Source organism: Budorcas taxicolor, chromosome 20 (assembly GCF_023091745.1).
Source record: "Budorcas taxicolor isolate Tak-1 chromosome 20, Takin1.1, whole genome shotgun sequence".
NCBI lineage: Eukaryota > Metazoa > Chordata > Mammalia > Artiodactyla > Bovidae > Budorcas > Budorcas taxicolor.
Window position 1 is genome coordinate 65779846 of NC_068929.1, and position 143097 is coordinate 65922942.

The 143097-nt window shown below is 43.9% G+C and overlaps 2 protein-coding genes across 3 annotated transcripts; both read right to left on the bottom strand.

The window, feature by feature from the left end:
* Positions 1–9043: 9043 nt before the first annotated feature.
* Positions 9044–27020, bottom strand: ROPN1L (rhophilin associated tail protein 1 like). The gene is made up of 5 exons (XM_052659117.1): positions 26890–27020; positions 20622–20745; positions 19324–19485; positions 11172–11347; positions 9044–9107 (listed from the first exon to the last, which is right to left on the bottom strand). The coding sequence occupies exons 1-5, from the start codon at positions 27018–27020 to the stop codon at positions 9044–9046; spliced, it is 657 nt and encodes a 218-aa protein (XP_052515077.1).
* Positions 27021–32241: 5221 nt separating this feature from the next.
* Positions 32242–107025, bottom strand: MARCHF6 (membrane associated ring-CH-type finger 6). Of its 2 annotated transcripts, XM_052659113.1 has the most exons (26): positions 106808–107025; positions 85261–85357; positions 84396–84469; positions 82490–82633; positions 78135–78207; positions 74075–74243; positions 72378–72567; positions 70868–70929; positions 70202–70234; positions 66126–66177; positions 64340–64398; positions 63017–63097; positions 62499–62567; positions 62340–62414; positions 61260–61394; positions 59339–59458; positions 58278–58378; positions 55640–55777; positions 53916–54120; positions 51975–52044; positions 48705–48886; positions 46836–46970; positions 41598–41687; positions 39623–39755; positions 38548–38683; positions 32242–35897 (listed from the first exon to the last, which is right to left on the bottom strand). In XM_052659113.1, the coding sequence occupies exons 1-26, from the start codon at positions 106824–106826 to the stop codon at positions 35807–35809; spliced, it is 2733 nt and encodes a 910-aa protein (XP_052515073.1). In that variant the 5' UTR covers positions 106827–107025; the 3' UTR covers positions 32242–35806. The 2 variants fall into 2 exon arrangements, with proteins under 2 accessions (XP_052515073.1, XP_052515075.1); XM_052659115.1 differs by lacking the exons at positions 48705–48886; positions 51975–52044.
* Positions 107026–143097: the final 36072 nt, after the last annotated feature.

Consider the following 143097-nt stretch of genomic DNA (forward strand, 5'->3'; position numbering starts at 1 on the left):
TCAGACTCTGTACAACCCCATGGACTGTGACCCGCCAGGCTCCTCTGTCCAAGGGATTCTCCAGGCAAGAATATGGGAGTGGGTTGCCATGCCCTCCTGCAGGGGATCTTCCCGACTCAGGGATCGAATCCCCACCTCTTAGGTCTCCTGCATCGGCAGGCGGGGTCTCTACCACTAGCGCCACCTGGGAAGCCCCTCGTCGGGCTGAGCTCCACAGCTCTTTGCCCGCTGTCAGCTGAAAGTTGCTCTCAACTCCCAGAGAGCACCCTCAGGTCCTCAGCACCTAGGCCTCTCATAATGATGGCTAAGATCTCAAAGCCAGCCAGAGCATCTCTCTAGTCAGCCACCTCTGAGTCTTACATAAGGTAACATAACCAAGGGAGTACCTACCCCACTGTATTCATGGATCTACCCGCACTGAAGGACGTGAGATCACAGAGCGAGTGCACACCAGGGCTGGGATCTTGGAGGCCATCTCAGAATTCTGCCTGCCTCGGAGACTCACAGAAAGTCTGGGACAATTTGAAAATTATCAAGAGCAAGTCTAGCTTCTCCCCATTCTAGAACTCTCTCTGATCTTCTAAATGAGCCAAGATTCCCTCATTACACTTCAACTTCCTCTATCCTCAAACCAACCCCCATTCCCCAAATCTGAAATTTAAAGGGCTTTCTTCTTAGGGATCAATAGAAAAACATATCCAGATCTGGCCATGCCAGAGGTTAGTCTATTTCTTTTTCTGGTTTGTTTTTTAGCAGCTTTTCTTTTTTTGTTGTTTTTTGTTTGCTTCTGTTTTTTAATTTATTTATTTTCTAGATGACCATCAGCAAATGAATGGATAAGGAAGCTGTGGTACATATACACAATGAAATATTGCTCAGCTATAAAAAGGAATACATCTGAGTCCATTCTAATGAGGCGGATGAAGCTAGAGCCTATCTGTAGAGTGAAGTGAGTCAGAAAGAGAAAAACAAACAACGTATATTGACGCATATATCTGGAATCTAGAAAGATGGTACTGATGAGCCTATTTGCAGAGCAAAAATGGAGATGCAGACATAAAGAGCAGAGTTCTATTCTATTTCTGATGCCCCCTCTGGACAGTTGGCAAGCAAAGAGGTCGGCAGGTATACTAGCCTCCCAAGGCTGCTGTATCGAATAACCACAACCTGCAGGGCATAGAACAACAATCTATTCTCTCACAGTTCTGGAGGCTGGAGGTCCAAAATCAAGGTGTGGGCAGGACCGTGCTCCCTCCTGAGGCTTAGGGGAGGGTCCTTCCTCACCTCTCCTGGGCCCTTGGTGGCCTCAGGTGCGCCTGGCTTTTGGCTGCCTCACTCCAGGCCCTGTCTCCATCTTCACTGGCCTTATTCCAGTGTCTCAAGTCTCTCTCTGACTTTCTCTTATAAAAACACCAGTCATTGGAGGCCCACCCTAAACCAGGGATGATCTCACCTCAAGATTCTTCACTACATGTGCAAAGGCCTTTTCCAAACATGGCCACATTCACAGCTTCCAGGGTTAAAACATGGTCTAAGGACTTCCTTGGTGGTCCAGTGGTTAAGAATTCACCTTTCAGTGGAAAGACGCAGGTTCCATCCCTGGTCAGGGAACTAAGATCCCGCATGCCATGGGGCAACTAAGCCCACATCCTCTAGAACCTGTGCTTCGCAACAAGAGAAACTGACATGCTGCAACAAAGAGCCCACATACAACAGTCCAGGCTTTATTTATTTTTTACTTTGCATAGCCAAAATAAAATAAAAATAAGTAAAACTTGGACTATCTTTTCAGAGGGTCATTATTCAACCGATTGCATTGGAAACTATTTATTCAGAAGTCCACTTATATCATTTGCAAAGACCAGTGATCCTCCTCGATCTTGCAGGAGCACGGTGGGGAGGCCTTGGTCGGTAAGTGTAATGAAATTGAGAGCCTGGCCAAGGTGGTGTGCCCCTAGAGAGGCACAGGGCCAGGATCCTAACCCCCAGGACACTGCTGCTCTGCCCTGGAGAGAGACTCCTCTAGACCAGGGCCCCAGGGCCGCCCCACAGATGGGGAGGCAGGGGAGCACAGAGACCTCTGCAACCCTACACATGACACTCACCCTCTCTTCCTCAGTTGTCACACCTATAGTATGAAGTTAGTCACCGTGACACTCTCTTTATGGGGTGTCGTTATGAAGGTTAAATAAGTCCATGTATGTAAAGTAGGTAAAATTCTAATTGGCTCTGAAATTCCCACCATGCTGGTGAACCTGCCCTTCACAGTCCCCTCTCCTTAATGGCCTGGCATGTATTAGATTAAATGAGATGAAACTGACATTTAGGGATGAAAAATGGAGTCGATCTGTAACTTACATGTTTCAGCAGAACACACTCAAAGTCTTAGTCTTGCAGGTATATCCGACTCTTTGCGACCCTATGAGCTCAAGCCCACTGGGCTCTCTTGTCCGTGGGATTCTCCAGGCAAGAATATACTGAAGTGGAATTGCCATTCCCTTCTCCAGGGGATCTGCCAAACCCTAGGGATCGAGCCCACATCTCCCCCGTGGCAGTCAGGTTCTTACCTGTCTGAGCCACCAGGGAAGCCCCCATAAGTATCATATAATTGTTAGCTAAGGTTACTACCTACAGCTCTAGGCCCACCTCCTGATGATGCCTCAACCACAGGAAAGCAAAAGGACTTCTCCCTCCCAGCTCCAGGATGAAAAGCTCAAGGGAGGCTCTGATTGGCTGAGTGTGGGTCACGTGCCAACCTGCTGACAAAGCACTGTGGCCAGGAGGGGAGGGGAGTGTTGTGATTGGTCTAGCATAGATCACAGGCATGCCCCTATTGTCTGCATCCCAAGCCCAAAGAGAACCCAGAACATCAATTCTTGTTAATGATTGGTGGATGGATGAATTGAATCTATAACACACGTACATGATAAAAATCAAACAATAGGTAAAGTTACGCCGTGGCAAGTAGGCCACTGCTTCTCAGAAGTTTCTACCAGTGCCTTTTGAGTGTGTTAACATTCCAGAAATAATTTGTGCATCTGCAAGCATGCACATCAACGCATAGAGATATAGATACAAATTTCCTGCACCTTTTTTCCACACGAATGATTGTATGCTGGATATTTCCCCCTTCTTTGAGTGTTCCTCTCCTCGCTCTGCCCTTTTCCAAAGCCAGATGCACTGATCTCTGTGGCCTAGGACTTCTAGTTGTGATTGACCAACTTAAGGCCCTGGCAGATTAGAAGGCCGGAGGCAAATGGGAGGGGAGTATTTATTCCCCCAGCTGCCGCCTTGTGGGTCCCAGGGCATAGTGTGCATGCGTGCATACTAAGTCACTTCAGTCATGGCCCACTCTTTGTGACCCCATGAACTATAACCTGCCAGGCTCCTCTGTCCATGGGATTCTCCAAGCAAGAATACTGGAGTGGGTTGCCATTTCCTCCTCCAGGGGATCTTCCCAACCCAGGGATCAAACTCGAGTTTCTGACATCTCCTGCATTGATGGAGATGGGTTCTTTACCACCTGGGAAGACCCAAGGCATGGCTACCCCTCTACTAAATCCATAGCTCCTGCCGTCTCTCCAAACCCCAGAAGCAGCTGCCCCTCTACTACATAAAGCCTCCACATTGGCTGGCCCAGGGCCCTGCACCCTCCCCCGTGGGTTCCCCTTAACCCTCCCCACAATTTGATAAAGTCTTCTGTGACACCTTCTCTCCAACAAGGTGAGCTTATCCCTATTAGAGGGCCCACTGTACACACTTTTTCAATAGAAAATCAAGAAATGGATTCTGCCCCGATTACTGTCCCCTCCCCATTTCCCTTCTTTAGAGTCGGGGCTCCCCAGACTCTGAAGTCAGACTGCTAGGGTTTAGTCACAGCCCTGCCACTTTTTACATGAGTCACCTGGGCAAAGATACTGTTCTGACCTGTGAAGGCAGTAGTAGTAACCACCCCCTGCAGTTGGTGTGAAAATTCACTGTGCTCTGAACATGCCTCTTAGTAGAGGGCTCAGCCCTTAGTGGGTGCTGGTTAAATGTTTTCTCATCTAAGCCAGATGTTATCCCAACCCCAGTGTCCCTGAGGCCCCACTGGGTATCCTCTGCCAGGGATCTTCACGTCCTGTTTGGCCATCCTGGTCAAGGCAGATTTGAACACGGGTTGGGTTTGGGGTGGTGACTGATGGAACGTGTGTCCAGAAGGGAGCCAATCTCCATCCCGTGTCAGTGGCTCCATCTCAGCCTCGAAAAGTACCAGACTCCTGCCTCACCTTAGTGGATCACATACCAGCTGTCCACGAGACGTCTGGAAGGATGCAGCCATTCTGGGGAAACCTGCAGGTGAACATGGCAACACCCTTTCAGTTTACTTTACCTTTGGGTCTTCCAACCTCATGGAAAGCCAGCACCAAGGAAATGGAGGGGTGGATATTAGAAACGCTGGTTGAAGGACTTCCCCCATGGTCCAGTGGCTAAGACTCTGCACTCCCAATGCAGGGCGGCCCGGGTTCCATCCCTGGTCAGGGAGCTAGATCCCACATGCTGCAACTAAGACCCGGGGCAGCTAAATATATAAATAAATACTTTAAGAAAGAATAGAAACACTGGTTGATGTGGGAGAAGTCGAGAGGGACAGAAGTTCGAGGTCAGGAGGGTGGGCCTGAGCCCGGGGCAGGAAGACCAGCTGAGATGCCCCTGCCCTCTTAGTTCTAGGGCTCAGGCCCCAGAAAGGGGGTTAATTATATTTTTGCAGCCCACCTCATGGGCTTCCGGAGAGAATCCATGTTAATAACCAAGGAGGATGAACTCCATAGCGGGACATAATGGAGCTGGGGTTTTCCTTAGGGAGCGTCTGCGCCGCTTTCATTCCAGACACTAAGGCACAGAGCCTCGGGCCTAACGAGAGCTTCAAGGATCTTTGAAAATGTTTAAGTCTTGAAAAAAAAAATGATAGGCTGCAGATTATGGAAATAGTAATGGCAAAATCAAATTCTACAAATGATTAATTTATATATTCACTCATGATTAATTGTTAAATCGAGTAGACATCAAAATTTCACTGCATTTGAAAACTGTTTGTAAAGATAGATTTTTCTCATGTCGCAAGAATTCACAAGTATGCCAGTGCCTGCCAGGAATAATGGCTAATCGCAAGTTAAATGAGCGACTTGTAACGAAATCTTTTGTGTGTGTGTGTCGCCACATGGCTTGTAGAATCTCAGTTTTGAGACCAGGGATGGGACTGGACCTGGGCCACAGCAGTGAAACCCCAGAATCCCAACCACTAGGCTACCAGGGAACTCCTGAAACTCAATCATTTTAAGAACAAAATCACTGGTCTTCCCCAGTGAACTTCATCCTGCCAGGGGATGGTCTATTTCCAGAATCATTGCTACTTATGCCTTTTTCTCTTTCTTATACATCATGAATACCAACCAAAAAAAAAAAAAAAAAAAACCCCAACCCTCAGTTTCTTTAAAGTGGAAAAAAACAGAAGCTGACAATAGATTGAAAATCCATTCATCTGCCGGTTGCATTGCAGGGACATGGTGTTTTCGATGAGACAGCCAGTTCCTAATGCCAAAGTCACCTTTGGCTAGTTTGCATTTGTGGCTTTTCCAATCCTGTTTTCCCCCAACCCACCCCTGTGCCATCAAGGGAGAGCAGGTACTTTCCAAACCCACAGTTCACAAATGCCAGGGATTGTTGTTTTTAACGCTGTGCGTGTGTGCTCAGCCGTGTCTGGCTTTCTGTGACCTCATGGACTGTAGTGCGCCAGGCTCCTCTGTCCATGGACTCTCCAGGCAAGAACACTGGAGTGGGTTGCCATGCCCTCCTCCAGGAGATCTTCCCCACCCAGGGACCGAACCTGGGTCTCCTGTGCCTCATGCATTGGCAGGCGGATTCTTTACCTCTTGACCTACCTGGGAAGCCCTTTGAATGCTGAGTCTCTCTGATTGTCAAAAGTCTCTTCTCTAAGTGACTTTACTCAGAAATGTCTCTCTCTCTCTCAAGGTAAACCCAGATGGCATCACCTGTGCCCTCACCCTCAGCCTCTCACAACCAGGCTCTACTGGAACCCACCCCAGGCTCCTGCAGAAAAGAGGAACTGGTCTCTGTCTAGAGCTCCTCTGTTCAAAAATTTCAGTTGCTTGAATGGTTTATTTTATCCAGCATGTTGATTAGTTAATGGTACTTGCAACGAAGCTTGTAGTTATTAATTAAACCATCTGAGTGAGCTCTCCGAAGACCGTGAACAATCTGACTGGAAGCTAAGCTTCCTACACAAGTTTTAAAACAGAAAAGAAAAAAAAAAAAATGCAGGGCATGCAGGAGAACAAGGGTGACTCAGCTGTGTCGTAGGAAGGGCCCATGTCCCCACGAGGACAGTGGTGAGCTAAGGCCGCTGTCTGGAGGCTTGGGAGCTGGCCGCTGAGGAGCGGATGATCCAGGGTTGACACACAGTAGCACGTGCCTGGACTGGCACTGTGTGCCTGGTGGACATACAGCGGCATGACACTGAGGCGCTCCGGCAAAAGTGGGACAGAAAAGCACCCTCCCTTTGTGCGTGCAAAGTCACTCAGTCGTGTCTGACTCTTTCCGACAATACGGACTATAACCCACCAGGCTTTTCTGTCCAAGGGATTCTCCAGGCGATAATACTGGAGCGGGTTGCCGTTTCACTTAGACAAAGGCAAGTTAATGTTTCTGGGTCAAGTTCTTTCTGTTTGAATTTTAGGGCCCTGACAGAGCCCTAATTAAGACCAAAACAATTCTGGGGACTGAACGTGTTTGAGGGAAAGCCGTTTCCAATTCCATGGCAAAGTTATTCTTAAGGAAGAGCTGTTCTTTCAGACCAGGGACAAACCCCAGAGTCTGTTCGCCAGCGGGATGGTCTACAGGAACCCATATTGCCACAGGAATTAACACTTCACTCCATGTCACCCTCCCTGCACACATGTACGGACAGCCTCCCCCACCATCAACATTCCCACCAGAAGGTTCATTTGTTACAGCCCAGCCACCTACACTGACACATCACCGTCACCCAGGGGGCAGAGTGTACCTTAGATCCCCTGGAGGAGGAAATGGCAACCCACTCCAGTACTCAATTCTCACCTGGAAAATTCCACGGGCAGAAGAGCCTGGCGGGCTACAGTCCATGGGGCCACATGTCCCTTCCCACTGCAGTGTGTCCCCTGAACACATCTGATCGCTTCACGTGATTTGCCACTGCACTGACCTGCAACCTCAGGTGTCTTTCTGCTTATCCCCACGCATGGAGGGTTTACAATTAGAAGGGGAAAAAATACTTGAATTCTTTGGAGCAAACTTTAAGAAGATGTAAAGCAGCTCCAAAAATTGTGAAACCTTTTAAAACTCCAACTTTGCTAAGTTTCTTGTAATTTTATGAACAAACTCTCTATATTGTTCACTGGAAGGGTGAGTGGAAGTCTAGGCAAAAGATCATCTCAAATAGAGTAGTTTCGTGTCCAGATGAAAAACATACTTTACCCCTTTGCAAAAAATGACACACTTTTTGAGCTAACAAATGGGTCTCCCTAAAACTGGGTTTTCACGAATCTTTGAACACCGGTAAAACTGACTACTAGCATGGTTAACACATTTTCAGAGAAGCAAGAAGCCAAACCATTCCCCAGTTCTCAGAAGAATAATCTGAGATGTATTCGTTGGCTCTGTCGTTTTGAAGATTTTATATGAAGAAGGCAAAGAGACGCTCTCAGCTGCTCGTCTCTGTGCAGTGGACCAGGCGCTGGTCCAAGCTGATGGCCCCGTTAGCCTCCCATCAGTGGATGCTCTCCCAGCCAGCGAGTCCCCTGGGCCGTCCTGTCACAGAGAAGATCCAGCTTCAGCACAAGACGCTCCTCCCAGGGAGCCTAGGTGTGACGGCCAGCGAGCAGAGGGTCTCTGCCTTCCTGTGCTCAGGAGTTCTGAAAGAAGAGGTACAGCTGATCCTACCCTGCCCCTCCCCCTGCCTACTCTGCCGCCTCCAAACAGATCGCTTTCCCCGGGTCATTTCTCTGCTATGAATGTGTTGCAATTGAGGCTCTTAGGAGAATGCGGAGCACAACAATCACTAAATGTTGTTGTTGTTCAGCCGCTAAGTCACGTCCGACTCTTTGCCACCCCATGGACTGCAGCACTCCAGGCTTCCCTGTCCTTCACTATCTCCTGGAGCTTGCTCATTGAGCAAGCTTGTCCACTGAGTCAGTGATGCCATCTCACCCTCTCGCCCTGTGTCACCCCCCTCTTCCCCTGCCATCAATCTTTCCCAGCATCAGTGAAGTGAAAGTCATTCAGTCCTGTCTGACTCTTTGCGACCTCATGGACTTTACAGTCCATGGAATTCTCCAGGCCAGAATACTGGAGGGGGTAGCCTTTCCCTTCTCCAGAGGATCTTCCAAACCCAGGGATTGAACCAGGTCTCCCACATTGCAGGCGGATTCTTTACCAACTGAGCTATTAGGGAAGCCCTTCTCAGCATCAGGGTCTTCTCCAGTGAGTTGTCTCTTCACATCAGGTGGCCAAAGTATTGGAGCTTCAGCTTCACATCAGTCCTTCCAGTGAATAATCAGAGTCAGTTTCCTTTAGGATTGACCGGTTGGATCTCCTTGCAGTCCAAGGGACTCTCAAGAGTCTTCTCCAACACCACAGTGCAAAAGCATCAATTCTTTGGTCCTCAGTCTTCTTCGTGGTCCGACTCTCACATCTGTACATGACTGCTAGAAAAACCATAGCTTTAACTATACGGACCTTTGTCAGCAAAGTGATGTCTCTACTTTTGAATATGCTGTGTAGTTCAGTCATAGCTTTCATTCTAAGGAGCAAGCATCTTTTAATCACTAAATAGGGCCCCATGATGCATTGGTCATGTTCCATTACAAGAAAAACTCACACTACGTACGTATGTGGTTAATGACATGTTGTATTTGGTGTCAAGGTTTTGAAAGGCACTATTTTGACATTAAAATGTGTTCTTCTCTGTATTAATGGCCTGTCTTCTGAGTTTCCTTTTCAAGGCTTTCTAAATTCTCCTCTTTAGAACGAAGAAATCTGAAAGACCTATCATACCATTCTTTCTAGCAGCTCTAAATGGGAAACAGACAAAGACACCCATTAGTAATCTCTTACTGCACATCATACTGTTTCTATGCAATATAGCATAATTTAGCTTTACCTTAAAAATTGACTGTGGTCTCAAATCAGTAATTATTACCTCTAAAAATAAAGCACTCTATTTTCTTACACTGAAAAATGCATATATATTTCTAGGTGAAAAAAAATTAGTACTAGATTTAAAATTTTTTTTATTGACAACTCAAATTAAGTCACTAGTATAAAGAGGATCTTTCTAGTATTTTAAAAGTTGATTGAGTAGAGCTCAAAGGAGTATCTTAAGTCTATCAAACTTTGGCACTGACAACATCTTTTGACTTTTCTCCTTATCTACAGATAGTTTTATTTCTTAAAAGATGTGAACGTTAGTAAACTTCTACTAGCATCTTAGATGTAAAAATACTGAACTGGAACAACGTTCATTTTCCATGTCAGTGGGAACATAAGAACTGCCTTGAGGGCTCATATTTAAAAGTAATAGGAACACAAGTTAGTGGTTCTGAAACATACTTTACCATAAAAAGGAACCACCTCTTATGGGCCCAGGGGAACGACACCTTAGGAAGAGCCTCCCATTGGAGCCACCTGGCGATAGAGAGTGGACGTCCCTCCTGGGTGCAGGGACCTCCCACCTCAGGAGCCCAACCTCTGCTTAGGCAGAATCCCAGTTACTGTCTTTGTAAACACCGGGTTATAAACTCCCACCTCGCAGCCTGCAGTTAAATGCCCTTTACCTATACTTTCAGGCTGGGCAAACATGCATTTCTGTTGGGATGGTTTTAAGCCTGAGGGGTGCACCAGACATCCCCGAAGGGAGGTCCAGTAGGCACTTGACATCGGAGTTTGGAGCTGGGGGCCAACGCCAGACAGAACCCACGGGCAACTCAGAGAGAGTCGAGTTATCCCGCCACCGGCCTTCTTAAGCATAGGGTGTCAAATGGTTTAAAAACCAGGGCGCGTTCAAAAGGAAGAGTTCGTTTCTCAACAATGAAACACAGAAATGGGTCCCTGCAGGTGGGGGGAGTCCTGACTCCCCGCTTGAGTGAGGAGCGACTCCATTCGCCCCTTCCCGTGGCGGGGGTGGGGGAGGGGATGGGGTGGGGGAGGGGATGGGGTGGGGGAGGGGATGGGGTGGGGGAGGGGATGGGGTGGGGGGGTAGGGAATGCGATTCTGAAGGATGGAGGAGAGGAAGGGGTTTCGAGGGCTCCAGGTGAGGGCTGTGGGGGCGCCAGGCTCCCCTTAGGGGCGGAGGGGAGGGGCCAGCTCCGGAGCACCCCAGATGGGTTTGGGAGGGCAGGGGGGAGGGGACGAAAGCCTGGGAGGTGGGGACGGGCCTGCCGGGTGCGGGCTCCCGGGCCGGGCAGCGGGACTGACACGGTCAGTGCCGCCATCAGCGGCTCCGTCGCCTCGCCGTCTTGGGATCTATCACCATCACAAACACACACGCGTGCGCGCACCACCACTACGTCCCGGCACGGCACGCATGGCGCTCCGCAAACCTGTCCTGTGGCTCCAGGTGGCGGGTGTGGGGGCTCGGGGGACTGTGGGCAGGGGCGCCTGGGGGCCTGGGGAGCGGCCCCGCTGTCCGGAGGCCGGCGAGCATCACCTTTCAGACCCGCAGAGGCGCGGAGCCGACACCTGGGGGGCGGCTCCTCCCTCGTGGGGCACAGCCCCTCCAGGCAGCACCGGGGGCAGGTGGGGGGCGAGGTGCATGGGGTCACGTCCCACTGCTCCTCACTCACGCGGGGAGTCTGGACTCCCTCCACCTGCGGGGACTCATTTTTGGGTTGCATTGTCGAGAAACGAACTCTTCCTTTTGAACGCGCCGTGGTGTTACACCATCGCACATCCCGTGGTTAAGAAGGCCCGGCGGGATGTGAAGTCTGAGCGCTGAGCGGCGCCCCCGCCCGGCCTCCTCACGCCACCGAGCCACACCTGACACCTCGGGGCTGGGGGGCTCGGCGTGTGCTCCTTCCCTCCCGTCAGAGGCCCGATCGATCGTCTGAGAGCCGAGAGCCCCGGCGCGTGCACTTACGCGCTCTCCTTCAGCGAGGAGAGGTAGGCCTCGGTGTCCGACGCAGAGATGTCCGAGTCGAGCTCCGACAGGTAGCGGTATACGTAGGAGAAGGTCCCGAAAGGGATGCGCGCGGGCCCGCCCTCGGGATCCGTGGTCAGGATCTCGCAGAGGTGCTTCATCGCAGTGTTCAGTGACTGGAGACGGCAGAGGGCAGGCGGGGAAACGGTTAACGCTGCGATGTGCTAAGACGGACAGCAAAGACAGCCGCCGACAGACACCTGCGTACAGCCTACAGAAGTTCTCCCCCGAGTATGTTCTCGGCGGTCTAAATTAAGAACTACCGGGAATTTACAATCGCCACAAGGAAGAAAAAGAAAAGGGTCGATCAGGATGTAATTGGCCTGAAAAAAGAGTTTGATTTCCAGATTCTCTCTCATGTTAAACAGGAAATGATTCTTAAAGAGACAAGAGGAAGCCTGGATCTTATTGACCAAGGACAAGGCAACTTGCACACCAAATCCCTCTGGCCCCACAACCTACCTCGGGACAGAGCAAACTGTCCCCAACTGGGCCACCCGTGGTGGGGGGGTGGGGCTGGCAGGGCCCTGAGCAGGCTGGGGGCAGCAGCGAACCTGGGTCAGACACCCCCTCAACCCCATCTTCCGCGGCATCCTTGACTTTCAGTCAGAACTCCTCCCCGCCCCCACGTGGCACAAGCTTCCAGAACATTCCAGAGCACGCTGACGCTCCTCCATCCGACCCCTTCTAGTCACCAGGGTATGAGGTTGAGGGTCAGGGGAGCCCTGGCCCAAGTCAAACACCCCAGGAAAGTCCATCTAGTCAAGGCTATGGTTTTTCCAGTAGTCATGTATGGATGTGAGAGTTGGACTCTAAAGAAAGCTGAGTGCCAAAAAATTGATGCTTTTGAACTGTGGTGCTGGAGAAGACTCCTGAAAGTCCCTTGAACTGCCAGGAGATCCAATCAGTCCATCCTAAAGGAGATCAGTCCTGAATATTCATTGGAAGGACTGATGTTGAAGCTGAAACTCAATACTTTGGCCACCTGATGTTAAGAACTGACTCCTTGGAAAAGACCCTGATGCTGGGAAAGATGGAAGGTGGGAGAAGCAGGGGACAACAGAGTATGAGATGGTTGGACGGCATCACTGATTCAATGGATATTAGTTTGAGTAAGCTCCAGGAGTTGATGATGGACAGGGAGGTGTGCTGCAGTCCATGGCGTCGCACAGTTGGACACAACTGAGCGACTGAACTGGACTTAAATCCCCAGCAGTTTTGCGAGATGGTAGGAAATCAGCCTCGGTGGGGGTGTCTTCGCCGCCATTTGAGGCCCTTGTCCTGCCCTCAGGGAGCTGAAATGGAAGGCTGCCACAGTGACGGTGGGTCCTATAGAGCGCAGATGCGAGCCTCTGGGACAGACCGGAGCCCTCCAGGGCAGCTCCTGAAGGAATGAAACGTGGGCTGTGCTCACGAGGAAGAGAGAGCCAGGAAAACTGGGGGGCGGGGGGGGCACTGGCTGCGGAGGATAGCTCCCCAAGGTCGGGGCGAGGCAGCAGGTGGAGGGGAGGGCACAGATAGACCAAATGGATCAGAGCAGCAGCCGCGTGGAAGCGAGTCCCACGGCTCAGGGACACGCAGAGGGCCGGGGCCAGGCCTTAAACACAGTCATTATCCGGCCGCCACCCAGCCAGCCGGCTCCTCTGAGGCACCAGTCGCGGGTGGCGGCAGAGATCTGGTTCTCACCCAGAGCCTTGACTACTGGGGGACTCACTGCCAGCCTCCCAAGGGGGTGGGCAGAACTCACTTTCTGACGCTGTAAGACCTCGAGGGGGCCCGCCTCTGGCCAGTTGCTAGCCGGAGCCCTGCCCCCACACCCCGGGCTCTGACAGGCTGCTGAAACAGGCCCTAATAGAAGGCCTCCCTGAGGTCCTCTTTCTATACACCAGCTTCGTCAACCGCCAGGGGATGGACCAGGCTCTCACAGTGAACATCAGAGAGAAACCAGCGGTGCTTCCCACAGTGGGAGGAGCAAGGCAGGGGCACCGAAATGAGGTTCCTGCCCAGAAAGTGCTAACGGCCCGGCATCGCCACACAGCAGGAACCCCGAGAGATGGACTGGGCATCTCACTCACTCCTCATGGAGACTGTGCGAGATGGGGGTCAAGGGGGCCGAGAGGCCGGGTCACTCAACCAGGTAAGCCAGCTGGGACAGGAATTCAGCAGTCAGCATCCCAAGCCCAGCCCTGACCAGCACATCCCCCCTCTGGACTGGCTCGGGGAGCAGCTGGCAGAGGGTGACACACACTGGCTAGGGGTGAGCCTGGACCACGGGCGCACACTGCCCCCCACCCCCGCCAGCTGCTGGGACTCAGGGTGTCTGCAAACCACCACCGTCCACACCCACCCCGACCGACGGCCCCTGCTGAGACGGGATGCGGAGGGTGAGCGGACAACCCCACAGTCCTGACGTTAGCCCAGCTCTGGGGACGAGGGGATGCTCTAGTTAGAAAAAATGGTGGCATTCATTTATTCATTTCTGCAGGGACCACCGCACGCACCATCTCCCCGAAAGACCATCCCCAGGGAGGACTGGGTGAACACAGAGTTGTGTATTTTACAGGTTCCCTGCTTGAAATGTCTCAGAGATTAGTTGCTCTGTTAGATCCTGCTGTTTGAGCCCACACACCGGATGACAGTCATCGAGGCGGGACTGGGGGCCTACGGCAGGGCTGAGGGGTGGAGGAAGCTGGCAAGGAGCCAGAGCAGACGCTCTTCTTCATGACTGCTGCTCCAGCGCTTCCGAGGAAGAGATATTTTAGGGGAAAAAATGCATCCAAACATGCTGGCATCACTTCCCCCCGCAAAGATGTGATGACATTACCGGTGCTAACATCTCCGACGCAAAGACTCGCAGCAGTTTTTACGTCCACAAGGACTCATTAGTCAACTTGCTTGGCTTGGGAACTCTGTTCCCTACAACAGCTCTCTCACCCTAAGGGTCGTGGGTCCTAAGGCTACTTGCTCACCAGCTACAAGGACTCATCTTCTGGGCAGTAGCCCCACTAACCCGCTGCTTGTTATTCTCTTGCTGGTGGTTGGTCCAGGAGGCGGCGGCTGCAGTGCACGCCGTTGCAGTGTGCACGCCTGAAAGTGTCAGTTGCTCAGTCGTGTCCGACTCTTCGTGATCCCAGGGACCGTAGCCCTCCAGTCTCCTCTGTCCATGAGATTCTCCAGGCAAGAATATTGGAGTGAGCTGCCAGTTCCCTCCTCCAGAGCATCATCCTGACCCAGGGATCAAACCTGTGTCTCTAACATCTTCTGCGTTGGCAGGTGGAGACTTTACCGTCTGAGCCGCCAGGGAAGCCCAGGCATGCCGAGGCCTCATCTCAGATGCGAGTGGAGACGCAGGAGAGACCTGGCCTCCCGAGCACGTGCAGCGCTGGTCCTGTGGGCCCTTCCAGTCTCCGCACTGCAGCTGCTGTCCTGACGACACCACGAGCCACCTTATCGCCCCCGGTGGGTCCCTTTTAGCTGCAGGGAATGAACAACGTGGACCACGCTCTGCCTGACCCTTTGAACACAGGACACAGTGCGGGGCACTCGCTCCCGCCCTGTGGCCGGAGCTCTGGGGGGGACACCCGACTCGAGGTTGGGCAGTGGCACTGACCCCCAGGTCTCATTTTTAAAGAAGCGCCACCCTCGCCCCGTTTCACTTCCTTTCCTCACAAGCTTCCTCATTTACAAGCGCGTGCCTGGGGCTCGTGGCTAGTGCCACATTCTCGGATGTGAGTGAAGCCAGTGCCTCGGGCTGGAGGGACGGAGGGACCAGCATGCTCAGCATCCGCTGACCCCACTGCCCCCGGCCCCACAAAGCGGACGCACAGCCGGGGTGTGGTGGGCAGGGGCAGCTGTCTTCTAGCTGGGAGGCAGTTAGTACGTGAGCCTGCAGCCTGAGGCTCACAGGTGAGCATCTCCGGACGAGCTCGCTCGCGAGGCCCCACTGGGAACCTGAACCAGGGGAGAGCGCAGCCTGGAGGATGCCACCTCCAGCACCCAGGGCCCCGCGGTGCTCAGAGGCACCAGAGCCCACGGGCGGCCCGCAGCTGGGTGGGATGGGGGTCTGAGGCCTCCAGGGTGAGCGCGGTCGGCAGGCTGGCACACAGTGTTTTAGGGAGCGGATCACCTTAGGACAGGGCTTCCCAGGCGGCTCAGACAGTAAAACATCTGCCTGCAACGCAGGAGACCCAGGTTCAATCCCTGGGTCGGGGAGATCCCCTGGAGAAGGAAATGGCAACGCATTCTAGTACTCTCACCAGGAGAATTCCATGGATGGAGGAGCCTCGTGGGCTACAGTCCATGGGGTCGCAAAGAGTCAGACATGACTGAGCGACTTCACTTTCTTTCTTCTTTTCGCTTTAAGGGTATAAAGTGGTATCGAAGGGAAGGCCAAGGAGTTGGCACTCTCTGGGGCGTGTCCCAGCCTGTGGGCGGCACACTGCCTGGGCTACAGAGTCATCACAGGGATCCCACCCCCCGTGCCCACCAGGAGCGGCGGCTCTGGAGCCCATGGTCTGAGTTCAAATCCCACCCCGCTGCCTCCCCCTGCCCTCCGCTCCACTCAGCCCTCCAGCCCACGGGTTCCGAGATCAGGGCTTTCCTCAGAGGGCTGCTTGGAGGATTAAAGAGAAAACAGACAAGGGCTCCAAACATTCCCACACCTGGTGAGAACACTGGAAATAACGGCCATACGTAAGCAATACGTCCAGATGACACACGTATATTTGCAGCTGTACACATGGAGGGACATTCCCGTGAATGAGGAAGTTCAAAAGCTTTTCAAAGATGAGCCACAGCTGGGGGAGCAGCTTGGCACCGAGGGGTGGGTGGGAAGGTGGACTTGGTCCACAACTGTTTTGCTGCTGTTGTCCAGTTGCTCAGTCGTGTCCGACTCTTTGCAACCTCGTGGACTGCAGCACGCCAGGCCTCCCTGTCCATCACCTCCCAGAGCCTACTCAAACTCATGCCCATCAAATCGGTGATGCCATCCAACCATCTCATTCTCTGTCATCCCCTTCTCCTCCTGCCTTCAATCTTTCCCAGGGTCTTTTCCAGTGAGTCAGTTCTTCACATCAGATGGCCAAGTATTGGAGTTTCAGCTTCAGCATCAGTCCTTGCAACGAATATTCAGGACTGATTTCCTTTAGGGTGGACTGCTCTGATCTCCTTGCTGTCCAAGGGACTCTTAAGAGTCTTCTCCAGCACCACAAGTTTGAAAGCATCGATTCTTCAGTGCTCAGTCTTCCTTATGGTCCACTTTCAACTTTTTCATGTTATAAAAAAGATCTCCATACTTAAAAAAAAAAACAGATGAAAAATGTTGATCTGCTTCTTAGGACATTGATGGGGCAGCAGAAACGTTAGGTGAAGATCACAACGCAGACTTGTGGTCATCTCACCCAGCGATCATGCACCTTGGGAGACAGGCCTTCTGCCCACGGCCAAGGTTCCTGAGGCAGAGGCCCCTGATGCTCTTGCTCCCGTGCCCTGCCCCCAGTCGCATCTGAAGCTTCCACTCAAGAACCAGAGCAGCACTTGGGGCTCAGAGGATATACCAGATGTCGCCCATGGGGTGTCGAGATCCCCCGGCACTCAGAGCAAAGCCCACACCGAGCTGCAATCGACAGACATCCATGGAAGGAATGAGACATATGGCTCGGAAATCTCAGAGAAGGTTCCAGTCTTTGCAGAGGACTCAACCCATCCAACTAGAGAGACTCCAAAGAGATCCTGAAAAGCCACAAGCCACGAGACACCGCGGGTGGGGCAGCTGGAGTCGCTGCATCTCAGCGAGGCACAGTGACCAGATTCCAGCTTCACGGCAGTCCAGTGTGTGGAGAAGTGGACCGCAGTCATCCATGAGAAATTCCTCCTTCTCATCCCGCTTCAGTTCTTCACTGGCTCCTTTCTGAACGTTTCCTTCTTCTAAGCATAAAGACAAGTGCTAAGGTGCCAATCTGCCTGAAGAGCCGTCTCCTGGAAGTCATATCGCCGGGCTTTTGGGACGTCTCCAAGCTGTCCTGCCAACATGGGCACCGGTGGGTCAACAGAGCACATGTCCCCTTGGGCCTGGCCTATCACGGCCCCAGTGGACCCACAGCTAGCCCTGCCCTGGGTTTTTTTTCGGGGCGGTAGGCCAGGACGGAGTGGGCACCCCAGGCTCTGAACTCTGCCTGGCAGAGGAGCAGGGGACTTTCACACCTGAACCCCCTCCCCAGGGTTGGCTCCCCACAGAGAAATAGGAGAGAGTCAACGGCCCAGTCCGGGCCCAGGCGGCTTAGTCAGGGGCCAGTGCTGGACCCCCACGGGCTGATGGGCTGAGCGACACGTTCCGGGAAGAAAAGAGAAGTGAGTGTGCTCTTTCCCTGTCACTTGCCCAGGCTTCAGTCTGGAAGGGAAGCCCCATCCTTAACAAATGTCTCCATCTAGCGTCACGCCCTACACACGGCTATGAGGCCTCCTCTTGCGGAACACAAGCTGGTCTGGTTTGAAATCTGGCGCCCGATTCTCCTGATTTGGGAGGGAGCACTTACAAAGATGGATCCCCCAAAGAGGAAATATTCTGATTTCCCATCTTTATAAAAATCTAAGCCTCATAAACCAAGTTTAGAGGAATAAACCATCAAATCAAATATTAGGTATTCATTTTGTGTTATTAAAATCTCCCTTTCCTGGAGCTCCGGATGAACAAAGCCACATAAAATTTCCTCCAGTAACTAAATGCATCTTTGTCCTTCTCAGTGACACCCCGCTGCGATTCTCCTCAGTGGCCTCAGAGCCCAGAGACAGGTGGCAACAGGGTCTGGGTTGTCCAGCCCAGGGCTGGAGGGAAACGCCACCTGTGGGCAGGGACACCACGAAAGGGAGCAGCCAGCCTGACTCCCGGCTTTTTTGGGGTTTCCGAGTTTCTCACTGGGGCCATGAACAGAGGTGGTAAAGTGTGCGATACTCGCAGAGAGGGCACTGCACAGCAGAGGGAGGTGAATGAACCATAGCATCTGTAGCCAGGCAGATGAACAAAGAGAAATCTAATTTGGAATCAAAGAAAAGTTCCAGAAGATTAGTGACAACATAAAGCTGAAACCAGCTAAAATTATATCAAGTATTTCTTGAGGGTCCACAGGCGCTCAACGGGAAGCAGGAGCTCAGGGCAGCCGATGCTTGACGTGGAGGGCAGTGCGGGGATAGGATGGAAGGTTAGCTGCAGGCAGTTAGCTGTCAGTGGCCCTGTGAGGTAGTGTCAGACAAAGTACTGCTAGAGAGTTAAAACGGAATCATGGAGGCTTGTGCAGGGACCCAAAATGAGGGTGCCCCATGAAGCAAGGACTAAGGATTGGTGCCCGATTCTCCTGATTTGGGAGGGAGCACAAAGATGTTCTCTGGGGTCCAAAGACTGAAGGGACGGGGTTGCACACCTGGTCTCGGCAGTAAAAGGAGCTGGCTCTTTTCTCAGTCCTTTTCTTCACACACTGAAAGTGGACTTGAGGCCTGGGTCTCACGCGGCGACTCAAATTCTAGAGCTGAAGATAGGCTCTTGACTTCCAGCCCCTCCCCACCACACCCACCGCCGTTCTCAGTTCACAGACTGGAGGGATGTCTGTGTCTTCAGTCCTAAACCTGTATGGGTTATACTTCTTAACATCAGCAAGGTATCTGCTTTAAATTACTAATAATCGATTTTAACTGCTGTAGGTGACTAATAATTGATTTTAACTAAAATAGAAGATAATTTATTTCTTTTTGCACAAGAGGGAAACCTGTCAATTTGTCAAATGATATATAGTTTAATAAAAGTCATTGATGCATTCTCTTCTAAACTCTGAACACATTTTTACGGTATCTACATGTTTTATCTACTGTTAACATCTTTTACACTGAGGTACTCATAAGTATTTAACTTCTGTAAGTTAAATAACTACAAGCCTAAAATATAGTAAGCATCTGAAAAAAACTGCCTAAGACAAAATGACTAAAATCATGAGCGTTACTAAAGTGATGAGAGTGTTCTTACAGTTACTGAAACAGCTAAATTATTTGGACAGCAGGCCTATGATCACTCAGAATTATTTACAGGCTATTTGTAAGTACGTACCCCACCAAGCATGCTGCATCCAAGTGCTAAAAATTTTATCCACTCGATTTTGTCTTCGCAAGGATCCAGCTGCAGGAGAGCTTTGAATTTTTCTATAGGCAGGCACAAATTTTTCCATTTCTGCTCAAGATCTGCTAAGTCCACATACTCCTTGTGGCTACACTATTTGGAAAGCACAGCATGACATAATCGATGTTAAGATGAGGACCTAAGAAATCACATAATGCTTGCAAAGGCTTAAATAGAGTACCCATCCCCATTCAAAGATGAACTTCACCATTAGCCCACCACTAGGGGAGGTGGGGGGGCGGTGTATGTGTGTGTGTCGTGGGAGCTGGGCTACATGAGCAGGGAAGCGGGGGGCGGGTGGTACTGGGAACTAGACTGGCAACAAGTTACTTCTTGAGAGAAAAAATGACTGTGAAGCGAACATGGCATAATGTTATGACTTAATGAAATGAGCACACAGACATGAGGAGCAACACTTCACAACACAAATAAACTTCCACAGACCAAACGAAATCCAACTCCACATCATGCTGACAGTTAAATGGGAGAAATTTTAACCCAGAAAATACATGTATTCCTTCTACTATTTTAAGACAACTTGATGAAAATGGGTGACTTCTGTGATCTGCTGGCAGTATTCTGTGTGGAAGAGCTTTGAGCAATTTTCGCGTGTCTTTCCCCAGACTACCTCTCTCTTTCAGTGGTTATTCATTTTCCCTTAAGCGAGAAAGCCATGGGAGAATTCCGTGTATAGAAGTCAGCACCCTGGTCAGGAACACATAATGGGGACAAGCCACTTTAAAACTCAGGGCTCTACCACTGATCTGTTTTGGCAATACAGCCCAATCATTCCGATAAAACACACTTTCTATGAACTCTCTAAGTGAGCTAGTGGGTCTCAAGGGCTTTCAGGAGGGCTGGAAACCAGATACCCCTTCAGATGAAGAAGGTGGCAGCTTATCATGTTTAGCATAGTTTTTATAAACTCATATTTCAAAAAGGATCTTGCAACCCCCAAGTCTGAAATTCCATATTTTCAAACCTTTCATTACAGTCCAATAGCCTCTTGCATCTTAATGCAAGTACTTAAAAATAGAAAGTGTATGTCTATATAATTGTGAACAGTGATCTTGGGTTCTTTAAACCAGAGGAAGGTCACTGCATTCAAGATTCCCTCCTTGATTAAATCTCAAAGGTTCCCTGAAGGGGGCACAGGGCTGTGGATGGATGACCGTGGAGGTCCTGCAGCTTTATCTCAAGCTCAGCTGACCGATCACAGACTCTGATACCTGCTTGTGCAAAACTTTAAGGAGTCCTTGAGTCAGGCCTGTGTCTGTTTTCTGAGTGGCCATGGGCATTTCAATTCTGTCCTTCACGGGCAGTGGATCTCCTCTTGACAAAGCCGAAAAATACCTGAAACAACAATAGACATCTCTGAAGCTTCATCGACACATGCTGTTGTTGTTCAATCGTTCAGTCGTGTCCGACTCTTTGCAACCCCACGAACTGTAGCCCTCCAGGCTCCTCTGTCTGTGGGATTCTCCAGGCAAGAATACTGGGGTGGATTGCCACTTCCTTCTCCAGTGGATCTTCCCAACCCAGGGATTGAACCCACGTCTCCTGCGTTGGCAGGCGGATTCATTGACACACAAGCAGCCCTCAAATTCAGGCACTTTCATCACCGACCCCAGAGGGAGGCCGTGACGAGGGAGGACCGGGCTGGGGCCCCCGGCCCAGGCTCCCCTCCTGGCTCCTCCACTCAGCTCTTGGACTTCACCTTCTCCTGTGCCTCAGTTTCCCTGTCTACACAATGGGGACAATGGCAGCTCCAGACTCAGGGACCCCTCGTCTGGCACGCCTGGGGGTCTCCACTAACACGTGCTACTTTTATCAAGCAAACATCCATCCAGGTCCAGAGACGCTGCCAGAGGAGGTGGAGGTCAGGGCCCCACATGAACCCGAGTGCAAGGTCGCGTGCAAGGTCATGCCACTTGGAGAGTTGCAGACTTGGCCCTGCCACATTTTGAGAGGCAGGATTTCAAGCATCTCTGCCTATGCAGGTCTGGGAAACCCCCTGGAGCAGCGAAGTCACCTGACTGGCTGAGTCAGGTGCCGACATTCCCTACCCTTCACTTTTCCTGCTTGGTACTTTTTTTCCCCTTAATTGTTCCTTTCTAGGACATGGACATGGCTGCTAATTCTGGGAACAAGCAGGCATGGAGACAGTTTGGGGCAACAACTCAGGAGGGGGTGTACATCGGGTTTCTTGCGGGAGGGAGAAGGGTGCCACGTGGGGTCTCTGCAAAACGCATGTCAGTGGAGACCGGTTCCTGAAATAATGACATTTGCTGCCCACATCACTCTCCCACCATCAAAGAAATGACATATCCAGGAAAACAAAACACGAAACCATCCAGGGTCACAGGAAATAATATAAAAGATATGAAAAACTCTGGTTACCCAAGGGGAGATGTGGAGAGAAGGGATAAACTGGGAGACTGACATACACCCACTACTATATAAAAATATATGTAACAAGGACCTACTGTATAGCGCAGGGAACTCTACTCAGTATTCTCTAATAACCTATAGGGGTAAAGGGTGCTTCCCAGGTAGCTCAGACGATAAAGAATCTGCCTGCAATGCAGAAGACCTGGATTCGATCCCTGGGTTGGGAAGATCCTGTGGAGAAGGGAATGGCTACCTACAACAGCATTCTTGCCTGGAAAATTCCATGGACAGAGAAAGCTGGCAGGCTATATACAGTCCATGGGTCGCAAAGAATTGGACACAACTGAGCGACTAATCAGAGAAGGCAAGGGCACCCCACTCCAGTACTCTTGCCTGGAAAATCCCATGGACGGAGGAGCCTGGTGGGCTGCAGTCCAAGGGGTAGCAACCGAATGACTTCACTTTCACTTTTCACTTTCATGCATTGGAGAAGGCAATGGCAACCCACTCCAGCGTTCTTGCCTGGAGAATCCCAGGGACGGGGGAGCCTGGTGGGCTGCCGTCTCTGGGGTCACACGGAGTCGGACATGACTGCAGCAACTTAGCAGCAGCAGAGCAACTAATACATACACGTACATACATATGGGTGAAGGACCTTTAAAAAAATGGATATATATGTAACTGAGTCACTTTTCTATACACTCGAAACTAGAAAAGCACTGTAAATAAACTCTACTCCAATAAAAAATTTTTAGATAGATGAATACTTAGAAACATCTCAGAACATGTAACAAAGTGTAGGTAAAAAGACATTCAACAGACTAAAAGGAATTTTATATCTCACACCCTTTTTCTCTCTCCACCCCTCAAATTCAATTTTGTTTTCATGCTTTTAGGACAAATACAGTCACATTTCGTTAACTTGATGGTTTGAGAGAAAGTTAAAAAGGCAGGTAGCCTGAGTTAGACAAATGTAGATCGGAAGCCCTAAAGGGCCAGGCTGGGGGAAGGGGGCTTCATGTGACCATGTTAATCCTAACTGGGGTTTTCATCTATTGTCACCCTGCTTATTTAACTTATATGCAGAGCACATCATGAAAAATGCTGGGCTGGATGAAGCACAAGCTGGAATCAAGACTGTAGGGAGAAATATCAGTAGCCTCAGATATGCAGATGACACCACCCTTATGGCAGAAAGTGAAGAAGAACTAAAGAGCCTTCTGATGAAAGCGAAAATAGAGAGTGAAAAAGTTGCCTTAAAACTCAACATTCAAAAAACTAAGATCATGGCATCTGGTCCCGTCACTTCATGGCAAATAGATGGGGGAACAATGGAAACAATGACAGACTTCATTTTGAGGGGCTCCAAAATCACTGTGGATAGTGACTACAACCAAGAAATTAAAAGACGCTTGCTCCTTGGAAGAAAAGCTATGACCAACCTAGACAGCATATTAAAAATCATCAGTTTGCTGACTAAGGTCTGTATAGTCAAAACTATGGGTTTTCCAATGGTCATGTACGGATGAGAGAGTTGGACCATAAAGAAGGCTGAGCACCAAAGAACTGATGCTTTTGAATTGTGGTTCTGGAGAAGACTCCTGAGAGTCCCTTGGACTGCAAGGAGATCCAACCAGGCCATCCTAAAGGGGATCAATCCTGAATATTCATTGGAAGGACTGATGCTTAAGCTGAAATGCCAATACTTTGGCCACCTGATGCAAAGAGCTGACTCATTGGAAAATACCCTGATGCTGGGAAAGATTGAGGGCAGGAGAAGGGGACGACAGAGGATGAGATGGTTGGATGGCATCACTGACTTGATGGACATGAGTTTGAGCAAGCTCTGGGAGTTGGTGATGGATAGGGAGGCCTAGCGTGCTATAGACCATGGGGTTGCAGAGTCGGACACGACTGAGCGACTGAACAACAACAACCCAGACTATTCCTCATCAGCATCAGAGCAGGCCCCAGGCTCAGGGCAGCCTCTAGAGCAGTGCCCCCTCCCCAAGAAGGCACAGGCAGTGCCTGGAGGCACCGTTGGTTTTCACAACCAGGGCTGACTGGTATTACTGGCACCTGGTGGGTGCAGGTCAACAGGCTGCTAAGGACCCTACAATGCACAGGACAGCCTCACACGCCCCCAAAGAGCTTTCGGTGACTGCAGCCAAGAAATTAAAAGATGCTTGCTCCTTGGAAGAAAAGCTATGACCAACCTAGACAGTGTATTAAAAAGCATCATTTTGCTGACAAAGGTCTGTATAGTCAAAGCATCATCAGAGCCAGGGTGGAGGAGGCCTGCTTGAGTGGCCAGGCCAATTTATGTCACATGCACAGAAGGTGCACGTGAGCAAAAGCTTTTAGGGCTCAATGACATAATAAGGTCCAGCCAGGCTGGACCACCCTTGCCTCCTGACAACCTCGTCTGACAAGAACCCTCCCGTGAGTGCCTGCTAGCTAGCTAGCGCATCCTGGCTCCCTGCTTGGTTTCTCGTTGCGTTTCCTTCCTATCGTGGTCCTTGTGTCACAGGCTATTTCCCCTCCTGCCTTGTCTTAACCCCAATCGCTACAAAATCTTTCAAAGACCACTTTACGTTCTCCTGAACAACATCTCTGCCTAACAGATTCTTATCTGAGTGAGCGGAGACACGTGAACAATGCCTGCTTTTTCTCCTCAACTCCAAAATTGTTCTTAAAAACGAAATTAGCAGCATGGAACATTCAGAAGGTTCTTGATTAAGCCTTTTCAATTAAAGTGAAGCTTAAAAGAGCTGCCTCTACAGTGTTACCAAATATAACGTTCCAAGAAGAAGAAAAAAAGATTAAATCTTGGAAGGTTTGGTTAAGTATGAATAAACTCTTTTGAAAGAGCTGTGATCTTTTATTTAGGCTTGAGTAATGGTTAAAACCAGAGGCCACCACTTCCCTGTTGGCCCAACGGATGGGAATCTGCCTGCTGATGCAGGAGACATGGGTTCAGTCCCGGGTCCCAGAGGATCCCACATGCCACAGAGCAACTAAGCCCGTGCACCACACCACTGAGCCCAGACTCTACAGCCCAGGAGCCGCAACTACTGAGCCCAATGCTGCGGCTGCTGAAGCCTGTGCGCCCTGGAGGCTGTGCTCTGCAACGAGAGAAGCCACCCCGTGAGAAGCCCGAGCACGGCAGCGAGAGAGTAACCTCCGCTCTCCTCAACCAGGGAAAGCCAGTGCACAGCAGCAAAGACTCAGCATAACTAGAAAGGAAAAAAAAAGATAAATAAAATGAATTAAAAAAAAAAAACAAACTCAGAGACCACAATTTTGGGCAAGAACCTTGAGAGAATCCTTCAGAAGCATTTGTCAGAGGTAAAGTGCTCGTTAACCAGCAGCCTCGTCTGGTAGGTGCAGTGAGGGCCCCAAAGATACCCTGGCCCTGATCCCGGAAGCTGTGGATCTTATTTTGCATGGCAACAGGGAGTTTGCATGTATTTTGAGCAAATACATGCTCAAATTTTCTCACGTGTTTGAGAGAGGATTTTGAACTGGGAACACCATCCAGGACTATCTGGATGGTTCCTAAATGCAATCACAAGTGTTCCTAGAGGAGGGAGGCAGAGGTACATGTGAGAATGCCACAGCACTGGCAATGGAGGAAGGGCCCAGGAGCCCAACAACACAAGGAATGCAGGTCCAGAAGCTGGAAAAGGCAAGGGGAGGGGTCGGATTCTCCCTGGAGTCTCGAGAGAGCAAGTAAAAGTGAAAGTCGCTCAGTCGTATCCGACTCTTTGCGACCCCATGGAATTCTCCAGGCCAGAATACTGGAGTAGGTAACCTTTCCCTTCTCCAGGAGATCTTTCCAACAACCCAGGGATCGAACCCAGGTCTCCCACAGTGCAGGCAGATTCTTTACCAGCTGAGAGCAAAGCCCTGGCAATATCTTGAGTGTAGCCTGGTGAAACTGATTTTGGACTTTAGGCTTCCAGAACTGTGAGAACAGAGATGTTTGTTGTTTTAAGCCATCACATTTGGTGGTTATCTGTTACAGCCGTCCTAGTAATAATTCACTTTGGTCATACAATTTATAGAGAAGTTCAGCAAAATTTGACACTCATTACTAAAAAACAACAACAACAACAAAAAAAACCGAAAAAACCCTAAGTTAAATTTCTACTGATTCTGTGACCACAGATTTGAGTTTCTGAGTCTGCTTACTACAAAAGGACAAAGAGCTTTCCTGTAAAAGCATCAGGATTTATTTTAATGATCCTAAAGTCTGCTGGGGCAAAGAATCCGCCTACCAATGCAGGGGACGCAAGAGACTTGGGTTAGATCTCTGGGTAGAGATCTCTGCCTGGAGAAGAAACGGCAACCCACCCCAGTATTCTTCCTGGAAAATTCCGCGGACAGAGGAAACTGGCGGGCTACAGTCCACACAGTCGCAAAGAGTCGGACACAACTGAGCAGGGCTGAGTGCACGCGCACGCGCGTACACACACACACACACACACACACACAAGGTCTGTTGACTTGTGACTTTAAAAGTATTGATAATCTGTTCTTGGAAATGGTTAGAATGTTTGCTGCAAGACACTGTCAAGTCTCTTGTGCTGTGAACTACGATGGACAGAGTTTAACCTTATTGCATTCTTGGGATGTTTACTCTAACTGAAGCCAGTCCCTCTGGTTCCAAAAAACTCAACAAGTACCTAATCCTGGAGGATTCTCTGATGACAAGGAACATAAGCCTAAGATTTCTCTTTGTAAAATCATTTCACAAGTAAGATAAAGGGACTGTGATAGTTTGACTTTTATAACACAATGCAAAAACTTTTTATCCCATGTTACTGCTTTATAAATTTCAGTCTACCTGCATAAATACCATTCTCCAAGAATGGTGTCACTACTCCGTAGATAAATGGGCATTGTGCAGTAATTTCTGGTCTCATAGTCAATAATGCATGATGTTTCCTAGACAGATACTTAGGCGTAGATGCTACCAATGCTAAGTTCCGTCGGTCTGTGTCCTGAGGGTTGGACCACTGGTCCAGGTAGGAGGGTTCACTAGGCACGACTGGACATGCCGACGGGCCGGCTCTTGCAGGTGCTGGCCCAAGAGGGGCTTACCCCGCGGACCACTGGAGAACGTCGGCAGGCTGGGTGCGGATCGCAGCCTTGGTGAACTGCTTCAGGATGTCCGGCAGTTCGGGGGGGATGTGGATCTGCTGCGCGCAGAACATGGTGTCGGGAAGCGGCATCGCTCTCCGCAGACCAGAACCAAGCTGGAAGGGGGCAGGGGGGGAGAGAAAGGACGAATCGGTCAGCCTGGGGCGCGCGGGAGACGCGCCTGCCAAGGGGTTCCGGGGCCGGGGTCCCAGGTCCCGAGTTTAGAGCCTGGCCGGGGCCGGCGGTCTGTGGGACGCGAGGGGCTGGGGGCGGGGTCCCGGATCCGGAACCAGATCGGGGTCCCAGGGTTAAATTGGGCCAGGCCAGGCAGTCCGTGTCTCCCTGGGTTTGGAGTGGGGCGCGGACAGGGGCGGGGGGTCTCGGGTTTGGAGGCGGGCCAAGGGGCCGGCTTCCCAAGGCGCGGGCGGCGGAGACAGGCTCTTACCGCTCCTCCGCAGGCTCCTCTGAAAATGAGAGCCAACCGCCCTTCCTAGCAACAGACCAGAAGCTGCATCCCGGCGTTATTGTCGCGCAGCAGTAACCAGGCAACCGAGACGCGCGCGCGGTCTCCGCCCCTCTGGCGTCGCGCAGGCGCACACGCCTAGAGCCGGGATTGGCAGCGTGTGCTGGTCGGGGCTTGGAGGGGGGCGGGGGAGCGATGCGCTTGCGCAGTCTAGCTTCGGCGTCCGCTTTGCATAAACGGGTAGTTTACGGATGCACGAGCCGAACATTTCAGTTAAAAAAAGAGGACGTTTGGATCGATTTCCCACTACCAACTGTGAGAAGCGAATTCGCAAAAGGCCCTCTCTTCTTTTGCGCTGGTTCGGTGAAGCTTTGGAACGAGATGCCTCGTGGCCTCTGTGGAAGGAAGACTTTGAGGTCCTGGGAGCTGACATGTGCCCGCGGCCCGAGCCTCTCTGCGGAAGCCTGGCCCCTGCCACTTTATAGAGTGGCAGTTTCCAGCCGAAAGATTTTAACTTGTTTTCCTAAATAAGATGGTGGGGTTGAGCCGATCTGATTGGGTCTGGGAGTAAATAAGTTACTTTTTTCCCCGATACGATAGCTTTGGGGTCCGAGGGTAGGAGAGACTGTTCCATTCTGGTGGATGCTGACTAGAGTAGCGTGCAAGGTGTGAAGCCTAGTTTCCGGCGCTCCTGGCTGGCTGCGGCAAGGTGCCCTTAACACCCACACTGGAAGAAACAGGCCTGAGACCGACCTCTCCTTTCCCGCCTCCAGGCACGAAGATGAAGACCTGCTAAATCGATAGACAGAGCTATCTCCAGAAGGGGCCACCGACAAGCCCTCCTTCCTTCCCTAGAGGCATCAGGCCCCAAACACAACTCCTCAACTGGGCAACTTAGCAAATGAAGCCTACCTACTAAGTGAAGACACACGATTCCAAATTCAGAGCACTTGCTAAACTGAAAATAGGTACTGTTTAACGTTATGGGAAAACAAGGAATTTCATACACCGAGAGAGAGAAGTGTTAATGGGGCAAAGTGATTTAGCAGTCTTCCAGAAATTTATCCTACAGAAATACTAATAAAGTAATATGGGCAAAAATGTTTACTGTAGCATGTAATGAATTAACTGTCAGAAAACTTAAATCATAATCTTATTCACACAATGGAATACAATACAGCTATAAATTTTTCAATGGGACAGCTACTTATATACTGAGATAAAAAGATATTCAGAAGTATGAAGTGAAAGAAGCACCCCACAGAGCTGCCCAGGGCTCATGCCACCTGACATAGGTGTTGATAAGAGTACCTGTGGACACATGCTTACACAGAGTCTGGAAGCAAACACCAAACTACTGACAAGTGCTTGCCTCTGGAGGATGGTTTTCAGGTTTTAACCATATATACATTATTTTCATTCTGATTCATCACTTACTCAACAATATTTACTCAATATGTCCCAGTCCTGAAATACAGTAAAAAAGAAAGTAAAATGAAAGTCGCTCAGTCGTGTCCCCATGGACTGTACCCCACCAGGCTCCTCTGTTCACGGGATTCTTCAGGCAAGAATACTGGAGTGGGTAGCCATTCCTTTCTCCAGGGGATCTTCCGGACCCAGGGAATCTTCCGGACCCAGGGATGGAACCTGAGTCTCCTGCATTATAGGCAGATTCTCTACCATCTGAGCCACCAGGGAAGCCATGTAGTAATCCCCAAATAGATTTTTGTTTTGTTTTTTTTAATCTTTGGAGCTTATATTCAAGTGAGGAAAAACATGCAAATACAAATGAGATAAGTAAACTGTACAATATTACTAAATATGAGAGAGAAAAAAACAGGAGACAGGAGTGCTCCGGTAGCTACAATTTTGGTTGAGACTCCCTAAAACAGACATTTTAGTATAGAAATGAGGTTGGGGAAAGCTTGGATATTAACGTATGGCAAACAGCAAGTGCAAAGGTCCTGAGGTCTGACCTGTTCTGGAAAAGGGGAGGGTGCCTGGGGTATGGTAAACCCAATGGGTGGGGAGGATGGTGTGAACTGCCAAGGGTGTGAACCTGTGAAAAGTTCTCTTCTGATTGTGTCTATCTTCTAGCAGAAATAAGAATAAACATCAGCCAAAAGCCTGGAAGGAGGAGGAGGAAGTGCTTTAAAGAGAATGAATGAAATGGTCCATTGGAGAGAATGTATGAACATACTACTTTTTAAAGTAGAACTGTAACTAACATGCAGCAAACTGCACAATTCGGTAAATTCTGACATGTCAAACCAGAACTCCATCAATAGGGCAAACACATCCATCACACACACGCAGCCTCCCCGCCCCATTTCTTCATGCACCTTTGAAGCCCCTCAAATCCCTCCTCGCCAAACCCCACTCCCACTGATCTGCTACTTCCAGATTTCTGTACATTTTCTAGAATTCTATATAAAGGAAAGCATACATTTTTTGTCTTTCACTCAACATAAGCATTTTGAGGTGTATCAGTGTTGTATACATGGATAGTGAATTGCTTTTTGTTGCTGAGCACTATTTCATTATATGAATAATCATTTATCCACTCACCTACTGATGGGCATGTGGGTTGTTGCCAGCTTTGGGTTATTACAAATAAAGCTACTATGAACATTCATGTACAACTCTTCATATGGACTTTGTATTTTGGCAAATAAATAGGAGTGTTAAGTACATGTTTTAACCTTTTAAGAACTGTGCAGCTCTTTTCCAACGTGGTTGTACCATTTTACACTCCCTCCAGCAGAGTATGAGTTCCAGTTCCGCCACAACCTCATCAGGATGTGGGATGGTGTTTTTAATTTTAGTAATAGGCTAGGTATGGAGCGGTGTCTCACTGTGGCTTTAACTTGCATTTTGTTGCCGTTCAATTGCTCAGTTGCATCTTGACTCTTTGCAGACCCCATGGACTGCAGCATGCCAGGCTTCCCTGTCCTCCACTCTCTCCCAGAGTTTGCTCATGTCCACTGAGTCCATGATACTATCTAACCATGCATTTTACTTATGGCTAATTCTATTGAACATCTTCTCATGTGCTGACTTGTCACCTATATAGCCTCTCTAGTTAAGTATTAGTTTTGCCCATTTTTAAAATAGGCAAATCAATTTTACTGCTGGGTTGAGACTTCTTTACGCCAAATGCACTTCATCAGAAATGTTTGCAAATATCTTCTGCCACTCCATGACTTGTCTTCTTGTCCTCTAAACAGTGTATTTCAAAGAGCAGACGTCTTCAACTTTGATAAAGGCCAATTCATCAAACTTTTCTTCCAGGGATTGTGCTTTTGAGGTTGTAACCCAAGGACGAAGTTTCCCCTTTGTCTTCTAGAAGTTACACAGTTTAGGGTTTTACATTTAGGACTGTAATCACTCTGTTACTTTTTGCAAATGTTAGGACATGGATCAATTTTTAATCTTGCATCTGGATGTCCAATTACTCTAGCACCATCTGCTCACTTTTGCACCTTTGTCAAAAACCAGCAGACCATGTGTGTAGGTCTATTTCTGGACTCTATTATGTTCCATCACACATTGGATTTGTGCAGCTAGCAGAAGGGACTGATCAATTTAAGCAAAGAACCAATGAGTGAATGAATGGGGCTCCCAGGTATGAAGTATCTTGTCCTAAAGTTACAGAACAAACATGGAGGAGCAGAAAGGCTGGGGCACTGTTACATATATATGTAAAGGAAGAAATTTCAAAAAGATGATGCTTAATGTACAGTGGGTTACTAGGTGTTGACATACGGACAGTTGTGGTGTCACATGGGTCTGAGTGGAAGTCGACTGCACGAGGGTGTAGAGGAGCTGTGGGGGTGTGGGAGCAGGGGTGCTATGTACACGCGACAGTAATGAAGGATGCAATCAACTCGTCACAGACTTCCCCAGGTGCATCCTTGCTGTGTTCCTCCCGGCGTTTTACTCATACCTGTAACAGAAACTTTTGCTCATTTTTTCCTGTTCTTTTCCATTCTAACTGGGCTCCATGAAGGTAGATCCCATACTTCATTCTGCTATGGTACTAAGTACAGTGCTGGAAACAAAACATACACCACAGTAAAGGAAGGTCGGAAAAATAAATAAATAAATAAATGAGGGTCGGGTTGGGTGAGGGTTACCTCCTCAGACCCTTATGCCACTTGTGATGTGGGTTCCGTTTCAACAAGAGTGGCTGAAAGTCGCACCGTCGGGGGAGGGCACTGATGACCACTTACTGAGATTCAGCGCACAATATCCTCTGCTGTGAAATTTCAACTTCACAGCATATACATACCCTGTGGGTCAAATAGCATTTCACCTACCACTACTGCATATAAAATACAGACACACTTGATTTTTTTAAAAAAATCATAGAAAAAAAAACAAAACTGAACCTAGGAAAAAAGGAATCTTGTCACAAAGGGCACTTTAGTAACCCTCACTGCAGTCCTTTTTCTCCGATACACATGATCAGTATGTGAGGTAGACTTGACTGGCTTCATTCCATCCAGATCTCCACTAAGAGCCCACCTGGGGAAGCTTCATGCTGGGACCCTGCAATGAAGGCGCGCAGCTGGGCTTCACTATTCCTGGTGAGGATGGTCTGTAATCACAGTGGAGGGAGAGGCAAGGAGGGAGGGAGGATGTACCTTCTGCAACTACACTTTTAAATTCACCCTTAAAACAGAATGGAGGGGCTCTAATCATGTGTAATTTGAGTTCTGTCTTCCATAATTATTATATTTTCAACGGTCTGGATTATCTGCCTCTGCCAACTAATAGTGCACATTTCTGTAATTCTGAAGCAACCATGCCACAAAGCAAAAATAAACGAACCAAAAAGCTAGGCTACAACTAACAGTTTTATTCAATTTTGTTCTCTCAACTCAGAAGGCAACAAAGGACCACATAAAAAAGGGAGCACTTTATGTACACATAAAGTTGGTCTGTGTATCTGTGTTTAGTAGAAAACTGACATCCCAACTACGTAAATGTTCTATTTATTGAGCTTCTACAACAGTCATTTCTAGGCCCTATGGTCATTACATTTTCATTTAAGGTACTAATTTCATGACTACAAAATGAGGCACTCATACAAAACAGATGGGAATGAAAACAGATGTATCCTATCTTCATGTTGCATTAAATGCCCAAGATCTTGTTGGGGATCATCTGAAAGAAGCCCTTATTTACTCATGACGGCTGTTTTTTAAAAATGACAGAGGGCGGTAACGGACTGAAAGGAAAAACACCTGACTGCAGGGCACGTTAATGAAGAAGACACAAGGAAGTTAGAGAATCTTCACAGGTCAGACTTCTCCTAGTACCTCTGTGCTAAGACATTTGTTTTCTTCTTGAAGGCGACTGAACAGGTAACATTCTTAAGGAGTATTTTAAACATAATCATTTAATTTTACAATATAAAAAATTTATCACAGTAAGAGAGCTTAAAATGTTCAGTCCTGAAAATGAGAATAAGTAGCTTACATGAACATTTTAAAAATGCCAATGTTCTTACGCTGGTGCAACATTCTTCAGAGTAAGTAAATGAGTGAGTAAGGGTGTGTGTGTTTTAAAAAGTCATTAATTCAACCTAAATTCAAGAATTACACTTTAATAGTAGCATTTTGCCAATACAGAAAGGACATACCATCTAGGATCAAATCATCTGAGAAAAAGTTATTCTCTATTACTTGAATAAAGGAAAGAAAAAACACAAGACAAGAATCCACAGTAATAACAGTTATATTAAATGTTGAAATAAAAATTACTTTTCATTTACATCTGGAATTGAGATGTCCAATCTCCATTGTTTTTCCAGAGAACTAACAGGAAAAAAAAAATCACCTAAAAACATGGAGCTTTTTTAAGGCTAGGTATACACAAACTTCACATTGGCATTTTTTTCTTCAGCTTTCATCTCAACTATTAGTACTTAATAGTAGTTTAAAAATCAAACATAATTTGCTAATAATGAACAACTGCACACTTCATACTGTGACCATTTGATAACTGGTCATGTAAAACTAACCCCAAAATGTTGATTTGTCTTCAATTTATAAACAGGGAAAGTAAAGCAAAAAGATCTTTCCTAATGAACTTCCTTGAAGACAGTTTTAGCCCAATGTAAAATGATGCAGAACTAGACTAGTTTTTTAAAATTCTACATGAAGAAGGGTAGCAATACTAGCACTTTCTGAACTAGAAGTTTAAACATTTATAATACTATTAGTTAATAATAAAATCTTGATGCTACCCAAGTAAATAGTATGCCAGCAAATGCTTTCCTCATGAAAGTATTCACCTCACTGAAAACAACAGGACAAAGCACAGATGAAACCCAGGGGAGACCCTTAAGTAAGAGAAGACAAAGGGATCTGCCAGTGAGATGGAGGGCAACTTTTTGGCCATTCTTTTTTTCTTTTTTTTTTTTTTAACAAAATATCTGATAAGATTCATTTAAAATTTTGTAGAGTAACAATTTTTATCTATTGTGGTATCTGTCTAGATTTCTTTCTGGCAAGACAGATAAACATGTTCCAATAACTTTGTATCAAGATCTACAAATTCTCTGAAAAATTTAAAAAGAAACAAAATTAACATAATTAAAGTTATATGCCCAATTTGATCATATTTTTCCCCCAAAGAGAACAATTTATATAGACATACACCATAACAAGTAGCATTATGTTTTTAAAATGCTAATTTTTACAGTAGGACTAGATTTCTAAGTGAAGGTAGGGCTAGCAAAGACCTTATTTCAAACATGAGAAAGGGCCACCACCAAGTGTGGAAACTGTAACACTGAGTCCTATGTCAAGCTTTTTCTTTTTTTGATACTGATGTTTTAAAGTTCTCACTTACCACTTCAGGAAAAATTGCTGAAATATGAAACAATCAGAACCTGGTGCTTTTGATTTTGGTAGCTTATGTTTGGCTGACTCTCATACTTTAAAAATCCTTGGATTTAAGCCTGTGGGTTTTAATACTATATGGAAACTCTTTTATGGTTTTTTAAGACCTTTGCTGACCATTTTCTCTGAGAACTTCTAAGTTATCATTCATAAAACAAACACTCCCCTTACAATATACCATCACCGTCAAACACTGGGATCACAGGCCCGACCATTCTCTCTCTCCATCTCTCACTTGAAGCTTTGGTTATACAGGAAAACCAAGTCTCTAAGTGCTCTGCCTTCTGAGATTTTACAGCATGCTTCCAATGAAATACACTCTGCACTCCTATGTTAAAAGGCCAGCGTGGCCAGCTTCCTCCTGGTCAAATAAAACCAAGCTGATTTCACTGAGAAGTTTTATTCTGTAAACAAAAAGCTTCAGAAACTTTGGAGAAAAGCACTGGCCCTAATCCTCACCCAGGGACGTGCTCGCCAGTGGGACCTGGGGCTCCAGCCAGTCTCCTCTAATCTAAGCCCACAATCTAATGCTGTCAACCTAAGACCACAAACCCTGGCTACACTGGACAGACATTCAGTATGTCCTTATTCCAGGAAGATGTAGGGTCACTGGTGATGTAATTTTCTTAAGATTTATGATCTTGAGTGACTCCTGGCCACTGCTGCCAAAAGGACAGCTGTGTGTGGGAAAGGGGAATTGGGGGACCCAAGGAAAAAACTTTTGGACTTTTGTTTTTCCTCTGAAGTATAGACATGCCCCTAACAAGCACAAAACCCCTACTCCCGATGCTGATCACTAGGAATATTAAATTATCAAAATTAAAAATAATTTCCTCACCTAGCACAAGATACTATACAATATTACAAACACAGACATATGAAAAAAAATCAGGCAGTAGAAAATGTACAACAGCTTTGGTGTTACACAAAGTAACTTCCAAAAACGATCGACAGGGAAGCACAAGTTCATGTTTTCTTAGCACAGACACTCCACTGTTGATTTCTACTTGTTTCCTTTTACGTTCTTGGTAAGGTCTGAACAGCCAAGACACACAGAACGCACAGTTCACTTAAAAAGAACTGCTAGGAACACCAGGACATCGTGCTCCAAAAGACGTCATTAAAAAGGCTGCCTCTGCACTACAGCTCTGTGGCACATTTCCTGTCAAGATCACAGCAGGTCCAAAATAAAGTGACAACTAGATTTAATAAATTAATATACATTTTGCTTAAAGATGTACAATGCACATTCTGTTTAATCCAGGGCTCTAGGGTATCCAGGAACTTCTATTTACACATGTACAGACCTCGGACAGCAGTGATGTCAGAAGATGCAAGGGCGGCAGGGTCTCGCTGCTGCTCGCTGAGTGCTGAGCACACAAGTCAAAGACACCTAACTTAAAAACAATGCTGAGAGATCACTGGGGAAATCTCCAGAGAGAGAAGTCCACAAAAAAGGACACGTGAAGGCAAGGGGAAGGCCAAGGTAGTGGAGACAACCACTTTATTCCTGGGACGACTGTGGAGGTGGTGGTGACGTGCCTTGTTTGCCGGATTTCCGTTCATAGTTCACGAGGCGCTGGCCCACAAGGTACCTGGGGGTAAAAACAGGGTGGTTACTCTCTTCTGTCATCTTCCTTACTAAACATCCTTCCTCGGGGTAGCCAGTGATACATTTTTAAAAATGTAAATCAGATCACTTCACTCCCTCTTAGAACCCTTCAATACTTAGGGAGGTAGAACGGGGGGTCTAGAATGACCACAAGCACAAAAGCAGGCATTTCATAGCAAGCCACGGGGCTTACAGGAGACAGAGACGCACAGGTCAGTGGCCTCAGATGCTGTGCGAAGGAGAATACACTCTGGTCCACAGACCAGGGGCCCTCAGAAACTGAGCCCTGGAGGCCAGAGGTAGGTAAGCTCAAGTAAACTTTCTCAGGGGATTTATGTCTTACAGATCATATTTTACAAAACAGGTAAGTGGATAGATCTGAAGAAATGGACTGCAAATATCACCAGGAAGCTGGGTAGGGAGGAGAGTCAAACTCTGAAAAGCTCCAGCTCTAAAGAAAAGGAGAAATCAAAAGGCAAAGTTTTCAAGGAGGTCCAACGGAGAAGTGTGTGTGCAGGGGACTGACAGAAGGTAGGAGCTTATGGTTCAAGAAAGAAGACTAACTGTCCATAACCTGTGCGATGTGGCTGCAGGGAGGTGACGACAGATGGAGCAGGGCTGCAGAGACGGAGATGGAAGTTCCTGCGGCTGGAGTGATGAGGCTGGAGTCCCCATCAGGATGGCGTCCCCGTAACAATCGCAGGGGCTGGGGAGGAGGGGCAGGAACATGCCTCTCCTGGAGGCTGACCCCAGGAGACGAGTGGGTGCAAAGCTGATGGCAACAAGCTGGGCCAGGGGTCGAGAACAAGTGCACCCGCTTGGAGTCAGCAACAGAGATCCAGAAGTGCCCAGCAGGACTTGACACAACGGTGTGTGAAAATGGGAGTGGGAAGCCAGCCCATGACAGGGCGCTGGGCACTGCTGCAGCCAACAGCAAGCATGCAAAAGCCCAGGGAACGGAGGCCTGGCACGTGCTGAGGACTCAGGACTCAGCAGCTTTTCTTTTTCACCATGATCTTCTCTACCCTGACTTCCATCTATCACTCTTCTGCCAACACATATGCTGCACAAGGTACTCTGGCAGTTTATGCCAAGGAGCTTATTAAAAACATTCCACTAATCCTACAGCTTCTTTGTCACGAGCTCACTGTTTAATCCCTTTTCTTTTTGTCCTCCTGATATTCTTTCTGAAGGTAACCATTCCTTATCCCACTGTTCCCCAACCAAACAGTGTTTTTTCAAACTGTGAGGATTTTGTAAATGTTTTAGACAATGCCAACCTAGTAATATCTGACATAATCCACAGGGCACTACCAGACACACACCTGAAGTTCAAACCATATCAAGATATCAAGCACAGAGAGAAAAGCAAAATAAACTTGCCCAGGACCCAAAAAGTAGGGGCAGAAAAAGAAGACTCTGAGCCCACAGGCAGTCTTGGTACCCACCCCCCCACCCCCGGCAGGCACACTCAGCACCTCCCAGGGACCAAGCCCTGAGACATGCACTGTGAATGTACACTGCGAACAGAACGTGGCCTCCGTGGAGCCTGCAGTTCAATGGTTTCCTGCACGGAGAGACAAAGGGGAAAGACAACAGAGGGCGCTGGGCTGCGGGCAGCTCCTGAGAGTGTGTCTCCGGTGTGTTACTGCAGTATTACTGCACTGCCAAGACAGGGGAGGTGAGAAAAACTTTCAGCACTGAAATCGCCCTCCCCATTCTTTCATGGTTGACAGAACTTAGACTCTGACTCCCTAAGAGGTCTAGTGTTTATCATCATCAGTAAATAATTTGGAGAAGCCCTGAACACTCTAGATTTCACTCTTTAAAAAGTTACTCTTAAGTAAGAGTCCTCAGAGTAACAAGGTGACCAAATAATCTGTTGTCCAAAGCTGGCTCTCACGACTAAACAGGGGCCGGTTGGGGCGGGGGGGGGGGGGGGGGGGGGGGGTGGCGGCTGCTAACAAAGACTTGAAGGCGCACGTGCAAACTGGGAGGACGGAGAATGACAGACGCACTTCCTGCAGAAGAGGATTCCGCCCTCCAGCAGGACACGGAGGGTCAAAGGGCTGTTACCCCAGAAGGGGTTTTCATCGACTGTCCTCAGTTTTGCGGAGGGCAGGTGGCAGCGTCTCCTCAAAACAGAGTGCGGCACACTTTAAAGCAACCCTGACCTCTTCTCTCAGCCACAGGCAGAGAAACCCACCGGCCTGTGGCTACAGGAGGGGCTTGGGCACAACTGCGAGCTCCTAGAGTAGGTTTCTTTTTTTCTCTCTTTAGGTTTCTTATTTTTTATCTGAAACTACTTAATATACTGCCAGACCAAGACATCAGAAAACAGACTGAAAAGTCTTTCAAATGGACATTAAAAAAATCTACCCCCCAAAACGAGTTTCAGTCTTTTTCATCTCTGGCAATAATTCCGTATTTTTAGTCACTTGATCCAAGCCAAATACTTAATAAATCTCTTTTTTCCTTTCTACACCCAACCTGTTAGCAAATCCTGTTCATTCTACCTCAAAATACATCCAGAATCTGAGCACTTTTCCCTCCTGTGATTTATCACATCAGACACAGTAGTTAAGATACGTGACATTTTAACAAGGGCAGATAAACCAATAGTCTGGACTTACTTGTCATTTTTAATATGTTCATAAAGGCGCTTAAACTGGCGGACCTGGAAGGACAAAATTCCCATCAACACCACAACCATCAGCAAAAATGGATAAATCCGCCGATGGACCAAATTTTGCATTTCCGCAGTAACACCTGTAAAACCAAACAAAGGAGAACTCTTAAGTATATATACAGTGTACACAGAAAGACAGTGAAATGAAAATACATCCCTTCCCTAAGAAGAGGCAAGGGGAGCTTAACTGAAACTCATCCTGTACGACCCAGAGTGAGGCCCGGAGTGCCTGGGGCCAGTCCTAGCCAGAGGAGGAGCCCTGTGAACTACCCCCGGAGCTAGACTGTGCTCTGAATGCCACAGAGCAACCAAAGAAAGCATGTTCACCAGAAAGTCTTGAACAGTAAGACTTGGTCTTCTGAAAAGTCATTGTGGCTGCAGTGTGGAGAATGAGTTAATGGTAGGGGGTTCTGAGCAGGGAAACCCAAAAAGGAGACGGCTGAGGCTGCAGTGAGCCGATCTCTGTCTCAACAGCAGGCAGGCAAGGGCACAGATGAGAGAAGGGGTTCCCGGGGTCAGATCAGCAGCACGCAGAAGCCAGCTGAGTCAGAAGGGCAGAGAGCCCCAGGTGACATGTAAGACCTTCAAGGTCTCTGACTCACGCTACTTGCTGGAATGATAATGGGGGTGACTGAGAGAGGGGACTCAGGAGAAGAAACATACCTGGAGGGGAGAACTGTCTGCATTATTGAACACGTGCTTTAAGATCGTGTGAGGCTTGTTCAGCATGTAACTCCTAAGGTGCTATCTACATGTTAAAGTATCACAAATGAGCATCTCCTCTTTGGTTTTTCTTTTATGCTAAAGATTTTTTTACGTTTCAATACTTTCTTACCTGCCTAGAGAAAAAAACTGTGACAGAGTTTTATTATCCATATCTTGCCCTGACTAGTGAAATCTAAAAAAAATAGTCTTTGAGAATCATTGTTTTAGCTGGATTTATATTTACAATAAAGCGTTTGGAGCCAGGTAACCTCATATTGGAAGGGACAAGAAGGTACTGATGTGGATAAACCCACCGAGTAAAGGAACGATGCCGGACGCGATGACGTAAGGTACACACAGGGAAAGCAAGAGCACAGAGATCACTGGCGCTGCCAGTTTCCGAACGATGTACTGAAGGTCAATGTTCCGGATGCCATTTGCGTAAACCTGAAACACAGGGGATGGGTGAGAGCCACTATAGGAGACAAAATTCCTCCAGGCTAAAGGGCGATCTCTACTGCAGCCAAGCCACGGGGCAGGACCTACCAGCCCAAACGGATTCAAGGTGGCTGTTTTTTTTCAGAAGTCAAGGCAAATTCTGGAATACAACATAGGTGTGGTATCCACAAATTTTTAAAAGACATGCATTTACTTCCTAACACTTTGCAGTTAACTCTGCTAAGAGATGCAGTAGTTAAGATCTAATCGAGAATAACAGCTATACTAGCTCTGTGCTATACAACACCAGGTGGCATCCGTAACATTAGCTGAAGACCACATAACTTGAAGTAACTTTATATATAAATTGTGTGAGAGTAAGCTGTGTTATTACTCAAGATTACATTCATGTTATCTGAATACAAGAAAACATTACAAATAGGAAGCATGTTTCTAAAGATCTAGTTATAAATCAAATTTGAACAAATCAAAAGCTATTTTATGTAACAATTCAGTATGAAAGAATGCTACAGTGAAATTTTTTTTAATTCAAGAATTTCTAAACTATTTCCATCATTTTATCTAGAAAGTTCTACTGAATAGTATTGCAGAGGAAAGAATGGATGGCAGTGGGGAGATCCTGGGAATAATGGAACATAAACATGGTGTGCAGAAGGGATCAAAACTGAAGAGCACTGTTTCCCCAACGCTCCAGCCTCTCCTGGCCCTCGACCACACAGTGTGGTGCGGCTCACTCCGGGCCCTGGGTCCCTCAGACACGGGCCAGAGCATCAGAATGTGAATGACACACAGGCTCCTCTGACCCCTTCAAAGTCCTTTTAACCCAAATGCATTTAAATTAATGCAGCAAAGCAGCTCATTGTCTCTCAACCATTAGACACACATGTATGAGAAAGAATGCATCAGAGAGAAAATGTCATAAAGATCAACAATGTTTATTCTCCAAGAGGGTCAGGGCCTCACCTAGAACCTCTGAAAGTGAACTGGTCTGTACCCCTACAGTGAATGGATATGCTGCCATGTACCCCACAATCCATCTCACTTCAGAATCAGCCCTCTCTTGAGAGACATATGCAAACACATACAATGGCTCTTCCCGGTCCCACAAATCTCCAGGTACAGGGATTTTTGGACTACTTTTTTGTGCATACTGGACTGAGAACTATTTCCTATACATCAAAAGGAGGTGTACCTTTAGGGCTATGAAACTGTAACACCTTCTTAATTTGGTGCTGCCCTAAGGACAAGTAGGTTGTTTCTAAGTCCATCCTCTAGGAAACCAAACTTAAAATAAATAAGTACCAAAATTTACTACATTGGTTATTTTGGAAGAAATCTTCCTAAAATGAATTATCCTACCTCCCAGCCTTATTATCAAAGTACAGAAGCACAACCTATCTCTTTCAAGGTTATCACCACAATGACCAAATTATCTGACAGTTCCATAATACAAAACTATCATAGGTGCTACATAGCTAGAATAGCTGTATTTTTAAAATCTATTCTTTTCCTGCCTTTTTCTTTATTGCCTTACACAATGACCTCTTTTCTCTACTGCAGGTTTACAAACCTGAATCCCTGCTCTAAAAAACAAAGAAAAGCACACGTGCTAAATTCTGCCTTTACTTTTGCTCAGGCATCTAGGTACTTTAAGCTACCAGTTAACTTCAGGTAAGGGAAGTTTTAAGAGTAGTTGATGATAAGAGTAAAAACTGCCTTTCTCCTAAAAAAAAAAAAAAAAATTATATATTCTCATTAAGGGAAACGTAGAAAACCTGAAGAGAAGTGGGAACATGGAAAATAAAGGGCCCATGAGTCAAACTTGCTTACCTGCTCAATTACAGTTTTCAGCCACCACTGAGGACCCATCAGTGTTATAGCTGCAATGATTTTGGCATGCAGGACTCCAAGTGCCCAGTCCTAGGGAATAAAAATCAATTAACAGGTTTTGTTTTTAGCAATAAACCCAACACAGAGGCTATACAATTTTCTTACATTATTTACTTCAAAACACAAGTTCTGTTGGATCAGTAACAATTTTATATAAGAGTAATAAGTACACTGGAAGAAAATTCAGGAAAGTTCAGTGCTTCTACCAAAACTCATTATCTCCCCCAGCCAACAAAAAAAAAATCTGCATTATTTTCCCAAGAGAACTAAGAAAAGTCTTTACTTTAGTGGAGATCTCAATAAGCAAATAAATAAACCAGTGCCCTGCTTTTATTTCATCACACCATTCTTAGGCTATTCTATTGGTTTGGACAGGGAAGCCCTGTCTGACCTAAAGAAGCCATCCCGAGGGCTCAGAGCATTTTGAGCTGGTGCACTGGCACTTCTGCTGAACTGTTACTAGGACCCTCACTGCCACACGGAGCTCCTCACGGGGAGCCTCCTGCCCACCCCCACTCTCCACCAGGCAGCCAAAGCGACTGCCACTCCCACCACCCAAGGAATCTCTTAAAAGTGCAAATCAGATCATCTAAAGAGCCTTCCCTGCTTACAACCCTAAACATAGCACACACAGTCCCTTCATAATCTGTTCTCTGTTTATCTTAAAACATCTATGTAAGTATCACATAACATTTAAATGTATTCTTACATAAAACTGAAACCTTTCCAGGGATGGCTGGAGTCCTCTGTGACCACCCGGCGGCAGCAGTAACCACAGCTAACATCTGCTAAGTATCTTCTACATTGGTTTCCCTAGGCACCAACCAATTTCTATACATGTTATGTCCCACAGGAAATACGCAGTACCTGTTTTACATGGATTTTGCTCATACTGTTCTGTTCCGATTTTCCAGTTTGGTTGGCTGGTTTTCCAAAACATCTTCAAAACGGGGTGGGAGGCTGAGGCATGCACTGAACACCACTCTATCCTGACAGATGAATGACTGAATGACATTTTGTCTGGGTACAGGAAGTATGGTTTTTGTCCCTTTGATCTTAGTGGTCTCAAAACACCTTTCTACCTTCTACGGTTTCAGTGCTACAAAGCGCATTGCCAGTACGGTTCTTTTGGAGCTTGTGATTTAATTCAGAAATTTTACCAAGATGTACCCAAATATGTGTTTTCCTCATCAATTTCCATTTCACCAAACCTGATAAGCTCCTTCAACCTACAGAGCAGTTCTTTTCTTCAATTCATTTAAGAATGTCTATTTCTGTGTCAACGTGGCCTCGTATTTTCGCACTGTAGAACCTATTTTCTGAGTGTTATTAAGTCTCCTGGCTGTATCCTCCACCTCTTCTCCCCTCAATCGCCTGCTCTTCAGTTGTGCACTAGGCATTGGTCTTCCAGATCTCCAGCCTGAGCCTTAATGGTGACTGGTCACATTTTTAATTCATTTACTGAATTTGTTTGAAATCCACGCTATAAAACACCACGACAATTACTCTGTGTTTTATGGGTGCTGCTGTGTGTGCATTCACACATATCCTAATAGCATGTTTTTATCTTCTATTTGGATGCTCACAGCTCTGCAAGCAGTTCCCCGACACTGGGCTTTTCTTTCTGTGGCTGCTGGGCCCCTCCTTACATACAACAGTTGTTACTTTTCTCTGCAGGCTCAATGTGGCTCAGAGGCTCAGACTGAGAATAGTCTACAGGGCTGCAAAAGGATCTTTTAGCTCATTAGAGCTCTAGGGTAGCAAGCCAACAGCCTGCCAATGAGAACATGGAGAAAGCCTCTCTGCTTTTTCTCTATCCTTCCAGGCTCCAGGCAGAGAAGCTTCAACCCACCAGCTCAGCTCTCTCGTGGCCTTTGGGAGTCTAGAAGGCACCCAAGTGAAGTTAATGTTCACCTGGGCAGGAACACAGAACACTGAGGTTCCAGCTCTTTCAAATCCTCTGCTTTGCAGTTCTTTCCCACAAAACAAAACACACCACACTAGCTCCTCTGCTAGAATTCCAGAAGAGCCCACCCTCCCACAGAACAGCTTAGAGTCAAAGGTGAACAAAACGCAAGCTGTTCCTTCAAACTTTGGATTTTATCCAGCATATTAAGGATATCATGCTGTTGGCAACTTTCATCTATCCTAGACTCAAAAATGTATCTGAGAGCAAGCTGTATTAAAACATACAGCAAAACAAAAGCAAAAAATGAAACACACAGCTTGACTTCTTTTTAACTGCTGCACTGAATTCAAAAGGAAATATGTATCAGATTCTATTTAGTCATTTTCTACTGATGGACATCCGGCTTGCTTCTAAGTTTTCTGACATCATAAAAACCACAGGATAGAAGAACAACCTTGTTCATGTCTCCTGCACACGTGTAAATATTTCTTTGCAGGGTTTCTGAAAAGTGAAACTGATGGGTCACAACATATAAGCATTCTTGAAACAGTAATTTCAACTACTCCGCCAAAGTCAGGATGTCAGGCACTGTCAAGACCACCAAGAACACATATACAGGTGAACAGGCTGCATCACTACTCAACGCGGTGAGGCAGAACAGACAGTGGGGAGGACTCAGAGCCCTGAGTACGAGTGTTAGCAAAGGCTTAATTCTAGTTCTCTGGCCTGTGTGAAGTGCTCTGAGGAAAATTTAAGGGAGCAGGGCTTTGCTCTATTCCAGATGCTATTTAGAAAAGTAGCCCGCCAGGCTCCTCTGTCCATGGGGTTCTACAAGCGAGAATACTGGAGTGGGTTGCTGTGCCCTCCTCCAGGGGATCTTCCCAACCCAGGGATCAACCCCAGATCTCCTGCATTGCAGACAGATGATTTACTGTCTGAGCCGCCAGGGAAGCCCATTAGAAAAGTCCTGGTAATCTATAATTTGATATTTTAATCAATCTTATCCAGAAGACAGGACAGACTGAGGCTAATAAAACTGCAGCTGGAAACGAAGGAGCAGCCAGGCATGGGCACGTTTAGTCATTTGTGTGGTCTGGACAACGCTCATGCTTTGCCTGCATTCAGACATGATTATGGGGGGCCTTAATTTTGCTGTGATCCCTCACGGTCAGAGTGGCAATATAATGCTGATGTTCCGCCAAATGTTCATATCCAACAGGAGGCACAGCTCCTGGACTCGGGCTGTTCTGATGTTCTTAGTGCAGCGTGCCACACGACCTCAGGAGGCACAGAGCATCTGCTGGCCACATCTGCAATGATCACGCGGGTCAAGGCAGTGTCTGCTGACCCCTCCTCTATGAAGCTGTTTCCCTTTCGGGTATCAAGTAATCTGAAAGGTGACACTTTGTCACCATGCAAACAACCACTTCTGCACTGTAGTGGCCTTAAAACATGACCACAAATTCTTCTCCCATGGAGTGGTAGGGGGCTATGGCCACTTCCCATAGATCTGAGTCAACTTGCGACTTGCTTGTACCCAGTAAGAGGCAGTGAAAAGCAATGTGCAGGACTTGTGAGAGGAGGCCATGAAAGCTGATGTAACCTCTGCCTTGTTGGTTGGGACACTCATTTCCCTAAAGTGCACTGGAAGAAGCCCAAGTATCTTGAGCCTCCAAGCTATAAAAAAGCTCAAATAGGTCCAGGGGCTTTAGCCAAGAGCCCAAACGAGGGGCAATGACCAGTGCCAGCCCTCACATGAGTGATGACATCTCCAAATGATGTCAGCTAAAGCTGTCAAATCACACTCAGCCACTGAGTCTCCTACATGAGACCCCAGAGAAGTGAATCAGATATGAACAGATTACGCCCTGGCTTAACTTCTGACCCACAGACTCTATGGACAGAATAAATGATTGTTTTAAGCCAGTAAGCCAGGGCTGTCAGGTAACTTGTTACTGCAGCACAGTAACCAAAGATCAACCCATCAACTTTCACCTGATGGGTTCAGTATTCACTGACAATCCCAGGAATCAATTATTTTAATTATTGCAAAATAACGATTTTCCTAATTAATTCCCTTAATTCCTCTATTTTTCATAGATGCTATTATTCTGTGAAAAACAGCTTTCCTTCAGTCCCTGATGCTATTACACTACACTGCAATTCAGCTCCTACAGGAAGGCATCACATACACCTAACAATTTCCCTTTTTTGCTCACTTTCACTCAGGTTCTGACCTACGAGCAGTGTCCCCTGTGCGTGCTGTCTCCCTTCAGGGCCTGCCCACTCGTTCCTTCCTGGAATACACTTCTTTTCTCACCTACTCCTCTGCACTCTACTATGTTGTCCTGGACATCGTCTCTACAGAAAACCGTACGTGAACCCCCCCAGCTGGGTGAGTACCTCGCCCCCTAATGCTGTGCTCCTCACGCATGCCCCACCACAGCACTGTCTACCGGTCTTTCCCACCAGCCTACAAGGTCCCTGCAAGTCCTCGCGTTAGCCTCGCTCCCATCTGAGTTACACCGCACAGGGCCTGGGCACACATTAAAGCACTCGAATCTATCTGCTGCTAAATGAAGTTTACAGAAGTTCTTCATCAGGAAAGTAGACAAAATTTTCATCTCTGAAAAGTTTATTTTTAAAACAAAGCTGAAAAGGCTTTGAATGACTGAAGTCAATAGCTACTCTTTCCCTAATCTCTCAAAAATTTGAGCTCTGTGATGTTAACTTCAGGCTCTAAGTATGACAGAAAAGTTAAATCTCTTTTTCCACGTGTATTTTAAGGCCTTTGCTATGACCTGCAGTTAACCTCAGAATGTTGTTTTTAATAAGCCTGTGACTCTTGTGGAGGGAAATGTGTAATTATTCAAAAATGCAGGTTATCGCTTCAAGGCTCAAAACTAAATGGAGCAAGGCATCAACCTAACTAAAAGTGAAAAGACCAACACATTAGCTGGCATTTTTAAATATTAGTGAAGCCTATTTTAACTGATTTTAACTATTTAACTATTTTAACTGATTTAACTATTTTAACATTTTAACTGATAAAGTAAGGTATTACTTACTTTACTTTACTTACTTACTTTATACATGACCTGCATATTTCAAAAGCTAAAATGCTTTATCTGATCAATTTTACAAGAGCTCCTACAATAGAAAAAATTAAGGAGTCTTTCTAAACAAGCTGCTTAAAATCACTTTAAACACCTGAGAATTTTTCTGATTCCAAACACAACAGGAAATATGAGCAAAAGACATGCACTTACCTGCCACGGGTAAAAAAGAGGAGTCTGATCCAAAGGAACCCTCAGGGGAGCAACAATAACCAGCTCAAACAGAAGCCCCAGAAGAAGTGGGACCACCCCAGCCAGCAGCACTGCCACAATCACAGTCTTCATTATCTAGTGGGAGATGAAAGGCCACTGAGTTAGACAGTCTCCCTGACCTCTAGCCAAACACTTTATCTCATGTGAAGTTTATTCTTCTTTGACCTGACACCTAACAGAACAAATACATACCTTAAACAACTCACTTTTTATGTTACATGTTTAAATGAAATCTGAATGTATAACTACAAAAACTCAAGCTACTTAACAAAAGCATGAAATTACTACTAAACATATTACTATGTTGCTACAAAATTATCTTATTACATATATTAACCAAGTGGTTGTGCTACTTTTCTCAATCTAAGTCTCAGGAATAGGCTTCTGTTTGTCCAAGAAGCTGACCAAGTCTCCACCCTCCGTCTTGGAGAGTTACTGCCAGTGTTTATCATCTCCCTGGTTGTTCCACGCCCCTGAGCCAATGGTGGACCACTCACAGGCTGACCTGTGACCTCTGAGATGGACTGATATAGTTGACGCATTCTGCATAACCCTTGTTAAGGTAATTAACCAAGCTGATCAAATTAGCTGATCAAATTAGAGCAGTACGTTCTCAGGGAACTGAGGACTGTGGGAAGTCCTTACTTCTGTGGGAAGTTCAGTTCCCACAGAACTTACTGAGATGACAGAAACGACCTGTATCTGTGTTGTGCAAGATGGTAGCCATTAGTCACATGGTTATTCTATTAGCACAGCTATAGAATTTGGACAAAGTGGCAAAATAGAAATTGGCACAAAAAGAAGGAAGAGGTAACATGTAAGAGACCCTATGAAATCCTGACAAAGAAATCAGTTTTAAAGTGGCCTTGATGTCGCTTTTTCTTAAGGGAGTCTCAGTAAGGACAGTTGTTTCAACATCAAGAGACTAAAACGGTGTGCATTAAGACACAGTAATTATCTCTTTACATAGCAATATGATGTGGAAGAATATCAAATGAAAACTGGTACTGGCTAGTTTCTCTATTTAAATATAGTTAAGTATCTCATTATCTACAGATGACACAGCAATCAAATCCCTCTATTCTTAATATACAATGAATCTCTTGTGGTTTTCTTTAAACATGAATATTAAATAGCTATTAAACTCTTAGTAAAATCAAAATAAAAATTCAGATACAAAACTAGAGTTGATTATACAAATGAAAAAGCATAAAGCGGTGACCTAAACATATTTATCAGTCATAATCAACATTATGATCAATCAATAAGTTGCCACCTCTTAGACAATCATCTTACAATGACATTTTCCCCCACTCCTGTGACAACTAAGTTCTTTACTGAGAGTAATAATTCCCATTACCTACTATACTTTCACATTAGCCAGGACATTTTTGAATAATAACAGACTATAATTAAAAGAATCTCATTTATATAGATAACACTGACTGAAACCTGAAGTCAAGTTTTTATATATTAAAAGAATCAAATTTTAGAAAAAATGACTTTCAAGGAAATTTCTACTTAAACAAACTGATTTTAAATTCTACAGACTATCTTATGTCTCAAGGGCATTACTGGATCATTTAATAGCATGACTTTCTTTTAACCCTGAGATATATCTGGACTGTATTTTTCAAAGTAAAACCAGAAAACTACTGCCTTAAAGCAATACTCCTTTCAATTCAAAAAATCAACTTTCTTGACACAATCAACACAGTGAAGAAACAAAGTGAAAAGATTTAAAGAAACCACTGGAAAAACATTCACCACTGCTGTCAGACAGGACCAGTCTTGACTAGAAAGGCCTACCATGAGGGACCACTCCTTGACCTTCTGGAAGATCACTCTGCGTCCCTGTGGCATCCACGCCACGAGTACCGTCACTGCCCGGATAGTGAGCCAGCAAACATAGAGACCACAGGCAGCTGTGTAGAGCTCATGGATTTTGGCAGTCCCGGTCCAAAATGACATTAACCAACGGCCAGCAAATACTGAAAATACAAAGGCTGATCAATGAGACATGCGATCGTGCAAAAACAACTCGAATCTTGATGTCAATGTTGTACTACCAGTATTTTCAATTCTTTCAATCATTGTAAGTGATTATTAAAAAGACAGCACGTTTTGATGTATCAGTGTCTTAAGAGGAAACAAAATAAAAACAAAACCCCCCAAACTCTAAAGATAAAGTCATAACTTAAGATACAACCAAACCACAGCAAGTCACTGGGTACAAGCTCCCCTGTGACCTGGATGGCCACCTGCGAGGCCAACTGCTTATTCTCTGGGGACCGAAATGACTTGAGGAGCGGGGTGTTCTTGCTGTCTGGATCATCAAATGAAATGATTGTGCACGTAACAGGACACAAATGGAGAATATACTTTCTATTATTTGTGTTGTCAATATTTTTAATATTTAGCAACATTACAAGGAATTTAGAGTAACTTTCTTTCATTTAGCTCATTCATTAAGATAGAAAACTAAGCTTATTTTAATAAGAAGTGGGCACAACAAAAAGAATCTCACACTAATTTTCTCAGGAAAAAAATAAAATGAAACTTAGGAAATATGTGAAAGTTGTCTAAGGGATGGCCTCAAAGAGTTATTACAAATAAATTCCACAATGTACCCACAAAAATCTATCAGGCAAGATCATTTATATAATTTCTTCACATGGTTACTCCCTAATAAAGCTGGAAAGAAGACTAAGACCCCCTTTCCAGTGTCTCTTTCTCCTTGACACAGTAGTTATCTGTTTTGTTTTGTTTTAAACTTATCTGTTATTTTTGAATATCTAAAAGGAACAAGTGGCTGGGTTAAACATTTTCCGTACATTTTCTCATTAATCTTGCCAACAACCCTGCAAGCAGTAACGACCCTCCATTCTGAAGACTGAGAAACCAAGGCCCCTACCAAGGGCACACGAGGGTGGCGGCTGAAGGGGAACTCACGTTTACATGACCAAGATCATGCTCTGGATCACTGACCCACACTGTCTCCAATCCCAATCAAACCAGCTCAACAGTCAAGTTTATAGGCCATAATGCTAATAATATTACAGACTTTTTTGCAGTATCACAAAACAGCTTGGGTATAAAGATAAGTAATTTTTAAAGACAAACACATGCAAATGTCACATGAAATAAACACATATGCTTGTTAAAGATTTAAAAGTATCACTTATAATTCTGTAAAAATGTCAAGCATTCTATATGTATATGTATTTCTACTCCAGCAAGGAGATTAAACCAGCCAATCCTAGAGGAAATCAGTCCTGAATATTCACTGGAAGGACTGATGCTGAAGCGCCAATACTTTGACTACCCGGGGCTTCCCTGGTGGTACAGAGGTTAAAGCGTCTGCCTGCAATGTGAGAGACCTGGGTTCGATCCCTGGGTCGGGAAGATCCCCTGGAGAAGGAAATGGCAACCCACTCCAGTATTCTCGCCTGGAGAATCCCATGGATGGAGGAGGAGCTTGGTGGGCTACAGTCCACGGGTGGCAAAGAGTCGGACACGACTGAGCGACTTCACTTTCATTTTCACTTGTGAAAAACTGACTCACTGGAAAAGACACTGATGCTGGGAAAGACTGAAGGCAGGAGCAGGGGAAGACAGAGGATAAGATGGTTGGATGGCATCACCGACTCAGTGGACATGAGTTTGAGCAAGTTCTGGGAGTTGGTGATGGACGAGAAGCCTGGTGTGCTGCAGCTGATGGGGTTGCAAAGAGTTGGACATGACTGACTGACTGACTGAACTGAACTGATTTTTATTCCAAAGTTTTTGTTCTGTTTTGGTTGGCTCGTTTTAAAAAATTTAAAGCTTTCTTTTAATTCTGTACTTCACATACTTCTAAAGTGTTTTTGAGAGGTTAGATTCGTTTCTAGTTTGTAGTAACTTAACGTTAGTTAAAATGTAGCTATAGGAAAGTAACCTGTGGGAAAACAGCATCCTCACCACCTTAAATGTGTACTATGACAAGTATTTCTGTAATTAAACACAGCTGCATTCCTTCCCCCAGATGCTGGGACTGGATTAACAGGGAAGTATTTACTTAACAATCTTTAATGAGATTAAAGTACTTGTATTGCCAAATTCAAGTAATAAAACTGGATTTCTTTCCTTTGTTAACTTTTTAATATTTCTGATAAAAATGAAAACGGAACTTAAAAACCACAAAGCTGTCCAAAGTTCAAAAACTTAAGTTTTCTCAAAAATATGTTTATTTCACTGCACCTTCCCAGGTGGCACTAGTGGTGAAGAACCCACCTGCAAACCTAGAAGACATAACAGACGTGGGTTTGATCCCTGGGTCAGGAAGATCCCCTGGAGGAGGGCATGGCAACCCACTCCAGTATTCTTGCCTGGAAAAATCCCATGGACAGAGGAGCCTGGCAGGCTACAGTTCATAGGGTTGCAAAGAATCAGACACAACTCAAGTGACTTAGCAATGGTTAACCAGGCTTTGTCATTTTAACAGTGGAGATCTGAGTAGTGAACTCAGGAGCAAAGTTTTAACAGTCAAAAATCAGTGAAGAAACAGTTAAAACAAAACTTAAAAAAAAACTTTATTTTTACCAGTTTAAGGTAAATCACAACTCTTACACAAATCAAAAAATTAGTTTTTTAAGAAACCTCACTTGAAATTAACTAGTTGCTCCTCCTCAGCCTTAGCCCACATAGGAAAAAATTCAAGTATTTAAGGTAAATCTGATTTATAAAGTTATATTGAGTGCTATAATCAAGACACTAGCTCACTATACATTTGCATGCTTGATAAAACCTGAAAAGTATCTTCCACTTGGTTATGATTTAAGTGGCTAACACATCAATATGATTCGGTTTTCTGGCTACTATGAAGCACTAACAAGGAGGCTGGGGGGCAGTGAGCTGCTTCTGATACTTTGTGACTGACTTTGAACTCTGTTCCCATGTACCCTACATTCAATAAAAATGAAGGGAAAACTGCTTCAAGTTTATATTTGATGAAAAGATCACATCTCAGCAAAATATACCCTGTTAAAATGTAGCATCTTTTCATGATGTCATTAGCAGAGAGCTAGGACAAGCTCATACCTGGTAGAGTAAGGCAGATGAGGCTGGCAATCAGTAAGGTTATACACATGAAGACAATCAACAAAAATATCTGCAAGGCAAAACACAGCAGTGCATAAACAGTAGTCACATGTGCTCAATGTATTTTAGGACACCACTCAAAGAATCAACACAATTCTCTCAGTAAAAACAAACTGTCTATACTGGCATTTCCAAGACTCGTTCCATTTTACATAAAAAGGAAATTTTCATTTTAGATAATGTTAGCTATAACTCTGGCTAAAAGGAAACTGCTTCCACTTTCATATAATCAGATACATCAGCAAATAACAAGCAAATATATTTTAAATCAGAGAGCACAAAGATAAAACACGATCAACTTACATTTTCCCTCACTCACTGTTCATTAAAACTAAAAATAGCCACTTATTTTTATCAAATTCTCAAAAACAACTTTTCATGAAAAGAAAGCTTACTCTATAACAGTGCCATCCAATCAGAACACTCTGATGATGGACATGTCTACACCTGCACTGCTGAACACGGGAGCTATGGGTACATGAGGCCACCAAACACTTCACAGGGGGTCAGTGTGAATGAAAGCTGGAATTTAAAATTCTAGGTACTTAAAGTATGTCTACAAGAATTGTATTTTTATTTTTTCAGCTTAATTGATATAAATGACAAATTAAACTATATTAATAATAAAGTGTTCAGTGTGGTCCGATATACATATATGCTGCAAAGGAATATCCACCATTCAAGATAATTTACCACATGTCTACAAGTGGTATTTATTTTTAATTAAGTTTAAAAGTAAACAATCATCATAGCTATAGCTGATGGCTCCTATATGGAAAAGTGTAGATAGAAAGGAAACACCCTGAGACAAGAAGGAAGTGGCCATCCTGGACAGAGAGATAAAAAGAGTGCTGCCTACCTGGACCCAACCAGGCCCCGAGGGCAGGGCTCCGGCAGGGAGACGGCAAGCACCAGCGGTAACACCGCACGACCGGGCGTGGAGACTCGGTCAGCTTCCACTGCCTGCCTGATGGACCCTGTGGTGGTCCTCTCTCTAATCTGGACCACACAGTACCTTCTGGTTAGGAAAGGATCTTTTGTCAACTGAAGAGCCTCGTCTCTCACAGCTCCTCCATCTCTGGCAGTTCGCCTACACCTCCTGCCTCAACTCCATCTGCTTCCCTGCAGGTCCATACATCTCAATGTGCCTCTTGTCCTGACAACAGGCCTGGAATGCCTTTTCCCACCTGCTTTTTTTAATCTGCTTGATCTAATTTTAAAGATTTAAAAGTATCAACTCCTCCATGAAGCTTCTTGAACAACTTCCAAAAAAGTGTTTTGTGGAACAAGAAGTGGGCAATCATGTAACGTGCTACTAATACAGCAAGTGAGGTGAGGACCAAGACCTGACCATGGAATCTAACACCCTGAAGGTCCCTGGAGACCCCTGAAGGATCAGTTTCGGTAGCATCTGGAGGAAGGTCTTGGTGACCTTGGCAGGCACTTCCTTAACCAATCTGGTCTTCAGTTTTATCAGATATAAACAAAAGATTACTACTCATTCCTTGGAGCACTGGGATTAATACTTCACGGATTAAAGAGAGAAAAACTCTAAAATGCGGATTCCAGTTCCTGACATAGGAAATGAATCAAGAATGTTGATTTCTTATTTGATCTAGGGTCTTCTTGTTCCTTACAAATGGCAGGGGCCAATGGCACATGGAAGCCCAACTCCATGGCTCATGTCTAAAATTTGATAAACTTACCTGACATTTACATACATAACGTATTGTAGAATGAGAGGAGTGAAAGGTAGGTTCTCCTCAGATGACTGTAAGATGTGTTTATACCAAGGACTCTATACTAACAGTACCAATAACAGCAGCAAAAGTTCTCAACAGAAACCTGAAAAATCTTCTGTTAAGTCTGTACAGTACCTACCCTGAGTGGAAAATTTAAAGGCCGGCGGTACGGCTGAAAGCCGACAGGCCCGCCCTGCTGGAGTATGGCTTGGTGGGCTGCGTGCAGGCCTTCCCCCACCACGGGAATAGCGTTGTTATTTCGGGCATGCTGGTTATTGTTAACCTGTTGGTTTGCACTGTTCTCATTTTCTTCCTGGTCTCCCAACAAGTAGGAATGAAGATCCCTGTGTAAAAATTGCATCAGTAAAAATTCTCACTCAGAATAAAACAGCAGACATGACACTGTCTGTAATAACAACTATGATTATAATTACTGGTGGTCCTTAATAATTATTACTTAGGGAAGAAAAGGTATAAGTAGAACCTATGCAGAGCACTACCATTACCTTAATCTGCTCTAAATGTTGCTGCCTGCTTTAAATGAAATCCTTCCAAATGTAAAGTTAATTAACATACAGGATACCCCATAAATTTGATCTATTTTATGTTTTCTTCAGCCAACATCTGAGAAAAATCAGTAACTGGGGGGAAAAAAAAAGTGTACAACATACAAGATACTCTATGTGAAGAATTTTAGGGAAAAAAGTATCAATTTCTCCTTTCACTACAGATGACTACCGTGTCTGCTATGACATGCAGCTCAACTAAAACCTCCAAGCCACAAATGAGTTACAGCACAAATGAGACGGGGAGGGAGGAGGCATGGCAGGGCACTGAGCCGTTAGAGGAGGATACATGTTCAAGCAGAACCCAACGCACACGGGCATCCCCTGGAGGCACTGTGGGTCTAGCCCGGACACCACAAGAAAGCCAACATTGCACTAAAGGGGTCAAGACTTGTGGTTTCTGAGTGTATATAAAACCTATGCTTACAATTGACTATAATCCAGTAAGGGTGCAGCAGCACTGTCTTTAAAAAACAAGGTACCTGCCTTAATTTAAAAATACTTTACTGCTAAAGAATGTTAACCATCATCTGACAAACCTTCAATTTATAAAAAAAAAATACTGTAAGTGTGAAGCACAAAAAAACAAATTATGCCCATATTTCACATTAAAGTATCTCAGTTCATATACTGTTGAAGCCTTGCTTAGAGAATTTTTAACATTACTTTGCTAGCGTGTGAGATGAGTGCAATTGTGCAGTAGTTTGAACATTCTTTCACACTGCCTTTCTTTGGGATTGGAATAAAAACTGACCCTTTCCAATCTTAATTTATCAGGTTAGGACTTCTAAAAAAATGGTAACTTGGTTTGTTTTTAATGCACTAAAAAGCATTTTACTTTTACCCAGTTTAATGAAAGAACTTGGGCCGCAACCCCTCTATAAGAGAGTAAAAACATGCATGTATGCGTGCTAAGTCATGTCAGATTCTTTGCGACCCCATGGACTGTAGCCCGCCAGGCTCCTCTGTCCCTGGGATTCTCCAGGCAGGAATATAGCAGTAGGTTGCCATCTCCTTCTCCAAAGGATCTTCCTGATCCAGGGATCGAACCCGTGTCTCTGGCACTGGCATGTGATTTTTAACACTGACCCACCTGGGAAGCCTCCCAAAACATGTATACATTCTCCATAAAAGGATAGCAATAATTAGAAAAGCTTTAATAAGTATTATATACACTTGCAGATATCATCAAAATGTCTCTTATTAAAACTAACTCTTCCTGAGTGGGGCATGCTTTTTCAGAAAGGTTACTAAACGATCACAAATGACATGCCTATGAGGCACCTGCCGTACTTACAGCAAGTATCCAGCAGTGACAGTCCAGGCTCGCACCAGTCCCTTCAGCCACTGCCGCGTGTGTCCCTGTTCGAGTAACGCTGGTAAGACAACCTGAAGCAGAAGCAGCTCAAGGGACAGTTCACTCACTGGAGCATCACTAAGATAATTACAAAAAGCCATAACTCACAATGCGGATTCAATTTCCATTGTCACCCCCACCCTGTACCATATTAAACATTTAATGGAATGATGGTAAAACTTGAAGAGTCACATGAACTTACTGCCTTTATCACCTCACATCCACTCTCAGTTGAAGACAACAAGGCATCTCCCTCAAACATCACCAAAACCGTTCCTGATGACTGTCAGGGTTAGGGTTAGGGTTAGGGTTAGTCATCTAACATGACTGTCGTGTTGTTAGTGTGACGGGCGGGTCCTGGTCCGCAACTCACTGGCTATATTAGTAGTGTAGTACACCACCAGCCACTCTGCGCTCCTCAGAACGTTTTCTCCACGGACACCTCGCCCAAGGCGTTTTGGTTCCTCCTCACCTCCCTGACTTGGACACAATGAAACGCCCCTGCTCTCTCTATTCTCATCTGCATGTGCTCTCTGGATGCAAGCAACCTCCTGTGGCTTAAGACAGCAACCTTCTGTAAACTTCTATGTACTATCAGACATCTGCCCTAATCCTTAACTTACATACCCAAAGAGCCAACCCAACGTTTCACAGAACACCCAAGACATCTTAAATTGATCGTGCTCAGTATCAAATTCCCACTGCTCCTTAAACCCTGCTCTTCCACAATCTCCCTCTTCTTAGTAAATGCCAACTCCATCCTTCAGGTGCTCAGGACAGAAACTTAGATCCTTCGCTGCCTTTCTTCACCCTTCATTCAAACATACAGAGAATCCTATGGACTGTAACCTAATTGCACCCTAAATCAAACCACCTCTCCTGACGCCACGGCCACTTCCCCCATCTCAGCTACCCTCGCCTCTCACCAGGATGTGGCACTACCCTCCTGGCTGGCTTCCTGCTTCTGCCCTGGCCATCCCAACCCCGGCTCGTCTAGTCACAGTACCCAGACTGAACCCTGGGAAACCTACGTCAGATCACTGCTCTCTCTGCTCAACCTCCTCAAAACCCCCACCCCTCAAACCACTCAAAGCCAAAGTGCTTACCATGGCTTACAAGGCTTTGGAGGACCCAGCTTCCCACGACCTCTCCGACTCCCAGCCAACTACTTTTCTCCTTCTTTCAGTGCAGCCAAACTGGCCTCCAGCTGCTCCTCAACCCAAACTCAGTGCCACTGCACATGCCTGCCCAGCTGCAAAGGGCCCTTCGCCTTCAGAGATTCACGCAGCTCACTCCCTCATCACCTCCTCAGGGCCTCCTCAACTGTCACTTCAGGGCCTCACTAGTCACTTCTTTGTTCATTTTTTCCCACAGCACTTATGACTCTCTGGCATATTACATATTTTACCTATTTTATTGGCTATCTCCCCCACTGAGAGACAAGTCCAGAAGGACACAAATTGTTCTTGATTCTGATTTGTTCACTGTTACATCCCTTGCACACAGAGAAGCACCTAGTATATGATGGGCCCTCAATCTTGCTGAATGGAAGAATGCACTACACACTGCTACAACAGCTCCACTGAACTTCTAGGTGTAACCGACTGCCAAGATGGGACTATTCCAACAATGCATAGGACCAACTGTGCTTCCTGGTCCTCGCTACAACTGAACACACAAGGACGGGGAGGTGACTTACTCTAGATAGCAAAAAACTCAAGAGAATAAAACCTCAGTTTGGATTCTGAGGAGAGACAGCAAAAGCTTGCAGAAGGTCACTACAAACAGAGAGGGAAAGACCAGGAACAGCTAGGCCTTTATGGGGAGACTCAATGGAGGCTGCGTGGGGCTGTGGAGTAGAATTCCAGTCAGACGATGCTGGACAAGATGCTCAAAAGGCAGTGTGAAATTATGCCAAGCCTTGTATGTCATTCTACACTACCCAGATATTACTATGCATATTATAGAGGAAGAGGGAGATTTGTTACAGATGGATTATAAATGGAGAAAAAGAAAAAGGCCTAAAATATTAAGTGGTATATCATTGATTTTTATAAGAGATCATAAAGAATTAGAACTGACAAGATTTAGAGACAATTACAAGTAAATCTGAGGAAGAAACTCAATTTGCCTGGCATATTTAGATGACTGAAGAGAAGATACAAATCACTGAAGAAGGGAATGTAGGAGACTAGGTTTCCAGGTTACTTTAGTCTTTAAATCTAAACAATATTTTTCCATTTATAAGCCCTAGATCCTATCTTCATCTGTAATTACATGTTTAACTATGGCTACCTTACCTACGATGTAATGCTTTTCATATAAAGATGACACTACTAGGTACCTCTCATTAGGAATGCTAACATTTCAATGCTAAACAAAGGCACACTGCATATGCAGAAAAACGAAACTCTTTCTTTGGAAAATATAACTGCTAATGTTCATATGGAAAATTTTAGTTATCAGATGACTGCTAATATCTGTGAGAAATGAAATGTTTTATTAAATGTATGTACTCTGAGTATCAAATCTCTAACAGACTTTTAATTAGTAAAGCTTCCAAATATCAAAAACTTACCTATAGAGCATGACATTGTATGGGAGAAAATGAGGCAGCAGACTCTTGATTATGCGTATAGGCAGCCACAGCATCAGGAGGACGATGGAGCCGAAGACAATCTGCAGCAAGAGAAAGGGCAGGCCGGGCACCACTGTCACCATCCGTGAGAGATGGCAGACTCCAGTTCAGGTCGACGTATGCCCAGGGCACTGAGTGTTCCCACTCAACACACTACACATGGGTCACTCTGTGTGAAGACGCGTTCCTAGGACAGCTGCTCCTCTCTCTCTAGGACACAAGGGCTCAGACAGGAGCCACAAAGGATAACCACGGCACGGTATACGAAGAGAGCTAGAAGCTCACAATGAAGGATCAGAACTGTCTGCCGCATAATAAACCACCAGTGACAGTAGGAGAGAACCCATACTAATGGCACAAAAGTTTCCAAAGGGCTCACAATATTGCTTTTAGAATTTTATCTTGGAAAAACTTAAGATTTAACTGGGCAATTTCTTTTTCCACCCAGGGAAGAAACTTTGAGATGGTTCTATTAAGAGTTTAATGTGCTGTGCTCAGTCACTTACCTGTGTCTGACTCCCTGCAACCCCATGGACTACACAGCCAGCCAGGCTCCTCTGCCTATGGAATTTTCCAGTCAAGAATACTGGAATGAATTGTCATGCCCTCCTCCAGGGGATCTTCCTGACCCAGGGATTGAACCCACATTTCTTGCATCTCCTGCATCAGCAGGTGGATACTCTGCCACAGCCCCACTTGGGAAGTCCCAAGAGTTTAATTTAGAAGCTATTAACAAGTCTCTATTGCTTAAATGCAAATAAACATAATTCTGAAACTCATAATTTGGCAATTAATTATACTTCTAAAAAACCAAAAGGCATTTTTGTTTATTAACATTTTATCAAAGAAACCAACAAAATAACTATTTGATAACCAACTTCCACAGGCATAGATAAACCTAAATTACTCAATCCACTCTACCAGTCCTTCTGACCAAAAAAACAAAAAAACTCAAGGGTAACCCATTTTACTTCAAAATCATTAAAAAAAATTACACTTACCACTGACAAAATAAATCTTCGAAGATGCCTATAAATAGGCAAATGAATCATTTCTTGTACTGGATTAAAATCTGGATCATTCAAATTCCTTAGAAACCATAAAACACCAGGTCGAAGTACCTGAAAATTTATTTCAAATGCTATAAATATCCATCAGTGTCTTCTGCCTCTGTATATGAGCTAAAACATTAACAGAGAAGCTTTTAAAATTATTTTGGCATCTTAAGAAATTGGCCCTAGAAAATTCATGTAACTCTACTTGGAAAAGAAGTTCCTATATCAGAATTAAAACTATCCTGTGCCTGATGTTCTCTGATGCTTTTAATCATTCAATGGAAAAATTTTACTAAGTACATCTGTCAAGAAATCTAGACTTCCAAGATGAACAGTAAGTATTTTTATAAAAATTATAACTATATTGTATAATCTGGGAAGAATTGGGTTATAATTTATAATTATCCTTAACAAAAGATGTGATTTCAGTCTTACACTTTTCAAGAAGACTTAATTAAGAAACCCCTCAGCTTCTCAGTATCTTCAAGTGACTACCTATTACATCTTTTTCCCTGGCTCAGGAGAAAGCATCAACTCTAGAAGTTGTGGGTGATGGGACAATGGATGAGCCTGAGGGTTAGTTTTGGGTGGCCCAAACTCACTGAGCTACCCTGTGTAAAGTCTCTCATCTGCCCAAATTCTGTTTTTCCATTTTTCAAACAAAGCAATTATTACAGTTAGATGGAAACCTTTAAGTTTCCATCTAACTCCAAAATACCAGGATTCTGTATCAACAAAAAACTACCACATTGATAAAATGAAAAAATTCAGTATAAAATATTTTATCAATGAAGAATGTAATTTAGACGTCACATAAAATTACAATTTGAAAAATATACTTAGTTTTAATCACTAGTTTCAAAACAAGAATAAAGGCTTTATTTGCAAACAGAATTTACTGAACTTATACTCTTATGTTTCAGGAGAATATTTTGGACCCCACCTCATCCCTAGCTCCTCAAATCTCTCAAAAGAGCGGAGTAACCATGAATAGCTTTAAGCCTTTGTGCGTTAGTGTTCCATTCACACTGGACTAGTCGCCAGCCTGCTCCTTCAGCCCTGCTTCTCCAGCACTGCTCTCGTGGAGTAAGCGGACTTGCTCCCTGGCTGTATTCCTTCCCAGAATGTAACACTGAGTAGGCACTCTGGCCTTGTTTCTTCCGATTACCCCAGCATACAGCACAGAGGCTGGCAGAGAATCAGCGTACAGTACTGTTTGGGGAAAGAATTCAGAGCAGAAAGTACATTTATTACAATTACTCAAGTCTCACACTTCCTTTTGCACCAGGTGACTAAGCATGAGATGCATCCTGGTCAAACACTCACACTGTTTTGCTGTCTTCATATCAGTAAGGACTGTATTCTGAAAACAGGATTGGTAAAAGTTCCCACCTGGCAACTGAACCAGAATCATAAAGAAGCCCCACTATCATACTATACTTAAGGAGTATAAACGGATTCAAGACCATTTTACACATCTGATCCTATGAAACCATACCCTTTGGGAATTTCTAGCATGTCCTTGAATGAAGTCCAAAATAGGCTCACATCACATAAAGAAGTCCAAGAACACGTATTTGAGGATGGTTAAAATACATACCAAGGAAAACAAGTGCTTTTATTTAAATTTTCCCCTCACTCTACTCATATTTCAAACTGATAGAAATAATAAAACCTGCCAGTTTTTGAGACCAATAACTTAAAAATGGTTTAAAGCAATTGAGCCAAACTAGTCTACAGCTATTCCCTCTTACAATAAAGAGAAAAAGACTGAGCTAGGAAATCATAGCCTTTAAGGCATGCCACGTGGTTAAAGCAGAAGTCCTTTCCATGAAGGTGCAATGTTGGCACTTCCCGTGGAGCTTACCTCTCTCAGTAACAGAATGAAAGAGGCAAAGTAGAACACATACACCATTCCCACCAGCCAGTGCAGAAACATGGTAGTGCCTGGGGCCGACTGAAAGCTCAGCTCCCGATCTTTCAGAGTAGCATCAAACATTTCCTAAATCAAGACAGAATAGGTGAGAGAGATCTGTACCACTCACCTCTGCTGAATTAACATCTTCACATTCTAGGAAGGGAATCAATCACCATACATGAAAGTTTTGATGTTTCTAGGATTACAGTTCCCTTAAAGGCATTTCATAGTAGAAATAAGGTTGAATGCTATTTCACATACATACACGACATTTTGAAAAATTTAAAAGAGGCAATATTGATGGATCAATTTGTGAATAAGAACTTTACCAATGTTGCTACTGTGAAAGAAACATTTATGTTACCATAATACCTTCTTCTCTTGGTTACAGATCTAAATTAATGGTGGGTTTTAATACTATGAGAGAAAATGTTACCTCAGAAAAGGCCGCTTTTCTATATTTAATTATTTTTTGAGAAGAAACTGATTATCACTGACAGCCATTAAAGATTTTAATGAAGACTGAGCATCTTAGTTAAAACAAATGGTTAGGGTTGAATTTATTACTATAAAGGTAGTCTTCTTATAAGATTTCTTTCTTTCTTTTTTTTTTTCCCTTTTTTCTTTCTTTGAGGAGTTTCCCAACCAGGGACTGAACCTGGGCCACAGCAGTAAAAGTGCTGAGTCCTAACCAGCAGACCACCAGGGAACTCCTTTGATTTACTCTTTTTACGTTTATAACATCTTGGCATCTTTATGAAAGTGAGAAGAGTTAAGTAAGAAAGTTCTTCACTAATTATTAGAAAGGTTCCAGTCAAAACAGTCTAACATCAAATATGTGTACAAACCTCACAAAAATCAGGTACTCAGGAAAAATTAACAACACTGAGAATCTACGATGATACGTTCTCAAAAAAAAAATAAATTATCATCAAATATTGGCTTTCCAGTAAAAGGAACCCATTCTAAAGACTTTTTAAAAAGCTTTTAAATTATTAGATTGTATTAGATAATGAAAAATAAACTCACCAAGGAACAGATATCCAGCCACCAGCCACAAATGAGAGGGAAAACTCCAATTTCTACCACCACTAACAAAGAGACCTTAAGTAAAAATAAAGGTCATCAATATCACCTAAATGGGGAGAAAGCATTTCCAGTCTTAATTTATTAAAAGGAATTAATTACCTTAACAACAATATAGCAGACTCCTAGCAAGCGACGAGACCTATGAAATTTAACAAGAGTTGCCAACCCCTACAGTGTGTCGTCAAGGAAAAACTGAACATTTAAGAAAAGATACAGATAAATAGCAAGGTCCTACTGTATAGCACAGAGAAACATTTAATATCCTATGACAAACCATACTGGAAAAGAATTATTTTTAAAAATAATGCATATATATGCATAACTGAATCACTTTGCTGTATAACACATGTAAATCAACTATACTCCAACAACAACAAAAAACTTGTTTATTTCAAAATAGTAAAGATACAATGAAACAGGTAACTAGGCAACACTCAGTACTATCTGACAGACAGAATTAATTTATCTCAATTTTTTCTGCTCTCATCCTCACTACAAATACCCACAACTTCAACTAAGAAGCACTAGTGGAGAAAAATAGTTTTCATCAATAAGAATAACTCTTGGGTTAATAATAATAACATTACTGAACACCAACCTGGTTCATTAAAGGATACATGACAAATTATCAATGTTATTGCTAAAAGTATATACCCAACTATGGTTGTGATTAGGCCTTCAAAATGAGATGCTTGGACCTAGACAAAAGAAAATAAATTAAATATTAATTTTACTACATGGCCTATACCCGTTAAACAATGTTTATTAAACAATCCAAGTTGACTATATAACTCTCTATAACTGTCCATAAAATCCCCTCTGGATGACAATTCTGCAAACCGGATTTTCCCACTGACTGAAATTTACTACAAAAAGATGAGGAAAAATTAAAGAGTAACACTTTGCTCAAGCAGACAAAATCAGAGTACAGTGAATTAAATTTTACAAAAATAAGAAAGAAGCTGTAACAGTCTGCACTCTAGTCCACGCTGAAGTGGACCCGCTAAAGGCTGAGTGCTAAAGGAGCAGCACACGGCCTGGGCTATTCACCGGCCACGTGCAACCAAGCCACTTTCTCTCCTACTGCCACGGTTCCAGTTTTCTTTGCTCTGTAAATCTGTTTCATTCTCAACTTACAAAGAATAAGAGCTTGGATCGTGACAAACACTGCTCACCTTTTGGTTCCTGAATTTCACACAGCAAGTGCTATTAAAATGTATCAAAGCATTTATCTGACTTTTCAAGTTCTCACATTCATCTAGTGAGAATCTGGAGAGGTGCATTAAATACCAGAACATGTCTCTTTGCCATTTCGGAAACTTCAGAATGTTGATTTCTCAGGATTCACACACACAAATGGACCAGAATGTTCCAACTATGCTAGCTGTCCTTAAAGGACTAACTCTTTCTGGGGACCACCCCCGCCCCTGCCAAAAATAGTAGTTGTCCATCCCAATATTTATCTACCTCTGGAAAATAACCATAAATGTCAAAATAAGAGCAAACTATTTAGAAGATACCACAGCTCATCATTCTGACACAGATCAACATTAAAAAAAACTGATTAACATCTCGTTACCTTTCTAAATTCACTATGGGGCAACTAGGGAAAAGGGAGAGAACGGAGCTCGCAAGCCAGTGGTCAGGTGAAAAGGTCAATCTGTAAGAAAGCTTCCCCAGAGCGTGTCTCCCGCCTGCCCCATAGGGAGGAAGACTGTGCCTCACGAGGTTCAGAGAACACCTTCCACACCTCCCAACATTTCTATGTCTTGAGCCGCTTTTCGCTTAAGACGTGAACAAGGTGGTGCTGGATCAACTACTCCTTCACGTAAGGAAGACAGAGGAATGAAGTAACTCTTTACAATATTATTACTTACTCAACATACGTCAAATTTAGGGTTTAATTACTGAAATTAAGTGTGTGAAAGTATCATACTCACGTGTTCTTCAAATCCCAAACCAACAAGAGAAAAGTGACCGATGTGGTAAGGGCAAAATGCTAAAAGGGGGGAAAAACTCAATGAAAACTTCAAAATCAAAACAATGAACACTCCTAGTACCAACCCCACTAAAAGGAACAAAGGCTTCTTAGAGAAATGAAAGACCCCAGAACCAAAAATGTATTGCCTGTGGTATTCTCTAGAACCAGAAAACAAAAAAGTTATCAAGCTCTAATAAGCTCACAGTGAAAGGACACAAGAACCACTGTGAAAAGGGTCTCACAGGCCAAAGAGAAGAAGCTATGAGTGTCAAAAAGAACCCCAAAACTAAAGAAAACACTGAATATATACAAACCCATGAGTTCATAATCTTCAAAAAAGGGAATGCCAAAAACCACAAGAGGAAAAAAAGCAACATAACACAAAACACTTTTATCAACAAGGAAAGCAGTCTGTGCTAATAATTAAAGGAAAAGAACTGCACATCTGACCTGCTGCTTCAGATTAACTAAACGGTTCCAACTGATAAGAACAAGCTTTTCTTTATAGAAAAACCAGCCAATGAATGTTTTAAAATGACGGAATTTGAAAATTACCATTTTGCAATGCCTAATAAACATAAATTAATCCAGGCAGATATCAATGGCTAATAAAATTATTAGGTAAAAAGTTGATGGAACACTAGATATTTGCATGACAATAAAATAACACCTCCCACAGATTACTTTCTGGTGGTTAAAGGGAAACATGAAACCTAACGATAATGGCTTCAAGATACCATGACCTGAACCAAAGACAGGTGGAGAACCGGACATCAGGTACCTCCTGATATGTCGTATTATCAGGCAATGCATGACCAGTGAAGGTTTTGTCCTGCAAGTATTGACCCTGAATCAAATCAGGTCTTAGATCTAACTTTCAGTTTAGAGGAAATACAGAGTCAAAGGAGCAAGGTAGCAGATGGCATCAAGAAGTAATTAGAAAGGGGCAGACAGTGAGGCACTAAGAGGACTCTAAGGTCAGTCTGCAGCCTGCAGTCTCTCTGGGACACCCGAAACACGGTCTAACCAATGACCCAAGTCTATCAGACTCCACCTTGAAGAACTGCTGGAGGAACCTTAGTTACTTGACTCAGTTTCCCTATCTTCCCCCAAAGCAGAAAAACTTGTGAGCTGCATCTCAATTCTGCCTTCCTTTCTCTCATGACTCCCAACTGGAGGACCTCTCAGTGCTGTCACAGAACCCTCACAGGTACAGCTGTGAAGTGTTTGGAAGTCACGGCATTACTGGAATCTGGTTCTGAGGGGAGTGACACTCGGGCTAAGTTCACTGTCTTTCCTCAAACCCGTATCTCTCTCTGCGACAGCTCCCAAGCCAAGGTCTCTGGAAAGGTCTTGGTCAGGACTTTAACAGATTAAAAACAAGACCTTCTGCCACAGGAAAGAACACAGAGATAATCAGCACAAAATTAATTTCAAAAGTGGGACACTGTATATTCTCAAGTCAGTCTAAAACCAGCTGCTACAAAAAGAGACAGAAATGCCCAACAGTAGAGCTGGCAGTAACAGCAGTCAGCGCTGCTTAGGAAAGAAAATATCTGTATACCTAGGGCCTTCCTATGCCAGATGACTGTCTAAAACTCCTTTCATATATTCCATATAAGTTCCATTCATATATTCCATTCTTATATTTCATATCAGGTTAAAACCAAACAAAACCTGCAGCAATGTCCGAAAAAACTAAACTCCTATCATAATACCATACATAAAAGCAAAACACCACTTACCAAAAACAAGAATGAACAGTGTGTTTAAAGACACCACCCAAAAGACATGTTCCTAAAGAAAAAAAGGATTAATAAAACATATTAATCTCCTATTGGATTTACATTTAATTCACTTAGGAAGATTGATATTTTTACTACAATCTTGAGATTTCATTCAGAAATTATATGTAACTTTTCACTTTTCATTAGATAGCTCATGTGTGTGTGCTAAGTTGCTCAGTTCTGTCCAACTCTTTGCGACCCTATGGACTGTAGCCTACCAGGCTCCTCTGTCCATGGATTTTCCAGGCAAGAAAACTGGAGTGGCTGGCCATGCCCTCCTCCAGGGGATCTTCCCGACCTGGGGTTCGAACATGCAACTCTTACGTATCATGCATTATCAGGTGGGTTCTTTACCCCTAGCACCACCTGGAAATCCCCAGATAGCTCCTAAAACGAAACCTAAAGAACTCGAAGTTCTTAATGTCACATATTAAAAAAATCAAATTAATCCAAAATCAGTTCCTCTTCAGAAATTAATAATATACCATGAACTGTATAGATTCTCATCAACACCAGATTTCACTTGTATCACACTAAGATATCCAAATGAAGAAAAATTTGAAAACCACATTATTTCTGAATAACATATTAATGAAACTGCACAGCACTTCTTTCAGTGTCCAGTGTCTCTCTTTAAGGTCTCTCATCTGTGAGAAACAGGAAGTGATAAAAGGACAAAAGGTGGCTCAATGAAAAAGAATCCACCTGCCAATGCAGGAGACATGGGTTCGATTTCTGGGTCTGGAAGATTCCCTGGAAAAGGAAATGGCAACCCACTCTAGTATTCTTGCCTGGAAAATCGCATGGACAGAGGAGCCTGGCGGGCTACAGCACGTGGGGTCACAAAAGAGTCAAACACGACTGAGCGACTAAACAACAGCAACCTTCTATACTGACTGTATAGAATCATAATCCCTTATGATTATACTGTGGAAGTGAAAAATAGATTTAAGGGACTAGATCTGATAGACAGAGTGCCTGGTGAACTATGGACAGATGTTCATGACATTGTACAAGAGACAGGGATCAAGACCATCCCCATGGAAAAAAAATGCAAAAAAGCAAAATGGCTGTGAAAAGAAGAGAAGTGAAAAGCAAAGGAGAAAAGCAAAGATATACCCATCTGAATGCAGAGTTCCAAAGAATAGCAAGGAGAGATAAGAAAGCCTTCCTCAGTGATCAATGCAAAGAAACAGAGGAAAACAACAGAATAGGAAAGACTAGAGATCTCTTCAAGAAAATCAGAGATACCAAGGGAACATTTCATGCAAAGATGGGCTCAATAAAGGACACAAGCGGTACAGATCTGACAGAAGCAGAAGATATTAAGAAGAGGTGGCAAGAATACACAGAAGAACTATACAAAAAAGATCTTCACAACCAAGATAATCACGATGGTGTGATCACTCACCTAGAGCCAGATATCCTGGAATGTGAAGTCAAGTGGGCTTTAGGAAGCATCACTACGAACAAAGCTAGTGGAGGTGATGGAATCCTAGTTGAGCTATTTCAAATCCTAAAAGACGATGCTGTGGAAGTGTTGCACTCAATATGCCAGCAAATTTGGGAAACTCAGCAGTGGCCACAGGACTGGAAAAGGTCAGTTTTCATTCCAATCCCAAAGAAAGGCAATGCCAAAGAATGCTCAAACTACTGCACAATTGCACTCATCTCACACACTAATAAAATGCTCAAAATTCTCCAAGCCAGGCTTCAGCAATACATGAACCGTGAACTTCCAGATGTTCAAGCTGGTTTTAGAAAAGGCAGAGGAACCAGAGATCAAATTGCCAATATCCGCTGGATCATCGAAAAAGCAAGAGAGTTCCAGAAAAAACATCTATTTCTGCTTTATTGACTATGCCAAAGCCTTTGATTGTGTGGATCACAATAAACTGTGGAAAATTCTGAAAGAGATGGGAATACCAGACAACCTGACCTGCCTCTTGAGAAACCTGTATACAGGTCAGGAAGCCACAGTTAGAACTGGACATGGAACAACAGACTGGTTCCAAAAAGGAAAAGGAGTATGTCAAGGCTGTGTATTGTCACCCTACTTATTTAACTTATATGCAGAGTATGTCATGAGAAACGCTGGGCTGGATAAAGCGTAAGCTGGAATGAAGATTGCTGCGAGAAATATCAATAACCTCATATATGCAGATGACACCAACCTTATGGAAGAAAGTGAAGAACTAAAAGAGCCTCTTGATGAAAGTAAAGGAGAGTGGAAAAGTTGGTTTAAAACTCAACATTCAGAAAACTAAGATCATAGCATCCAGTCCCATCACTTCATGGCAAATAGATGGGGAAACAGTGAAAAGTGGCTGACTTTATTTTGGGGGGGCTCCAAAATCACTACAGATGGTGATTGCAGCCATGAAACTAAAGGACGCTTACTCCTTGGAAGGAAAGTTATGATCAACCTAGACAGCATACTCAAAAGCAGAGACATTACTTTGCCAACAAAGGCCTGTCTAGTCAAGGCTATGGTTTTCCCAGTAGTCACGTATGGACGTGAGAGTTGGACTATAAAGAAAGCTGAACGGCGAAGAATTGATGCTTTTGAATTGTGGTGTTGGAGAAGACTCTTGAGAGTCCCTTGGACTGCAAGGAGATCCAACCAGTCCATCCTAAAGGAGATCAGTCCTGGGTGTTCACTGGAAGGACTGATGTTGAAGCTGAAACTCCAATACTTTGGCCACCTGATGCAAAGAGCTGACTCATTTGAAAAGACTCTGATGCTGGGAAAGATTGAGGGTAGGAGGAAAAGGGGATGACAGAGGATGAGATGGTTGGATGGCATCACCGACTCAATGGACATTAGTTTGGGTAGGCTCCGGGAGTCGGTGATGGACAGGGAGTCCTGGTGTGCTGCAGTTCATGGGGTCACAAAGAGTCTGACACGACTGAGCAACTGAACTGAACTGAACCTGACTGTGATCTAACCTTGAATCTAAGCTGCTAAGTCACTTCAGTCGTGTCCTACTCTGTGCAACCCCGCAGACAGCAGCCCACCAGGCTCCGCCGTCCCTGGGATTCTCCAGGCAAGAACACTGGAGTGGGTTGCCATTTCCTTCTCCAATGCATGAAAGTGAAAAGTGAGAGTGAATTCGCTCAGTCATTTCGAGACCCCATGGACTGCAGCCTACCAGGCTCCTCCATCCATGGGATTTTCCAGGCGAGAGTACTGGAGTGGGGTGCCACTGCCTTCTCCAGATCTAACCCTGAATAGGAGCTCACTAATATCACTTTTTACTAATCTGAGAATTATCATCAGATATATTCCTCAAATCCTCAAGCTGTGAGCCTCAATTCCTATTCTAGCTCCATCCAGAGGCAGTTTTAGGCAGGCCTCTGTGAACAGCAGAGGGAAATTATGTGGGTCCGTGACATCGCTGGGCCCCTGGGTCAAGCACACCTGAAGCCCATCCTTCCTCTGGACTTCCTCTTATGTTAGCAGTTTTAGTCAGTTGGAGTTTGGCTACCTGCAGCCAAAATCATCTTGATGACCAAAGCTATTTAAAAATCCCAAAGGGCAAGTTCTGTGACTTTATATCACAGAACCTGGAAAAAGCATCATTTCACCTTAAAGAACAAGTTCTTCGAAGAACTGCTCTTTACATTAGAGTGGTACTCTTTATTGTTAAGGTAAACATAGGTGAGGCTCAGCAAACAGGGCTCTCTCTGTGAACATCTCAAAGCCGCTGTTTTCACCAGTTCAGGCATTAAAACACAGCAAGCTGGGACTTTAAAAGAACACCAAGTTTTCTGAATTACCATCAACTTCGTATTTCATTTTCTTTTCTAAAATTCAAATATTTTTAATAATTTCATTTTTAGATAGCTTATGTTTATGCTTTGCCAATATTTTCAATACACAAAAAAGACTTTCTTCAATACACCAAGTAATCAAAAATCAAAGGGCATTTTGACCTTAGCATAAAAAGCAACCATATATTGTAAATTTGAGATCACTGAATCACTAAGACAAAGTTACAATTCTATTATTAAAAAAGATTAGCTTTACTTACTAGAAAAACTAGTGATCCATCAAGTCCTAGCATCTAAAATAAATAATAAGCATTAAATCAAGATTCAACAGGATTTTAATCTATTTATGAAAATAAATTTTATTAAAAATAAATTTTATTTATGAAAAAAGCTTATTTTCCTTTCAATATCTTTAAACATAATATTTACCCACTACTTTCCAAAACAGCCTATCATTCTCAGACACTGAAAAACTTATCGTAGGAGTTTTATATTTTGGATATCCTTTTAATCCAAATTATATAAAGTTAAAAAAATTCCGTCTTGGATTTTTATTCTTACATTAGATATGGAGCCAGTCAAGATTTCATGATACACTGTACTGTTTTGTTAACTGAAATATCAGAGTTAATACTTACATTTAAATTGTTACTTCAGTTTCAAAAGTGCACAATTTCAAGTTACAAATTTCATAAGTGAAACAAGGTTTGTACCAAAAGACAGAAAAGGAATTAATGGATCTTTATCATAGTATTTGTAATATTTTCATCACAAACAATGTATCACTTAATTTCCTCTAGAAACTGAAGTTCTGGTAATTATTTTCATCAAATAACTGCAAAATCAGTGACCCATCTAAATACGGCCAACTTTAAGACATACATTAAAATTAAAACACCAGGACACTTAATAGATAGAAGTCTTACTCGTTCCCACGTAAGCTCTTCTGCAGCTCGGTCCCATTCTAAAGCATTCCAGTTCATGTCATCTGGAAATATAATTTAAACATTACTTCTGGAATGTGAGTTTAATAAATAATAAGACATGTTAAGTTGTGTTTAACAGTGTTTTATAACTGTTGTTAAACACAACAGTTAAAATACGCTAAACTAAAATTAAAATTTTTCCACACTGAATATTTGCTAGTTAGGCAATTTTTAAAAAACAAACAAACACAACATACAAAATAAATTAGATGATTCCAAACTGTGACATAAGTGCTAGAAAGGACATAAATAAGATTATGTGAAACAGACGAACTCAACAGCTCTGAATCAAGAATGAACCTGGTGGATTTGAGAAAAGTGAAGAACCCAGGCGACTAGAACTCTCTGGGTGAGGAAGAGGGTGGTAGAGGATGTTTACAAAAGACAGACGGGGATCGGATCATATTGATACAAAAGGAAAGTGAAGCCTGGATTTTATTTTGTTCTTTAGTGTAATGGGGAAATCACTGACAGATTTTAAGGGCAAGAGATCAGTATAAACACTGTGTGGCACAGCAAGGGAGGAGGGTCCAGGCAGGACCCACTGCATGAGACAACAGACGGAAACCAGGTGTCACTGGGGCACTGCGGCTGCACTCTCAGAGCCTCGGAACACACACCCCCCTCTCCGTTCAAAGGCCCCTGCTCCCTCTATACAACTGGCTTCCTCTCATCCTTCAAGCCACAGCTCAGGGATCACTTACTCTTAGTTACCCAGTGAATTATTTCAAACAGGTCTCTTCTCAGGAGGACCCTCAGAGCAAGCTGCACTCTTATCACACTGTGTAATAACAGACTCGCTCACTTGGATATTTCTACTTCATCACTAGACCAGAAATTCCAGGAAGGCAAGGACCTGGTGTCTGCGTGCCTGGGGCAGAGGGAACACTCAGCAATGATAAGTGGACCCAGAGACAGTGCAGCACTTGACAGGAAACCTCTGGGGCCGGAGAGAGAAAAGAACATGGTGAACTGCTGACAGCTGACTGGTGGGCTGGTCTCAGACATTCTTTTACATTCTAGAGTTTTTACATACTGCCAGAAAATGAGAAATGAGTTTCTCTGGGTGATGTCTGGTCTGCAGAAAACACTTCAGAATTCTTCTTTAATAAGAGAAGTTGCACTGACTCAGTAAAGATGGCAAAGCCATCAGATAAAATGGTAGTAAATTCCTTTTTAAAAAAATACAGTATCTACTCCAACTTACAAATAACTTCTTCCTATCCATCCTTTAAAAAGTTCTGTGTGAAGAATTTTAAAACACAAAACATGCCCTGCTTCATAGCTAAAAAGAATGTCATGCTTATGAATGCCCATAAATGCAAGTCTGCCAAAATAAAGTAAAATCAGGTTACAAACAGAACTTCAAACCCATGAAGTTTTGAAGACTGCGGCCCTCCCCCGGGGAGCTGGGAACGGAAAAAGGGTGGGGACAGGCCGCAGCCATTACCCTGCGCCCCGTTGTTGGCGTCGGCTGCATCCTCCCCTCCTGCGTCATCTTCCTCCTCATTCTCCTCCTCCTCCTCCTCCGCCTGCTCATCCTGGGCATCAGGGTTTTCCCCTACCACCGCATTCTCCGCTGGGGGGTTAGCAGGCTGCTCCGGGGCAACATTTTCAGCACCATTTCCTCCAGCTGGAGCCTAAAATGACAGAACAGACCAGAAATTTGGCTAACTTGTTTCCGTTTTGCAGTATTTCCAAATTGTACCTTCCTTTCTAAAAAAACAAAACTAGCAAACAGACAAACACTCTACTAAAATCCCAAAAAATCAGCTCTCAAGGGCATCTCTTCTAAATGTATCTGAATTTGGACCAACTTGGTAATATAAGAACACAAACTCACTTAACAGTATACACGTTCATTCAGTATAATTTAGAGATTAACATTTCACGAAGCATTACAGAAAATACATGAACAAATCTGGCTATTTTGAATACATCATTTCAGAATCCTTCTTTATAAGGCAATCTCTTGTTTTTACAGATCACTTCAGGGATGAAAATGCATTTATGCTCTCTACTTGCTTGTTTACACACATACTGATATATAACTTTATTCTCAGCCATCAGTTTAACACTTGAGGAAAGATTTCTCAGAACTTCAAGATTTCTCAGAAGTCTGCACTGCAGGTTAAGCCTGTCCACAGGAACGTCATCAGTTCCCACACACTCATTTCTCTGCCTCTTCCTGAATTCTGCAACCCACCAAATGCAAAGACCCAGTTGCAGTTAATTAAAACACTGAACTCCTATAAAGGTAACAAAGACTCTTAAGAGAACTGTGGTCATGCTTCAAATATGAGATACAATGATGAAGTATTAACACTAGGTTAAGAAAAGCATGCTTGCTTTATAGTCCCATTTTCTCATATGTGTAATTTTCAAAGAAACTGTACCCTTAAATTTGTAGAGAAAAGGGTATGGTGGAATTTGATGAAATCAATCCTAACACTAGAAAAAGCGAAGGTACTTAAATGAAAAACTGTTGTTAACTATTTATAGAGTTAATTTTATAGTCAATTTTTTCATAATAAAAATTTTACAAGGTGCCAACTGTTTTTGTGTCAGTTTTTTTTCTTTGACATCTTTATTAGCCCTGTAGTTTCTCAGTAAACAAGATACTAAAAATCATTTATCATACCGTCCTCTTCTTAATGCCTCAAGCAAACGCTCTTCATCTTGCATGCCATCTCTCATTAAGAAAAAGTAAAACTGTACAAGACTGTTATCAACAATATTCCTTTTTTTCTACTTTTGGTAATGTTTAAGACAAAGGTGAGTTGTTCTACACATAAAGGAACTAATGAACAAAGAGGGCAAGGGGCCTCCTTAATGTTAAGGAACACATCAAAAGGACATGAAGGAGATTTGGATATTAAGTTCCAGGCAGCTGTTAGCCCAGGCGAAGGGAATGAAGGCGCACTCAGTACACAACCTAATACTGCCCCCAGTCTCACTAGGAAACTAACAGGCAAAGTCACAGCCACGTGGTTCTGATTTTTCACCTCTCCCTTAAACTTCTCCCAAACCTTGCATTGTCCTGCTTCGCAATGAGGGACACAGGAGTCAAGGGTTTGGATCCTGGAGGGGGACAATAATTCTCATGTCCCACCCAGATCAAATGAATTTGGGGACAGAGGGGTTTACCTCATTTTGGTGATGCCCAGCAGCATTGAAGGGCGGAGCGGCGTGCTCCAGCCATATCGGGGCTCCCCCGTGGACAATCTGCTCTCGTAGCCACACCAGGCTGATAAACGCGCACAGTGTGCACGTCACCACAAAACAACCCTGCAAACAATCCGCCAACAAGTTGTCCCTGTTTAAAAAAAAGAAAGAGGTATACAGAACTACTCCAAAGAACACTTCAAGTTAAGCAACCAAAGGTAACATTCACTTTATACAAAAATCTAGAAAGAACAGCCAGAAAAGTGGTAACTTCTTGGTAAAAGTCAGTCTCTCAAAAAGTTATTTCTGAGGATGGTGGCACTTTACCTGTAAGAGGGTCAAATATATGTATTTATGTATTTGTATTGTATGTGTTTATATTATAGAAAGTAAGGAATAACATCAGAACTACATAAACCAGCTATCCAGCCTCTCTTTGAGGATGACTGAGAAAAAGGAAGGCAGCAAGCAAAAAATAAGAGTAGCCAAATACTTGACAAAGGTCAGGTATTAAATGCATGAATTTACTAAAGATAAATAACTCTGCCCAACAGTTACTAAGAATTTCCTTATCCTTATTTTACACACAAGTTTAACCAACTTGGTTGGCTCATACTTAAACCTATGAAAATGAACAGAATCAGCAAATCAAAAAGAGCTCTAGTAAGGTCCAAAGACACTACAGGAAGGTTGACAGACACACAGCTCACAACGCGCAAAGCAAGAAGCCTGTGGGAAGCACTACCAAGGTCTCATTCAGAAGGCAGACTGAATTTCAATGCTAACAGCAAATACACTGAAAGTATATTAGCTCCTCAACAAATTCTAACAGATCATGTACAATCCACATGTCAATACACAGAGTATTACTCTACTGAACACTTCTTTGTTCTTTTCCTCTCTGAAGGAGCATATCATCCCTGGTCTATGTCTGATTTTAAAATAATTCAAAGCTAACTCAAGAATTTGGGGAGCCTTTGGAAAATTCACTATCATAATAAAATGACATTTTTCCCTTCATGGAGACTTAAGGAAGGGTCAATTTGGGAGACCTCAGCCTTTAAGCTCCAAACTGAAATAATGTGGTCCTCAGATACTATCTGGAATATATCTTAGTAGAAAGAGGAATGATAATCAACCCCCTGCTAAGGAACCCTCCAGAACATTAAAATTTTGATAGGTGGGAACCCCTCTTGCCTCCTGCCTTGCCACCAGTAGTAAGAACAGCAACCAGTCACTGCAGACTTTAAACAGTGACAGACTCCTGGTAGAATCCTCTGCTTTCCCCTCAAACTTTAACTCTGGGCTGGTTTGGGAACCATCTGCACCATAAGTGAGAATTCCTGAGTTCCAAAGCCTAGAAGAGAGCTTTCAAGCTTCCATCCTCACCCTTTTAGAAGGCTGCCCTGAGACCACCATGTAAAGAAGCCCCACTAGCCTTCTGGAAGAGAGGTCATATGGAAGAACCAAAGTACCTCATCTTAGACCATCCCACCCCAATGACACGCAGGCATAACTGAGGCAAGTCCAACAGGTAAACCTATCCGCTGAGCCCAATCCAAACTGTTAACCCCTGGAATTACGAGTGAATTAAAATGCTCGTTGTTTTAAGTCACTAAGTTTTGGAGACAGCATGTTTTGTAGTAATAGTTAACTGACAGACTGTGCCTTGAGATGTTGAAGACCTGGGCTATGGAATACATAGCACCTGCTAAGGTACTAAGAAATGTTAAGTAAACTTTCAAAAAATATATTCTATAGAGACAATGAAACATTACTCAGAAAAAATAAGTCATTTAACTATAAGTGCTTTCAGAAAAACTGGTTCAATTCTTCACATTCTAAAAGGCAGCATGAGATTATAAAATCTACCCACGCTTACAATTTCTTTCGACGATCCCCACCGAGCCTCCAGCATTCTTCCAGTATCAGTTGAGGAAGCTCATGAAGGCAATTCAGGCGTGGCCCTAACTCATCAGGCTGGCGTGAAAGGGGGAGCCTGCCAACATAAGGCAAGCAGCAGCTCTGTGTTTTGGTGGTAACTGTGCTACTGAGTAACACAGTGCTCAAAATTCACACATGGTTTTCACATATATTTGTGAATTTAATCTCTGAATGTGCCTCAGGGAGGGGGTTCAGCCCACTTTGAAGAGTGGGCTGTTCAAAGGTTAAATTCACCAATACACGTAAAAACTGAATGTGAATTTTGTCTGATGAGAAGACAAGGGTTTCGAACTGTCCAATGATTTGCGTCACCAAAAAGTTGCAACTTTATTCCAGTGCCAGGGTTCCTTCTGTTACCACCTCAATGCACTACCTAAATGATCACACCAGCCAAACAATCAGATGTTTAGCGGTCCCACCAACAAGCAGTAAAGGCAGTAGGCAAGTAGAACACTGCCCTGAGACCAAAACACGGAAACTTCTCTGGCACGGTGGTTTCCATAAGCACCTGGCTTTCACAAAGTCAAAGCCTCCCAATTTAAGCTTTGGCAAATACTAACGTATTTTGCCACTCAAAACAGAAACCATAAAAGAAGGAATACACCCCACTTTACTGAACAGCACACATGGGACCTCAAGTCATCTTTTCTAAACAACTGGGATACTGACTGGCTGCTACACTGTTCTCTCAAAAGTTACAATGATAAATACAACTCAGCCTCAAACTAAACGGAACAAGACCACCCTGTTTGAAACAGTTATTTTATTACTTCATAGATGTTAAAATGCAACTTCCATCACTTTTAACTTGTTTCTGACCTCCCTTGATACTTCTAACATGAGCTTTTCTCTAGTATACAATTTCTAAAGGAAAGCCAGAGGTGAGTTATGTCATAAACACAGAGACATAATGAATGACACTTCAGCCATTTAAGACTGATTTTCCTTGCCTCCATACTAAAACTGTGTTCTGGATGGCTGAGATAAAAATCTGATGTCCAGATATAGGAACGCTGTCGTATTTATTTCCAGTGGATCACTTCACAGGTTAGCATTTTCATACAAAGGGTAATATTATTACACTATTTCTAAATTGTCAAGTGTGTCAAATCACTGCTTCTCCTTATCATGGCCACAGCCATTAGTGCCCTATTTCCAAGATTCCTATCTACTTATGAACATTACTTCAGAAGCTGTTCTAATGTGAATGAAATTCAAAACCTTTTTTCTGCTTCCTATACTGCCGAAGACACAGAAATAAATAGCTTGCCTGTTTTATCCAAAAGGGTAAAACCAGCAGGTAAAACCACCAGTAGGAAAACCAAGTTGCTTACACATCTCATGTTTCCACGTGTTTTCAACCATAATTCAAAATAACGATGCAGAGACTTGATTTCTTGTTTATCAGAAATGAAACATGCTCTCCTGCACTCTTCTATTGTCATTTGGCTTGTTTTCATAATATAATCTGAATGCCTCTATTCTAAAAAACAGTCCTATATTATCCTTTGCCTTTACTGAATAGGGATCAGAAACCTAAGGTCAGTTGGGTACAAAAGAAGATTTAGCAAACAGAGGTCCAATCTTTTGCAAGCTTAATATTCTAATGATCTTGATACAGTTAATCATTTACAGTATTTCTAACATCAATAATAAAAATATAAGTCACGTCTTTCCCAAGAAACTGCAATTATAATGCTTCATGTCAAATTAAAATACAATAAAGCTACAGTCAACAAGTTTTTAGAGTCCATAACCTAACAATCAAAAAAAAAATGTTAAAAGGTATCTGGCTTCAAACATCTGTGTTGTTAAAAACATGTTTAAAGGAACTCTCAGCATCTACGTGGAACAACACATTTTCTCGCACTATGTGACAGCTTATTTAACTAGCTTTCTGACCATTACCAAATACTCCTTTAAGATGGTATCTTTTAAAACATCATTTACATATATCAGTTGCTTCCCCTGTAGCTGTTAGAATAGGTAAGAGGAATAGAAGGACTTTTCCAATCACAACAAATCCAAGCATGTGGAAGAAAAGATGAGCACCGTTCCCACTGCACGGCCTTCCACAGCTATGAGGTTCAATACTCACGTGGACAGCATGTCCAGCGGCAGCGTCAGGAGGGAGCTCACAGAGCCAGTAAACAAGCACTTGTAGATGCGGCCTGCCAAGGAAGGGCACAACAGCACAGTCACAGCTCTCATCATAACTCACACAGTCATTCAGTTAAACAGAGGTAAAGTGTGAATGCCACTGAAATAAACACTTGGTCTTTGCAAGTTTGAATCACAAAATACTAAACTAAAAAAAAAAGATCAAAAAAAAAAAAAAGATCAAGCATTAAAGATAGTGATAGTAAAGAGTAAGTGTTACACAATAATGTTTAAAGTTTAGATTCTCTCTAGATTTACTTACTTGTGTTTACTGAATGAGCTTAGATGTTTGAAAAAAAGGGGGGGAGGAATCCAGAAAAGATCTCCAAAATTATAATACAGAGAATTTTTTTTTAACCTAGAATTTCAAAATTCACTGAATCTGTTCATGAAAATGAAGTTTTGGGGGTACATGCTTTTTGAAATTAAAAGGACTTTTCAGTGGAGTACATGCTTCAATGCTATGAACAGCAAACTGACAACCAATTTTTTAAAAACACAAATTCAAGAGTCTTCAAAAGAACAAAATCTTCAATCTGGCCATGAAGGGAAAATATGAAGTAAGGGTCAATATACAGCCATTCCCTATCCTCTTATCAGAACAGGCAGGAATAGATTTGGAAATGGGGCCCAGAAGTTGAGGTTTTCTTTCAAACCAGTACTTGTGTGTTAGTTTAAGTATCCTCTATAGCCTTGTACCAAAAATTTACAGTAACTTCAATGGCTGTTTTCAAATGTCAAGTCAAAATAGAAAGATAGGAACAGATTTTCTGTAATACAAATTGCTCATATCTGTGTATAAAATATTCAAAGCAAGTATGTTTATAGCAAAGTAAAACTGACAGAAGGCCAATTGTCTGTAGATAAGAAAATAGATTCATAAATTAAAGGCCTCCTTACTAGTGTGCTTAAAAACAGGGTAGTTCAACACCTTCCTACATGAAGACAGTCACAGGCACACTGCTAACTTAAAGAAAGAAGTATGATAGATTTTAATTGTGTATGAGTGTATGTGCAAACAAGTCAGAACAGAAATCAAGCTTGTTACCTCTTACTTAAATCCTCAAAGTCCTTACTTAATTTTTTATTATTTGATCTACTGATTTCAGAGAAGTGTGTTAGTTTTCCACTATGGCTGTGAATGTTTTACGTTCTAAGTCCAGTTTGCTGATGCATAAAAATTCTTACGTTTTCTTTTATTAATATAAAATAAAATGCTTTTCCTCATTTAAAGTGTTTCATCTTGAAGAATACCTGGCTGGTGAATACTGTTCCTGTGTTTTGTTAGCTAACAAATCTCTCTAACATCAGCCCCGGCTGTTTTGTACTTCTTTCTCATAGTGGAACACTTTCACATGTACACAGTGATCAGAGCTACTGTGATCACTTTTACTCCCCTTTCTCTGTCCTCTCTTCTTGTCTTTCCTGTCCTTTGGTGGATTTCAAATTTTATTCACTGTCTCCTATTCCTACTCCCTAGGATAAAAACTCACCATCTTACTTCTACTCTCCAAGTAGTTACCTCTAAGTTTTGTTACTTTATAAAGGTAAAATTCACATAAATCTTAAGTGTATCTGCGTGAATTTCTACATCACTATATATCCAAGTAACTGCCACGCAGATAAGATTCTCCACATTTCTAGCTCTCCAGAAGGCTCCTTCAAGCCACTTCCCAGTCAGTATCTCCAGCACAAGGTAACCACTATTCTGATCTCTATCACTGCAGATCAGTTTGGCCTATTTTAAAAAGTCACATAAATGCAATCATACAATTCATACTCTTTGTGCCTGGCTTCTTTTTCTCAAAGAAGTGAAGTTCATCCATGTTATCCTATGTCACGACAGCCAGCTCTTTTGTCATCACTATGTAGAATTCCATTATAGGGATAAGTGCACAGTATCCATTCTACTGTTACTCGTGTGGTTCCAGTTTTAAACTACTATCTACAGAGCTGCAGTGATCACATTATTATATACAAGTCTTTCAGTGGACACAAGGCTGTGTCCTGTGAATATTTCTGCAATCAATATTCCCAGAAATAGAACTGCTGGGTCATAATGTATTTAAAATATTAACCACTGACAGATAATGCCAAACAGCTTTCCAAGGTGGTTATACCATATTTATATTCATTACTACTGATGAATACATGTTTCAGATGATCCACATCCTAATAAAAAGCATTTGGCACTGTTTTTTTTCCTTAACTTCAGCCATTCTGCTGATTCTGTAGAGTACCTTTCTTGTACCTTCTCCTGATGACTAATGATACTAAGCATCTTGTCCTGTGCTTACTGGCTATTTAATCTTCTTTCCAGAAACACCTGTTCACATCTGCTGTCCACGTTTTAATTGGCTCGTCTGCCTTTCTCTCAGACTTAATAGTTCTTTTATTATATACTCCTTGTGTATATCCTGAATACAAGTCCTTTGTTAGATATGTGAACTGCAGATACCTTCTCTCACTCTGTAGCTTGCCTTTCTCTCTTAAGGTTGTCTAAGCATGAACTAAAATCCTTAACTTTAATTAAGTCAAATTTCTCAATGTTTTCTTCTATGGTTATTCTAGTATATTATCTTTTAGAAATTTTTAAAAATTTAATGTTTACAATCAGACTTATGATCTATCTAAAATTAACCTGGGTCAGGTGGGAGATGATGGTATGGTTCATTTTTCTCCATATGCCCAACTAGTTGATGCTATACCATTTATTGAAATGACCATCTTTCCTCCCCTGAACAGTGGTGGCACCTCTGCTCTTAATCACTTTTGCTAGTTCAGGACTCTTACTTGGCTAGGCCTATATTTTCTTGTTTTGTCTAAAGCATCTATAATTTCCCCGCAAGTAAGACAAACAATCTAAAAGGCTCTCGTTTCTATCCTCCCCTCACAAGATTCTTTCATGTGAAGATCGCCTAGAATTTTAGTTTCAGACTGACACCTAAAAAACTGTAGCGCATGCATGCTCAGTCGTCTCCAACTCTTGGCAACCCCGTGGACTGTAGCCACCAGGCTCCTCTGTCCATGGAATTTTCTAGGCAGGAATACTGGAATGGGCAGCCATTTCCTACTCCAATTATTATAGATTAATAACAATTATAATTTAGCTATAAGAAGTACTTGTTTTTCTTTGTAAATCATACCTTTCTCTTTGATTCCTTGCTCTCCTTAGTAAAATATGTCTTCAAACACTATTTCATAAATAATTTGAAGTAGTAAACTTTCCAACTCCTTGCCTCTATTGAAATGTCTGTATTTGTCCTTCTATCTGAGAATAATTTTAGAAGATTTTAGGTTCAAAAATTTTGTCAAATTTTGAAGCTTCAGCTGTCTTCTAACATTCAGCCAGCCTGACTGTCATTACTTTGTAGGATAATCTGAAAGCATAATATCTATACACTACCCTATTCAGCACTAGAAAACTTTAGAATGGGCCTAGCTTTGTCTTTTCCTTTATCAGAGTCAGCTCTCTCTCTTTCACCTTCTGGAACTAGTTGCTAGTCAGATACTGAAACAACAGGATGTGGCCTCTATCTCTCAATTTTTTCCCTCATACTTACAACTTCTTGTCTCTGAGGCATATCCTAGAGAACTCTTTGCTCAATCTTCTAGCTCACTAATTCATTCTTCAAGTGAATAGTACCTATTCTGCTATTCTCATAAGATTTTCATAATTCATCAAGCTTATTTATTTTAAGAAGACATGAGGATATTAATCACACTTATGTAAAAATCTTGTTTGCATTTAACTCTAAAGAATGCTATCTACATACTCTGGCACATATACTACTGACTCCTCTCCATGTCTTTAAGAACACAAAGAACCTAGAGAGAATCAACTAAGAGTTAGTATACCAATTTCCCAGAAGTACTCCTATATTCGAAAAATACACTTCCCAACTCTTCAGGACCATTGAGGATGTGTTTTTTAAAAGGAATTACAAAAAAAATTTCAAAAAAATACATCTTTTGCCATTTTTGAAAGCTCTGATAAACTTCAAAGGGTAAAAGTCAATTTCCTTTCAATTATGCTTTGATTTTCGTTTTTCAATTCTCTCATGAACTTTCATTATTAGCCTCTGTATGCTGTGTTTCTTTCCCACATTCATTTAAGAAGCTCACCTGTTAAAAAATGGTTTTTCATTCAGGTAAATAACATGTTCTAAATGAGGCTTTCCTAATATACAACATTATAATATCTAATAAACATCACTGAACAAAAATACTTTATAATATTAAACAGTTGTGTAATACTTAAACAACTCCAGCAACAGGGAAATGAATACTCACATGCTGTAAGAGGAACAACTCCCAACCATGCAAAGGCCACAAGTGTATAATGAAACCAATATCGTATTGCAGTGCCAATACTTGTAACCAGTCCAGCAAATATGTCCTGGATTGGAAGCCGTGAAGGCATATCTGGGGAATAAACTGTAAGGGGGGGGGAAAGGAGAAAGTTCACACAACTTCATGAAGATTTAAAAATAGGTTACTTGTAGGTATACAGAACTACCTAACTTTTGACCTTTGCATTGCACTTTAGTATTTTGTCCCATATGAAAAATAATTCAAATAGTTACAACATAATACTACATTTACCCAGAAGTCATTTATGAGAGCAGATTACATAAATCAAAAGCCAATAAAACAGGCCTCTGAGCAGGAAAAAAGATTCAAGAGATGTACACACCCCCTCACTCAAGAGCCAGGAACTTTATGTAAGGCTAACTCATACACATTTCAGCATTTAAACAATATAACCAACTAGTTTCCAGAGTTATCATAGATCACATAAACTGTACAGGTGCAAACGATGGAGGTGACAGAGGTCCTCGAGAAAGAACCCTCCCCCAGTACTAGCCTCAGCAGCAGCACTCACAGTGCGCAGAATCTGCAGCAGAGCCACTTCCTACAGGAGCAGCAGCCCACTGGGGTCCTTAGCCACTTCCCGCTCCCATTCTAGCACAGCCAACATTCAAATAGTAAACTGTTATGATTTTAACCATATATACTCATTGCATAAAAACAAAGTAAAATTAACATTAGTTCACAGAATTTATACTCAGCACTTCAAGATGCTTAAAACAAACAAACACCAAAGCAGAAAAAGCTTTGGGGGACGGGGCAGAAGAGGAAGAAGAGCAATGTACTAGGATCCCAGAATGAAAATATGCTTCAAATTCTTGATACCTTGCCAGTATGAACATCTACTTATATTTATAAGGTGCATAATATTAATATAAATCAATAGGCAAAAGACTTATAAAATATAATTGGAATTCTAAAGATCTGCAAAATATTTACCATAGGTTTACAAAATACTGAGCTTAAAAAGTCTTGTTTTTAAAAAGTGAATTAAATATTTGTCATTGTTAGTGTTATTATTACCACCAACACAATTTTAACTCTAGCGATGAGATATTTCACAAATCTAAGGCATCATTAATTACTCACTTTTCTGGGTAAATAATGGTATTAGAGCTTTTTTTTTTTTTTTAAGAACCCTTGTCTTGGAGGTACATGCTAAAATATGTACAGATGAAATCATAAATGGGATTTTCTGTAATAAGGATGGAGATGTGGGAACAAGAGCACAGAGAACCCCCAGAGAAGCCCACATGCAGTTGAGAGAGGCCCCCAGTCAACGGCCTGCGGGGGCCTGAACCCTCACACACACCTGAGCGAGCTCAGAGAAAGACCTCACCCCACAGCTTCCCAGCCAAGCCTTCGAATGACACTGGGGCTCTAGCTGACAACACTGACTACAAGCGTATGAGAGATGCTGAGCCAGAGACATCCAACAAAGGTCGGTCCAGATTCTGGACCCACAGAATCTATGAGATGATAAATGCTTGCTGTTAAAGAGCACAGGGGACTACATGTAAAGGCTATGGGTTGAAAATGGATGCAACTGAGTGATGGATACACAGAGGTTCATTATACCTTTGTATATGTTTGAACTCATCTAAAATATAAAAAAGAAAGAAAAAAATATCCTGCAAATTAAATCACACATGCATGTGTTAAAAGCTAAAATGTAGTTTTAAAAAATGCTTTCCAAAATGCTATAGCAATACCTTCTATTACTATCAAAAACTAATTAAATCAAAAATAGTTGCTTTAAAACTGTTTAAACACCTTTAGGTAGCCAGTTATAATCTAGAAATGCAGTGTAAACTTCTGAAGAACTTACTTGGTGTGAAAGCGAATCTGTGCTTGCATAATTCACAGTATTCTTTTCGACTGTGTTTCAGCCACTGAACTAAGCTGAAATTACAAACATATTCATAAGTATAGTATTTATGACAAGGAAATTTTGAGGTTTCACTGAAAACTAATATTGCTGTACTAAAGTTTTACATATCACAGAACTTTTACAATTTTGAATTCAGAGTATCTTTAACTTTTTTTTTTAATCACTGATGCCCTAGAAGAGTACAGAATTATAACAAATAAAGATAAAAAACACGTTTCTACTACTAAAAAGCAACTGAGATTAAACTGAACTATTAATTACTGTAAACTGTAATCTCCTCAAAGATAACTGAATATAAAAAGAATCTCCAAGCATCAGCATCAGTTCTAACACTGGTTTAATCACACTGCTGCCTGGTGGCCAGGTCTATCACTAATTGGCTAGCTGTGCCACCGAGAAGTTAACCTTTCTATGCTTCAGTTTCCTCATGTGAATGACAGTAATACGCCACCTCACAGTTCTGCTGTAAGGATTAAATGAGCTAAAATGTACAGAAGTACTGATTATTCCCTGACACAAAGCATTTCCTCAATGTAAGCTATAACCATCCTAAGCAAAACCAGAAAACCGTAATACTCCCCATGAACATATAAGCTCCCCACAGTAGAAACAAACAAATGGGCAAAAGACAATATACCAAAATGACATGGCTTGGTAATAAGGAATAGGGATAATCTCCAAACACAGTAAAAAAATTTTTTTTAAATATCTAGTTATAGAAAAAGTCATTGAAACAATTCCCTTTATTATACAGATGACAAAAGTGAAGCTCAGGCAAAAATTTTCCGAAAGGATGACTCACCATTCTTGATGGATAAACTTAATACTGCCAGTACACACACAAGGATGATAAAGAGGTTTCTCAGGTGTTCCTTCTGACCGACACACTCTACATATGTCTATTAATGAAAAAAGAAAAATTGAATTATTTTGGTTGTAACTTTTAAAAAATTAATAGACCACCAAAAACTAAAATATTGAAAAAGTTTTTATTTGTCAAAGTAAGACTCTGTCACTACATAAAACATCATCAACATTATGGAGAACTGAAAAGGGTGATCAAGATGATAATCAAATATACCTGAAACTTAAAATCCCTATTATATAAAAAGGTCAATTGTTCTTTGCATTAGAGTTCTGTAAATAAATAAAAATTGAAAATGACAGAAACAGTGGTTTTCTTTAAAACTGCATGGTGCTTAGTCATTCAGTCGTGACACCTCTTTGCGACCCAACAGACTATAACTATCCAGGCTCCTCTGTCCAAGGAATTCTCCAAGCAAGAATACTGAGTGTGTTGCCATGCCCATCTCCAGGGGATCTTACTGACTCCAGGATCTAACCCAGGTCTCCTGCATTGCAGGCGAATACTTTACTGTCTGAGCCACCAGGGAAACTGCAAAAATCAATCACCATTCTTCTAACATTTTAAAGTCCTAAGTCCAGTCCTAACTTTAAACTTCACAAAAACGTTATCTCAGGACTTATAGAAACAGCAGTGAGCGGCTCTGGGGACAACCTTCCACTAGAGGGAGACACTGTAACAGACACACACACAATCTGGGTGTGGAGGGGGCATCCCAAGACCACGAAGGCCAGAGAGAACAGCCAGAGGCCGCCTTAAGCACAAACTACGGGAGCGCAGGGATACGGGTCTGCCGCCAGAGGGCAGCAGCTCCTCCTCATGCTCCTGCCCCAAGTGGTTCTAATTGCACTGCCATCAGTCGGCCTGGAGTGGTGGGTGACATGCAGAGGACGGAAAGCGTGCCATCAAGCTCTCGTTCATCAATGTGGTCCTTCCGCAGGGCCACCTACCAAAACCTGGTAGTGACTTTCATTTAGAACGGCTTCTCAGCTAACCACCAAGGCCAAATACCAACCCCAAGGAGGGAATGTTGAGGGGCAATGGGCAGTGTGAACCAGGGGCAGGGACTTGATGCAAACTTCTGATCTACTCTCTTACAGGGAATTCCTCATTAATGAGTAACAACTGCAACCCAGAGCCTATCTCTAACGGATTTAATAATGAAATCTCCAGCACCCGTCTGACCGGAAGCACACATGCTGAGCAGTGTGGTGCGGTTCTGGCCACTTGAGAGCATCACAGACTTGTGACTGCTCAATCTTGGGTGGCTAAACAATATTTGTCGAAGTTAAGGCTATCAAGCCCTCAGGGTAACCTATGGTTAGCACACTAGTCTCCCTGTTATCTATAAACCAGACAAATCGCTCCAGCAAGACAGAAAAGCAACTCACCACCACCCAGGAAAAAGCTATCAAAAGTGTCAATCCTGGTTCCCATGGAGTCATCTGAATTGTATCAAATAAAACACAGATTGCACCACTGTGCCTTTAAATTTCAGTTCTAGAACCAGACACTGCCGCTACCATCATCCGAAGGACTTTGCTTTCCAGTAAGCTACCCGCACATTACCGGAAATAACGCTGGCAGTCGGCATCGTTTATGGAGAGACAATATGGGATCAGAATCTCTTTGAACCTCCCTTTTACACCTTCATCCTTAATTAATAAAAAACATCCATGGCAACAGCTTTCACTCTGGTCCGTTTTGCATCAACCTAAGACTTTGAGCTCTAGCGGTGCAGTAGGAACTTCCCAGCCACCGCATCTAATCCGCCTCCGCAAAGTTTCAACACGAAACAGAATCACGGTCCCATGCCATGATTTCCAGCGGCAGTGTGCAGGCAGCTCCCGCACTTCAGCCCAGGGAAACCAGGCTAGGAGCCAGGAGGGCGAGGAGAAGCAGGGTGTGGGGATAGGGGCGGAGGATCCCCATCCATAAACCTGCGCAGCAGATCACGTGGTATTTTAACTGCACCGAACTCAACACCCTGCCATTGAAGCCGGAGACTACCTCCGCTGCTTCCCTCATAGCTCAGTCAGTAAACAATCTGCCTGCAATGGAAAAGACCCAGGGTCAATCCCTGGGTCAGGAAGATGCCCTAGAGAAGGAAACGGCAATCCACTCCAGTATTCTTGCCTGGAGAATTCCAGAGACAGAGGAGGCTGGTACAGTCCATGGGGTCACAAGAGTTGGACACAACTTAGCAACTAAACCACCACCACCTCGGCTGCAGGTACTAGATATGCCATATAGTGGATCCACCTTAAAGAATTTTAAGCGGACTCATTCCAATCACCAGACCTCCAGAGACCAGTTCTGTTTTTCATCACTGCCTCCCCACCCTTGGGTTGAGAGTAACAAGTCCGCTACCCCTTGGTTGGGGTAGTCCATTACCAGGCTTCCTCTACGGAACCAAATCTGGGTTCCCCATCACCCAATTCCCAGTTGCCCTGGTCGGCACAACAACTTAACGGGGCCTCAGGACATGCACTCCTGGTGACCTAGAATCATCAGAGCTGAGCTGCAGATGCCCAGGGGCATGGATGAGTTCTAGAATGACCATGGTTCTGCAGGTAGCACCCAAACCTGCACTCAAAGTCATTCGCTATGTTGGGGTACCAGCGGAAATGCCTAGACCTCTGTGGATTAACTTTAGAGACAGGCATATGCAAGATGCCCCACTTACGGGGCGTTTGAGTCTAAGTGTGGGTGGGCAGGTGCAGTCACAGTGCAAGTGGTTCCACCTCTTCCTGTCTCCTCCACCAGCTCTCATGCAGCCGCGGGGGCTGAAGTAGGGGGCAGCAGAGACAGCGTGGCAGGCAGGACACAGGACAGAGGGAAGCGGTGGCAACACCGCTGGCCTCCCATCACCCTGCAGAAACATGGTGACTGGCAGCCAGCAGTTATGCGGCGAGGGACCGGGGTTGGGCCAGGGAGAGCCTTTGTTGGCACGCTCGGCCAGCGGAACACAGGGAGGTAATGCACGGACCACCACCAAGGAGCGGGCAAATGGCTGACGGTCAGCCTGACTCCTCCTAGATACCCATGCCGCCGAGGCCCCTAGGGCTCGCAGGCGCTGCGGGCGGGAATACCACGGTGACTGCGGGGTGCGCCCATCCACCCGGGCACCACAGTTCCCCACACTCCACAGGACAGCCGCAAGGGGCAGGCTGGGCTGGAGTTGAGCGCGACTGCGAAGACCAGATCTCCATTAGATCCAGGCAGATTTTCAGAAGATTCCATCCTTCTAAAGGACAAACTAAGGAACACAAAACTAAGCAAACACAACAAATCTAAATCAAGCCCCAGAGCTCTGCTCAACAGAGTCTACAGTACAGAACTGGGACTCACCGGGGCCCTGCAAGGTCAAAACTCTCTCCGCTCTAACACTAGGAGTCTCCTCTCACTGTCTTGCCAGTGTACAGCGGCGGTTTCCAGAGGCTACAGAAAACAACTGTTTGAATGTAGCTGCTTCCCACTAAACCAAACATTTAAAAGACATGCAAATATAAAACAAATCTACTCTTCTCACCAATGTTCTGGCTTTAGAATATATGGTTATTTTCATGAAGAAAAATGTATATTAACACATAATAAGTGTGTTAAGTGAATAAAAATTTCTAAATGTTTTTATTCTCTTATACGGCAAATAAAAAGTTCTTCTGAGTCTTTCAGAAGAGTTTACAGGGATCCTGAGACCAAAAAAGTTTGAGAACCACTGCCCTATATAATTTTTTTCCCCACAGTAAAATTGACAGTAACTATGACTCTCTCAAAATACACACATATACAATATTATTATTTTATCAGGGACTTCACAAGCTCCACTGATTATATAAAAGGAAAGAGAAGGGAACATTTAGGCTTCTAAATCATCTTTAGAATCATGGAACTCTTTTACATAATAAAAGTGGGAACCAAACAGTCAAAGTAGAAAATAAGCCAAAAACAAATGAACCTGTGTATACCAAGCTTAATCACAGAAAATAATTATCTTAGAGACTTCATAACATGATCATACATCCCTAGTAGGCTATATCCAAAGACAAAAGGGACTATAGAGATAACCTAAAGAGAATTCAGTAATCATCATGTTAATAGCAATAATACTGACAGGCATTTTTATTTTTTTAATTATTTATTTTTTTGGCTGCACCAAACAGCATATGGGGTCTTATTCCCCCAACCAGGCATAGAACCTGTGTCCCCTGCAGAGGAAGTGTGGAGTCTTAACCACTGGGCTGCCAGGGAAGCCCCTTGACAGGCCTTTTAAAACTTGGGAGGATAAAGACAGTAAGCAGTATGATAGTGGTATTATGGTTAGTTTTTTTAATAAGTTATTATCTCTTAGAATACATAAGCATTAAAAAAAAAAGAATACATAAGCATTTACTGATGAAAAGATACCATATTTGGGATTTCCTTTAAAACAATCCAGTAGAAGTGTGGGGAAGCAAGAGGGAAAGAGTTGAGATAAAAGAACTGTCAGCCCTGCTTGTATCTGTTGAATCTAGATGCTGGCAATATGATGGCTTACTACAATGATTACTTGTGACAGTTTGAAATTTATATAATTAAACTTTTAAATTATATAAATCAAAGATTAAACATGCAATTTGGAAATATCATAGCTGAACTTTTATTTTACTAAACACTACCAAATCCAATTTTATCACGAAGTTCTTCAGTAGGGGGACTTAGCATGTGGTTTATTTAATACACACACACAAACGTGAAAACTTTTGTTAGCAATTTTCCTATTTTAGTGATCATGTTTTAAAAAATGTGCTAAGGGATTTCCCTGGTAGTCCAGTGGTTATGATTTGGAGTTCCTAATACATGAGACATGGATTCAATCCCTGGTCAGGAAACTAGAACTTCACATGCCACACATCAAGGCCAAAAAAAAAATGTGTTCAAACTTCACTGTCTATATCCTCATCAGGGAAAGAAAGCAGAGTAAGATCTAAGTAATCTGTCTCAACATTTCTAAAGGTCTATTTCTATGAAACCAACAATCCAATTCTAATTTAAAACCATTTAATCTAAATGACTCTAAAAAGAATTTGATCCGAGAAACAACATTACACATCTCTTCGGTAGTACTCACTCTTTGTCTTTTCCCACGTGATAAAGTTGTGACTACATGAGTTTTGTTCAAGTGTACTTTCTGTATGAATATTTCCCTAAATGGAAAGGCAAAGATTGTTTCTCTAAATTAACCAGAATGGTGATAAGCCTCAGCTACACAACACTTTAAGGCAAACACTGACCGTTTAGTAGGCCCCGAGCCACACACCTGATTAGGTGTGGCTCATCACCTTTATCAAGGAACTGGAGGCCAAGAAAAGCTGCCTAAGAGCTAGGCTGCGCCTGGTCTATATCCTCAACTAAGTTTCCTTCGCTAGTCTGTGCGCATGGAGTAGAAGGCATGGAAACTTCTTCCCTGCCAATCCACATTTCAGCAGAAAAACCTGAAACAAAACATAGGTCATGGCTGAACATTTATTCTGGAAGAATAAGCTAAGCTAAGTCACTTCAGTCACGTCCAACTCTGTGCGACCCCACAGACGGCAGCCCACCAGGCTCCCTCGTCCCTGGGATTCTCCAGGCAAAAACACTAGAGTGGGTTGCCATTGCCCTCCCCAATGCATGGAAGTGAAAAGTGAAAGTGAATTCGCTCAGTTGTGTCCGACCCTCATCGACCCATGGACTGCAGCCCACCAGGCTCCTCCGTCCATGGGATTTTCCAGGCAAGAGTAGGGTAAGAGCTATTAACAGTTGCTACTTTGCAGGGATCACAGCTGGGGAAAATTCTTTCCTTAATTTACATGGGTATGCTGCCTATAGTACAGCTGTACCTCAGTATCCCTGGACAGATTGCTTCCAGGAGGCCCCAAGTACAACAAAACTCCAGGGCACTCAAGTCCCAAAGTCAGCCCTCGACATCTGCAGGTTCTGTCTGCATCCACGGATTGAAGCAAAGGCACGTGAAAATTTTGATCTGCAGTTGGTTGAGCTTACAGACATGAAACCCATGAATGGGGATGACGGGCAACACCATATAATTACTGGAAGAAATCTGCATAAAAGTGGACCCAAGTAGTTCAAACCAGTGTTGTTCCACGATCAACTGCATATATTTGTGTATGTGTCCATATATAATGGACATGAATTCGGGCAAACTCCAGAAGACACAGAAAGACAGGGAAGCCTGGCGTGCTGGAGTCCATAGGGTCGCAAAGAGTTGGACATAACTTAGCAAATGAACAGCAACAACACAAAATGATGTTGAGTGATAAAGAACCCCAGACACAAAAAGTTACTTACTCTTTGTAATTCCAAATGTAAAAAAATACAAAAATGTGAAAAACACGTATCACTAGAAAATCAGGATAAAGTTTCCTCCTGGAGAAAGATAGCAGTAAAGACTAGAAAAGAATGAAAAGTTCTGGATCAAGATATAATATTCTCTCTACTCCTCCTGCCAAGGACAGCTAAAAACACAGGATATTATACACGAAACACACATAAGAAGACTAAAGAGTGAAGGAAAGGCAGACCAGCAAAAGGAGCTGGGGCCACAAAGAACTATACACACAGCAGTGAGTAGTGAGTTCTCTGCATTTTGCCTTAAGTAGCCTGGACGAGTCAGTTTTCACATCAGGTGGCCAAAGTATTGGAGTTTCAGCTTCAGCATCAGTCCTTCCAATGAATATTCAGGACTGATTTCCTTTAGGATGGACTGGTTGGATCTCATTAGAAAAGACCCTGATGCTGAGAAAGATTGAGGGCGGGAAGAGAAGGGGACCACAGAGGATGAGATGGGTGAATGGCATCACCGACTTGATGGACATGAGCTTGAATAAGTTCTGGGAGTTGGTGATGGACAGGGAGGCCTGGCGTCCTGCAGTCCATGGGGTCGCAAAGAGTCAGACACGACTGATTGACTGAACTGAACTGAACTGAGCCTGAACTAGAGACTAATGGGGAGAAGCTGGCAACCTAGAAACAATAATGAGAGCAAACCAAAAAAAGTCCCCACGAAAACCTGCTCCCTCTAGCCAAAGGACCAGAAAAGGGGCAACTCAGTAAGCCAGTAAACTTTATAGAAAATAACTGCTGCTGTAATCCAGCCAAACAGTACAAGAAAAACTTCAACCCTACCACTACCTCTGACACCAAGGACAAGTGGGGAGCAGACGGAGATCAGCTAACTCCAGTTCTAAACTAACCCAACGATGTTATCAACCAAGTTTATGAAGAAATGAGGATTAAAACAGAGCCCCAAATTCCAAAAAAGAACTTTTCAACTTTATCATGCACACCTCGGTTATATGATCAAGTTTTCTAGAATGTTTTATTTTTTCATAATTTAATGTCAATATCCTATATATCTCTATCTACCCCTCCAACATTATTTTCTTGCATTTGAATGGTAGATTGCTCCGTCTAATAAAAACACACTGCACTACTGAATAGAAGGACAAAAATAACTTGTATAATAGCTAATTAAGTACTTTTATTACTAGTGAAGCTAGATTATTTCCACATTCTGCCATGTTCTTTTTCTCTGTGAACTATTCAAGTCCTTCATCCAGTTTACTAACTGCTGTCTTAACAATAGAAAATAATCCAAAAAGTTTCAGCAAAAGATTTGAACAGATACTTCACCAAAGAAGCTTCCTGATGCTAACCTAGAGAAGTTAGCATCAAGAAAGCAATGCAAACATCATTAAGGAAATGCAAATTAAAATCCCAGTAAGTTGCTGGTAACTGCACAACAATGTGCCTGTATTTAATGCCACTGAATTACACACTTAAAAATGGTTAGGATGGTAACTCTTGTTATGTATGTTTTTCCACAGTTAAAAAATGTTTAAACCACAGTAAAGTACCACCAGACTTCCCTGGTGGTTCAGCAGTAAACAACCTGTCTGCCAATGCAGGAGACACAGGTTTGATCCCTGTCTGGAAGATCCCCTGGAGAAAGAAATGGCAACCGACTCCAGTATTCTTGCTTAGGAAATCCCATGGACAGAGGAGCCTGGCAGGGGCTATAGTCCATAGGACTACAAAAGAGTCAGACATGACTAAGTGACTAAACAACAAGATACCACTACATACCTGTTAAATGACAAAAACAAAAACATATATACTCTTATCATACACTCAGGAATCCTACTCCTAGGTATTTGACCTAGTAAAGTGAGAACTTACTTTCACACAGAAATCTATGTAAATTTCATGTGTAATTCTGCCAAACTTGAAACAAGCAACCCCAAAATTCCACAACTGGGGAATGGATAAACTGTGGCACATTCCTACAATAGAGTAACACTCAGCAATTAAAAAAAAAAGATAAGACTACTGATATATGCAACAATGTGAATAAATCTCAAATGCATTATGTTAAGTTGAAAGAAATCAGACTCAAACAGCTACACACCGTTTAATTCCATTTATAACATTCTGGAAAAGGCAAAACTATTGGGGTGGTGCACAAGTAATTGCGGTTTTTGCACTGTTGAAATTTGCTGTTTGATGCTGGAATACATTCTTAAATGTGGTTACATTATACATCATTTTAATGCACATTTCTTGGTTTTGGGGTTTTTTCTGCTAATAACATTACTTGCTGTTTATTTTATATTTAGACTACGGAGATGATATTAAACAAAAAGCAAATTCGGGCTATCTTCTTATTTGAGTACAAAATGGGTTATAAGGCAGACAAGAGAACTCACAACATCAACAACGCGTTTGGCTCAGGAACTGCTAACGAATGTGAAGTGCAGTGGTGGTTCAAGAAGTTTTGCAAAAGAGATGAGAGCCTTAAAGATGAGTGCAGCGGCCAGCCATCGGAGGGTGACAACAACCAAGAGTCATCATTGACAACGATCCTCTTACAACTACACAAGTTGCCCAAGAACTCAACGTCAACATTCTACATTCATTTGGCATTTGAAGCAAACTAGAAAGGTGAAAAACGTGGCTGCCCTCATGAGCTGACCGAAAATCAAAAAATAATTATCATTTTGAAGAGGCATTTTCTCTTATCCTACACAACAACAAGGAATCATTCCTTGATCAGATTGTGATGTGTGACGAAAGCTGGATTTTATATGACAACTGTCGAACAGCTCAGCAGCTGGTCCAAGAAGCTCCAAAGCACTTCCCAAAGCCAAACTTGCACCAAAAAAGAGTCATAGTCACTGTTTGGTGGTCTGCTGCCCATATGATACCCTACAGCTTTCTGAATCTCAGCATAACCCTTACATCTGAGACATATGCTCAGCCAAGCAATGAGAAGCACCAAAAACTGCAAGGCCTGAAACCAGTATTAGTCAACAGAAAAGGCCCAATTATTTTCCACGACAACGCCCATCCGCATGTTGCACAACCAACGCTTCAAAAGTTGAAGGAATTGAGCTATAAAAATTGGCCTCATCCACCATGTTTACCTGACTTCTGGCCAACCGACTACCACTTCTTCTAGCACCTCAACAACTTTTCGTAGGAAAAATGCTTCCACAACCAGCAGGAGAAAGACAATACTTTCCAAGAGTTTGCTGAATCACGAAGCATGGACTTTTATGCTACAGGAATAAACAAGCACCTCCCACTGGCAAAAACATGTTGGTTATAATGGTTCCTATTTTGATTAATAAAGATATATTTGAGCCTAATTATAATGATTTGAAATTCAAGGTCTGAAACCACAATTACGTTTGTACCAACGTAATATATAGGCAAGGAGAGCCAACCAGTCCATTCTAAAGATCAGCCCTGGGTGTTCTTTGGAAGGAATGATGCTAAAGCTGGAAACTCCAGTACTCTGGCCACCTCATGTGAAGAGTTGACTCACTGGAAATGACTGACGCGGGGAGGGATTGGGTGCTGGAAGAGAAGGGGATGACAGAGGATGAGATGGCTGGATGGCATCACTGACTCGATGGACGTGAGTTTGAGTGAACTCCGGGAGATGGTGATGGACAGGGAGGCCTGGTATGCTGCGATTCATGAGGTCGCAGAGAGTCGGACACCACTGAGCGACTGAACTGAACTGAACTGAACTGAATATATAGACAGAAACAGATGAGTGGTTCCAGGGTCTGGAGGGAGAGTTGACCATAAAAAGGCATGGAGATATTTTGAGTAGTGAAAGAAGTATTCTATATCTTCTTGACTGTGGTGACTACATGACTGCATGCATTTGTGAAAAACTCAGACATTAAATAAGGTAAATTTTACTTTAATTATACTTGGAGGGGAAAAAAGATCAAAAGATTTTCTATAGTAGTGACTAAACAGATGAAGGAGACAAAACAGGTAATGAGAAACGAGAAACAGGAAATGAGAAAAGGTAATGACATGGAAAAAAATTGGTTCTCTCTCTAAAATGTGGTCTAATGAAGTTGTAGACTGAAACATATGGCAGTGAGCACATTTATTCCATCCAACCACGTTGCAAGGGACTGTGGGAATCATCAGTGCTGGTCATCAAATGTGACTGCACTTCCCTGTCACCTCTGAAATCCTACGTGGACATGTAACCTGCTATGGGCAATGCAATATGAGGTCTAGCGATGGGCATCACTTCTGGACAGAAGGCTTTGGGCACCGATGAACACACTCCATCACACTGCATGCTCCTGCCTCAAGGGCTGTGGGATCAAAAACACGGTCTCCCATCTAGATCTCCAAGTGATCCAACTTAGGACTGTTTCCAGATATGATGTCAGTGAGAAACGTCAACCTTTTGTTGGTGTAAGCTGCTAAGGTTTGGGGGTAGTTTGTGACTAAGACACAAATTAACCTTTCCTATTTTATAAAAGATCTTAGCAGATTCACAAAACTAAAACAAGCATAACTACCACCAACAGAGAAATTCAAAGAAAACTCTTTCCACCATCTTTCCATGCTCTCAAGAGTATTAACAATGCTGAAAAGAAAGACCAATACTAGGTCCTTATCAGGCTATGCTCCCAAGTCGTCATCTGGTTTCTGACTGTGATGATGAAGCATGCTTACACTGGTGAATTTCCAATCACTGATGATCTGGGAAAACTAGAGTGAATCTCACAGGCAAGGTAACAAGCGTGGAGTGACCAGCCCTAGATTTGGAAGTGCAACTTGAAAACCTAGAAAAATGGCAAAATAACCTACTTCCATTCTGTTAGCTTGGTTTCACTGTCCTGACCACCTCAGGTGGCATGAGGACCATGAAGAAACAAGACAAAAACACACAGGAGAGAAATCCTGGAATTTCTTTCCTAAAGGAGTTTAACACATGCAAATAAAACGCCTCAAAGGGGAAGGAGGGGGGGCGGGGAGGGAGTAAAAGAATAATCTATTTTGTTTAGTAGTATCAATCCCACCACCTGAAACTTCAACAGAATAACAAGGCCAAGGGTACAAAAGGAGAGCAAAGTGTACAAAAGAGGCAGCCTGAGGCCCTTCCCTAAGAATGAAATGTGGTGGAGTAAGGCTCCACCAAATTTACACGCAGTCAAATTACACATCTTGTTCTGGCCAAAGTAAAATCAATGCATTTTGCTGGTTATGAACACATACCTACCTAGAAATCAAAGCTCTGCAAACCTACCTAGGGGAAAAAAAAAAGCTCTTAGTGGTTTTCAAGGGCAAACTTCTGTTAAATCCTGTAGCAACTTTTGTTGCTTAGTTGGTTTGCTTATTTGAATACTTAGTATCTTCACAAAAGGAAATCAACCCTGAATACTCATTGGGAGGACTGATGCTGAAGCTGAAGCTCCAGTACTTTGCCTACCTGAGGCAAAGAGTAAACTCATTAAGACCCTGATGCTGGGAAAGATTTACAGCAGGAGGAGAAGGGAACAACAGAGGACAAGATGGTTGAATGGCATCATCAACTCAATGGACATGAGTCTGAGCAAACTCTGGGAGACGGTGAAGGACAGGGAAGACTGGTGTGCTACAGTCCATGAGGTCGCAAAGGGTCAGACACAACTGAGCGACTGAACAACAAGTATCTTCACAAAGCATACCTTTTGAAAGTTTCTAGCCCAGTACCTAGCTCAATTAAGGTACTTTGAATGAAACCTTCAAATCCTGGGTGACTGAGCAAGGAGACAGCCCAGGAGAGGAAAGAGAGAGGGAAAGCCCAATAGTGTGAGAGGTTACCAAGTCAGTACCCATTTAGGGCTAGCCCATCCCTTTAGTTTTTTTAGCCAACAATCCAGTTCACCACATACATTCTAAGCATCTACTCTAAGGAAAAATACAGACCAACTCATAGCTTTGGGTACATCCTAACTCTTAAACCACTGTCTACCCGGAAAGCTCTTTAAGACTTCAAAAAGTTTCCACTTTCCTTCTGGTGATAAACGAGTGATGATTTTAATAAACAATGGTTTAATATACTTTATTTTTTAGAACAGATTACATTTACAGAAAATGTGGGAAGACACTACAGTGTTTCCACATACCCAGTACCCCTATTACTAACATCCTACATTAGGATGTCACACTTCTATTACATTAGGGTGTTCCTTTTATGACACTTAATGAACCCATACTGACACACTCTAATCAACTAAAGTCAACAGGCTATTCGGATTTCCTTGATCTTTACCTAAAGGGATTTTTCTGTTCCAGAATCCACATTACATTTAGTTGTCAGGTCTTCTTAGGCTCCTCTTTGCTCTGGCAGTTTCTCAGACTTTGCCTGTCTTTGACAACTTTTATCATTTCAAGGAGTATTGCAAGATGCCCTTCTATCAGAATTTGTTTATGGTTTTTGCTCATGATTAGAGTGGAGCTATGTATTTTGGGAAGGAAAATCTCACAGGCAGAGTGCCATTTCATCACATAATATAGAGGGTACATATTATCAACATGATTTGTATGACTGCTAAAGTTGACGCTGATTTACTTGGTTGCAGTAACAGGGATTTTCAATATCTGATTATCGACAAAAATCTTAAAATTAGCAGCTATGATTACAGTAAACAATTATTGAAAAGTGTTACTCAAGACTTCCCTGCAAGTCAAGTGATTAAGATTCCGTGCTTCCAAGGCAGGGGGTGTGGGTTCGATCCTCGGTTGGGGAAATCCCACGTCTCTTGGCAGGGCCACAATACTCAAAATATTACAGCCAAGATCAGGAGTGTGGCTACATAAACTGTGGTACATTCAGTACTTGGAATGTCTATTTGTTGCTGTTCAGTCACTCAGTCATGTCCGACTTGGAATGTCTATAGTCCCTTAAAAACAGCAAATTTAACAACTATATAACAATATAGAAAAAATGTATAATGTTAAATAAGCAAAGCACAAACTTAAAAAATGAATATACACTGTTCTTCCCACTAGGTAAGAAACCTAAAACAGCGTAAAAGAAAAAACACACACAAAAAAAATGAGAGCCACTATAATTGGTTAGATGAGAATATGGGTGATTTTCTTCTCTTTCCCCAGTTTCTACTGATTCATTGCTACTTTTACAACTATAAGAAAAAAAATTGAACTAAAATTTTGTGGAAAACACTTCCTTTTTGACTGTGGAAGTGTATATGTATATATACACACACACATACTTTTTAAATGTGGATTTGGTAATTAGGCCTTGAAAATTTTAAATTCCAATTTAAATTGGATTTAAAATTCCAATCCATATATCCCAAAGCTTAGTCATTTCTTATCCCTTCAGATTACAGTTCATTACAAAACTAACATTCACCTGCACTACTGCTCCTGGAAGCCCAAAACTAGTTTCCAGCCTGAAAACTACTACTAGGCTTGAGTTACGTCTGTCAGTGATATGCTCTTCTGTGGGATCAGAAGATGGAGGGAAGGGGCACCGTCGTTTTCTACTTCTGGCTTTGCCCAGCAGTGGGCAAATTCAAGTTCAGCAGCACAGGCAGTAACTCCCAAGTGTCAGTAGGAGTGTGCGGAGTATCAATCTGATTCTTCTCAGCTCCAAACTTACCCTTCAGTACTACCTGTTCAGTAATGAGAGACTGACTTTCTTAAACAGTTCTCAGAAAAGGATTTGTCAGTAGAGGGTGCTGGAGGGACAACACAAGAGGCCTGGAGCAAGCTGTTCCTGCTGCACTCTCAGTGGGTTTGCCAGCTTCTCACAGCCCCACTGATAAGACCTCAACACACTCCAAGCCCTGCACTCACAGCGGTACCCTAACTCTCCATGCATGTCTACCCCACCCACCAACCTTGGGTTTCCTGCATGCGCCTTGGGGCAGGGGGAGGGAGAGGGGGTGTTTCCTGCTCACCCAGAACCTGTGGGCTGGCTTTGGCCTGGACTCCATCCTTCTCTTCTCCAATGCAATCTGAACCACAGCTGTGAGGAAGGGTTCCACCCCTCCCAAGTCTTCCTACCTGCACTTTCCCTCAGGCCCAGCGTACCCTTTACAGCAGTCCTGGCATCTTTATAATTATTCTCTTACCACAGCTTAATAATTCTTTCAACTTCCTCTAATTAAGTTACTTGTTTTCAGTCTCCTCACTGGATCCAAAGTACAAAGAAAAAAGAGGATTTAAAGAACCAAGTGAAAATTTTAAGAACTGAAAAATACAGGGAGTCTAGGCTCATTCTTGGGCTCAGGCTCAACAGCAATGATTGTCTCAAGAAAAAGCACTTGGATTATTCTTTAGTGTGACAAGTTGGAACTGCGTTTACCCCACTGAAACACCATTTTTACTATGGAAGAAAAAAAAAGCCTGACAGACAACAGTTACTCAAGCAGGTATGTGGCAGGCACTGTCACAAAAGAATGAAGTGAGTCTAAGAACCAGAGAAACCAACTAACAATATTTGTTGCCAATGACACAACTTTCAAGCAAAAATTAGGATTTTAGCAAACCTGTTTCCACCACAATAAGCATACAGTTTCCCAAATATCTAAAGCCCTTCTGAGATAGGTGGTGTCCTTAAATCAATATGACTTTTATATTATACAGGAAAACATGTCAACATTTGGAAGATTTGCATAACTTGATCCAATAGCTACCAAATGATCACTACATGATGATACAAAGCCATGTGTAAGTAAAAGACAATGGATTTTTTAAGACAGCTTTACTGAGGGATAACTGACATACAATCAGATGCACTTAAGAGGATACCACTTGACATGCTTGACACTGGTAAAGCTGTCACCACATTTGAGATAATGACAGATCCATCACTACCAGAATTAACTCAGGCCCCTTTGTAATCCTCCTTCATCTCTTATCCTTCTCTCACCCATCTCATTCCCTCTGAACTGACTGTTCTCCACAGCACATATAACTGTCTTGTCTTGCCATATAATTTATTACATGTTTATTTTCTGTTCTCCCTTCCTCCTTTACGAAGCCAAAGACAAGATTGCAGGCTCTATGAAAAAAGGGATTTTGTCTATTTTGCTACCCGCCTACCCCAGGTGCATAAAATAGTGCCTGGCTCACAACAGCTGATCAGTAAGCACTCGTCAAATAACTGCATGTATGCCTGGCCATAGGCATGCCAAAGCAGTGACAGCTGATTTGTGGCAAAAACCATGCAGACATTACTGGAAGCAGATAAAAGACCATGTGGTTCTAGAAAGACAATAACTAGCTGTCTGCTTCTGACAACTTCCTATCCTTTGAACTAACTGCTTCCAAATCTAAGTCATCTCAAGGTTTTGCCATACTACATAACATGATCAATATGATACACTTGAGCTTCATCCCTTCCCAATGAATGCAATTCACAAAGCATTAAGAAGAATTGCTTTGGCAGTCCATAAAAAACTGCTAAGATTTTATATTATGTTTTGCTAGTTTGAGCAGTAATTTAGAAAAATGAAAAAGAAAAACGTCACCTCTATGTATCACTGGGCTGAAATAAGAGCACTCTTCTATAGCAAAATGTTTAATATCTTAATGAGAGTTTCATACATCAATACTTGCTTGCAACATCAATTCCAATATTGCAGTCCTTTTACTTTTTAAAAGTGCATACCCTTTGGCAAAGGACAGCATTTTTTTCTTTGAAACTGAAAAACCTCAGTGCGTTGCAGAATCAGACTCCTGACTGACAAAATGAGAAAGATACAAGGTCTTCTCAAGCTCTGACATTTAAAGATTTAATGAGAGAGCAATTTACCTAACAGAACGTCTTTCAAAAGTGGAATCAATTCGCTTAAACCCTGCCCCTGCTTTACCAACTAGGTTTACATAATATTCTAAATGTATGTTGTCATTTCAACAACTTTCATAACATCTTCACTACGAGTATATTTTGTCTCAAGAAACTACTTTCTTTGCTCACCCCTTTGCAACTCATTTGTTAATATTTTACCATGAAATTACAAAATTCAGTCTCATCTTCAGGCTCCACTTCTAAATCTAGGTTTTTTGCTATTTACACCACATCTGCAATTACTTCCTCCACTGAAGTCTTGAACCCCTCAAAATCAACATGGGTTGGAACCAAACTCTTCTAAATTTCTGTTGACGTTGATGTTTTTACCTCTTCCTGTGAATCATAAATGTTCTCTTTTAAAATTTTTATGTATTCTTTTAATTGAATGATGGTTGATTTACAACGTTGTTCTAGTATCACAAAGGTTCTTAATGGCATCTACAATGGTGAACCCTTTCCATAATGTCTTCCATTTACTTTGTCCAGATCCATCAAAGGAATCATCATCTCCACGTCAGCTTGCTGAATCGACAGAGGATGAGATGACTCGATAACATCACCAACTCAATGGACATGAATGAGGGCAAACTCCAGGAGACAGTGAAAGCCATGGGAGTCTGGCACGCTGCAGTCCATGGAGTTGCAAAGAGTAAGACACGCCTTTACGACTGAACAACAACAACAAATGGCAGCTATAGGCTTAAGAAATTTCTTCTTAAATAATAAGACTTTGACTTTCCAAGTCAAAATTATTAGTACTTTTTGATCCACTGGCTACAGAATGGATTTTGTTTGTCAGCAGGTATGAAAACAACATTCATCTCACTGCACATCTCCATCAGAACTCTTCGGTGATCAGGTACATTGTCAATGAGCAGTAATATTTTGAAAGGAATCTTTTTTTTTTTTCTGAGCAGTAGGTCTCAGCAGTGGGTTTAAAATATTCAGTAAGCCATTTGTGCTGTCATCTAGGCCTTGTTGTTCCATTTACAGAGCACAGGCAGAGTAGAATTAGCATAATTCTTAAGAGCCCTAGGATTTTCAGAATGGTAAAGGAGCAACAGTTTCAACTTAAAATGACCAGCTACATTAGCCCCTAACACAAGTCAGCCTGTCCTTTGAAGGTTTGAAGTCAAGCACTGACTTCCCTTCTCCAGCTATTAAAATCCTAGTTGGCATTTTCTGCCAATATAAGGCTGTTTCCTGGATATTGAAAATCTGCTTTTCAGTGTGACCCACCTTTAAGAATTATCTCAGCTAGATCTTCTAGATATCTGGCTATTTCACTTTGCACTTCGCCGTTAAAGAGAGAACTGCTGTCCTTAAAACTCATGAACCAAGCTCTGCTAGCTTTAAACATTTCCTCTGCAGCTTCCTCCATTCCCTCAGCCTTCAGAGAACTGAAGAGAGCCTTGCTCTGGGTAGGCTTTGGCTTCAGGGAGTGTGGGCCTGGTCTGATCTCTCCAGACCACTAAGACTCTATCAGCAATACAGCTGCTTCTCTTTCTTATCATCTGTATGTTCACTGCAGCAGCACTCTTTTCTTCAACAACTTTATCTTTGCCTTCACACCTTGGCTAGCTGGAGCAAGAGGCCTAGTTTTCGGCCTATCCTGGATTTCAACATACTCTCCTCACTGAGCTTAATCATTTCTAACTTGTGATTTAAAGTGAGAGACAGGCAACTATTCTTTCACTTGAACACTTAAAAGAGATCATTACAGGGTTATTAAACGGCCTAATTTCAAGTGTCTTAGGGAATAGCGAGGCCCTGAGGAGAAAAAAAAGAAATGGCAACAGCAGTTGAGTGGGGCAGTCAGAAAACACACATTGATCAGTTAAGTTTGCTCTCTTTGTGGGCACAGTTCATGGTGTCCCAAAACAACTGTAATAGCAGTAAATCACAGATCACTATAATAAATACAGTAATAATGAGAAAGTTTGAAATACGGAAAAAAAAAAAAAAGAAATACGGAAAGAATTACTAAGATGTGACACAGAGACATGCATGTGAGCAAATGTTTTTAGAAAAACAGCACCTACAGACTTGGTGCAGGGTTGCCACAAACCCTCAATTAAAAAAAAAAAATCATTATCTACAGAGCTCAATAAAGTGAACCACAATAGAATCAAGGCATGCCTGTATTATGAGAATGATGATAAACCTGTTGGTTTTGCAAAAATAAGATTTAATATACTGAACACTTTAATACAGAACAAACAAAAATATGAAGCGTCAAAATCTGGCAAATAATCAATTTTGTAATGATTCAAGGTTTTTACTACAAATATGAAACATTCTGAGAATATACCATCATATATGGTACCATTAGGGGAAAGCAACAAGCATTTTTAAAAGAGATGGAAGAGTTAACACTATTTGCTGGTTGGTATTTCAGTAACAATCTATTCACATTAACATAATAAAAATAACAGGTGAGTAAACAATGTCTTCGGTGTTATTAACAATGAGTGATAAAATTTAAAGATTTTAAAAAATTTTTATGTTCTTTATGATTAGCCATATTTTCCAAGTCTCCTACAAAAAGAAAGTTTCTTTTATAATCAGATAAAAATCCAACTGCATTTTTTTAACTTAAGAAATAACCTGTAGTAACTCATTTAGCAAACAGAAGTTGCTTCCAAGCTTTTTGGTATCATCACTATATCGTTTTTTCATGAAATCTGTAATCCTCCCACTCTTTCCAGCCTTTTTTCAAGTTAAGTTTACATTAATTTGAAAATTTCAGAAGACTTCTAATTTGGCATTTTGCAAAATTAGGCATGAGAAGTATTAAAAGTCACTTTCATAACTAACAGTGTCATAAAACAAATGCAAAGTGACACTTTGCCCATCATGTAAATAATTCATCTTATAAACGGAGTGACAAAAATTCAGTTTTCTCAACACTGGATACAAGGTGAAGTGAAAGTTGCTCAGTTGTGTCCAACTCTTTGTGACTCCATGGACTACAGTCCGCCAGGCTCCTCTGTCCATGGAATTCTCCAGGCAAGAATACTGGAGTGGTTAGCAATTTCCTTCTCCAGGGGATCTTGCCCACTCAGGGATCACACCCAGGTCTCCTGCACTGCAGGCAGATTTTTTACCACCGGAGCCACCAAGAAGACACAGCGTAGCCACTTATAAATATCTAATTTAAACATGAAGTCTGAAATATCTAACGTAATCACGAAGTCCAACAGGACTGAGTTTGAATCTTGCCTCTGACATCGGTCACCTGTTATGACGCTGGCGAAGTTACTTAATCATACTAACCCTCAGTCTCCTCATCTGTGAAAAGAGAGTGCTACCTACCGGTAAGTGTTTGTGTGTAAAATGTGAGTTGTGTGTAAAATGTTTAGTGAAGGACATGCCATACATCAACCCTTCAGTAAATGTTAGTTATTTCAATAGAGAATAGTGTTCAAGTTAGTACATAAACATCATTTATACCTCATCCTGATTATAATTTTACACAGAAAAGAAAAAAACAAACAAACAGTGCACTAAGAAGCACACTGAAAATATGTCTTCCACGATTCCACACAGACTGAGATTCTGCAATTCCTGAATCACCACTATCATATGTAAGTATATGCAGGTACTAAGTGCATAAGCCCAAAGAATAAGAACTTAATAAAACATGCCGGTATATATCAAGTGATAAATCAATAAACACATGTATTACTAGGTTCAGTCATTAAAATTTGAACCCAAAAGGATGTATGGATGTAGACCGAAATTTACACACTAGGACCACCTGTCCAAAAAAAGTCATTCTTAATCTCAGCAGTTTCACTTGACTGTTTCCAAAGGAGTCTCCTGTGGCAATGACCTTTCACTCACAGTACATAATAGAAACAGCCGAAACACAATGAAAGGAAAATTATTTGTAATTAGAATACCAAATTTTTCTTATTCGGGTGTGAAACCTGGACAAACTTTAACTAAAATAACTACCAATAACTTCCACATCTATAAAAGATAATAATACCTACCTACTCCACAGGGCTCTTAGTAAGATCAAATGTGAAGGCATGTAACTATGCTTTGTAAACTGTCAAGTATAACATGCAAATAGCATTATGGCTGAGGTTCTTTTATTATCCAAGGAAAGACTTCTTCAAAAAAATGATACACTGATCCCCTCCGCTCATTAAATATATGGACAATATCATATTTTCTACCACTAATTATTGCATACCACAACAGTCCTCAACGATCTTCATCTAAAATCACCAAGCGTCACAATCTGAAAGGCTGAAAGACGCTTATCACATCCCCACAGAAGACCTCAAGCATAAACGCATCTCCACTGATAATCGAAACAAGAAACAAATTAGTAAATTCATCTATACACTTACTCAATATTCGATAGACTCTAGGAAGATAAAATTGCTTAGAAACAACCTACCTCCACTGAATAAAGCAAACGCATGTCAATAGCCACAGATGTTCAGTTGTGTCTTCACTTCTGTATTCTGCTTACGAGTCAGCTGGTGTCAAAGCACATGCACCCACCAGGCACGCACACGCACACACACGCACACACACACAAACTCTGCTTATCGGTGTCAGGGGCTGAGCACAAAATAAACTGCACCCAAACAAAAGGAGTCTCTTCAGAGCCTTCCTGCTTCGAATAACCTCGCTGGGCCTGCTCCTTCCTCGTCTGTAAACAAATTACCGGTGGGGGGCACGCAAGCAAGAGGGCGAGGGCTTCAAATAGGGGTCATTCGGCCGTCACCTGGCGAGGTGTTTTTCGCGAAGTTTCAGAGTCAACAAAGAAGTTTCGTCGCGAAGGGGTCGGGCCGCTGGAACGGGCGGGCGAAGCAACGTTAAAAGACGGACAAAACCGAGTGTGGCAGGGTCGGGGGGAGAAGGACGTAGAAAACGCCCCCTCAGACTTCCAGCCGCGACGACGGCGCCGTCGCCCCCCGGGGCTGGCGGGACGGAGTGGGGGGGTCGGGGAGCCACGCCGGCCACCGCAGCCCGACGCCCCCGGCCCACGACCGGCGCGGGCGCGCGGGGAACGGCTGGAGGCGCCGGCGGGTCCCCCGCAGGCTCCCCGCCGCCCCTCGCGCCCCGCTGCTCCGCGGGGCAAACGGCCCGGGTGCCGGCCCCGCCACGGTCCCGCCCGCTCGCGACGCTGTCACCGCGAGCCCCTGGCCCGAGCGGAGGCGCCCCCGCCCACCCCGCCACCTCACGCGCCGCCCAGGCCCCGCCGCCCTCCTCGAGCGCCGCACGGAACCGGCACGGGCCCGACCCGAACGCGGGCGCCGCAAGCACAGGGCGCGGGCGCCGCCGACTTACCTTCCTCCGCGGTGTCCATCTTGTCTGGGGGGGCGGCGGTGACGCAGCCGCTAGGCTCCAGCGGCCGCGACCGGAGGCTTCCGGCCGGGGCGGGGAAGGGGGAGGGAAGGGGAGGAAGGAGGAGGGAGCGGAGCCGGGCCCGGGCAGGTGCGAGTGCTCAGGTGCGAGAGAGGAAGAGAGAGAGGGGGGAGAGGGAGAGGGAGAGAGGCTGACAGAAAGCGGGCGAGAGAGGGGAGGGGGAGGGGCGGGGAGAGCGGAGGGGCGAGGCCTGGGCGGGGCGTGCGGGCGGAAGGGGCGGGGCGCCTCCGCGACGTGTGTTGTCACTTCCGGCAGCGCCGCTGTGCGCATGCTCAGTGGGCGGCGGCCGCGGGGGCGTTGCGGGACATTCTTTTCCCAGCCCGCCACTCCCTCCACAGGCCGCCGGGTGGCCACTGTCGTGGGCCGCGGGCCACCTGGGCTTTGTCCAGAGGGCTGCGCGGCCGGAGAGGCTGAAACCTTAGAAGGAGCTGAACTCTAATGACACCGAGGTGGGGACGGGGGGGCGGCGACAGAGAAACCACGGAGCCAAGGGAAGAGGGCAGCGGGAGCGAGCCCTGCACCCGCCGCCGCACCGCGGTGCACCACACAGGCGGGCCCCGGGGCTGAAGAACTACCTGGGCGCCTGTGAAAAGACTAGTCCTGCGCCCGGCTCCACTCCCCTCTTCCTGCCCGAGCCTCCGGTGTCGCGTGTCTGGAGTCGGTCCAGGAATAGGCACTTTTGTTCCGCACCTGTGGGCAGTTCTGATGCACGTTTTGAAGAAGTGCTAAAATCATTAGTATGAGAAAGGCAAGTCCTAACTTTAGCGAGATCCCTCCCCAGGAGACTTCTTTATTTGACTGGAAGGACCGCTTCAATAAACTACTTAGGCTGGAGGCTGTAACATCCGCCTCTAAGGGAAATTGGTTCAAACTGTGAAGTGAGAATTTGTTATTAAGGGGGCTTCCATGGTGGGTCAGATGGTAAAGCGTCTGCCTGCAATTCGGGAGACATGGGTTTGATCCCTGAGTCGGGAATATCCCCAGCAGAAGGAAATGGCAACCCACTCCAATACTCTTGCCTGGAAAATTACATGGACAGAGGAGTCTGGTGGGCTACAGTCTATGGGGTCTCAAAGAGTCGGACACGACTGAGCGACTTCACTCACTTTGTTATTAAGTGTCACAGCCATCAGCGATTTATGGCCTCTAAATATGAATCCCAAACTGCAATCCACTGGATGTTGCTACCCCAACCCCGCCCTTGATTGCTCAGGAGCTGGAGAAAATGCAAGGTGAACAAGGAAACGGAGTTGACACCCCGCCCCCCATAGCTGAGGTGCATGTGAAAGGAATGAATTCAGTGAGCCCAAAGGGTTGCATCTTCCCATACCTGGAATGCTAAATTCCTTAACCTGATAACCTAATCTTTGATCAGACAGCGTGTTCCCTTGGTTGCAAACTTGTATATAGCCTGACTTTCCCACCTGCCTCCTTGGAGCAGTTTTCTCAGAGCTACTGAGATGCCTTCTCCCTGGCTCCAAGTCCTAAGTATTCCCACCAAGTAACTATTTTCAGGTTGTGATTACATCGTTTTAGTCGACAAGTTGTGCACAGGGCTTGATACATAGAGCTGTGGATGTTTACCTGGCCAGAGGTGAATTGCTTCTGCCTGATGAAAGACAGCCCTGCCTGGATCAGCACACAGCTTTCCTCACTGTAATTCCTGCTTTTTACTCTAAAGGAAGAACTGTCACACAACATTGTAAATAAACCATACTCCAATTTAAAAGAAAAAAAAACCTATTTAGAAAATACAAGTTATGTCACCATCTTTGAATTGCCTGAGTAGAACTAGAGATATTGGTAATCCCAAGAAAATATATTTTAAAGACTATGTAAATGAATTGCAAAGATAAATTAAGAATGCTAGCAAGACTTTTTCTGTCTGTGAGAGAGAAGGAATTGGGAAGATCCCCGCTTCCTGCAAGCCTCATCAATCGGGAGACTTAGATTAAAGATAATGGAGGCCTTCCAGAAAAACAGAAGCCTTTGAAGACCAATGCCATTGATTTTTCCAGTCACTCCTGTTGCCCAAGGTGGGAAAGAATTCAAATTCTTGATCCAATAATGGAGGCCCACTAATTTCAAGGGCTGACCTTGCGAGTTGAACGTATTTAAACTTTTCCTTACATTTATTTGGACTGTATTGTCTCCCAAGAAATTGTATCTGAAGGAGGCCCATACCTCAGTCCCCACTCCTCCCACCCAACATGTGGAGCAGACACATCCCCTCCATGGCCTGTGGCAGGGCACATCTCACTCAGCTCAGACCAGGGCCGCAGCTCACCGCCACTAGTTCAGACCCAGTCTCAGGGGCCATAAAGCAAAAGAGGGGAGGATTCTGAGAGGTAGACTTAAAGATTTACTGAGGGACGTGCTAGCGGTCTGTCAGAGCAGGTATGTGAACCTCCAGGCAGTAGAACAGGGTTAGAATTGGAATGTATGTGGTGTGGGTGGAGGGCTCCTCGCCTTTGTTCTTCTTTCTGTGGTGCTCTAAGGAAAGTTACTTCAAGAATCAAGCAGTGCCCCAGTGTTTTTTCATTCAGTCTTTGGAGTTTAAAGATAAGAGTAATCAACCAACATCTGCTGAGTCCTTACTATGTGTCAGGCAGTGGTCCTTACAACAGGGCCTTGGAAATAAAGTCATTCAGACATCAGATGCAGTTAACCGTTGACAGGAACCCAACTAAGCCTGTAGACAAAAGGGAGGAGTGTACTGTTGACATGAACAAACTGTGACAAGTGAAGTGGTCCAGTGGGCCTCCGGAACTGCTGGAACTAGAGTCCTCTCTCTGCCCGCACCCCTCAGCTCTGCTTCGTTCTGTACATCAGCTTCTTGCTGTCAGACCAGCTTCCTCCACATGGCTGGGGACTGATAGCTCTCAAGGTCATATCTTCAGCTTCTCCATCAGACCGGCTGAGGGTGACGCTCTCTAGCCCCAAGCCAGTAATGCTCAGGGAAGGACAGTTAATTGGTCCAGCGAGGTGCATATCCCTGAACCCAATGTTAAGGGTCTGTAGGAATATGTACGCTGCCATTGAACTCCGTTACTGAAGTGCAGAAAAAGCATTTCCCAGGAGAAAAGGGAGCCCAAAACTATAGATAGGCATTATCGTTAGAATTCTCATTGTTTTCAAACAAGTACACCAAGATTGTAAAGAAATATTTTCATTTGCCACACTTTTATCCAAGGAAACGAATTAGAATTCATACAGAATTTCACCCTGAGAAGAGTTATTTTAGTCAAAAGAGACACTTAAAGGTATAGCATATATGTGGTTCTAGCCTGAATGTGTGTGTGTGTGTGTGTGTGTGTGTGTTACTCTGCCATGAGAAAACTGTAGTAATTCTGGGTTTCCATATAGCGATAAAATGAGCAACAGAGCTTGTATGGGAAGACAACTAAAAATTTTTGAGCACTAACTCTAACACTAACAATAACAATTAACCCTAACCCCTGTTATGAATGAACATTAGTAGCAATTTGTGAAGAAAATATTATACCCATTTTATAGATGAGTAAACTGAGACTCACAGTTGGTAAGTAACTTGCTTTTGGCCATATGTAGAAGAGGAACCAGGAGAAGGTAATGGCAGCCCACTCCAGTACTCTTGCCTGGCAAATCCCATGGACGGAGGAACCTTGTAGGCTGCAGTCCATGGGGTCGCTAGGAGTCAGACACAACTGAGCGACTCACTTTCACTTTTCACTTTCATGCATTGGAGAAGGAAATGGCAACCCACTCCAGTGTTCTTGCCTGGAGAATCCCAGGGACAGAGGAGCCTGGTGGGCTGCCATCTATGGGGTGACACAGAGTTGGACACGACTGAAGTGACTTAGCAGCAGCAGCAGAAGAGGAACCAAAGTTAAAGCACAGGTCTCTCTGACTCCAAACCTCTGATTTTTAAACCTCACTTGTTTCCCATTAACAGCCATACTCTTAACACTACCATTACACCTTCAACTTTTTACTGTGAGCCTGTGTTTATAGAGAACCCAAGACTTTGCAACAGTTGCACAGAATTGCTGCTGATACAGTAATTAAGCAAAATGCCTTGCTATAAGCTTAACATTATTAACATCTACAAATTATTGAAGGCATTATCTTAACATTAAACTTTCCTTCCTTCCTGTTCTCTTTTTCCTCTTATTTCATCTTCCCTTCCATTTTTCTATTCATTTCTCTTCCTTTCCTGTGATGAGACGCAACAGTAATGTGGGCAAGATCATGGGTGCTGAAGGGAGAGGCATGCAGCTGGCAGAGGGGAAGACTGGTGGGGTTGGAAACTTATTACATTGAATAATGATGATGATCAGATTTTCCATTGTTGGAGAAAATACTAATGTGGAAAAGGGGAAGGCTAGGAAGAACCCTGAGTCTTGGATTGGAACTATAGATATCATTGAAAGTGAAAGTGAAAGTGAAGTCGCTCAGTCATGTCCGACTCTTTGGGACCCCATGGACTGTAGCCTATCAGGCTTCTCTGTCCATGGGATTTTCCAGGCAGGAGTGCTGGAGTGGATTGCCATTTCCTTAGGAACTCATTTTTAAACATATAAACAGATATGAAAATATATACAGTTGACCTCTGAACAATGTATGGGGTTAGAGGCACTGACACACCCCCTCCACTCAGTCCAAAAGCTAACTATAACTTTATAGTCAGCCCGCTTATCTGTGGTCCCACGTCCTTGGAGTCAACCAACCTCAGATCGTATAATACTATAGTACATATTTATTGAAAAAGTCTAAGTAAACCCATGCAGTTCAAAGCCATGTTGTTCAAAGCTCAAATGCATATGTATGTCTACAAACATCACATGTAATACATATCAGATATTAAGTACATATACTGGTAAATATATATTATGTAATGTTATATATATGTTATATATATTTCTTAGTTCTGTCCCCTGAGAGGATTTCCATGCAGTGATGTCCCAGTAGCTATGAGCACACTGAAAATACAGACTTTGGTCTCTAATACCATGCTCCACTAAAAGGAACCAAGACTGTAGAATACCATAATGATAGACGTATGTCATTATACATTTGCTCAAACCCATAGAGTGAAGTGTAACGCAAGTCATGGACTTGAGGTGATTATGATGTGTCAGTTCTAGCAAATGTAGCAAATATACCATGGGAGAATGTTGATGGCGGGGAGCACTATACAGGGAAGCGTGGTGTGCTAAAGTTCATGGGGTCACAAAGAGTCAAACATAACTTAGTGACAGAATGACAACAACAAGCATGGTACGTGGAAATCTTTGTACCTTCCTCTCACTTTGTCTGTGAACCTTGCTGCTGCTTCAGTCGTGTCCAACTCTGTGTGAGCCCATGGACAGCAGCCCACCAGGCTCCTCCATCCACAGGATTCCTCTAGGCAAGAGTACTGGAGTGGGTTGCCATTTCCTTCTCCAGTGGAAATGCTTTACTCAGAGAATAAATTGCTGCAGACAAAGTCAGCCACACAACAAGTCACTCTTAGATGCTTGCGCACTTTCCTGAAAGAGACAAAGAGGCAGGTTTCAGGCGTCGGTACCATCGTGAGCATCCTGGGTCCTTAAACTGCTCTAAAAAAAATAAAGTTCAAAATTTTCCCAAAAAAGATTTATATGGGGAAAAAAGAGGAACCAAGACGCTGAAGAAATGTCAAATTTTAGGGCTAGAGCAGGAAAACTAAAGATAAGCCTAGAACATTGTGAAGAAACTAAGGAAATGCTCAAAAATTGACAGGGTTATGCTAAAAGGATATAGAAACTGGCCCAAAGAGGCTCCCACTTGCCATGCTGGGGACAATTTGAACATGAAAATACATACTACAGTAACAGATTATAGCCTATCGAATAAAACAAGAATCCATGAGCTCATTGTGATATAAACCAGTAGGGAGAGAAGAAACTTCCCCTGCAGTACCACGCCATCCAATAAGTGTAAAAAGGAATGATACAAACGGAAAAACCACTTACCAACCTGACGGCGGTTCAGACTGGAGTTGTCGATAAAGGTGAAGAACAGGTAAAGTTTCAATGAGGAAAAGCATTTTAGCATATTACTGCAACGTTTCCCAATCATTGAAAAGAAAAATAATAGCTTTACAGTGACTATACCAACATAACTAGATGATCAAGGTTACCGTCATCAGCTATGGGAAAGACTGACATAATGAGAAAACCAAAGTTTATCAGCAATGCATGCCTGAGTCTGGGAATAAGGACACATCCAGTGGGATTGGGTTGAGCGCCAGTCTGCAGGCCTGTATTCTCTTAAACTCTCAAGGACATGGTAGACAGAATGACTGAGGAGCAGTTCCAGACTGGAGGAGGCAGAAGAAACATGGCAACCAATCACAATGTGTGAAAATCCTGGGCCTGAAGACCGGAAAAGACATTTTCAAGACAAGTAGCAAAACTGAAATTTGAATAGGTTCTTTGAATAATAGCGTTGTATCAGTGTTGATTTCTCGACCTCCTGAGGTGTCCTCTTTTAGAGAAATACACATGAAGATATTTAGGGGTGATGTAGAATCAGGTCTGAAGCTTGTAGTCACATGGTTCAGAAAAAGACTAAATGTGTGTTTGTGTGTGCAAGTGAGAGGGAGAGAGAGAAATGTTAAAACCTGGTGAATCTGGGTGAAGGAATATGGGAGCTTTTTTGGACTGTACTTGAAACTCTTCTGTGAGTCTGAAATTATTCTGATATCATGTTTTAAATGAAAGTTGCCAAGTTCTGACAGAACTGTAAAGCAGTGGTTCTCAAATTTGGGGAATCTCAGTCATAAGCACCTCTGACAATCTGACAAAATCTGCAGGCTTTTTTCCCAGAAAAATTGCATAAACTCAAAATGTTGCATAAAGTTTTCTGAGAGTTCATGGATGCCTTCAAGTCTATGCGAAAACCTCAGGTTAAAAGAGTTTCTCGTAAACGCACACAGCTATGGGCAACTTATCTTTGACAAGGGAGGCAAGAATATACAGTGGGGCAAAGATAGTTTCTTCAATAAGTGGTGCTGGGAAAACTGGACAATTACATGCAAAAGAATGAAATTAAAACACTTCCTAATGCCAAACACAAAGATAAACTCAAAATGAATTAAAGACCTAAATGTAAGGCCAGAAATTACAAAACTCTTAGAGGAAAACATAGACAGAACACTATGACATAAATTACAGAAAGATCTTCTATGACCCAGCAGTCAGAGTAACGGAAATAAAAATAAACAAGGGGGGCCTAATTAAACTTATAAACTTCTACATAGCAAAGGAAACTATAAACAAGGTGAAAAGACAATCTTCAGAATGGAAGAAAATAATAGCAAATGAAGCAACTAACAAAGGAATTAATTTCTGAACTATACAAGCAGCTCTTAAAACTGAATATCACAAAAGCAAACAACCTAATCCAAAAGTGGGCAAAAGACCTAAAGAGACAATTCTCCAAAGAAGACATACAAATGGCTAATAAACATAACGATGCTCGACATCGCTCATTATGAGAGAAATGCAAATCAAAACTACAGCGAGATACCACCCTACACTGGTCAGAATGGCCTTAATCAAAAAATTCATAGACAATAAACGCTAGACAGGCTGTGGAGAAAAGGGAAAACTTTTGCACTCTTGGTGGGAATATAATTTGATACAGCCACTCTGGAAGACAGTATGAAGACTGCTCAAAAAACTGGGAGTAGAACTACCATATGACCCAGCAGTCCTACTTCTTGGCATATACACTGAGGAAATCAAAATTGAAAAAGGCCCATGTACCCCAGTGTTCATAGCAGCACTGTTTACAATAGCTGGGACATGGAAGCAACCTAGATGTCCGTCATCAGACGAATGGATAAAGAAACTGGTACATATATACAATGGAATATTACTCAGCTGTAAAAGGAATGCATTTGAGTCAGTTCTAATGAGGTGGATGAGCCTAGAGCCTATTATACAGAGTCAAGTGAGTCAAAGAGAAAAACATTGTGTATTAACGCATATATATGGAATCTAGGAAGATGGTACTGATAAACCTATTTGCAAAGCAAAATGGAGACGCAGACAGAGAACAGACTTGTGAGCATGCGCGGGGGAGGGAAGAAGAGGATGGGATAAATGGAGAGAGTAATATGGAAGCATGTACACCATATGTAAAACAGACAACCAACAGGAATTAGCCGTGTGACTCGGAACTCAAATCGGGGCTCTGTAACAACCTAGAGGGATGGGAAGGGGTGGGAGCTGAGAGGGAGTTTAAAGAGGGAGGGGAGACACCTATACCTGTGGCTGACCCATGTGGATGTATGGCAGAGGACCACACAGTATTGTGAAGCAATTTTCCTTCCATTAAAAATAAATATGTTTGGAGGGGGAAAAAAACACACCACTTCTCATTTAAAGGATTGAGAAAAATGATGATGTTCACTTCCCCTTCCTAAGAATATTTATTTAGACCAATAGTTGAAAATACTTGATAAAATATTAAAAATATATTTGTAAAACCACTGACGCATTGACAAAAAATAGTAAAACAACTAACAGGCCAGAATCTAAGGACCTGATGTAAATGGAACACAGCCGTGACTTTTGCTCTGCTGATACAGGCAAACTTTGAACTTGTGTATTGACAGATTCCAGGGGCAAGAATAATATCAAAGCCCAGAGCCTGCCCAAGGGGAAACAACTATTAAAAGGCCTTCTACCGGGATCCTCCCCCAAGGCCCACAGAGCTGCTATCTCAAGAGTATTAGTGAACCAAAAGGCAAGCCCCTCTCTGAAAGTTCTAGGAAAAGTTGGTTTTGCTGAGCCTTATGAAAATTGTACCCATGAACCAGCCCTGGCATGGACTGCATCTCAAACTCATAACACCCCAGTGACCAAATAAGCAGTAAACGTCATTGAAAATGATCTTGTACTGCTGGGACCCCTAAGGATCTGGCAGAAACAAACACAAATTCTCTCCAGAGGAAAGCACTTGATTTCTCGCTGCCTTAGTCCGCTAGGGCTGCCCTAAAAGAATACTACACGCTGGGGATTCAACAACAAAAATGTATTTCTCACAGTTATGGAGGCTAGAAGTCCAAGACCAAGGTGCCATAAAGGTCAGCTTCTCCTGAGGCCTCGCCCCTGGACTTGCAGATGGAGACCTTCTCTGTGTGTCTTCACATGACCTTTTCTCTGTGCTCACACGTGTCTGGTGTCTCTCTTCCTGTAAGGACACCAGTTCTATTGGATGAGGGCCCTCCTCTTACGACCTCCTTTAACCTGAATTACCTCCTTAAAGTCTCCATCTCCAAAGACAATCACACTGAGGGCTAGGGCTTCAACAAATTAATTTGAGGGAGCCAGCTCAGTCCGTAAGACTAGCCTTCAAAGAACTTTCACAAATGGACTCACAAAGAAGTTGAGCTGCACATTAAACATGACCAAATATATGTGTGAAGAAGAACTGACAACAGATAACAGAACCCATCCAACAAGGACTTCAGATATGGGGATTACCAGACAAATATTATAAAGAACCTGGGGGGTGGGCGGAGGTTCAAGTGGGAGGGGACATAAGTACAGCTATGGCTGGTTCATCTTGATATGTGGCAGAAACCAGTACAATACTGTAAAGTAAATATCCTCCAATTAATAATTTTTAAAAGATTATAAAGAAATCATACTTACTTGGATCTTTTCTTAAAGTGATGGAACAACTTAAAAATAGCAATTTTACTCCAGAATTATATCTTTGCTACCATTTAAACATACAATGAGACACATTATTTATCAAGCAATGAAGTTAGCAATTTTTTAAGGTATGCACAAGCAAAATCTTTAGAGAATTCTGAACTCAGCATAAATGAGGCTACATCTGCCCTTGTGCATTTGGAAGTCTGTGGCCTTGGATCTTCAACAGCAGTGCCTTCACCCACCCACCCCCACCCGCAACCACCCACCTTTCATTTATTGATGTTTCCCTTAGGCCAACACAGGTGTGGACATGTAGCAGTAACTCAATAAATATTGGCTGAATAAACAAAGCATAATATTCCAGGAGGTACTTTTTGGTGCTGAAATAGCAACATGTGTATGAATGCCTTTCTTAGCAAGAGATTCAATTATATGGCAGCTGAAATATCAGCTGAGCAACAATGATGTATTAGATTTGTGTCTGTACTTTCATATCTGTTCTCAGTAATAATGAATTCAATTTCAGTGCTTCAGACAGTCTCAATAAGGAGGTACACTGAATCAAATCAAATCATCAAAACAAAGTACCAAGTGTTTCTTATTCCTAACACATTCAGATATAACATTCACATAAAAATTACTTGCAATTTAAGCCCAAGTGTTACTGAGATGAAGGCCCTCAAGACCAGTTTTTTTCCTGCACGTTTTATTATGAACATTTCAAACGTACAGACCTTGGAGAAGGAAATGGCAACCCACTCCAGTATTCTTGTCGGGGGAATCCCATGGTCAGAGGAGCCTGGCAGGCTACACTTACAGTCCATGGGGTCGCAAGAGTCAGACACGACTTAGTGACTAAGCCACCAACCAAACGTACAGAAAACGTGAAGGGATAGTGCAATGAACACCTATATGCTCTCAGCCTAAATTCAACAATTCTTAACATTTAGTCATAAGGATTTTTAAAACAGTTTCTTGTTTGTTTGCTTGTCTGTTTTTGCCGCACTGGGCCTTCGTGGCTGCCTCTGGGCTTTCCCTCGCTACGGCGAGCCAGGCCTGCTCTCTAGTTGCAGCACGGGGCTTCTTATGCGGTGGTTTCTCTTTTTGCAGACCACAGGCTCTAGGTTACACAGGCTCAGTGCTTGTGGCTAACGGGCTTAGTCGCCCCATGGCACGTGGAATCATCCCAGGGGTTGAACCCATGTCCCCTGCATTGGCAGGTGGATTCTTAACCCCTGGACCACCAGGGAAGTTGAAGCCATGTATTTTAACCATAGCGTTTTTCTGTGTCATTTGAAAAAATGTGTGTGAACAACTTTCTCCCTAAGCGCTTTAGCGTGTATCTTCTATAGTTAATGTTCTTTAAAGCCATCATATCTAGAACCTAAAGTCTCTATAATTGTCCCAAGAATGTCTTTTATAGTTTTGTTATGATTTTTTCAAACAAGTATCCAACTGACCTTCATACATTGCTGCTGGTTTAAGCCTATGTAATCTCCCTTCATCTAAAATGGTCCTTGTACTTTTCGTTTTCCAATGACAATGCCTGTTGGAAAATCACAGGACAGTTGTTTTATACAATATTCTTCATTCTAGATTTGTCTGATTGATTTGTCCTGGTTTCATTTAACTGTTCCTTTAGCCTCTGTATTTCCTATAAACTGGAAGTTAGCCTAAAGACTTGATGCAACTCAAGACCCCGGTTCAATTCCTGGGTCAGGAAGATCCGCTGGAGAAGGGATAGGCTACCCACTCCAGTATTCTTGGGTTTCCCTTATGGCTCAGCTCGTAAAGAATCTGCTTGCAATGTGGGAGACCTGGGTTCGATCCCTGGGTTGGGAAGATCCCCTGGAGAAGGGAAAGGCTACCCACCCCAGTATTCTGGTCTGGAGAATTCCAGGGACTGTATTGTCCATGGGGTCACAAAGAGTCAGACACGACTGAGCGACTTTCACTGTCAAGAAGAATATTTCAAAGATGATGTGTTTTTCATATGGTAGCACATCAGGAATTCAGAATGTCAGATTGGACCATGATTACTGTTACTGAGTCAATCAGTTGGTTGAAGTCATGGTTACTGAGTCTCACCACTCATTAATAATCAGTGGAGTAGGGACTTCCCTGCTGGTCCAGTGGTTAGGACTCTGTGCTTCCAATTCAGGGGGCTTGGGTTCGATCACCAGTCATGAAACTAAGATCCCACATGCCTGTGGCACAATCAAAAACCTATTTTTATTATTATTATTTAGGCTGTGCTGGGTCTTCCTTGCTGTGCAGGCTTGTCTCTCCTTATGGCTATTGAGGGATACTCTTTAGCTTGATGTATGGGTTTCTCTTTGCGGTGGCTTCTTTTGCTGCAGAGCAGAGGCTCTAGACCACAGGCTCGAGAGTTGGGGCACACGGGCTTAGTTGCTCTGCAGCATGCGGGATCTTACTGGACCAGGGATCAAACCTGTGTCTCCTGCATTTTGGCAGGCAAATTCTTTACCACTTATCCACCAGGGAAGCCCCCAAAACATATTTTTTAAGTTAAAACAAAATCTGTGGAGTAAAACACAAAAGCTATAGTCCTTCACTTACATCTTTTTCACGAGTAGGACAATCAAATTTTTAAATTATTCTTTAATTTGAAAGTGCATGCTATCATTGAAAACATTCTTATTGATATTCACAATGACAAGTGTATTTTTACAAAATCTCCTAACCTCTTTATTAAAAACTTCTCCTATAATTTTCCCAGTGAAAGACAACCTTGTTCTGTTTGTGTCAATCTCCTAATCCTTGCAAAGAAAGAATGAAGAAGGAAAAGAGAGAGAAAGAAAGAAAGGGGAAGGAAGGAAGGAGAGAGAGAAAAAGAAAGGATAATCACTGTTGACTCCTACAGGTCTTCCCAAGGGACAGCATCCTGACTGTCCATGTGATGTAACCGGGCCTTGAAAGTTCCTTCTGAAGAGAACAATGGTAGAAAAAAGAGAAGTTGAGTGTAAGTCCCACAAATTTAAACTGAGTTGCCACATCTGACCTTATGACTCAATGAAGCAGCTAAAGGAGATGCTCTATTTGGTACTCTGGCCACAAAAGCTCACCCACATGCCCCTCAATGATTGTACAAGAGCAGAATGTGAGGAGGACCACAGAGGACGTGCATGACAAAGGATTCTGTACTCTCTGCTGTAACTTCAAACAAGTCAGTAAGTCCTGGGCAAACACGGCTGAACCCTGGGATAAAGCAAAGTGTCAGCAGGCGAGTTGGTGGCTAACAGAGACCAGAGTCCGTTACAGTCAGCAGTTGGCACAAGTTCTGAGATTGCAAATAAAGCCAGGAAGGAGACGGAATCTGACATTCCCTCATTCTGCCAACACAGAAGACACAGTGCAAACACCTGCCGGTACATTTCCTCTTCAATAGGTCTCCCTTCCAAAGCCAAGTATGATTTCTGAGGGGTAAATACTGGGTTTCTCCACCATAGGATTTCTGAGTGCCTTTAATCTATTTAAATCTGTTGAGGATCCACAGAGAGAGGATACGGTCACCAGCGCTGTTCACACATCCTCGATCACTGAACTCTTTTCTCAGAGCCCATCTCACATAGCTGGAGTGCCTTGGCATGCACTCTGCAAAATGCTGAACCATACAAGTCCCAAGGACCCCAAGGATAAATGGACCAAGAAGTCCATCTTTGACAGTAGAAAAGCATCTATGTTGGCCATGAAAACTTCCATATCCAGAGGATCCTTTAGCCCAGGAATTTCATGAAACCCTGTTGGATATCCCAGCTATGTCAGATTACCACAGGCTGGCAACGAATGCTATCTCCAAGGGTGAATGGATGATGGGCTGTTCCATTTGAGCTCATCAGTTCAGCCCTAGAACATTCCAGGAGCTCCACAGCACGCAACAAGCATTTTCAGGGGTGAACTCTGAATGTCTTAATGTTCTCACCTTGGGAAGATGAGTGTCATGGGCTAAAGGGTGGCCCTCCAAAACACATCCTTGGAACCTGTAAGTGTCACCTTATTTAGAAAAAGTCTTTGCAGATGTAATTAAGGATTTGGGGATGAGATCATCTTGGATTATCCAAGTGTTAGTGAAAGTGTTAGTCACTCAGTCATGTCCAACTCTTTGCAACCTCATGGACTACAGACCACCAGGCTCTTCTGTCCATGGGAAAACTGGAGTGGGTAGCCACTACTTTCTCCAGAGGATCTTCCAAACCCAGGGATTGAACTCAGGTCTCCTGCACTGTAGGTGAAGAGCCTAAGCTACTCCATCTTGTAAAAGAACTCCATTTTGTAAAGGCTCTGGGCAAACAGACTTAGACTTTGGATATTACCTAACCTTGCCCCACTGCTCACGAGCCAATGGGCCCTTAGGTTAAATCTCCTGACTTTACTTACGTTCAGGAACTTGTGATTTACCTTGGAAGTAAAAACCAATCAGGAATCCACACACAACCCTATAGAAGAAGGTAACCAATCAGTTATCCTTCAGCCTGAACACCCTCTAAAGTAACCAATCAGTTGTCCTTCAGCCTGAACACCCCGTTTTTTTACCCTTTTACCTGGATATTCCCTATATAAGCAGTGTAGCCCAAAACTCGGGGCTCCCTCCCTATAGCCGCTGCATCGGTGCCGGTGGGAGCCCCAGCTCGAGCTTGGTAATAAAAACTCTCTTGCTTTTCCATCGGATACCGGCTCCCTGGTGGTCATTGGGAGATTTTGCAACTTGGGCATAACACAGGCAGACTCTTTGCCATCTGAGCTAGATTATCCGGGTGGACCATGAATCCACTGGCAGGTGTCCTTATTAGAATGAGGCAGAGGGAGATCTGAGACACACAGAGAAGAAAGCCATGTGAAGATGAAAGCAGAGATTGGCGTGGGGCGGCCACAGGTCGAGGAACACCAGCAACCACTAGAAGTTAAAGGAAACAAGCAATGAATGCTTCTCCGGGCCTCTGCAAGAAACGTTGCCCTCCCAACACCTTAATCTCAGACTTCTCAACCCCAGACCTGTGAGAGATGAATTTCCATTGTTTTAAGACACCCAGTTTGCAGCAATTTGCTACAGCGGCCACAGGAAACTAATATGCATGCCTCACCACCCATCTGAACCTCAGTGTTGACTTACTGGCTCCAGGGGCTACAACCAAATCTCCAGGGTCTACAACCAAATCTCCAGGGTCAACCCCTCTGCCACATGTGGTTACGTGCAGCCTTCAGAGGCAGCTCCCGGGGCCCCAAGGGATGGTGGTCTCTTTAATCGATGAGTCTGCTGAAATATGCATTTTCCTCTGATACTTTGGATTCTAATCTGAAATTGTGTAGTTGCCCTAAAGTGAAGTTCTTCCCAGAAATTTTTATCTTAGGTAGTGTGGAGCCCAAAGGAAACTTCAGGGGTTACCTGGCACCCCTCACTCCTGTATTTATGGACACCATTATGCTCTTAAGCTGAGTTTCTTATGTTGTCTTCTTGTATGCTTTCATTATCATTAAACATTTACTGAGCATTTATTTTGTGAAATATGTTTTTAAACCCAGAAGATAAGCCCGTCTGGTATGTCTAAGACCGGATTCCTGTGCTCAAGGGTTATCACTGAATTAGGACAACTATCTATGGCACCCCACTCCGGTACTCTTGCCTGGAAAATGCCATGGACTGAGAAGCCTGGTAGGCTGCAGTCCATGGGGTCGCTAAGAGTTGGACATGACTGAGCGACTTCACTTTGACTTTTCACTTTCATGCATTGGAGAAGGAAATGGCAACCCACTCCAGTATTCTTGCCTAGAGAATCCCAGGGACGGGGGAGCCTGGTGGGCTGCCATCTATGGGGTCGCACAGAGTCGGACATGACTGAAGCGACTTAGCAGCAGCAGCAGGATGACTATCTAGTTTTAAGGGCATCCCTGGTGGCTCAGACAGTAAAGAATCTGCCTACAAAGCAGGTGACCAGGGTTCAATCCCTTAATCGGGAAGACGCCCTGGAGAAGGGAATGGCAACCCACTCCAGGACTCTTGCCTGGAAAATTCCATGGACAGAGGAGCCTGGTGGGCTACAGTCTGTGGGATTGCAAAGAGTAGGACACAACTGAGCAACTTAGCAGTTTGCGTGCACACACTCACACATTACTAGGAAAAAAAACTTTTTACAGCCTCACTCTGGAAACCCATGCCATGATTAACATTCTGACTGCTTAAATGTAACTCTGGGGTCTAACTAGAATTTCGACACTTCTTAGGTTCTAAATTTCTAGATTTCTTAGGTTGAAGTCTTCTTTTTGCACAGACTTTAAGCATATGATCACACAGACGTGTTATCTGTGTGTGTAAAGCTCTTCATCCCCCCTTCTCCTAGCAATAAGATCCGCCTCTCTTTCAGAGAATGGCTCCTTCTTCACTCTAAACTCAGAGTTTTAGGGGACCTGCCAGGCTCCCCACTGGCCTATGCCCCATTTTCTCCTCTGCCCCTGGGGAAGGCATGCAGTCTAGGCTGAACCAAACATATACCCTCCTCGTGCCCACGAATGACGTGTTTCCATTGCTGGCCCCTTCAATCCACTCATCACCACCCTTCTTCACCCTAGTCTGAGGCTAGATGTCAGACACTTCTACTGACATGGATCTTAATGGTACACTTAATTTCATTTTTTCACCAATTATTCAGAAACTCTAAAATAATATAAAAAAAAAAATTTAACATTGACCAATCACTTGCCGAGTGCCAGGCACAGTCCAGTGAACTTGACCCACATTAACTCATTCAGTTCTCCACAGTCTGAAGGGAACACTCAGGTCCAATGAGTTACTCAGTGAAGTGGCCTCACATGGAGTTTAGAACCTGTGTCAGTAACAAGCTGTGAGTTCCCGACTCACAAGAGACTCTGTGAGTCCCCATCAGAGGTGCCCTACACCCTGTATCTCTGAGTTCAGATGGGTGTTTACCTGTGATGCTTCAGACCCACTTCTCCTGGGTGGTCCTCAGAGGTGCCCCCCCTACACTGCACAGTACCTCACTCCCTCCTTAACAGGACCACAAGGACTCCTCTCCTGACTAGCTCCCATCTAGGTATTCATTGAGACCCTGAATATACAAACTGACAACAGCCAGGCCATATATGACAATAGAACTCTGACCACAACCTGCTGCAAACAACCGGGGGAAGCCAAACCACAACCACTGCAGCAAGCAACCCAGACGGTCAGCATCCCTAATTTTGGGCCCTGTTTCCAGTGCAGGACCAATCAGAGAACGCCAAATAAGCAATCCTAGCCAATCATACAGGATGACACCCCCCACCCCCACCCCCTTAAGCAGCCTCCAGTTTCCCCATGACAACAGCCTCGGATCAGGGCGCACCTGCAGGCTTCCCATTTTCTTTTTTAGCGCTTGGCCACTCCTCCCCGTGTCTTTGAGCCTCTGCCAAACACTGGAGGGTGGCTGACTGCTCCATCAGCAAGCTCTGAATAAGCAGCCTTTGTTTTTCTCCTTTGGGTGATCTTTGCTTTATGTCCACCTCTTTTTGGTTTTAGCTGGCCCTCACCTCCTGTTGATGCCCTGACGGCCCCTGCCCTTCAGATAACCTTCTCCACTCTGAGGCCTGGGTCCCCCCAGTCTCAAATCTGTCCCGTTTCTGCACGAGTGACCCAGTCTAAGAAGCGTCTCATCAATTTTCCTGCAGTGACTCATCAATTCCCTCCTCAGGCCCCACGATTCCGCAGGCAGGTGAGACCACCAATCACGGACTGACACCCACGGAGCCTCATTTTAGCCCCAGAACCCAGCGAACAGTTGCCATAGCGATAGATGAAGCAGGCAGGCGGGATGGCGGCTAGCTCCAACCAGCCCGCTTCCGGCCGGGGCGACCGAGCTGGTCCACCCGGTCCTCACCTCCTCCCCGCCCCCTACCACAGAGCACAAAGGGGCTAGGGGTGGGGATTGTTCGTGCGGAGCACTTTAGGATCCTTGGCTTAGCAACATCCCCTAGGTTGGCTATCAAAGGTAGGCGTCGCTTGGTTGGGCCGTTTAGACTGTGTTGCTTAGCAACGAAACAACAAACAACGTAAATCGAATCTCTATCGAGTCTGAGCGAAAGTCTTGTGTACGTGGACTCAATCTCAGCGCGCATGGTCGAGGTGGGGATGGGGGCGGTCTAAACCTATTCAAATGGAGCATACACGCAACAGGGTAAAAAGTGAGCAGAGCTTAAGTGCAGCGTCTTGGAAACTTGTAACTTGGGCACCCAGATCAAGACACAGAACATTTCCAGGACCGCTCAGAATTCACTCCTGCCTTCCCAGTCAATGCCCACTGCCCCGCACATGGGTGGGATTTCCATCACCATCCATTTGTTCTGCCTATTATTATTACTATATATTTCAGGTGTACAGCATTGCAATTCGACGTTTTATAATTTTTATACTCTACAGTGAAGTGAAAATCGCTCAGTCGATTCCAACTCTTTGCGTCCCCATGGGCTATACAGTCCATGGAATTCTCCAGGTCAGAACACTGGAGAGGATTGCCTTTCCCTTCTCCAGGGGATCTTTCCAACCCAAGGATGGAACCCAGGTCTTCCGCACTGCAGGCAGATTCTTTACCAGCTGAGCCGCAAGGGAAGCCCCATACACTACAAGGTGATCACCATTATAATGGTTACCATCAGTCACTGTGCAGTTGACCCCATTTTACCCATTTCGCTCACTCCCAACCCACTTCCCCTCTGGTTACTGCTAATCTGATTTCTGTAATCTGTGAGCCGGTTTTTATTTTGCTTGTTTGTTTGTTTTTAAGATTCCACATATGAGTATTTGTCTTTCCCCATCTGCCTTATTTTTTCCCCACCAGTCACTTCTGAGCCTGAGAGTTAGGGCATCTCAGGGCCAGGGGGGCCCAGACAGCTCACTGCATCTCGACTGCAGACATTAGAAGTGTTTCCCCCAGACGGTGTTTCATTTCTTTCCAATTATGTCCCTCTTCTAATTTAAAAAACAACTAATTTTGAAATAATTTTAGACATTACAGAAAAGTCTGGGTAATTGTACAAATTCTCATATATATTACACCCACGTTCCCCAAATGTTAATGCTGGCTTTGCCAGTCTCTCTATCCAGACATGGATAATTTGTATATAAGTGTATACATTAAATGTATACTTTTTAAATATGTATAATATAAACCACTTGAAAGTAGATTGTAGACATGTTGCCTCTTTACCCCTAAATACTTCACTATATGTTTCCCCCTTTTTTTTAAAGGACACTTTCTACATAACAGTAGAACACTTATCAAAAAGAAAAAATTAACATTGGTACACCATTGTTGTATAACCTACAGACCTTATACACATTTTGCCATTAAGAATATCCTTTTACTAAGTTGCCATTTTAAAAAATTATTTTTATTATGGTAAAATACATTACATTTTACCATTTTAGCCATTTTTAAGTGTACAATTTGTGGCATTAAGTACATTTCTTATGTTATGCAACCATCACCACTGTCTTAGTCCATGTGGAATGCTACAATGAAAATAAAAATACCACAGGCCGGCTGGGTGGCTAGAAACAGAAATCTACTTCTCACAGATCTAGAAGCTGCAAGTCGCTGACCAAGGAGCTGGTGAAGCTACTCTCTGTTTCACAGACTGCCGTCTTCTCACTGTGCCCGACAGTGAGACACTGCAATATTAGATACTTCTCAGGTGTCCAATACTTTGACCACCTGATCTGAAGAGCTGACTCATTGGAAAAGACTCTGATGTTGGGAAAGATTGAAGGCAGGAGGAGAAGGGGATGACAGAGGATGAGATGGTTGGATGGCATCACCGACTCAATGGATGTGAATCTGAGCAAACTCTGGGAGTCGGTGATGGACAGCGAAGCCTGGTGTGCTGCAGCCCATGGGGTTGCAAAGAGTCAGACATGAAAGAACACCACCAATCCATTTCTAGTACTTGCTCGTCGTCCTAAACTGAAACTCTGTACTGACTGAACCATGACTCCCCATCCCTGCCCCCCGCCACACACACCCTCCCGCCACCCCTGGTAACCACTGTCTATGCCGCCTCTATGAATCTGACTCTTCTAAGCAAATACTTCATAAAAGTGGAATCACACAATATTTGTCATTTTTTGGCTGGATTATTTCATTAAGCATAATGTCCTCAAGGTTCATCCATGCTATGGCATGACTAATGTCCTTTATAAAGAAAGGAGGAAAAAATGTTTTTTCCTGGTCCGGGATTCAATCCAGAATTCATCTTGCATTCAGCTGTCATGCCTCTTTAGTCCCCTTGAATAAGGAACAATTGCCATACTTTTAGATACTTTTGGAGGGTGCAGGCCAGTTGCTTTGTAAAGCATCCCTCACTTTGAGTTGTTTGGTGTTTCCTCACAATGAAACTCAGGTTATGTGTTTCGGGCGTGCTGCGTCCTTGTGTTGCAATCGTATCAGAGCCGCCTGTTGTCAGTCTGTCTCATCACTGGTCACATTAACTTTGATCACTCGGTTAAGATGGTGGCCAGGTTTCTCCACCATGAAGTTATAGTTTTCCCTTTTGTAGTATCCTTTGGGGAAAGAACTTGAGACCATCTACAAATCCTGTTTCTCATTAAATTTTCACCTCCCACTGTAGCATACCTAAATGATTCTTCCTGACAGGATTGTTACTATGGTAGCTCCAAATAGTACTATCTAATCCTATTATCCCTTCATTAGTCAACATTCTACCATAAGGAAGCACTTTCCCTTCTCCCTATGTATTTATTTTTTTTTAATTTACATAATTATATCCGTATGGACATATGGAGTCTTACTTTGGGTTATGCTTATAATAGAATCAAGGAAGAATAGTTATAATTTAATAATATCATTATCTCAGATTTTCCAATGGGAGCTGTCCAAGCTTTTGTCCTTCTAATATGTTCCTCAGATTCTTCGGCACTTCCTCACTGTCTGGAGGAACAATACTTGGGGGGCACGTCTTCTATCTTTTCTGCCTGAACCTTGAAACCAGCCATTTCGCTATGGAGTTCTGATTCCTTTTAATGGAGCACAGTATTCGGAACCACCAGATTTGGGCACTAGGTAAGCATCAAGTCCCTCTTAGTAGGTAGAATGGGAGATACCAACATTAGCTCTGTGACACTTAGCTTTTACAGATGACTTCTCACAGTTCTGGTCCTCAGTTGACTGCTGAGCTGCAGATATTATAAATCATGATTCGCTCTAGGAGGCGGACTATCAGTGACTGATTTTCTTTTTTTTCTTTGGCCACAGGGCATGTGGAATCTCACTTCCCTGAGCAGGATTGAACCCATGCCCCCTGCACAGGACTTGTGAGGTCTTAACCACTGGACTGCCAGGGAGATCACTGATTTTCTTCATTTTCAAGGTATATGTATTCGTGTTTTCAGGCCTCCCAGGTGGCTCAGTGGAAAAGAATCCACTTGCCAATGCAGGAGACGTGGGTTCCACTCCTGGGCCGGGAAGATCCCCTGGAGAAGGACATGGCAACCCACTCCAGTACTCTTGCTTGGAAAATCCCATGGACAGAGGAGCCTGTCAGCCAACTGTCCATGGAGTCACAAAGAGTCAAACACAACTTAGTGAGTGATCAAACAAAACAAAACATTCCTGTATTTATGTCCCGTTGCTGCTGTAACAAATTGCCACAAACTCAGTGGCTTAAAATGACACACATTTGTGATCTTCCAGTCATGGAGATCGGAAGTATGAATGGGTTTCCTGGCCTGCAGTCAGGGATTTCTACAGGCCTAGGTTTCCTTTGTAAGCTCTAGGGGAGAATCTTTCCTTGCCTTTTCCACCTTCTAGAAGCCATTCGCTGGAGAAGGAAATGGCAACCCATCCCAGTATTCTTGCCTAGAGAATCCTGTGGACAGAGGAGCCTGGTGGGCTGCCATCTATGGGGTCGCACAGTCAGACATGATTGAAGTGTCTTAGCAGCAGCAGCAGCAGCAGAAACCATTTGCAAAAGGCTCTGTCTGCCATCTCTGTCCCCCGTCCTCCGAGCTGGCAACCGCATCACTCCGTCACTCCAGCCTCTGCTCTGTCCTCTTGTTTCCTCTGACTCTCCTGCCTCCCCCTGCTCAGCACCACACCGGCTGCTCTGTCTGCCCCTGGATGGTCCAGGGTAATCACCCATCTCAAGATCCTTCACTCAATCACATCTGCAAAGTCTCTTAGTTTTTTGGTTTGCCGGAGGGGTTGGGGGTGGGGTAGGGTTGGCAGGACCTTTAGCAAATGTACAGGTTGTGGGTGGGTATCTTTGGAGGCTCATTGTTCTATTCTGTATAGTTTATGTATTGTTATTAATAAATAATGAACACAAATTATTGTGGTGATAAAAAGGTTATAAGAAATAAAGACCAAAGAGACAGCCGCCCACCTGCTCCTCCCTCAAGTCTTGATGAATTTGCCACCAGCTCCTGAAGCATCCAGCCACTTGGAGGGCAGCAGAGATGGCAACTTGTGACAACTTGTGACAAGGGGGCCCAAGTTGGCCTCAGAGGCAAAGCCCCAGGGTCACCGCCGGGCTGAATGACCCCAAACCTGGAGAGGCTCTCCTTTCAACCCCCCCCCCCCCCCCCCACCAGTGGCTCCCTCTTCTCCTGTCTCAGATTCGTGGCTGGCAAGCATTTCAGAGGCAAACACAGGATCCTGTGGGGCGCCTGGGGCTGGGTTCTACCTGAGTGGCTGGGTTGCCGGCGCACTGTGGTGGAGTTTAACCTGCACCTGTACGCTGCGTCTACAGTCGTCCACGCTGCTGTCTCCCTACGCAACCCCTCCATTGGCCCTCCTGGGCCCACCAGCCCGGCTGGGGTCCCACGTGATCCTGGGGCCCCCACAGCAACCCCCCAACTCTAGCTCCCGTCCGCCTCGCTTTTTCTTTCTCCGCGACCCCCAATCCGTAGTGCTCCGGACGCTGCTGTTTGCTTTTCTCCCTCAAACAAACATTGTCTTTCCGTGAACCTCCCGCCCCTCGGCCACCCCTTTGATTTGAGCCGGTCGGGCTGGGAGAGTCGGGAGGGTTCCGCTGACTCTGCGCCCCTTTCCCTGCGGCCCTGCCCGCTCCTGGGGGCCTCGCACCCACCCGAGGACACCACCCCTCTCGGCCCCAAGGCGCCCGTGGGTCTCCTTTCTCCTCCCGCAGCCGGAGATCGGCAGCCACCCACCCCGCAAGGACCCGATCCAGGGGTTGCCGCCACCACCTGCGCCCTCGAGAAGCCCTTTCTGGAATGGGTGTCCGGTTACGGCTGGTTCCAGGGGTCTCCCGGGACAGCTGGGATTGTGCCTGGGGTCAAACGCCTTCGTTAGTGTCTCTGTCCCCCTTGGCCACCGACCGCAGCCCTTGGGGCTTGGCAGAGGGGAGGGCCCCCCTGTACCGGGCATCCTGCCCCCCAGGGAACGCGGCTAGAGGCTCCTCAACCACCCTCTGCCGCCCCCAACCCCACCCTACCCCAGCCCATGCGGGGGAAGAGAAAAAAGGGAAAAGGGAGCCTTGCAGCAAAGGTGACCAACAGCAGGAGGCTGTTTCTAAGACGATTTTCTTGCACTTAGAACTGTTAGACCATGCACATCCCTCCAAGGACCAGAATACCCATCTTCAGTGCTCAGAGGACTATTATGTTTAATCCCTTTCCTGAGACAACTCACATAACCACGCCATTCATCCACCCAAGTGTCCGCTTCAGTGGTTTATACCTTCACAGAGTTGTGCCCTCACCATCACCATCAATTTTATAGGATTTTCCTTCCCATGAAAAGAAATCTATACCCATTAGCAGTGGCTTCCCATTCCTCCATCCCCCCTAGCCCCTGGCAACCTCTAGTCTACTTTCTGTGTCTATAGATTTGACTTGTTCAGTCTCTCAGTTGTGTCCGACTCTCTGCAACCCCATGGACTGCTGCACGCCAGGCTTCCCTGTCCTTCACCATCTCCCGGAGTTTGCTCGAACTCATGTCCATTGAGTCGGTGATGCCATCCAACCATCTCACCCTCCGTTGCCCTCTTCTCCTCCTGATCATACAACACGTGATCTTTCGTGGCTGCCTTCTGTCCCTGAGCACAATGTTATCAAGGTCCATTGAGGCTGTAGCGTGGAACAGCGCTTCCTTCCTATCAGCAAATAATCTTTTGCTGGGAGCCAGCACGAGGAGTCCCGCCCGTGGCAAAGGTCATGAGGTTAAGGGGTCCGACAGACAAAGGCGAGTCCGGCCTTAAGGGAGCCTCACTGAATCTGCTCGTGCATCTGCCCCAAAACCAGAGCCTGCCTGCCTTACTGCATTGTGCTTTTCGCCTACTTTTCTGACATTAACTGTCCCCCCACCACCTTTTTCTGGAAAAAGTTAATTTAGAGCTTTTAGATGATAAGTCTCCTGGGCATAATAAGAGTGTTTCAATCCAAAAACCCCTCTGATGGCTTTCTAGCCTGCCTACAGGACTCTTAACAGCTGCGCATGTGATTGTTTGCGGCACAGGAAGCTCAAAACATCCTAGGAATGTAGGGGCTTCCGAGGAGTCAAAATCATTAGAATAGGACTGATTAAGGGTTTCATTTGTTGAACCAATACTTGCTGTCAAATTTTCATATCTTTTATTTGTTGATATAGTTGGTATATATAAAAAAAAAACAAGTAGCAACATAGATCTTTAAGTACCTTCTTTGTTATAACCCATTGCACCTTTGTTCTATAGGGATGTAACTTCAGTGTTTTGAGGGTGATGCAGATTAAAAACACTTCAGGGGAAATGAGATTAACATTCATTAAGGAAGAGAGCCATAAAGTGCTAACAGGCGTCTTGGCCAGAAGATAATGTAAATCACCTGAGACCTTTTGTATACAAAAAGATATACCGAAAGGGTCAGGACTGCTGCCCCTGCAGGACTCTGTATCTTCCATTATGTAAAATGTAGGGTCTATAAACACCTTTTAAAAATAAAGTTATGGGGGTTTTTGCACAAACTTGGCCTTCCCCATGTCGACTCTCTCTCTCTTTCTCCCTATCCCTCCCTCTCCTTTTCAGGCTGATCCCTTGGAATGAGGAGGCTCTCCATGTCTACTTATTTGCCTGGGCTTCTAAGACCCACGCGAGAGGGAGCCCAAGGCGGGGCACCCTCCACTATTCAAGCGGGTGCCTGTGGCCTAACGTAGACGGTGCAAATTTCTTGTCTTGAGACTTTATTAGCTTTCCGTGTAAACCAAGGAATATCAGCCTCTTTCCTCCACTAATTTTCCTACTACACTATTTCTTTCTAATCTCCCTCCATATCTTTAATTAAGCAATTAATTCCTCAGATGCCGACTCTGTCCTCCCTTCGAATTCCCTGGATCCACCGGGGCTGGACCCCGGCAGTCTTCCCTGGTGACTCAGAAGGTAAAGAATGTGCCTACAATGCAGGAGATGAGCATTCGATCCTGGGTCAGGAAGATCCCCTGGAGGAGGGCATGGCAACCCACTCCAGTCTTCTTGCCTGGAGAATCCCATGGACAGAGGAGCCTGGTGAGCTACAGTCCATGGGGCTGCAAAGAGTCAGACACGACTGAACGACTAACACACACAGAATATTCCGCTGTATGGATACAGAACCTTAATTTTTCTCCATTCATTAGTTGATACACATTTGGATAATTTCCACTTTTCAGATATTGTGAATGATGCTGTTATAAACATTTATGTATACATTTTTGTGTGGACATGTGTTTTCCGTTCTCTTGGCTATATTCCCGGGAGTGGAACTGCTGGGCTCTCTGGTAACTCTGACATTTCAAGTAACCATCAAAGACCTAATTCTAGATATCTGGGGAAGAAGGAGGTGGGGCAAGGTCAAAAAGCAGATGAATAGACCTGCAACAGCACAGAATAAATGACCTCCCAGGTGTTGACAGAGAGCCTCCTATACAAAAAGCGTACTCTACGGGGACCTACAAGAGGAATAGCTCACTATACTGAGAGGAATAAGACCTAGGTCAGGGAGGACCCTGTCCAGTGTGGACATCCTCCTTCCAGCGTTGGGGAGGGAGGCTGACACTCCAACTTTCAGCTGTCACCCTTTTACACACTGAGGGCAGAAATCCACAGGAATGCTCACCAGTGGCTGGTTGGAGAGGGGGGTTCTGGTGAGGGCATGGGGAAAGCAAGCTGAAAGCTGAAATAATATTTGCCTCCACCTCCAGGAGACTTTGCAGCAGGACAGGGGCTCAGCATGGGTGAAAGCCCAGCCGTGGGAGAGCGCTTGATGCACTTGGCCGTGAGAAAAGGAGGACCGGAGCGGGGGAGATGGGCCAGGGGGTAGGGACAGGGAGACAGTCCTGCAGGGCAAACTGAGACCTGACTCGGATGCCACACTAGGGAGTTTGAAATGAGTCCTGGGAACCACCCCAGGACTTGGAGCTGGACAGGGTGGTCAGCCCATGACCTGGACCCCAGCCTTGGGAGGAGAAGAGGGCAGGGGGGTTGCCATCAGGAGAGAGGACAGGAAAACACGGGGGCAGAGACCTGAGAGGGAGGGTGGGGAAAGGATGAGGAGGCAGATGGGGACCAACACAGCTGAGAGACACCTGAAGCCATAAAGGGTTAGTTGTTTATTTCCCAGGGAGAGAGAACGGCTGAACATTGGCAGTGCCCAGGGCACATACAGGCCAGGTGGTGCTAGTGGCAAAGAACCTGCCTGCCAGTGCAGGAGACACAAGAGAGGTGGGTTCAATCCCTGGTTTGGGAGGATCCCCGGAGGAGGAGATGGCAACCCACTTCAGTATTCTTGCCTGGAAAATTCCACTTCAAAGGAGCCTGGTAGGCTACAGTCCTTGGTGTGCATGGAGTCGGTCACGACTGAGCACACGCGCACATGTTTGTGTCTTCCAACTGAGCTACAATAAGAAAATAGCTTCGGATGAAAACTCAGATTCTTCTGGTTTGGGACAAAGTCTTCACTATCCATCTGCGTCAAGGGAGTGGGAGTGCCCATTACATGGGGCACCCCCTGCTGTGGCACAAACACCCCGAACCCACGCCCAGCCCCACATTTGCAAAACCCCTCCAGGCTCCTACTGGACAACTATTTAAGGGTCACCTTTGGATCAGCAGAAATGTGAAAAGAAAATGCTTGTCTCCAGAAGCTGCTTTTTCTTCCTTCTTTCCGCGTTCATCTGTTTCTGCGCCTCTCCTCTCTGCTCGCCTGTTCGTCGGCAAGCACTCAGAAGTCCAGCTGCCCAGTATCTCTGCAGCAGCTGTTCCCAGAGCGCTGTCATTTCTTCTCCAGCACTAAGGTTCAGGCACAGGTTGGGGGCTGCAGAAAGGACCCCTGACTCAAGGGAACAGAGGAAAAAAAATTTCCTAAGGATGGATGAAGGCAGAAAATCTGGGCTGGAGGCAACAGAGGAGCAAAGCAAAGCACTTCCCAGGATGCCGAAGCTCTTGCTAAGGTTCGAGGTATGCTTCATTACCTACGCTTGGGGGTCAACTTCGAGGTCAGAAAGGACTGCTAGTGCAAAGGCTTTGCAGTGGAGGAGGGGAGCATGATGAACTTGGTGAGGGTGAGTAACGGGCAGGTGTGGGGACAGTTCCCAACTTCGATGTTTTTGCATGGTGCTTTCTTCCCAGGGAATTTTTGGAATTAGCCCAAACTAATTCCAAAGCCCAGGGACTGGGGAGCCTGGTGGGCTGCCGTCTCTGGGATTGCACAGAGTCGGACACGACTGAAGTGACTTAGCAGCAGTGGCAGCAGCAATTCCAAAGCACTAATTTGTGCTAGATCACTTCAGCTGTGTCTGATTCCTTGCAACCCCATGGACTGTAGCCTGCCAGGCTCCTCTATCCACGGGATTCTCCAGGCAAGAATACTGGAGTGGGTTGGCATTCCCTTCTCCCGGGGATCTTCCTGACTCAGGGATCGAACCTGCATTTCTTACATCTCCTGCATTGGCCGGCAGATTCTTTACCACTAGCGCCACCTGGGAAGCCCAGACTGTAGAGGTGGTCAGATGTCGGTATAGCCCTGATCCTCACCCAAGGGTTCCTCCTTAGTGCCAGCGTGTGACAAGATTTGGCAGCCCGCAGTGATGAAGTGCCAAGTCTGAGCAGTGGGCACAAAGATTATCCCAGACTTCTCTGTACCTGCAGCTCCAGGGACCTTCCAGCATCACAGTCCCAGTTCACTTTTATGTTCAGCTTTGCTCACATCCTCTTGGGAATGGGATCTCATCATTATTCTACAACATTGTGAAATGTTTAGACATCAGGAAACCTAAGGGAGTTGACATACAATTAGATAATAATAGTACATTTAAAAATAGCTGATGGATTCGCATTACTTTTCTCTCAGTTGATGGTTAAACGCTCCATAAAAATTGCAGGGTCAGATTTCTCTGGCTCTTCTATGAGTGGTTTCTGATAGTTTTAAATAAGGATTAACTGCATCAAAGCTGGACAGAATGCAAGCTTCTGATCCAAAATAGACCTTTAGTCTGATTTCATCCAGGTTACAGTTTCAGAGCTGAGAGCTAATTTAATTCATGTTTACATGAGCTTTAAACGTTACTTCCAGCAGCGTGGTGCACTGTGATGCTCATGGGCCCAAAAACGGGGTCCTGAGGCCTCCCTCCTTTGCAGTATGATGTTGCTGCTCTTCCCTAAATCAAGTGAGGAGACCTCTTTCTCCACCCCTTTGACTCTGGACGGATCTCCTGGTTTACTCTGGCCTATAGAATACAGCAGAAGTGACTTTGTGCAATGTCGGAGTGAGGCCTTCAGAGGTATTGTAAATTTCGTGTTCAATGTCGTGGTACAGCCAGAGACCATGTGGAGGGAGAAGCCCATCCCACAGCCCAAACAAGGTCCTGGGATCTGAGGCCACCTTTGACTCCAGCCTCAGCATTTCCACCAGCAGTCTAACCCCAGGGAGGCCGGCAGAAACTTGACAAACAATATCTTGTTGCTTTAAGCCATTAAATTTTAGGGATGTTTGTTACACACAAGAGACAGCAAATACAACTAGGTCCCTAAATGGTGTCAGAATGCAGTCCTTTTCTAGAAAAATAGATCTCAATCCTAAACACATTTCCCTGCTTTCCTGTAAGGTAAAGTAGCGTTTTCACCTTTGAAAGAAAGAAAGCAAGCTAGCAAGCAGAGTCATTCAAGAAGGTCTGTGCCTTCCAGTTTGAATGCCAAAATATAATATTTATCCACTTTTAAAAATTAAGATTTATTATTCAGACCAAGAGCTATTATGGTTGTAGTGAAAGTGTTAGTGGCTCAGTCATGTCCGACTCTTTGAGATCCCGCAGGCTGTAGCCAGCCAGGACCCCCTGTCCATGGGATTTCCCAGGCAAGACTATTGGAGTAGTTTGCCATTTCCTTCTTCAGGGTTTCTTCCCAACCCAGGGATCAAATCTGGGTCTTCTGCATTGTAGGTAAAGTCTCTTACCATCTGAGCCACCAGGGAATAGTCAGGGAGAAAGAAAAGGAAATTGGTAAATGGGTTCCATGATAGCCTGGTCAGTGCTTTGCTGGCTTCCAATTCGAAGGATCTGGAACCTGCCCTCCTGGCACCTGACTTTGAATGAGCAGAACTGGGCTGTCCCTTTCTGCCCTCTTTGCACACTGACACCGTGTGGTAGATACTGCACCTTCACCCTGACACTGACTTTTCTTACTTGCAGGAATTTAAATTAAAATGCATCTCCCAATACCTGGTTCACTGGCCAGATGGATGCATAACATGCCAAATGCTGAGATGCAGGGGTTTGCAGCAGAGAAAGGGTTTGTTCAAGAGGCAGTCAAGCGAGGAGAGGGGAAAACAAGTCTTGACTCTGCTCCCCACAAAGGCAAGGGGCTGGAGATTTTATGGGAAAAAGAAGGAGGCTGGCCTGAGGTGTGGGGAGTGATGATGGGAGGCAAGAAAAAAGTGATGTAATTGGTGTTCTTTCTACGCAGGCGTAACTGTACATGTATGTGTGAGTTACGACGTACTTCTTTATGGGATGCATGTTCAGGAAACGTCAGTGTTAGCCTGATCAAAGGGTGGAATTCTTGGCCCTCTGACCTTAAACGTTCATGCTTTTGACTCAAAGGCTCAACTGGAGGGTTAGTGGTCCCAACCAGTCTTAACTGATTCAAGTTTGGAAAGCTGTCCAATTTCTGAAAAACAACTCAAGCACCCATTAGCGACTGTGGCTCAGATCATGAACTCCTTATTGCCAAATTTAGACTTAAATTAAAGAAAGTAGGGAAAACCACTAGAACATTCAGGTATGACCTAAATCAAATCCCTTATGATTATACAGTGGAAGTGAGAAATAGATTTAAGGGACTAAATCTTATAGACAGAGTGCCTGATGAACTATGGATGGAGGTACATGACATTGTACAGGAGACAGGGATCAAGACCATCCCCAAGAAAAAGAAATGCAAAAAAGCAAAATGGCTATCTGAGGAGGCCTTACAAATAGCTATGAAAAGAAGAGAAAGGAAAAACAAAGGAGAAAAGAAAAGATATAAGCATCTGAATGCAGAGTTCCAAAGAATAGCAAGAAGAGACAAGAAAGCCTTCCTAAGCGATCAGTGCAAAGAAACAGAGGAAAACAACAGAATGCGAAAGACTAGAGATCTCTTCAAGAAAATTAGAGATACCAAGGGAACATTTCATGCAAAGATGGGCTCAATAAAGCACAGAAATGGTATGGACCTAACAGAAGCAGAAGATATTAAGAAGTGGCAAGAATACACGGAAGAACTGTACAAAAAAGATCTCCACGACCCAGATAATCATGATGGTGTGATCATTCACCTAGAGCCAGACAACCTGGAATGTGAAGTCAAGTGGGCCTTAGAAAGCAGCACTATGAACAAAGCTAGTGGAAGTGATGGAATTCCAATTGAGCTGTTTCAAATCCTGAAAGATGATGCTGTGAAAGTGCTGCACTCAATATGCCAGCAAGTTTGGAAAACTCAGCAGTGGCCACAGGACTGGAAAAGGTCAGTTTTCATTCCAATCCCAAAGAAAGGCAATGCCAAAGAATGGTCAAACTACCGCACAATTGCACTCATCTCACTCGCTAGTAAAGTAATGCTCAAAATTCTCCAAGCCAGGCTTCAGCAATACATGAACCATGAACTTCCAGATGTTCAAGCTGGTTTTAGAAAAGGCAGAGGAACCAGAGATCAAATTGCCAACATCCGCTGGATCATGGAAAAAGCAAGAGAGTTCCTGAAAAATATCTATTTCTGCTTTATTCACTATGCCAAAGCCTTTGACTGTGTGGATCACAATAAACTGTGGAAAATTCTGAAAGAGATGGGAATACCAGACCACCTGACCTGCCTCTTGAGAAACCTGTATGCAGGTCAGGAAGCAACAGTTAGAAGTGGACATGGAGCAACAGACTGGTTCCAAATAGGAAAAGGAGTATGTCAAGGCTGTATATTGTCACCCTGCTTATTTAACTTCTATGCAGAGTACATCATGAGAAATGCTGGACTGGAAGAAACACAAGGTGGAATCAAGATTGCCGGGAGAAATATCAATAACCTCAGATATGCAGATGACACCATCCTTATGGCAGAAAGTGAAGAGGAACTAAAAAGCCTCTTGATGAAAGTGAAAGAGGAGAGTGAAAAAGTTGGCTTAAAGCTCAACATTCAGAAAACAAAGATCATGGCATCCGGTCCCATTCCCATCACTTCATGGGAAATAGATGGGGAAACAGTGGAAACAGTGTCAGATTTTATTTTGGGGGGCTCCAAAATCACTGCAGATGGTGACTGCAGCCATGAAATTAAAAGACGCTTACTACTTGGAAGGAAAGTTATGACCAACCTAGATAGCATATTCAAAAGCAGAGACATTACTTTGCCGACTAAGGTCCGTCTAGTCAAGGCTATGGTTTTTCCAGTAGTCATGTATGGATGTGGGAGTTGGACTGTGAAGAAGGCTGAGTGCCGAAGAATTGATGCTTTTGAACTGTGGTGTTGGAGAAGACTCTTGAGGGTCACTTGGACTGCAAGGAGATCCAACCAGTCCGTTTTGAAGGAGATCAGCCCTGGGATTTCTTTAGAAGGAATGATGCTGAAGCTGAAGCTCCAGTACTTTGGCCACCTCATGCGAAGAGTTGACTCATTGAAATAGACTTTGATGCTGGGAGGGATTGGGGGCAGGAGGAGAAGGGGATGACAGAGGACGAGATGGCTAGATGGGATCCCTGACTCGATGGATGTGAATCTGAGTGAACTCTGGGAGCTGGTGATGGACAGGGAGGCCTGGCGTGCTGTGATTCATGGGGTCGAAGAGTCGGACGACTGAGCGACTGAACTGAATTGAACTGAGCGACATCTTTATGACTTACTATGTCCCCACAGCTTATGACAACTCAAGGTAAAGACCAAGTCTATATAATGCTGCTGCTGCTAAGTTGCTTCAGTCATGCCCAACTCTTTGCGACGCTATGGACCATAGCCCACCCGGTTTACTCTTAGTTGTACCACATGGTACAAGATATTTAGTACAGGAAACAAGTGATTAAACTTAAAATGACTCACCACGGGGCATCTACCATTATGTTCCCCCTGCTATCCTAGAACATGAAATTCTTCAAACAACCTGTGAAGACTCTTGCCAAAAATGTTCAACCTGAACCTCATCAACCCTCTAAACTTACCCTACAGTTTACAGGAAATAGAGGGGAGGGTAGTTAAATGTACACTGGCTTGGTTAACTATTGCTGAGTAACTAATTAGCCCACCTGAGCTACTTAAACAACAATGAACAGGGATTTCCCTGGTAGTTCTGTGGTTAAGATTCCACACTTCAAGGCAGGGGACGTGGCTTCAACCCCTAATCAGAGAACTAAGATTCCATATGCTGCACAACAGGGGAAAAAAAAAGTAGTCTGCAACAACAATGAACAGTATCTCACACAGTGGTCCAAGAGAAGACAAGGAGAAAGTCACAATGTCTCATATGACCTAGTCTCAGACGGCACAAGCCGTCACTTCTGCCATATTCCATTTATTAAAAGTGAATCAATGAGGATGGTGACTGCAGCCACAAAATTAAAAGACACTTGCTCCTAGGAAGAAAAGCTATGACAAGTTTAGACAGTGTATTAAAAAACAGAGACATCACTTTGCTGACAAAGGTCCATATTGACAAAGCTATGGTTTTTCCAGTAGTCATGTATCAATGTGAGAGTTGGACCATAAAGAAGGCTGAGTGCAAAAGATCTGATGCTTTTGAACTTTGGTGTGGAGAAGACTCTTGAGAGCCCCTTGGACTGCAAGGAGATCCAACCAGTCAGTCCTAAAGGAAATCACTCCTGACTATTTATTGGAAGGACTGATGCTGAAGATGAAGCTCCAATACTTTGGCCACCTGATACGAAGAGCCAATGAACTGGAAAAGACCCTGATGCTGGGAAAAACTGAAGGCAGGAGGAGAAGGGGACGACAGAGGATGAGATGGTTGGATGGCATCACTGACTCAATGGACATGAGTTTAGGCAAACTCCAGGAGAGAGTGAAGGACAGGGAAGTCTGGCGTGCTGCAGTCCATGGGGTTGCAAAGAGCTGGACACGACTGAGTGACTGAACTGAACTGAACTGAACCGAAGGTTAAGCTTCATTTACGTTATTACAAAATACTGACTATATTCCTTGTGTTGTACAAAAGGTCCTTGTAGCCTATCTTAAGGGCTTCCCTGGTGGTTCAGATGGTAAAGAATCTCCCTGCAATGCAGGAGACCCGGCTTTGATCCCTGGGTCAAGAAGATCTCCTGGAGAAGGGAATGGCTACCCACTCCAGTATTCTTGCCTGGAGAATCCCATGGACAGAAGAGCCTGGTGGGCTACAGCCCATTTGGTTGCAAAGAGTAGGACCCAATTGAGCGACTAACACTTTATGGGGCTTCCTATCTTATACCCAATGGCTGGAATCCCCCGTCCTCCATTCCTACATTGCCCCTCCTCCCCTCTCTGCTGGTAACCACCAGTCTGTTCTCTCTATCTGTGAGTCTGGTTCCCTTTATTAGCTTGTTGTACTTTTTTAGATTGCACATATAAGTAATATCATATAGTATTTGTCTTTCTCTGTCCGATTTATTCCACTTCGCACAATGCCCTCCAAAGCCATCCATGTTGCTGGAAAAGGCAAAACTGATGGCTGAGTCACATTTCATTGTATATGCAGCACATCTTTATCCATTCATCTGCTGATGGTCAGTTAAGGTGCTTCCAGGTCTTGGCAATTGTGAATAGCAGTGCTATGAACATTGGGGTGCACGTATCTTTTCAAATTAGTGTTTTTCTTTTTTGGGTATCTATATCTAGGAGTGGAATGGCTGGGCATATGGTAACTCTATTTTTGATTTTTTGAGAAACCTCCGTTCTATATTCCACAGTGGCAGCACCAATTAACATTCCCGTCAACAGCATATGAGGGTTCCCTTTTCTCCACATCTGTTATTTGTGGTCTTTTTGATGATAGTGGTTCTGACAGCTGTGAGGTGATATCTCATTGTGGTTTTGATTTGCATTTCCCTGATGATTAATGATATTGAGCATCTTTTCACACATGCCTGTGAAGGCCGAGTTCTATCCCCGGTAATTGGCTAGCCCTGGGAGGGGCAGTCTTTCCAGGCCCCAGAGATCAGTTCAGTTCCGTTCAGTCACTCAGTCGTGTCCGACTCTTTGGGACTCCATGGACTACAGCATACCAGGCTTCCCTGTCCATCATCAACTCCTGGAGTTTGCTCAAATTCGTGTCCATTGAGTCAGTGATGCCATCCAACCATCTTGTCCCCTTCTCCTCCTGCCCTCTATCTTTCCCAGCATCAGGGTCTTCTCCAACGAGCCAGCTCTTTGCATCAGGTGGCCAAAGGATTGGAGTTTCAGCTTCAGCATCAGTCCTTCCAATGAACACCCAGGACTGATGTCCTTTAGGATGGACTGGTTGGATCTCCTTGCAGTCCAAGGGACTCTCAAGAGTTTTCTCCAACACCACAGTTCAAAAGCATCAATTCTTTGGCGCTCAGCTTTCTTTATAGTTCAGCTCTCACATCCATACACGACTACTGGAAAAACCATAGCTTTGACTAGACATACCTTTGTTGGCAAAGTAATGTTTCTGCTTTTTAATATGCTGTCTATGTTGGTCATAGTTTTCCTTCCAAGAAGCAAGCATCTTTTAATTTCATGACTGCAGTCACCATCTGCAGTTATTTTGGAGCCCCCAAAATCAAAACATCTTAATACAAATGGTTAATACACATAGTGAATTTAAAAATTTTAGTGTGAGCGTCAGGAATCTGGGAGTGGCTTAGCTGAGTGGCTCTGGCTCAGGGTTTCTAGGTTATCATCCAGATGCTGGCCAGACCGCAGTCATCTGAAACTGGATGGGGCCAGAGGATCTGCATCCAAGATGGCCCAGGCATCTTGTTTACTCTGTTGGAAGGAAGCCTCCATTCTTTGCTGACTTTGGCCAGCAGCCTTGGTTCTTCACCACATGGGCCTCTTCAGAGGGCTGCTGGCTTCTCCCAGGGCAAGCGATCCGACGGTGAAAGAGATAACGCACAAAAATCAGTTAATATCAGAAGTGACGTACCATCACTTCTGCCGTGTGCTGTTGGTCAGACTAACCATTGTGAGGGGAAGGGCTGGACAGGATATGAATCCCAAGCAGGCGGGATCTCTGTGTGCCAACTTGCAGACCACCGTGGTCTACCAAAGATTTGTATCCTTCCCACGTGCAGAATATAGTCAGCTCCTCCCAGAGTCCCCAGAAATCTCACCCTGCGATAGCATCTGCTCAATGTCCACAATCTCACAGTGCACGTCAGGTCCGGGTGTTGTCATAGCTCCTTAAATCCAATTGCTCCATTCCAGTTCTTCTTGCTAAGTTGTCTGCTCCACCCCAACCCCTTGTGTATTAGTCAGCTCAGTCTGCTGTAGCAAAATCCCATAGATTGGGGGCCTTACACAATAGACATTTATGTCTCACATTTCTGGGAGCTGGAAGTCCAAGATCAGGGTACCAGTGTGGTTAAGATCTGGTGAGGGCTCTCCTCCTGGCTTGGAGCTTGTTTTTTTTTTTTTTTTTTTTTTTTGATAGCCTTTTTACTGTATCCTCACACGGAAGAGAGAGAGAGAGAGACAGAACTAGTTCTCTGGTCTCTTTACAATCTTATCACGAGAATCCCACCCTTGTGGTCTCATCTAAACCTAATTACCTCCAAAATCTCCACCTCCAAACGCCATCGCATTGGGAGTTAGGGCTTCATGATGAACTTTAATGGGCCACGGATATTCAGTTTATACACCCTGCCCTGCTGAACATACGGTGGGACAGAAACAGAATAACCACTCTAGACAATCCTGCTCAAAAAGGGAGACGATGAGAGCATGGAGCAGTTGCTGGTCCCTACAGGTTCAAGCCAAACAACTGTTGTTAAATTCCTTAATTTATGTCTCATGGTTTGGGAACCAGACTACAAGGCTCTGGTATACGTATAGCTGAGTCCCTTTGCT

Bases quoted from the DNA above. Each gene is read 5' to 3' on its own strand.
- ROPN1L (XM_052659117.1), bottom strand. From the start codon at position 27,020: ATGCCGCTTCCCGACACCATGTTCTGCGCGCAGCAGATCCACATCCCC. The intron at 20,746-26,889 runs GTAAGCCCCTCT...TTGTTGTTTCAG, and splicing joins GTTCTCCAGTGGTCCGCGGG to GTATTTTTCGGCTTTGTCAA. The intron at 11,348-19,323 runs GTACGTACTTAC...TGCCGTCTCCAG, and splicing joins GATGCAGCATGCTTGGTGGG to TCACTGAACACTGCGATGAA.
- MARCHF6 (XM_052659113.1), bottom strand. The intron at 61,395-62,339 runs GTGAGTTTATTT...GTCTTGATTTAG, and splicing joins GGCTGGATATCTGTTCCTTG to GAAATGTTTGATGCTACTCT. The intron at 38,684-39,622 runs GTGGGTTTATCC...TTGGTTTTACAG, and splicing joins CGGCATCGTTCCTTTACTCG to GTGTTACTGCGGAAATGCAA.